This window comes from Sarcophilus harrisii, chromosome 5, assembly GCF_902635505.1.
Source record: "Sarcophilus harrisii chromosome 5, mSarHar1.11, whole genome shotgun sequence".
NCBI classification, from domain to species: domain Eukaryota; kingdom Metazoa; phylum Chordata; class Mammalia; order Dasyuromorphia; family Dasyuridae; genus Sarcophilus; species Sarcophilus harrisii.
In genome coordinates, this window is record NC_045430.1 from 1,165,794 (window position 1) to 1,308,330 (window position 142,537).

At 48.7% G+C, this 142,537-nt stretch overlaps 2 protein-coding genes and 1 long non-coding RNA gene across 3 annotated transcripts; all 3 read right to left on the reverse strand.

The window, feature by feature from the left end:
- Nucleotides 1-1,182: 1,182 nt before the first annotated feature.
- Nucleotides 1,183-52,955, reverse strand: PPARA (peroxisome proliferator activated receptor alpha). Its single transcript, XM_031939127.1, has 7 exons — nucleotides 52,842-52,955; nucleotides 27,254-27,500; nucleotides 23,431-23,591; nucleotides 22,317-22,455; nucleotides 21,138-21,340; nucleotides 6,766-7,213; nucleotides 1,183-4,290 (listed from the first exon to the last, which is right to left on the reverse strand). Exons 2-7 carry the CDS (start codon nucleotides 27,459-27,461, stop codon nucleotides 4,043-4,045), a joined length of 1,407 nt encoding a protein of 468 aa, XP_031794987.1. The 5' UTR covers nucleotides 27,462-27,500; nucleotides 52,842-52,955; the 3' UTR covers nucleotides 1,183-4,042.
- Nucleotides 52,054-53,094, reverse strand: LOC116419315 (collagen alpha-1(III) chain-like). The gene has a single exon (XM_031938551.1). It carries the CDS (start codon nucleotides 53,092-53,094, stop codon nucleotides 52,054-52,056), a length of 1,041 nt encoding a protein of 346 aa, XP_031794411.1.
- Nucleotides 53,095-134,616: 81,522 nt separating this feature from the next.
- On the reverse strand, nucleotides 134,617-137,178 carry LOC116419283. Its single transcript, XR_004229550.1, has 2 exons — nucleotides 135,673-137,178; nucleotides 134,617-135,391 (listed from the first exon to the last, which is right to left on the reverse strand). It is a non-coding gene; the product is annotated as an uncharacterized LOC116419283 (long non-coding RNA).
- Nucleotides 137,179-142,537: the final 5,359 nt, after the last annotated feature.

Consider the following 142,537-nt stretch of genomic DNA (forward strand, 5'->3'; position numbering starts at 1 on the left):
GGCCATTCAGTTTGTGAAAAGGATTCACTGGAAACTTGGTCAAATGAAAGGACGAATTCTTGTTGCTGGACGAGTGTTTCTATTACAGTGACGTTTTCAGAGCTGAAAGGGAGAGCTCCTCCAACCACTTTGGAGGCACAGATGCCGAGAGGGGAGGACCCAAGGCAGAGTACAGCTTCCTTCCTGTTCCCCTGTGGCTAACCCCCCCCCCCCAAGGCTGCACCCTGTGACCAGGGAGGAATTAAAAGCGGTGTAAAGAAAGGAGGGAGCCCAGGCTTGTTAGCCATTGGTTTTCCTCTGGGCTGTTTTGTGGGCATTGGGTCAGTGGTGTGACTGCAAGAAATGGTGCCTTCTCCCTAGCTCTGAAATGGCTGATGAAACAAACTGCTCCTTTGCCCTTGTTCCTGCCCTGGTCTGTATGTGGGGAGGGCAGGATCCAGCAGGCAAGTGACCTCCACTTTGGGGCCAGCCCCCTGCGTAACAAAGACTTTTCTTTATTGCCTTCTGGGAAGCAGGCGGCCCTGGGAAACAAGCTCAGAAGTGCCACAGCTCGGGATCAAGATCACAGCCTGGTGCTTGGGAGGCACCCAAGGTGGCAGTCGATGCCCGTAGGTGGCCGGTGCCCCTCTCAGACACAGAGCCCAAGACCATCACGCTGTCGACAGCTAACAGAACCGCGAGCGTCCGGCAGTTGGACGACTTAGCTTCTTCCCTTCCTAGGCCGAGGGCCTATGGGGACTCGAAGGGGAAGGAGGTTGGAGATTTCTTGGAATGACCCGACAGAGCAGCCCATCTCTCTCAAACAGAGATGAGTCCGTCTAACCCCCCATAAACAATTGTACAAGAAAACAAAAGAAAAAGAAAGCTAAGTGACGAGGAAGCAACCACTCACTCAGCTCCCAGGTTAGATGGCAGTGAGAGAGCTGAGGCTGCCCTGAGCCGGGGAGCCTTGGCCCTTGGCCGGAAGGCCAAGACCAGCCTTTGACATGAGCATCAGTCTGAAAGTGATAGGCAGGTAAGACTTGTCTTTGGGGACCCTCGAGCTGTCCTGTTGCTCGGCATCACCGCTTGGAAAGTGGGGCATTTTGGGTCTTGCTTTGTGAGCTTTCTCTGGGCTGCTCCTCAGTAGCTTCTTCTGGTGAGCCCCTGTTCTTCCTGGTGGGAGGCTCTTGGATTTGGGAAGGGGAAGGGGGTTAGTGCTTCAGAGGACAGGGGGGCCCTGCTCAGCATGTGAGCCTGTGGAGGAGGGGCTGTAAAAAAATAAGTATCAAGTTGCAGTGCCTAGCTGGTAGCACTGCCTATGTGTAAGCATCTTCTGAGGTACCTACTGGACTGCACCAGAGCGCAAGGTCTTGTGATGAAATCAAGAAAAGGTTGGGCTGCACTTGTTGCTTGTGCTCAATGATGGACCCTATGAGGAATGGCTGAAAAACTCCTGGAGGCCATACCTGGGCTCCGGCAGGTCAGCTCCCTCTGGTCCACATAAACTTTAGTGCTCAGAATCCAGCAGCCACTTCTCTCTACACAGTGTCAGGTCAAAGAGATGTTCATTTTGCCCCCATGGGAGTAAAGGTCCGGGAAATGTTTAACAGGAGAGGGACAAAAGCCAGGGTTTGTTTTGTGATTTTGAATCATAATTGTCCTGGTGTTAAACCCAACTCTGACGGAGCCAGAATGGGAAGAATCTGGCTTTGGACTGGAATCCCAGCATGGTGGGTGCATTCCCAGACCTCTTCCACAGTAGGCCCAGGAGAGCTTGCAGAAAGGAGATGACGGTCCATGCTCCTGTGCTCAGCTCTGCAGGTGGGAGAGCTGGAGGTGAATGGCTTCCCTTGAATCTTGTCTTTCAGGAGTCCTGTGGGGAGAGAAGCCTTGCTGGATCTCAGACCCCTGGAGACCAGACCTGTTCCACTGTCCTCTCAGCATGGAAGGAGGATTGAGGCTCTGGCCAGTGGTAGGGCCAAGGAAAGGCTGGGGAAAACTGAAGGCAGAAACAGAAGCCTCAAGACCTATTTCTGTGCAAGGAAGTCTCTGTCTCACTGGGTCTCCATTTCCTCCTCTGTAGAATGAGGAGATGAGGTTACAGCCCTGGATCTACAAATTGAGATTAAGTTAAGAATTTAAGCTGGAATTTCCTTTACATTGGATGCCTCTTCTCTGTAGCATTATTTAAAGTTCCTCCTTAGCAGAGCTCCCGACAAAACCCCAGCCCCAAATGAGTGGTTGATGAGACCTCAAGCACTGCCGATGCTGACATTCTGACTCGAATTTTCATGACTGGTGAAAATGGACTGAGGGGAAAGGAACCCAAGTAGTGCAAGGTCACAAGCAGCAAGGTCTCGGTGGGTTCCGATGCTCAGGGTCAGAAAAGAAAGTGCTTTGCCTCTCGGAAGCCTGAACTGGCAGAAATGAGATCAAGAGGCAGGATTCTGGCATCAGTTCTCTAGCTGACATGAAGCTCTGAAGGCTGCTTATTAGAACTAGTATATACGGAGAACACATCTTCAATTCAGGGTGTTTTAGATAACCCCAAATGTAGGATGATCTTTAAATCTTGTGATCATCTTTCACCCTAGGAGGCTGGGCTCGCTCCATATCTCTCCAAATAACCAACCTGTCGTTAAACCCTGGGAAGGAAGCAGAAACCACCTTCTACTGTAAAGAACCTCCGCATTTCTTCAGGTCATTTCTGTTAGTGAAGTGCATGGTCCTAAGTTAGGTTGGCCAGACCACTTAAATCAAATTGGCTTCATTGTCTCCACTAGGGAGTTTCTGTTACCAACAAAAAAAAGTTAAAAAGTCATAGAAAAAAAGTACCAAAGAAACTACCAGACAAGGGGAAAAGGCAGATGGGACATTAAGAATGAATCCCTAGGCACATGCCACGGCCAACCGAGCTCGAGACATGCTGGCTCATCTCGGGGGAAGAGGCAGTTTGAACGGATAGCTCCAGAGATAGAAGAGATTCAAGAGGGCCAGGAGAAGGAATGGCTCGCAAGCGTTAGTGAGGGGAGATGTGACCAGGAAGAGCCCAGATGGGAAGAGAGTAAAGAACAGGGAAGAGCCCAGTGCTGGCTGGATCCCGGGAGGAAGATTGAATGGCTCGGGAGGGGGAGATGGGGGGGGGGAGTTGGAAAAAGCCCCTCTCCCAGGAGTTTCAGTTTGCCAACTGTAAGATGAGATAATGAGATCCTTTCTAGCCCTAACAGAGTCTGAGATTTAGCTGTCACTCCAAGTTCTCCGCGACCCAAGAAGCAGTTTCAGAACTGGTGATGTTAAACACTGTAAGCCTTCTAGATTCTGCAAACCAGTACTTTCTGAATCGGATTGGAGAAGGGCGATCTGGAGTTTGTTACACAAATCTGAGACCGGCTGGCTTGGCACAATCTCAACTGCCAAGGTGGGGATCTAGTACGACCAGTGGATCTTTGAACGTCTATTTAAAAACTTTAAAAAAAGCCTTTCGAAAAGTACTTAGTTAGAAAAGTGCCACTATCTTCATTGAAATTCTGATGGAAATGAAGTCTTTGTAAGAAACCCTTTGCTGCTTTTTGAGCGCCCCAGCCCTTTCCTTCCATCCACCCCAATTCTGACTTGAGGGCCTTCTCAGGAAGGGCCACTGTTATCCAAACTAGCATAGAATGAGCACGAGAACCCAAAGGTGGTGAGCAGAGCAAAGTCCTTATTATGAGGTTACCAATTAACCAAATGCTAAATCACTAACATAATATAAATAAATTTGCATTGATCAAAACCATGTGCCTTAACAGAATCAGACGGCATCCCCCAATTCTACCCTACTATCCAAGACCCCTCTCATCATCAGCTTTTGGATACTCTTGGCAAACTCTGAAATACTGTTTCAAAAACCAATAGAAATGTGATATTTCAGCTGTCTAGATCATGATTGATTTCCATGCTCTAGGATTAAAACACAGCTGACGTTTGTGCAAAGTCTTTTTGCTCCCATCTAACATTAATATTTCTGTTGGCTTTAAATATTCTGGAAAAGTTCTGTCTTAAAAAAACACACCTAAAAAACTTAATACATATCCCTGTAGATTTCTTGCAGCAAAGGATGCAGAGCGGCATCAGACTCAGTCTTTTTGATGACCTGCACCAGCTGCGCGTGCTCCGTGACCAGCTGCCGAAGGTCCGCCATCTTCTGCAGCAGCTTGGGGAAAAGGAAGGTGTCGTCGGGATGGTTGTTCTGCAGGTGAAGCTGGAGCACGTGCACGATACTCTCCTGCATTCTCTCAATGTGTCCCACGTTCAAGAGGCCCGGCCGATCTAGCGGAGGGAAAAAAGGAAGTATCAGAGCCAGATAGTCGGCCAGTGAGCAAGGGCCTGAGTTCTAGGCAGCGAAGGGCCATGAGGACAGGAGCCCTTTATGGGATTTTTAGAAATCTAAGTCAAAACCTTAAGGATTCACATCCTGCTTTAACTGGGACCAACTTTGTAAATTCTCTGAAGAATAAGCACTTTACTGCACCAAGAAGTTATGGAGCCACCAATCTGATAAAATTGGAAAGTGATTTTTAAAGAAAAGGATAAGGAAAGGAGAATCAAGAGCAAAATCACAAGCATCACGGGCTGAGTCAGTGAAGCTTGGAGAGTTATAGTCTGGTTCACACCAAGCTGGCAGAACAGGGACTCTCACCTGGTCCAGATCTAGCTCTCTTCCCACTTCCATGTGCTGGAAAAAGTCATTTAAGCTGAGGATTGGGGGATGTGTCTACATTCTATACAGAGCCTAGGAAAAAGGAACTTGATCTGACATCAGGAGAGGGTGGTCTGAGTACTCACTCTGACACCAGCTGTGGGACTTAGGAAATAACTTAGCCCCTGAGTCCTAATACACTCTTTTTATGGCTTATTTCACAGGAGTTTTACAAGCAAAATTGTGTGGTTTATGCTCTGCAAACAAAATGTATTTTTTTGTGTGAGACATGGCCTTTTAAAAAAGTACATCACAAATTTATAGTCTATAACCATGGAAATAATCGTTCAGTACACCTCAGTGCTCAGAAATATGAATTGTGTTGAAGATGCAAAAAATATAAATGAAATAATTCCTGCCCTCAAGGAGCTTACACTCTTAAGGTAGTGCAAACCCACTTATAGAGTGGTATTTCAGCTGTCTAGATCCAATGGAGAGAATATATTTATGAAATAAATATATATGGGGAGAGCAGGAAAGGCCTCATGAGAAGGGGTTGGCTAAATAGTTTTGAAGGAAACAAGAAATTCCAGGAGACAGAGATGAGGTGGGCAAGCACTCCAAGCATAGGAGTAGCCACATTTGTGTTGCTGCCTCAGCTTTCCTCCAAATGTCCAAATCAGCCCTAATATTTAGGATAAAGGAGGAGAGGATTCATCACCATTTGTGACTCCCTTAAGGAAAAGGGATGGGATCCTTGGCTTTTTCATCTTCTGAAGGACTAACAAAGTCAGCCCAACTGTCAGGGCAGAAATGACCTCTTCTGTTCCTCTCTACAGGGTTCTTTTGGGGACAGCCTCTGCTGGCCCTGAGCAGGTCTATTTTAAGGTATATGAGCAAGCCAAGCATTTGGTGATAGGATAGCCAGCTTCCCTGCAGGGCAGACAGGTCCACATTTATCTTCCATAGAATTACAGCCTCCCATTGAACACCATGAAAGTATATCAGCTTTTAACTGTTATTAGCAGCAGAAAGCAACACATCCAAGAAGAGAAACACATTCAAAGGAGAGAAACATGGACAGAAAATTTTGCCCCCAACCTGCTGTCAGAATGCAGATGGTTCCACTGTGTGAGGATAAAAAGATGAGGAGAGTAAGGGATCGTGTGGTCTCCAAGAAAATTCCTTAGTGTCCATATCTCGGCTACCTTGAGCTGCTCAAGCTCTCCCAATGTAAAGGGTATAACTCAGTTTGGTAAGGTTTTGAGCAGCTCAAGTTAACTGGGCAGTGATCAACAATGGGCAAGTTAGTAGCACACAGCTGGTAAGATTGAGAGAATAAAATTAACCTACAGATCATCCCCTTTGATCCAACGACTCCATTATCAGGACTGAACATACCCCACCCCAAGGACATTAGAGTATTCTGTACCAAAATATTCATAGCACTTTACTTGTGATAGCAAAGAGATAGGAAAGGGCTATGTGCATGCAAAGATAGGACCTGCCCTCCAGGAGCTTATGTTCCAGTCCTGCTAGAGGAGGCAGATAAGCCAAGAGGTACTTGGTATGGTGTGAAATGGCTCAATGAAGTGTGACAGGGCAAGATGGAAAAGTCATTGTGCTGCAGAAGTGTGAAAAATAGAAAGCAAAAATAGGATAGACGGACAACGCTACAGACTGAAAAGTCGGGAAGGATAGAAAAGACTTTTGTTATTGGAACCCTTCAGGAAGACTCATCTCGCTGAGAACAAATCTGACCTCAGACACTAATAGTGACCCTGGGCTTAGTTCTCTTTGCACAGACTTAAAAAAACAAATAATAAAATAAAATGCCCAAGGAAAGAGATCAGAAGCAAACAGGTTAAAAAAAATTTTTTTTTGTTAAAGTGCTCTTAAAAAACCAAAAATCTTGTAAACAGTTCAGTTGATGTATGATCTTATTTTTAACTGTGCTTATTGAAATGGTTATTGGTGGTTAATAAAAATAGTTTTTTTTTAATTTCCCAAAGAAATTAAAAGAAAAAAATAAAATAGTATATTTTCTACTGTACCATTTCTAAGATTTTAAAGCCCACCACAGACTAACTTTTTAAACTACTTACCTCCACAGCAAATTATAGCAGCCACAAAAAGGGAAATGTCGCTATCATCCAGTTCCAAGGCATTGAATTTCATTGCAAAATCAAATTTAGGTTCCATGATGTCACAAAATGGTTTTCTTAAACTTTTCAGGAATTCGCGGGTTATGAAACCGTTTCCATAGGCCACTAACATCCCATCTTTGTTCATTACTGATGACAACATTGCAAATATGGCTTCATAGACCCCGTACTTTAACAAAGTCACCTGATCGTTCAGGTCTAGATTCGCGAAGCCAGGGATTGATTTAGCAAACTCCGTCAGCTCCGTGACAGTCTCTACGGAAGTACATTGGCAGCAGTGGAATATCCGGACCTCTGCTTCCTTATTCTGGATCCCATTGGCCACCAGCTTGGCCACTAATGTCTTTTCTGCCATGCACAGGGTTTCCATGTCATGTATGACAAAAGGCTATGGAAGAAGACACCAAAACAATTTGTTTTTAAAAGGTTTTACCAAGGAGCTAATAGTTAGTGGTGACATACTGACTGAATGCCTGCTGTGGAGGAAGTAGCACTGGCCTGTATCCTAGAGAGGTATGGTACTTGAGGATCTCCACCCCTAAATCAGGGAGAGAAAAACCAAAACACCGAAAAGACAATTCAGTAGACTCTGGCTTTCAGGTTTCTAGGCCCAGCTCTCTGATTTGTAGGGTCTCAGTGAGTTTTTTAATCTCTCAGCCTCAGTTTTCTCATCAGTGAAACGAGGACAGAACTTAGGCCATATACCCAGAAGACTGTGGATAAATAACGAGATGATGCATGTAAAGTACTTAGTGAACACTTATGTGTGCTTGAAATATAGCACAGAGGAGAGAAGGAGCATGGTGCGGTGGGTGGAAGACTGATCTTAGAGTTGGGAAAGCCTGGGTTCAAGTCTTGCCTCTGTGACCATGGATAGGCTAGTTAACTCCTCATTGCCCACCTGGCTATCCTAATCTGGGACTTCTAACATCTCCCCCACATCCCAGAAAGCTCATTATTGGAAAATCCTCATCAATGAAAACATCTCTCACACAACATGCACAGAACCTAATGGGCCTTTGCTCAAGGCTTTTTTCAGGAACATCTAATTAGAGCCCAAACTTCTCTTCACAGAGACTAAAAACCCAAAGTCACCCCCCCACCCCATGCCAGGAGGATGCTTTGGAGAAGGTTTTTGCATTATTCAAATAAATATTAAAATAGCTGACAGCATCTATATATTACTTTCAAAGTGATTTATAAATATCTCATTTGAGCCTCACAACAACTCTAGAGGTAGGTGCTGCTATTCCCACTTTACATTTGTGAAAACAGAGGCAGAAGTAAAATGACTTGGCAGGGACACACAATTGAAATCTGAGGCAAGATTTGAATTCAGGTCTTCCTGATTCCATCACTATGCTCTGTAGGTACCTTCACAATCCTCCATGCCGGCCCGTTTGGTGGGACTCTAATCCAACTGTACCCCATTAGCCACAGGGATTCCCTCAACGTGCTGAGGGCCTTCTGAGCACATCCCCAAATTATAACAGTGTCAGCAGAGCCTTCAGGTTGCCTTTTTATCCCTCCTTTTTCACTGGAAATATTTCCCTGCTGGAGACCTCTTACCCAAGTTCTAAGTCTGCTCTTTGGTAATAGCCTAACCACATTCACCATTTGCCCTTTGGTGCCATCTTCATTTTTTATTCTTCAGAGTTAGCCCTATCTCCCCAGGAGGGTTATACCTGTAGGGTATTTGTACTTAAAAGTGGGCCTTTGTTTTGAGGTGAAGTTTAGGGTCAACTTTGCAATTTCCTGAAGGTAAATTCAGTTTGCTCTTTTCCTTCAGAGAATCCAAAGCTGCCCTTAACCATTTGTATTGTCTTCCACAAATGTGTATACACAGGCAAAAGTCCTGTAGACTACCCATCTATCATGGGGACTCTTAACCTGGGTTCTGGGTCCTTTTTAAAAAATGTTTTTGAAGGGCAGAACCAAGATACCAAAAACCTAGTAAAGGCAGGGGACTCTCCTGGACCCTGCCAAATTCTTCCAAACAACTTTAAAATAATGCCTCAAAATGAATTCTAGAGCAATAGAACCAACAAAAGAACAGGGTGAAACAATTTTCCAGCCCAAGATAACTTATTAGATTGGCAAGGAAAGTCTGTCTCACCGACCTGAGAGTGGAGCATACACCAGCACAGGTCAAGCCCCAACAAGCCAGCAGCAAGCCTTGGGGGTGAATCAGGAGCAGGGACGTTAAGGCTTTCTGTTCACAGACAGGAAGGAAGTTGGAACTAGTTAGAAGAAGATTACAGGGAAAATCAAATAAAGAGAAGTAGAGGAGAAACTAGGGGAAAAAAATCGTTATAGCGCAAGAAAATAATAAAGTGAACAGTTTGGCAAAGGAGGCATGCATACACTCATACACATATACATATACCAAAGAAAATAACATCTTAAAAAAATTAGAATAGGCCAAATGGGAAAAAAAGAGGTTGAAAAAACTGAAAAGTAGTATCTTAAAAATTAGTATTGGAGAAGTGAAAGCTAAAGACTCCAGGGGACATCAAGAAACAATAAAACAAAACTAAAACAATGAAAAAAGAGAAGAAAATGTGAAATATTTATTTGGAAAAACAACTGACCTGGAAAATAGATCTAGGTGAGACAAGTTAAGAAGTATTGAGTTACCTGAAAGTCATGATTTAAAAAAAATTATCAAGGAAAACTGCCTTGGTATCCTTGAACCAGAAGGTAAAATAGAAATTAGAAGAATTCACTCATCACCTCCTGAAAAAGATCACAAAATAAAAACTCCCAAAAATATTATATCCACATTCCAGAGTTGCCAGGTCAAGGAGAAAATATTGCAAGTAGTGAGAAAGAAACAATTTAAATATTGTGGAGCCACAGTCAGGATTACTCAAGATTTAGCCACATCTACACTAAAGGACCAGAGGGCTTGGAAGATGCTATTCCAGAAAGCAAAGAAGTTAGGATTACAAACAAGAATCAACTACCCAGCAAAACAAAATATAATCCTTTAGGGTGAAAAATGGACATTCATTTAAAATAGAGGATTTTCAATCATTCCTGATGAAAAGATCAGAGCTGAATAAAAAAAAAAATTTGACTTTCAAAAATAAGGCTCAAGAGAAGCATAAAAAAGTAAACAGGAGAGATAATCATAAGGGATTCAATATGGTTAAACTCTTTACATTCCTATATGGGAAGATAATTATTAATTGTAACTTTTAAGAACTTAATAATTATTAGGGCAGTTAGAAGGTGTATATATAGACAAAAGGCACAAGTGTGAGTTGACTATGATGGGATGATAGCTAAAAAATCTAAAATTAAGAGGTCAAAAAGAGAGAGGGGGAAGAAGGAGAGGTAGAAAGTGGTAAATTATACCACATAAAAGCCATACAAAAGCTTTTATAATGGATTGGGGGTGGGCAATGCCTGAATCTGACTCTCACCAGAATTGGTTCAAAAGGGAGTAACATATATATTCAGTTGAATTTTGAAAATCTATCTTACCCTAAAGGAAAATAGGAGGAGAGGAGGTTAAGAGAAAAATGGGGAACTGATGGAAAGGAGAAGATGGGGGGAGCTCAGAAGCAAAAGAATTTTGAGGGAGGGAGGGAGGGAGGGACAGAGACACACAAAGAGAGACAGCAAAGGGGGAAAACAGGATGGAGAAAAATATATAACAATCACAACTGAAAATTTTTATAAGTTTCTTTGATAAAACCCTCATTTCTCATATATATAGAAAACTAGGTCAAATATATAAAAGTCATTCGCCATTTGATAAATAGTCAAAGGATATGAACAGTTTTCAAATAAACCAAAACTATATTCATATGAAAAAAATGCTCTAAATCATTATTGGTCAGAAAAGTGCCAATTAAAACCACTCTGAGGTACCACCTCATACCCATCAGATTGCCTAATGTAAAAGAAAAGGAAAATAACACATGTTGGAGGGGACATGGGAACAGTGGGACACTAAAGCACTGTAAACTGATCCAACCATTCTGGAGAGCAATTTGGAACTATGCCTGAACTGTGCCTGCTTCTTTGACCCTGTAATAGGACTACTAGGCCTGTATGCTAAAGAGATTTTTTTTAAAGTAAGGGGACATATGTATATGAACATATTTAGAACAGCTTTTTGTGGTGGCAAAGAACTATAAACTGAAGAGATACCATCAAGTGGGAATGGCTGAATAAATTGTGGCAAATAATTGTGATCGAATGCTATGAGAAATGCTAAGCAGGATGCATTCAGAAAATCTAGAAAGACTTAAATGAACGGATGCAAAGTGAAATGAAAAGATCCAAGAGAACATTATACATAGTAATAACAATACTGTGCCGTACCTGACTGAATAATAACTGTACTGTAATCAACTGTGAATATCTTAGCTATTCTCAGCAATATAATGATCCAAGACAATCCTGAAGGACTTACGATAAAAAGTGCTATACACCTCCAGAGGAAGAACTGATGGAGTCTAAATGTAGATCAGAGTATCCTATTTTAAATTTTCTTTTTTTTTTTTTTTGGCCAGTTTTCTTTCACATGATTAATATGCAAGTTATTTTGCATGACTATACATGTATATCCCATATCAAATTGCTTGCCTTCTTAATGAAGGGAGAGAGGGAGGAAGGGAGAAAATTAGGAATTTAAAATTTAAGAAGAAATGAATGTTAAAAAATTTTTTAAATAAAAAATGGATAAAATATTTAAATTTTAAAAATCTTGATGAGTACACTGTAATATAGTTGATTTCCCATGTATATTTCCTATGTATTTTATGTTTTCCAAGCATTTTTCTGTGGAATCCATCTATAGGTTTATGAAGACTGGCTGCCCAAAGGTTCCATGATGTACACCCAGATGCAGAACCCCTTGTCTAACAGCATATCCTCATCTGGACAATAGACAATCTTTGCTCCTGTGTTTTTCCTGTCCTGTGGAACTGGGGGGTGCTTAAGTGGGTCTGAATCTCTTCATGGAGGCCCTGAAGTTTCCCATGATTTCATGTGATCAACACAAAATTTCACACACACCAAAAAAACCCTTTAGCCCTCCATAGGAAACCTTTTCAGTTTATATATTCTCTGTTTATCTTTTCTCCACCACCACCACCCCCCTTCAGCTTATTCCTTCTGTTGAATCTTCTCTCTCCCAGTGGCTCATGTGTGTTTCCTACTTTTACTGTAAGTAATTTATTCCCAGTACTTTGGAATTTTTCTCTCATTGGAGCCGTGGAACAATCCTGTGAGGTATGGACACAGCTGCGATTCTCTGCTTTATAGATGAGGAAACTGAGACTCAGAGGGGTGATTTGCCAGTGATCCCATAGCTAACAAACGTCAGTGGGGGAGTATCTGCCCAACTTCAAATAAATACAAGGCCACCCTGTTCTTCCTTAAGAGCTCTTCACAGAAAACACCAGGCCACACTGTTAGTGGATGTGACTGCTGAGCCAGCATCAGAGATCTCTGAGAAAATCTGACAACAGGGGAGATGTAGTAGAGCTGGAGATGGACAAATGCCCAATGTTCAAAGGAAGAATAGTGTTTAACCTGGGACATTCCAGGAAGGGAGGACTCAGAGATCGATAGATCTCTTCCCCAGGGGCCACTTCATGGCACAGACCTCCTGGCCCTTGGCCTCTACACCCTTGGCTGGGGAGCACTTCCTCTGCATGAGGCCTTTCATAATCCTTGGCTGCTCCCAAGACTCGTGCCAGTTGGGGTGTCCTCCTGGTGGACTTCCTTGATTTGATTTCCCTGACTGATGGTGTGCTCTCCAACTGACATTTTCTTGGAAAACCCAGTGTGTCTCTCTTTTGATCTCACAATCTAATCTACTTTCTAATCCTAAGAGCTTTAAACTGAAAAGGAAAAGGATAGAGAAAAGTACTTCCCCTAGAAAGAGCTATAGTATAGAGGACCATAGCTGGCAGGGTACTTCATCCCTCTCTTTATGACCTGAGGGTGTAACTCCAGAGCTCAGCTGTGGTGGTCTGTCGGTCACCTGACTCTGTCTTTCTGCTTTGTGGACTCTCGTCTAGACACCTGGGGCCATGGGCTCTACTGAGGACCCTTTTCTGGAATTTTGTCTTCTCTGAATTTCTGACACGGAATCGTCACAAGCAGGACATGCTGTACTAAACTTGCTGCTTTTTAAAAACAGGGTGACAAGTTCTGGCCTCAGAATCAGGAAGTCCTGCCCCTGACCCCTGGCTGCTCTGGACAAGTGGCTTTGAGCCACCCTTGAAGGTGACAACCCGGTTTGATGAAAGGAGTCTCCTCCTCTGGGAGTTCTCTGTAGCGCAGAATCAAGGTCTAAATAGATCATGAGACTATCAGAGATGTCCTTTATCTTGATTTTAGCAAAACAGGGGACAAAAATCTCATCACTTTTGTGAAGGTGGAAAGAAATGTTATTAACACAAATAGGGAGATTGAAGACCGGTTGGTTGGCTGAACCCCAAAAAAGGAATGACTAAAAGTTCAGTGCCAGCTTTGGAGGAGATCTCTTGAGGCGTGCCCATGGGCTCTCCCCTTGCCATTTGACAAACATTTGATGAATCCGACGGCCATCTCTAGAGGTTCCAGGAGATGATTTGTAATGACAAGGTAACTGAAGCCCCAGCAAGTCACAAAGGTGGCAGGAAGCAACAGAGACAGTTTTGGGTCCGATTCCTCCAACTCCAGAGTCAATGACCTCTACCACCTACTTTTTGTGTGTGTGTGTGTGTGTGTGACAACTTGGATGGAGACATATAGAGCCTCAGGCGTGCTTCCTAAGCATCCAGGTGTCAAAAAGCTGAGGACACCTGCCAGACCATTGACAGGCCAGCATGGGGCCAATTCCCTTGGGAGAGTCTGCAGTCTGAGTTAAGAACAAACTGCTTGGCAAAGAGGCGATAGGAAAGATTACAAAGATTGCTGGATATTGGTCGTATGATTGAGTTTGGAGTTCGGTAGGGCAGTCTCAAAGGCCAGCACAAACTCAGGCTGCCCAGAAGAAAGTGGGCCGATAGTTCTGCCCCTTTCTGCTTCCTAGAGTCTCGGGGGCTAAGTAGCAGACAAATAGACTCGTCTGATAATCGCAGAGGGTGAAACCGTCTGGGAGGGCTGCAAGGCATCCCAGCGGTCGTACAATGGCACACTGTAGCATCTAGGAAGCACGAGAAAGGGCTGCAGTTGTTCCAGTGATTCTGTGGGGTCCTGGGGCAAATTTGATTCTTCCCATTTTATATGACACAGAACCTCAGCACAGAGAAAGCGATCCCCTAGAGGAAGAACGGCTGAGCTGGAATTGTGGCCGGTGAGGGATGGCCCTTCCAGTCAGGTCTGGCCTTGGGGGGGGGGGGGGGGGGGGGGGGGGGGGGGGGGGGGGGGGGGTTGTGCGCCGTCACTGTGATTGCTCCAGCACAGTCTGGACACTGTATGGCAAGGTGCTGCAGCCAGGACCGCGGAGGGCCTCTTCAAAATCAGGATTCTATGCGGCCAAAGGGAATCTTGGACCTTGGACGTTAACGTGGTGCATATTCAGTGCAGCCGGGAGGCAGCTAGATGGCGCAGGGGACAGAGACTGGCCCTGGATTCAGGAGAACCTGCGTTTGAATCCAGCCTCAGACACAGCCCTGGGCGAGTCACCTAAGCCCAATAGCCTCCCAGCAAAGGAACCCCCACAATCCCATGTGCTGTGGCTGGTCCTGGAGCAGACTTTAAAGGCCCCACCGGCACATCTAGGAGTGAAGCCGGTAATAGCATCCCTTGTCCATGTCCCACTACCTGGGAGCCCTGACCAGGCTGCTTGAGGACTTCTTCCAAGCTCTTAGAGAGGGAGGCTTTGATCAAGTGCGGGCTTGTGAGCCTGGCAGGGCCCACGATCAAAGGCAGGCAGCCCGGAGACGGAGGCTGGGATTTTAATCCCTTCTGAAACACAAGGTTCACTTTTTAAAAAGGCAAATCTTCAGGCGCCCCCGCATTAGCCCCATGCCCTCTGCTCAGGGAGATGGGGGCTTCTTGTACAGTGGCCACCTCCAAATTCAGAGCCCTTTTAAGAGGTTAAAGGGACGCCCAGATCACTTAGGACTTTTACTCAGGCTGCCACTCCTTCCAAGGCCTCAAACTCAACAGCCAACCTTAGAAGGCGGATCCGCTGGGCCTGGAGGGGAGGGAGGGAAGGAGGGAGGGAAAGCCTCTCCCAGGGTAATTGGTGGGAAGGGCCTCCCTTTCTTCCTACCCTGGGCAAAGGTAGCTAGGTGTGGTGGCAGACAGCCTCCCCTGAAGGACAGGGGGACACTTTCTGTAACCAGCCTCTCTGGCTTTTCTGTTTTCACTTTACTTTTAACCCCAATTCTTTGAGTTTTTTGAAAATTTATTAGAGCTTTTTATTTTCAAAACACATACATGGATAATTTTTCAATACTGATCCTTGTGAAACCTTTTGTTGGAAATTATTCTCCCTCCCTGACCCCTCCTCTAGGTAGCAACTAATCCAATGTATGTTCAACATGTGCAATTCTTCTATCCATATTTCTACAATTATCACGCTGTACAAGAAAAAAGTGATAAAAAAGAAAAAATGAGGAAGAAAACAAAATGCAAGCAAACAAGAAGAGGGAAAACACTGTGTTGTGGTCCACACTCAGTTCCCACAGTCTTCTCTCTTTTAACCCCAATTCTTTTTCTTTTTTTCTTTTGGCTGAGGCAGTTGGGGTTAAGTGACTTGCCCAGGGTCACACAGATAGGAAGTGTTAAGTGTCTGAGGTAAGATTTGAAGTCGGGTCCCCCTGATTTCAGGGCTGGCGCTCTATCCACTGCACTACCTAGCTGTCCCTAACCCCAATTCTTGTGCAAAACTTGAATGGGTTTACAATTTTTTTTCTTTCAGGGTATTGATCTTTCCTGCAGAATAATAAGGCCAGTGCACCAGGTTCTGGTGCCCTGGGTTCCAATCCTGGTTCTGGCCCCTTGGGATCTTGAGGAAGCTCAAGGTGTACATGCCATTTTCTCTTCTCAATAAGGAGGCTTGGGCTAGGAGCTCCTTTGTGAATCCTCCCCTGCCCTCCTGGGGCATCTTTTCTCCACCACAGTGTGAGAAATGAGCTCTTCACTTCTGCCACTGAGAGGAGGGAAGAGGTGGCCTGGGGTCAGAGAGCAACATGGAGGGAGCAGCCCCGTTCTTGACTGGTTTTCAAGGGGGCTGTTTGGCTCAGCGGGGATGTATGTGCCAGGACATCGGATCAGAGAAGGGGAGAGAGAACAGGAAAGAAACAGCCTTTAAAGATGGTCACTGGGTTTTGCCAGTGCTTCCTTATCCAGACTATGGTCTTTGTATCTGACCAGCTGGGCGATTCTGGGCTGGTCATTTCACCCCAGCCTCAACTTCCTCATGTGTGAAGTAAGGGTACTAGTCCCCCTACATCCCCCATAAATGAAGGAATAGTGGCAATACACAAGGCACATTGAAGCACCAGCTATTATCATTGGCTGAATTTTCATAACAATTGGTACTTAAGCCAAGAAGAAGAACAATTCTTGCCACTTTTGTTCCTAATAAATGGGATCATTTTCCCACTGAAGTCTGCCTAGCAGGCTGGCCCTGTAGAGGGGCTGCTGCCCTCTCCCCCATCAGACTTTCCACTGGCCGCCAGCCTCTGAGTTGGCACGTAGTTCCTCAAAATGCCCTTTTCCTCTGCTATCTCAAGGCCCGGATCTGATGCCGCTTTCTAGAGTTCTCCCCCAGCTTCTTCTCCTTCCCCACTGGAGGGCTGGGTTCTGGCACCCTCGCTATTTGTTATAGGACTGTTACATCCTGCCAGTCTATCAACAAACACTTATTAGACATCTAGAATGTGCTGGACTCTGGGCTGGTGCTAAGGAGTCGAGGACAAAAAGGCAACGGCCCTGTCCACAGGGAGCTTATGTTCTGTGAGGCAAATAGCCCACAAGCACATAGCGTATAGACATATGTGCACCCACATATGGAGTGCATGTATGAAGTTAAGACAACATGATGCCGGGTCTGGATGGGAGGTCTGGAAATCAGTGTCCCAGTTTTCCCGCATCCCCTCCAACAGTCGTCATTATTGTTCCTGTCATCTTAGCCAGTCTGAGAAATGTGTAATGGTATCTCAGAGTTATCTTAATTTGCATTTCTCTGATCAATAGTGATGGAACACTCTTTCATGTGAGTGGAAATAGTTTCAATTTTTTTATCGGAAAATTGTCTGTTTGTATCCTTTGGCCATTTATCAATTAGAGCATGGCTTGAATTCTTATAAAGAGTCAATTCTCTCTATATTTTGGAAATGAGGCCTTTATCAGAGCCTGACTGTAAAAATGTTTTCCCAGTTTATCGCTTCTCTTCTAATCTTGTCTGCATTGATTTTGTTTGTGTAAAAACTTTTTAATTTAAAATAATCAAAATTATCCATTTTGTGATCAATAATGAGCTTGTTCTTCTTTGGTCACAAATGCCTTCCTTCTCCACAGATATGAGAGGTTGAACATCCTATGTTCTTCTAATTTGCTTAGAATATCACTCTTTACGTCTAAATTGTGAACCTCTTTCGACCTTATCTTGGTACTGGGTGTTAGGTGTGGGTCAATGCCTAGTTTCTGGAGGGCTGGGAACCCTGCGACAGGAGGTGACTGAGCTCCGTTCTGGTGAGAGATGCAGACGTTGGAAGTGGAGGAGGCAGAAGAAGTGGGTTCCAGGGGAGAGGAGAGGCAGCAGAGGGCTCTCCTGGTTGGTCAAAGACGGAGGTTGATCTTTTCTCTTTCCTCTTTCTTCTTCATGGCCCCCGGGGACTAAGCCTGGGTCAGGGGTGGGCCAGACCCAGTGAATACCTGTGCACTGCAAGCGCACCATGTACACAGCAGACTTTTCAGGACGGGAGCCCCATTTTCTCAGGCTTCTCCCATGGGGATGAGAGCTCCCCTCCCATCTCCTCTCTCTTGTACTCCATGGCCTTGAGAGAAGAGAAGGGGTCAGTGTGGCCTTGTGGAGGATCTTCAGAGACATCTGGGGACAGTCTAAGAGGCCCAGGGCTGCCCAGCAGCACCAGCCACGTGTGTGGCCCCAGTAGCAGGATCATTATTGAGCAGGACCTTTCTCAGGCACAGCAGATATGGGAAAGGAGACACTTGTCTTCCTTCTTTGGTGACCAAGAATGGGGGACAAAGTGTGCCCACACAGACCAAGGGGATGGGCTCAGTGTGGGGGCGCAGAGGGCCAGGCTCACTGTGGAAAGGTTCATCGGAGTGGACCCTGTGCACCCCAAAGTGCAGGTCTTCCTCGCCTCCACCTGGCGCTTGCCTCGCCGCACTTGTTCTTCTGTCTGTCCTTGGTTAACACTTCAGGGGGTGGCTCCACTTGTGGGTGACTTGGACTTCGGGAGGCAGAGCTGTATGGAGCTTCAGTCTCGCTCTCTCCTTCTGAGTCACCCAAGTCCATGACAAGACAGAAGTAGGAGAATGCCTGGTGATGGCCTGGGGATGACCAAGGCCCCCTCCCCCAAGCTCCAAGAGCTCCATGACACTTCCCCGGCCGCCAGAACAAACTGTCCTGGCCATTCACGGGGGAAGGTTTTCCTGTGCCTAGAATGGACACCCACTAACTCCCCAATGAGTCTGAGGCCTGTTGGTTACCCTCAACCTGGTTCAGCCTGTCTGCCAAGACCATTTACCGGGGTGTGGCCACTGTGCATGCTACAGCTTCTCAGAGCCACGGGGGACCCCAAAGGTGGAGGAGCAGCCCAGAAAAGGGCTGGGCAAGCCCTTCCAGCAGAAGTGCTCATGCTCCCTGAATATCCCATCCAGCCCTCCGGCCCTCTGGGCAGAGTCTAAATATAAAACAGATTCTTCTGCAAGGCATTCTCTCCGTCTCTCTCTCTCTCTCTCTGTCTTTCTGTTTCTCTCTCTCTCTGTGCCCCTTCAAACGAACATGACCTTGCCTCACCTCAGCTCACAAAATCAGTCTCCAACAGGAGAGCTGCATAGCCCCATGGGCTTGTATTCTGAGGGAGAGCCTCAGGTCCGTTATCAGTGATCAGTTATCTTCTTGGTTGCAAAAAAATTCTTCTTCTTCTTCATTTTTCTTCACATTCTTCTTCTCAAATCTTCATTTAAAACATTTCTTCATTTAAAAACAACCAAGCAAAATCCAAACCACCGGGAAAGCCTTTCCTTTCCCCCTCCCCATCAGGGGAATTTGCCAATTCCCCCAGGAGCCTTTGAGCTGCTCAGCCCCGGTGTGATTTTCCTAACTTAATAAATAAGTAGGGCTTGTTTCAACTTCAAAATGTTTCTGTGTAATTGGGGATATTCTGCCGAATGAAAGGCCCTGTAAAAGGAGGCTGGGTGTGCTCATGAAAGTAAGCAGCTTGTGAAATACTAAAAATCTCCTTTTATAACTCAGAATAAGAACAGCTTCAAACTACTCATTAGCACAGAGGAAACTTGTTTGACCACGTTTGGAAGGAGGAAACGCCAGACTTTCATTCACCGGTCTGAGGGCCCGCCTGGCTACTGTGGGAAGGCACTGGGGGATTAGTCAAGCATGGGCAATCAGGGCCGGGGGGAGCGTGGGCCTAGCAAGCTGCTTGGGTGGATGCTGATGGTGATGGTCTGGGACATGTCTGAGGGATAAAGGCGATGAGACATCCCTCCCAGAAGCTGCACTCTCTCTCTCTCTTTCTCTCTCTCTCTCTCTCTCTCTCTCTCTCACACACACACACACACACACACACACACACAGAGCTCTTCTGCCCTAGTGCTCCTCTGACCACTAAAAAGGGAAGGCGCAGATCACAGGGTGGGGGTAGGGTAGAGGGAGGGGAGCGCTGGGGGCTGGGATCAGGGGTTTGAGGCACAAAGGAATGGATCTCCAAGAGAAGCATTTTTAAAACAAAACCTCTTTCGGATTCCCAATGTTATGTTACATTTTGTCCAAAGCATGGAAACTCTTTTCGGTTCCATCCCATAACCACCATAACTAATAACAGCCGTGGCAGATATGTCCGTTGCACTATTTGCAAAGCCCTTTATATATGTAAATCCTGGAGAGCCACTTATTTATCGGAAGAGGAAACTGAGTCTGAGAGAAAATAAGTGACGTGGCCAAGATCAGCGTGTCTGATTTTGATGACTTTTAGTTCATCTCCTTCCACTCTAGCGTGCTAAACAGAAGACTAGAACTGACGTCCAGCAACTTTTAGTCAGACGGTCATGAATTTGAAGCGTTCATAAATGTCGTCCCTCTCATTAAATCACCGATTTGTCTACAGTGCTTTTCGGGATAACGACCTTCTGACGGCAAATACACAAGAGCTGCTCTTTTCCCAACCGAGAAGTGGTCACAGGAGAGGAACAAACATTACTCAAGAGAATTACAAACAATTAACAAAACCAAAACATTACACCACCCACTAACTGGTAACAAGAGAAAAGCAAATCAAAGCCATTCAAAGGTTTTCTTCATCTCCAGGAAATTGGCAAAGATGGCAAAAGAGAGGAGTAATCAGTGCTGGGAGGCTTGGGGAGAGATCGGCACGCTGATGCGTTATTGATGGAGTTGTGAACTGACCCAGCCATTCTGGAGAGCAACGTGGAGCTACAATAAGCAAGTGAGCCACTGACCTAGAGAACACACAACTAACTGTTCGTGTGCCATAAGGTCAAAGAAAGACCCCCCCCAGACCCCCAAATACTGTAGCACATGGAGCAAAAAACTAGAAACAAAGTAGATACCCATTGATGGGGGAACAGCTGAACAAAACATGGTCTGTGAAAATAATGGAATCTTGCTGAGCTATAAGAAATGGATAGAGCTTAGAAATGGTAAGTTTTGACTTCAAATCTGGTCTTGGACATTCACCAGTTGTGTGAACCCAGGCCAGGGATTGAATTCTTATTTCCTCCAGTTCCTCATCTATACAATGGGGACACCCTGAAGAAGGAAACAGCAAACTACTCCGGTATTTGTGCCACTGGACAAACGCTCAGAGTTTAGTAGAGTCGGACTGAATGGCCGAGCAATAAGAAATGTAAGGAATACAGAGAAGCTGGGAAGCCTTCTATGAACTGATGCAGAGTGAAGCGAGCTGAACCAACGTAAACAAGCATTACAACTGTGTCAATGGAAAGAACAAAAGAGCTGAGCTGTAAAAGCATCACTAGCAAATGTCAGAAGATTTGTATTCAAATCCTGACTGTTTGCCCTCTTCTCTTCTCCTGCTTCCCATTTAGGAAAAGGGCTCTGAGTACTACACTGCCCCTCTTTCATTTGTCCTCCCCTTGAAAATGGGAAAAAAGGCACCTACTGGGTTGTTGCTGGCTTTCCCTGCCAGGATGATTCTGGCCTTGATCTTGTTCATGTTAAAGTTTTTCAGGTAGGCTTCATAAATGCGCTTGGCAAGAGACTTCAGATCTGCAATTTCCGAGTCTTCTACATCGTGCTCACAAGTAAGAATCTCTGCTTTTAATTTTGCTTTTTCAGACCTCGGCATCCTCCCAAAACGGATGGCTGCGGGGAAAAATGGTGAAGAAATACGGACAGAAATTAAACTCGTGTCATGTGATATAGAAGAGGCTATTGCTAAAAATGGACAAATGAGATCAAAGCCATTTCCTGGTACCATTTGATTTTGCATTCTAATGACAAGGTCAAGGTGAACATGAAAGCTAGAATTCACCATGCAGGGAAGGGAATGGGCGCCAGGAGGGGGGACTGCCCTGGAGCAAGGTTTGGAGGAGCATCTGGAAAGAACTGGGGAATAATGCCCCAATTTTGCGCAGCCTCTTCTAATCTATTTTAGAATCCGGAAAATGTGTGCAACAACTGCTGAATTGTCACAGGGTTTGGTTTGGTGAGGCTGCCCCTCACCCGCCACCCCATGAAGCAATTCAGGCTCTCTGAGCCAATCCTGGTGAAACTCCACTGACAGGCTGCTCTTTCAGAGCCACAGCCCACGGAAGCATCTGGGTAGAATTCTAGCAGAGGCCATCTTCCAGACTTGGAAGGAAATTCAGAAATGACAGAGGCATGGGAGGCTATGATCCTCTTCCTCAGGGACAAAACCATCCCTTTTCTTTCTCCAGTGAGAGCTCAACTCCCTCTACCCTCAATCCCACATCCTCAGGACTCTTAGAATGAAAAGTATATTATAGATATTAAGCAGTAGACTACTAAGAGAAGCTATCCAGCAGGAATCTCCCCCCCAAAAAAATCCAAAATCCTGGGAGGGAGGGAAAGAAGGGGGGAAGGGGTAAGGGAGGGAATGTAGGGAAGAGAAGGAGGGAAAGGAAGAAGGGGAAAGTGGGAGGGAAGCAAGAGGAGTAAGAAAAAAAGGGGGATGGAATGAGAGAAGGGGAGAGGGAAGGAGAGACAGAAGGAAGAGAAGTGAGGGAAGGAAGGGAGGAAAGGAGATAAGGAGGGAAGGAGGAAAAGAGAAAGGGAGGGAGGGAAGAAGGGAAGAGAGAGGAAGGGTGACCTTACCTACCATTGTGTGACATTCCAACTGAAAGGCACTTCTGGAAACGGCAATATTGACACTTATTACGATTCTTTTTTTGAATTTTACAGCTGCGGTCACACTTATCATAGGCCAACTTAAGGCGAATGGTCCTCCGGAAAAACCCCTGGGAGAGATTGTCACATGACTTAATAGCAACTAGGAATTATATCTTGAAACCCAAGAGTTCGGTTCTTTTGGGGGTTCCTGGCTCCCTTCAAAAAACTGAGATTTCCTAATAGTTACCTAACTCTGCAAAGAAATAAATGTAAATATGCAGGAGTACCTTTCCACATCCATTCTTTATGGCCAAACTTGTTCATTATAATTCCAAAAAACCTCAGTTTTAAATTTCTTTCAACTGCAGTAAGTCACTGTGTGTAATATTTTCATATTCTGCTTACTTTACATGCGTTCGTATTAGTGCTCCCACGATGCTCTGGATTTGTCATATTTCTTGTTTTTTGGGGCATGCCTAATATGTATCCTAATTTGTTTACCATTATCCAGTTCACTTCTGCTATATTTACAAGAGAAAATCTTCAGTAAGGGGCTGTAGAGGGCCCTTGTATATGCACACATAAATATATATACACACTACAGAGGGGACACGTGAAACAAGGTGTTCACTCAGTGGAATTGATGAGATGATTATTCTCTAGTTCCCATATACACTTAGTACTTAGTTCTCTGGTTCACACATGCTCAGTAGGCTGTAATGATGTAACTGTAATAGGGTATGTTAGGGCTAAGAAGAGAAACATGCCATTTTTGACCATCCTCCTGGTGGCCCTCCTAATTCCAGAAAGCCAACCCCAACATTCTACGGGGCGGGGGAAGAAGCTGTGGATCTTGACAGAAAGAAGCAGCCACGGAGTGTGGGAGTGAGCCTAAGGTGTGGCTGCCCTTCTGGTACCTGACTCTGCTGGGCCTTGGGACACAGCGACAGGGTCACTGCTGACTCTCTGTGGTCCAGAGACTCGTGGGTCAATGTGGTGCAGAGGTAAGCCTGGAGGACCAAGGACTTGGCTGAGAAGGGTCTGGAAGGAGAGCCCCCACTGTTGTTGCCTTAAGTTTAAGGGGAAAGTAAATTCTCACTTACCTTACAGCCTTCACAGGCATGCACCCCATAATGGTAGCCTGAGGCTTTGTCCCCACAAATCCGGCACTCGATGTTTAAGGTGGCGCTGGAGGAGTCGTCCACACTGCCCGCCACTGGGGCGTAATTCACAGATGAAGGGCTGGACGCTGGTGAAAGGGTGTCTAAGAGCAAAGGAGAGAGGCGGTGAGTGCTGGAGGCCGAGCTCTCCACTGGCCAGAAGCTGGCCCCGTAGGGACAACCTCAGCAGGCATGAAATGGAACAAGAAGAGGTTGAGAAGTCCCCAGGAAGCCGACACATCTTCTTGGACTGGGGCTGACTCTGCACAAGGAACACTGGCCCAGGTCTGGGGCTGGGGGGAATGGCCTCCCTCAGTATCTTGGGCAGAAGGGCGCTAGGTGGATTCAACGAGGAAGGGAGCCAATCCACTAATATTTACTGGATTTACCATCCCAATAATAAATACTATTTATTGAGTGCCCACCATGGGCCAGCCACTATGCTAAGTCCTGGGGATACAATTAGAAAAAAGAAAGACAATCACTATCCTTAAGCAGTTTGTCATCAAATGTGGGAGCCAGAGAGATCACCCACAAGAAAGTTGAGCTGGGAGGGGCGTCAGGAGTCCCTCCTTCCCCAAGTCAGGAATAGAAAAAGCTTGAGGGAAGGGGGAAGCTCTGACCTTGAGCTGGGTGGCCCAGAACAGCAGAAGGGAGCTTAGAGGGCTGATCCTGAGTCCTGGGAAGGCTACAGAAGGCTACACTTTCCATCCCTCAAGACCTCCGGCCAGGGATGTTCCCCGGAGTCTAAGTGTAAGCCTGTGTTCCTTAGCCAAGTATCCCATTCACAGTCCCTGCAGCCTAGGGTCCTCTGGGAAAAAACAAAAGCTCCTCTCGTAGCCCTGCCTTCTCTTCCTGGGACGGGGACTCGATCGGCTCTCCCCTGGCCTACACTGCAGAGCTCCCATGGAGTCCCCTTGGGCCTCCCATTCCCGTCTCTCTACAGCCCCCACCCTGGGGGACCTAAGGCTGCTGTGAGTCTCTCCCCTGCTTCCCCATCCCTCCAGGTGTCGCTTCTTCTGTCCCCCAGTTAGCTAAATCGTACAAACGGACTAATGGGACAAATCTGCCCTCTTTGCTGTGGGCTCTGGCTCTCCTTGGCTTCCAGGCCACACGTATCTTGTAACATGAAGTCGTCCCTTCTCTTAATCAGTTACCACAGTAATCTGTCAGATTAGAAAAACTCTTTTCTGACTTTTCCGGTTGCCTCAGAAAGGAAACCTCGGAATATCGTGCTCTGGAGAAAAACACAAAACTTGCTGTTTGCTCAGAACAATCCACCTTCATTCACCAGCCTTCCCAGGCTTAACCTTTTGCAAAAAAGTAAATATGCTTTAGACAAAGCCTTTCTCCATCAGCATCTTGCATCATTCTGGGAAAACATGAAAAAATGCCCTAAATCACTATTGATTAGAGAAATGCAAGTGAAGACAACTCGGAAATGCCACTACACACCTCTCAGATTAGCTAAGACCGGAAACGATAGAGGAATTTTGGAGGGGATGCGGGAAAACTGGGACACTGATGCATTGTCAGTGGAGTTGTGGAAATGAACCATTCTGGAGAGCAATTTGGAACTATGTCCAAAGGGCTATCACACCGTCCATACCCTTTGATCCAGCAGTCTCATTACTGGGTTTGTATCTCAAAGAGATCATAAAAGAGGGAATAGGACCCACAAGTGCAAAAACATCTCTAGCGGCAAAGAACTGGAAACTGAGTGGATGCCATCAGTTGGCTGAATAAGTTATGGAATATTACTTTTCAATAAGAAATAGGAGCAGGCTGATTTCAGAAAGGTCTGGAGAGACTTTCAAGACCTGATGCTGAGTGAAATGAGCAGAATTAGGAGAACATTGTATACAGTAACAACAAGATTATGTGATGGTCAACTGTGATAGACTTGGTTCTTCTCAACAATGATGAGGTGATTCAGGGCAATTGCAATAGACTTGGGATGGAAAATGCCAAACACACTAGGGAGACAACTATGGGGACTGAATGTGGGTCGAAGCATAGTATTTTGATCTTTTTTGTTTGTTTTTTCTTCCTCATGGTTTTTTCCCTTTTGACTCGATTTTTCTTGCACAACATCATATGAAAATATGCTTAAAAGGATCATACATGGTTAACTTATTTTGGATTGCTTGCTGTCTTGGGAAGAGAGGAGAGAAGGAGAGAGAAAAATTTGGAACAGGAAGTGTTACAAAAATAAATGTTGAAATAGATCTTTACCTATATTTGGAAAAATAAAATACTGTTGAAAAATTTAAAAAGAATTCGCCCCCCCCCCAGATAAAAAGAAACAAGTCTGAAGGGTCACCCCCAATGAATGAAACTAGAAGGGGAAAGCTGATTGAGGTATCTGGTGAAGCCTGGGGATGCCCTGGGGCCAGGAGTCAGGTCTGTCATGGGGGAGGGGAGGGATGGTGCAAGCTGCCCCTTTTAAACCCACTGGTCCCAATGAAGTTTTGTGGGGAAGAGTTCTTCTCCTTCAGCAGCTTACCATGCTCATGCGCAAGGCTAATAAGATAGGCTGTTCACATCCAGAGTTAATGCCATTTACTTCAGCCATTAACTGGGTGGGGAGGTTTGCTAGCAGATGGCCTTTCTATAGCTTGTTCCTAAATCCTATAGGTTTTTGGAACATCCCCCCCTGTCCTGTTCCTCCTCCTCCCTCTCTGACTGCTCCTTCTCCATCTCTGTCTCCTTGGTTGCTTTGTCCTCCAGGTCACAGCCTGTGAGGTGTTCTCTAGGGCTCTATCCTGGGCCCTCTGCTTTTTTCCCCCAGACTCTCACTGGGCGATCTCATCAGCTTCCATGGATTTAATGGACTGCTTTATGTTGACAATTCTCAAAAGTACCATTTCCTGTCCGGACTCTGCTTATTTCCAATCAGCTGTTCGAATATCTTGCACTCATTATGAGCAAATCAGAAGTTGTGATCTTTGCCCCTAAATTCTCCCTGGCTTCTATAGAGGGCACCCCCATTCTCCAGTCTCCCACAATCACAATTAGGAGTCTTTTTGGACCCCTGACATCCAATATGGCGCCAAGGCCTGTGGAGCTCGCCTCTGTACCATCTCTCAAATCTATTCCCTTTTCTCCTCCAACACTCTAGTGTTGGCCTTCCTCGGCTCACACTTGGGAGTATGGCCATAGCTGCCGGGGAACAGAATCTGCCCGCTCAGAGTCTCTCCCCACTCTAGTCCATTCTCCATCCAGGTTCCTCTGGTCACCAACATCAAATACAAAATGCTTTGCTGGGCATTCAAGGCCCTTCACAACCTACCCTTTCCTCCCTTTCCAGTCTTGTTACACCTGACTCTCCAAATGAATCCTCGTTATGCCAATGACCTCAGACTCCTGGGTGCCCCTGCCAAAAAGACCCTCCATCTCTTACCTCTGGGCATTTTCTCTGGCAATTCCCCTATTCTGGCAATGTCCTCCATCCTCAGTTCCACCTGCCATCTTCCCTCACAAGCAGCTAAAATCCCGCCCATAGGAAGCCTTCCCCAGTCCCTTCTAATTCTAATACCTTCTCTATTTCCTATTTATCTTGTCCACAGCCCAGGAGAGTGTGATCTCCTGGAGGGCAGGGACTGTCTGTCTTTTGCCATTTTTTTGGCGACTAAGAACTTAGCACAGTGCCTGCCTGGAACACATTAGTTGCTCAAAAAGTGTTTATTTATTGACCATTTCTTTATGGTTTTGTCTGAAAAAAAAAAAAGCCTAAAAAGACCTGCCAGAAAATAAACCCACTGACCTGTTATGACAGACCCGTCGGACCCTGGACCACTTCCCAAGCAATGATAGTCTGTGAAACCGAAGGCCCCGGAGCTGTCATCCCCGATGGATGGAGAGATCTCCTGGATGCTCCCCATCTCTTGGAGGAACTCTTCCGAGAGTGGGCTTTCCAGATCGTCATCGTCCAGGGGAGAGAGTGGGCAGATCTGGCTCTCAGTGTCCACCATCTTGGCAAGGTGAAGCCAATCCCTTTAAAGGCCTTTAAACTGGAAGGAGAAAAAGAAAAAAAAATCAGATCCTCTATTTGGCTAAAATGTCACTTATTACTTGAGAAATGGCTGAATAGCAGAAAATAAGGCAGCTTTCCATTTGCTGCTAATAATGAAACTCAATTTATTGGAATAATTATAACCATGATAATATTTCAACAGCTCATACTATGTATCAGGTACTGGGCTAAGTACCTTACAAATATCATATTTGACCCTTAAAACAACCCTGGGAAGTGAGTATTGTTATTATCCCCATTTTACAGTTAAGTAAACTGAGGCAGAGTTCCACAGCTAGTGTCTGAGGCTGAACTTGAATCCAGCTCTTCCTGACTCCAGCTCCAGCACTCTGCACATTCAGGTGCCTCCTAGTTGTCGTAATCAGAATTTTGGGAGCCCTAAGGGGTGAGGCCCGCTCATTCCCTGCTAGAGTTTGGGACGGATGCAGAGTCTGACATGTAGCCTAGGAATGGGTAAAGCATATTTTAAAGGGTTCAGGGAAAGGACAGATTGGATCTCTAAGGGGGAAAGTTTTTAACCTGGAAGGGAGTTCAATTGGGAGGACGGAGGGAAATGGCATCTTTATTTTGATAATCCCAGGTATTTTGTTTTATGCATTTAAAAACAATTCAGACAAAGTCCGCAGACTTCAACCCCCGCCCCCCCCGCAAGAAGAGTCAGGAGGATTTGCTTAGTAACATCAGCCCACAAAGGATCAGAACCTCAGAAAGGAAACTCAAGACACAAAGGGAACCTTTTCCAATGGGGAGAGGAAAAGAGGGTGGGCGTATTGGAAGGGACCCATCAGCTCTTAAATAGAAGCAAGTGTAGACGACCAGCGACTGCCTGAGTGCAATTCTGAAAGACTGTGGACGTGGATGGGATGGCAAGCCCGGACCAGAGCAGATGCTCAGCTCGCTAGGAAGATACAGAACAGTTGGACAGCTCCAAGCCAGGGAGCTTGATGGGCCCCCGGGGGAAATCTAGAACAGATCATGAGACTCCTTGAATGAGTGTCTAGAAAGGACAGTGGGGATTGCCAGGCTGGCCCGGCTTCATCAGGAGGGCCCTGCCAGGAAAACCATCTTCTCTTTTCTGAAGTGGTCTGGAAGCTCTTAGGGACTCAAGGATGCTGTTGCTGTGTCTGCTTGTTCTAGCTTTGACACAATCTCTGGTAAAAGACTCCACCTTTTTGTGGAAAAGCCCTTCAGAGAGGCGTGGACTACTATGAGATGGGTTTTAAGCCAGCGGAACGGCCGGGCAGCCATTCATCATTCCCTGTCGCCTCGGCCAGAGGTCTCCAGGGGAGCGCCCCAGGGCTCGGGCTCAGCTTTGTTTGCCATGTAGTGTTTTTTATCAGTGACTTGGACGAAGGCACAGCGGGCATGCTGGTCAGATCTGCAGACCCAGGGCTGGGAGGACGGCTACTACAGGCGATGATAAGCCCTGTATATATTTCCCGGTATAAGGCAGAGGAGGCAGTCTGTCTGAACAGCACCTGGAGCTTCAAATGAACTGTGAACTCAGCATGAGTCAGCAGCAGTATGTGCAGGCCCAAAGTTCACACAGCCTTGGACTTCCCCGAGAAGGGCTGAGCTGCCAGGAGTGGGGAGGAAGGGTCCCACTATTCCCTTTCCTGGTGAGACCCACCAGAAGCTTCGGTTCTGGAAGCCACATTGGAAAAACACATCGATAAGCTAGGAGATGAGGGTAGGGAGAGACAACCAGGATGGGGAAGGGTCTCTCATTCACACCCTAAGAGAATCTGTGAAGGAACTAAGGCGATTTAGCTTGGAGAGGACCCTGGGACGGCATGGGGCAGGCAGGAGAGCTGTGCCCAGGGATCAGGTATCCAAAGGGCTGTGGGGCAGCCCAGTAGTCCTGTGGGAGCTCCAAGGGGGAGCTGTCCAGCAGCAGAATGGGCTGCGGCTGGACGGGCCCTTGTTGGGTAGGAGATGCTGCAGTTCTCTAGGGCTGGGTTGGCTGCTGAGCACCAGCTCTAAATCTCCAATCATTTATTAAATACCTGCTACAAAAGCGAGTCTCCTTCAAGGAGTTTGTAACCCATATTCAGGCGCGTTACGCGTTCAGGTAGATGGGGTGCCAAGTCCCGAGTTCAAATCTACCCTCAGACACTTATGAAGTGTGGGATCCTGGACAAGTCACTCAACCTCTGGCCTGTCTCGGTTTCCTCAACTGCAAAAAATGGGATTAATAGTTTTCCTCCAAGGGCGATTGTACATATTGGAGGAGATATCATTAGTAAAGCATTGTTTAAAATGTTTGATTCTTCAAGTTAATTAGATTAAAAACTGTCAAATATGAAATGTTCTCTCTGTGTAACTTCTTTTTCTAAATTCCCCATTAGCTGTGAATAGCCATATGAGAACTGAGCTGCTTATAGACATGTAGCAAGTATTAGGCAGAATGATATACCCCATTTTGCATTTCCCATCGAAAAGGCAGAGAGACAAGTCAGCACAGTGTAATTCATGGAAAGCACTTGGAAACTGGGCTTAGGACTGAGAGATGGGGGCAGCTAGAAGGTGCAGTGAATAGAGTGCCTGTCCTGAAGTCAAAAGGGTCTGCGTTCAAATTTGACCTCAGACACGTAATATTTCCCAGCTGTGTGAGCCTGGGCAAGTCATTTAATCCCAATTGTCTCAGAAAGCAAAAACAAAAAACCCAGAACTGAGAGACTTGGGGTTCTTTGCCCTTTCTTTGCTGTGTAACTGCAGAGTGGCCACTTTTCCCACTCTGAGCTTTAGCTTCCTCATCTGTCAAAGGAAATCCTACTTGTAATTCTTCCATCAGATTACGCCGAAGAATGTGGTAAAGAAGTGAAAATACTAAAGAAATCTACCCCAAACTTATGAATCCTGACAAATCAGCCGCAAGAACTGTCACAGACCCTTTACCCACTGGGGTTATATCCCAAAGAGATTATAAAGAAGGGAAAGGGACCTGTATGTGCACGAATGTTTGTGGCAGCCCTTTTTGTAGTGGCTAAAAACTGGAAACTGAATGGATGTCCATCAGTTGGAGAATGGCTGAATAAATTGTGGTATATGAAAATTATGGAATATTACTGTTCTGTAAGAAATGACCAACAGGATGATTTCAGAAAGGCCTGGAGAGACTTACACGAACTGATGCTGAGTGAAATGAGCAGGACCAGGAGATCATTATATACTTCAACAACAATACTATATGATGACCAGTTCTGATGGACCTGGCCATCCTCAGCAACGAGATCAACCAAATCATTTCTAATGGAGCAGTAATGAACTGAACTAGCTATGCCCAGAGAAAGAACTCTGGGAGATGACTAAAAACCATTACATTGAATTCCCAATCCCTATATTTATGCACACCTGCATTTTTGATTTCCTTCACAAGCTAATTGTACAATATTTCAGAGTCTGATTCTTTTTGTACAGCAAAATAACGTTTTGGTCATGTATACTTATTGTGTATCTAATTTATATTTTAATATATTTAACATCTACTGGTCATCCTGCCATCTAGGGGAGGGGGTGGGGGGGTAAGAGGTGAAAAATTGGAACAAGAGGTTTGGCAATTGTTAATGCTGTAAAGTTACCCATGTATATATCCTGTAAATAAAAGGCTATTAAATTAAAAAAAAAAAAACCTTTACCCATGTGTGCACCCTGCGGAAAGAGCTGCAGGTTATGACTTTTGTGCATGTTGATGATGGGCACAGAGGGATACACTGATCATGGCTATTCTACACTGTGTTAAAGCTCAGCTCAGGGAGATTTTTACACCCTTCTCCCAGAGTCCAACACTTCAGCCTGGTACCTGACTATCCAATACATAAATCTGAGCTGAAATATTCCATCCACGAGGTGTGACCAGGAAGTATTCCTCCAAAAGCAACCACCAAAGCAAGGAAGAGGTTAAACAGTTGACCATCTTTGACTCTCTCTTGTCAACCACATATTTCAGCCCAATAAAAAGCACTTCCCTGGGGCCAAGGACCCCGATGGGCTGTGTCTCAGCCCCCAACCCCACCCCGGCCCCCCTTGCCACTGCCGGAGGAACTTTGTCCCTAGGAACCAGCAAGCAGACATTCGGGATTTGTGGATCTCCGGGAGAATTACCTTTCTGCTAAAGGACAGTGGTTCAAGTTGACCAGATTTAGGAGGGAGAGAATCCTACAGAATGGGCCCGGAGGACATTGGGGTCAGCTTCCAGCTCACTGTTTCTAGGAAGTTACGATTTGTTTTTGAAAACTGTCCCCTTTTCCCCTCTAAGTTTGTGTTTAAAGACTAGCTGACTTTTTTTTTTAAGGTTTGTTTTAAACTTAGGAAAGAGAGGTAAATAAAACCAAACCACAAAGTTAAGCAAGGAGATAATGTCTTGTACTTTGGTCAGGGAGACATTGGCTTCCAAACAAGCCGCTGAGTTAACTGGCTTTTTCTAGCTCCAGCTCCAATAGATAACAAGCAATTGACTTGGATAAGGAAATGAGGGAGATACGTCAGGAAGCTGCTTGGTCATCAAGCCTGGCATGGATGCCAGGAGGTAGGAGAGCAGGTCATCCCTAGGAGATGATGTGGAAAGAGAGGAAAGGGCACAAATATCCCAGAGTCTAGGGACCGTGCTGAGCTTCTGGGTGACTTTGAGACAAGTCTCAAGGCAATTACAGGCAGTCTGGTGCCCAGAGAGCTGGCCCTGGATTCAGGACTCTGGCTAGCTGCGAGATCCTGGGCAGGTCATTTACTCTCTCTAACACACCAGTAAATCACAATAGCATCCACCTTTTGGGTGGTTGTGAGGATCAAAAGGACTATTTCTGGTTAGGCTACTGTTATAACTATTGTTCAAGGTCAACAGGAATTCTGGGCTTGTTGATCTACTGGAGCCTTAGTGCAATCACATATAGAAAATATGCCATGTAAACAAAACCATGGGGGGTGGGGGTGGGGAGGACCTTCCCACTATCCAGTAGGTGACACCTGACTCGACCCAGAAATCTTAGGGCCGGCGTGGGGCAGAGAGGGAAGTTGCCAGAGAATGCCAGTGTCCTTGGGGGAGCCTTGGTCTGCAGACTCTTGGGCCAGGGGGGCCCTGATGGCTGTAAGGGTAGCCAAAGAATTGGGGGGAGTTCCATTTCACCTATAGCACTGATGCTAGAGTGATCAGGGAGGCCCCCAAAGCGCCACCCTATGAAAACTCCCACCCTCTGGGGTACTTCTCTAGGGAGTCAAGGGCTGTCTTTCCTGCCCCCCCAGACCATCCTGTTCTCACAACCCTAAACAAACTCATGCAGAGGCAGCCAGCTGTAAAAATTCATCTGCAACTCAATGAAGCCTAGTCCCCAGTCACAGGTCCATGGATCAGGAGGTGGGGACTCCTTCCCCTCAAGCCCCTTGTACCCAGCAGGCCATAAAACAGAAGAACCAGGACCTGAACCCAGCTGGGCTCTCTCCAGTCAATCAAGACCATTAGTCTTTTCAGTTTCCCCCTGAATCCCCCCATACCACTCTAGCAGGTATCCTGGATCATTTTCTGGAATCACTGAGGTTCGAGGTCTCCCTCAGTGTCTCTGCCATCAAACACATTCTCTGTGGGCCTGTGCCTCTCCTCTCGAAGACCAATTCAGCTCACGTGACCTGGACCAGGTCATTTCTTCTTCCAGAAATCAGACCTGCTCTCTGCAGGCATCTTCCTGTTTATAAATATGGTCAAGTGGCCCTCATCCCTTTTTTTTTTTAAAGCCATCCCTGAACTGCCCAATTCCATTAATCAATTCCTCCAATTCTCTTCTCTCTGCGAAACAACTTCTTCTTCTTCTTCTTTTTTTAAAATTTAATAGCCTTTTATTTACAGGGTATATGTATGGGTAACTTTACAGCATTGACAATTGCCTAACCTCTTGTTCCAATTTTTCCCCTCTTACCCACCACCCCTTCCCCCAGATGGCAGGATGACCAGTAGATGTTAAATGTATTAAAATATAAATTAGATACACAATAAGTATTCATGACCAAACCGTTATTTTGCTGTACAAATAGAATCAGACTCTGAAATATTGTACAATTAGCTTGTGAAGGAAATCAAAAATGCAGATGGGCAAAAATAGAGGGATTGGGAATTCAATGTAATGGTTTTTAATCATCTCCCAGAGTTCTTTCTCTGGGCGTAGCTGGTTCATTTCATTACTGCTCCATTGGAAATGATTTGGTTGATCTCGTTGCTGAGGATGGCCAGGTCCATCAGAACTGGCAACTCAACTTGTTAAAAAGCATCTTAGCCTATAATGTCAGCTTCCTCACTCCCTCCTCCTCTCCCTAGTCCCTTAAAATCTGGTTTTATTCCTATCCATTTTACAAAACCATTCTCTCCAAGGTCACTGATGGCTTCCTAGTGGCCAAATCCAAAGGCTTTCTATTTGGGTTTCCTCCTCCCTCTTCCTGGCTACTTCTACAAGTGGATAGCAGGTGACTCTCATACCGGCCCCATCCTGGACACTTCTGCGTCTTGCCTTCCTTCTTCTCCAGCTTCCCCTTTTCTAGGTCCTTCACCTTGTAATCTTGGGGGTTCCCCAGGTTCTGCCCCAGCTTCTTCCTCTTTAAACTGTCTCTTGCTAATCCCATTCATTCACTGACTTAGCTTCCACAGTGACTTCTGCAGAAATCTCCCAGAGACCAGACCTGCCTTTGAACCGATAATTCCCCCCCTCCCCCAATCTCTTATTGCCTGAAAGATCCCTTCCCACTCCTCCCAGGCCAGGCCCATTTCCCAAACTAGATTCCTTTGGATGACTTCATCCAATGACTCACCAGGATGAGGAGGTGATGCAGAAGGAAGCATTGGCTTGTTAGCATTGATCTGTAGCTTTTACCTCCAAATGGTCCCTCCCCTCCCCTTATGGCCACCACCTTCTGACCAGCTCTCTGTACAGCTTCCTCTCTTCCTCAGTTCCTCTTGAAGATCAGTACTAGACTCATCTTCCTTATGTGAAGACCTAGTCACCCAGTCAGAACCCTCTGAGGACTCTAGATTTCTTTCTAAAGTCAAAACTCCTTAAACTTGGCCATCCAGGAACCTCCAGAGTCTGGCTCCATCTGCCCTTTTCAGATGTCTTCTAAAACTCTCTTTTATACATGCTCTAGTCAGACCCGGTGAGGACCCCTTCTCCTCTCCATCATACACACATATTATCTTCCACTTCATCTCCATATCTCTCCTTGCTTAAAGTACCTTCTTGCCCATCTTTCCTATCTCTCCCACCCCAAGGGTAGCTTAATTCTAAATCATCTCTGAAAATTTCCTTCATTTAGACTTTCTGATGCCGTTGGCAAGGCCTCCCTTTCCCTCTCCATTCCCATTAAACTTTGTACTGAACCCTTTAGCCTTTTCTTGTAATTATTTGTGCTGGTACCTTATCTAACTCCGTTCCAAGCCCAACAGGTTCATCTGCTGAGGGAATTCACAAAATTCCCTCAGGAAGGAGGGAACTAAAGAATGATACTCTTTGCAGGAAGCATTTGTTGATACAAGCAGAGACCCAACAGCCCGTGGAGCAGAGAGAATGAGTTTAAGCAGTAGCCCTGACAGGACAGATTAAACTTCCTGATCCTAAGAGCCTTAGAAGAATTCTCGACTTCCCCAGGTGAGTGAGAGCCCCGGCCTAGACTAAAAGCTGTTCTGGCTCATTGGGGGACCCTGTGTCACCAAAGTCTGAACAAATCTCTCCTCTTGGTATCTAGTGAAAAGCCACACTGCCTTGTGCAACAAAAGTGGGAGTTAGTCCTCTCTCAGAGAGAAGAGAGAATTTCTCCCCATCAAGCTCGGCCTGAAGTCCCTTCTTCGCCACTCCCGGCTCAGGACGCCCCAGCATTTACCGGGTCACACCCAGGGTATGGAGAGTATTCAATAAGTATTCAATAACCACCATCCTCCTGCCTCCCAGTACATTTTTAGCTGGTACACTTTCTTACCGTAAAACCACACCAATTTTTCAAGGACCGGTTCGAATGCCATTTTCCTCTCTGAAGCTTTCCTGGATGTTCCCAGACAGACATGAGTTGTTCCACCTTAGAATATCTATCCAGAGGAGTCTAGCCAAGTTCAATTTCCCACATAATGATTAACACGCTAACGAAGCTACTACAAGTACAAGGAATGCAGAGCTCCCGTTTAGAACGTTTAGAACAGAGGGGAGAAGTAGGATCACAAAATCCAATTCTGACTGGCCAACTTCAGGGTTGGGTACTGGATTCAAGTCAACTCTCAGTGAGTACCGTGCCCTGGGCTAGCCTCTGGGGAAACAGAAATGAAAATAATCATTTTCTCAAAAGAAATAAAACCCAAACCTGTATGTGCACGAATATTTGTGGCAGCCCTTTTTGTAGTGGCTAGAAACTGGAAACTGAATGGATGTCCATCAGTTGGAGAATGGCTGAATAAATTGTGGTATATGAAAATTATGGAATATTACTGTTCTGTAAGAAATGACCAACAGGATGATTTCAGAAAGGCCTGGAGAGACTGACACGAACTGATGCTGAGTGAAATGAGCAGGACCAGGAGATCATTATATACTTCAACAACAATACTAGATGATGACCAGTTCTGATGGATCAGGCCATCCTCAGCAACGAGATCAACCAAATCATTTCTAATGGAGCAGTAATACTGAACTAGCTATGCCCAGAAAAAGAACTCTGGGAGATGACTAAAAACCATTACATTGAATTCCCAATCCCTATATTTATGCACACCTGCATTTTTGACTTCCTTCACAAGCTAATTGTACAATATTTCAGAGTCTGATTCTTTTTGTACAGCAAAATAATGTTTTGGTCATGTATACTTATTGTGTATCTAAGTTATATTTTAATATATTTAACATCTACTGGTCATCCTGCCATTTAGGGGAGGGGGTGGGGGGGGTAAGAGGTGAAAAATTGGAACAAGAGGTTTGGCAATTGTTAATGCTGTAAAGTTACCCATGTATATATCCTGTAAATAAAAGGCTATTAAATAAAAAAAAAAAAAAGAAATAAAACCCAAGTTAACGCCTAGAGTACACAATGGAGATATTTAATTATTTCACCAACAGTTCTGAACAACTCTACCCAGAATCTGCCAACAGAGAAATGAATCTGGCAGAGGCACAATTCTGTGGGTATGGCTGAGAACAGAAGGGATTTTTGTACCTGCATAAATAGTATTTAGGGCTTTTATCTATAAAATGTAAACCAGATCCTCCCTTCTTCTTCCAAGGAACACACAGACACAGCCCCTCCAGGTGTCACAGAATAGAGCAACATATTTACTCCCTTTATTCTTTGTGTGGCTATTCCTCAGATCCCCAGATCTCCTCATTTTAAACAGTATTCTTACCTCAATTCACCTTCGTGTCAGTAAAGCCAAATAAAAATTGGGGAATTAAAAAAAGCTACCCTGTCCATTGGCGATGAGCTGGAGGTCAGCATCAGCCGGGAGGAGGCTTGGATGGACTGCCCCAAAGCTTGGATCCGGTCTGTACAGAGTGCACAAAGAGAGAGCAGCTGGGGGTAAAGTTGAAGTTTTTACTAGGGAGAGATTGCAGAGAAGGCACCAAAGGGACAATGACCTTGCCAGTTATATAACTCACTATGACACGCAATTGGAAAAGGTAATTTACCAGGAGAGAACGGTTCGGATTGTTTTCTCGATGACTTCCATTGAAAGATTCCATCCAATACAGATGTGGAGAATAGGGGGAAATGTCCAGGTTTATTCCTTCCTTTTTCCCTTTATTGGGGAACATGGGAGTGACCGTGATCAAGTATCCCGTGAAAGTCCTAATCTCCTGTGTCTAGGAGCACGCCCTCCCTTCCTCTCCCTTTGGTGTATAAGCCTCTCAAGATAAGTCTGGGCTAATTTGTTACTGAATGAATCACATTTAGAAGGATTCTTCATTGGAGAAATTCCTTACAAATGGTTCAAGGTGTGAAGTCCATAGGTAGATCTTCTCCGTCTCCATGACTGGCATTTTTGTACACATCTTAACTTCCTTCCACTAGACGACAACTCCTTCCTTGAGGATGAGGAAACCAAGCTTTTTTCACCTTTATATTTCTGGCACTCAGGATAGGACGTTACTGAAGCCAGCAGTTAAGAAATATCTCTGGCCCTTATAATATGGGGTCACAAGGTACTGGAAGCCCTGGATGCGAGTGTCAAATCTTGGACCCTTCCCATTATACTATGCTGATAATTCATGTTTTTCTGAAACATACTGTAATGGAGGGGCAGAAAACAAGAAAAAATCAAGAGAGATTGACAGGGAGCAGAGGTCAGTAAGTAACCAAACAAATATATGAAAGCCAAAGAAAACTCACAACAAACGTGGGAGATGTTTGTTCAAGTGATGCTGCACAGTAGCCAAATGAAATAGTCAGGCTGAAGTGATCTTGTCTCCTCTGGTTTGGATGTTTCCAAATATTCCGTGGGCATTTATCTAATAGGTCCTAGGCAGTTAGACAATTTGAGTCTTAACTGCTATAGAAAAAGAGAATCTCCCTTGCCTTTATCTCAAACCTGTTCTATGGCTCCCCAAGTCTACAGAAATCCACCTGTAGAAGGCCACATGGGTAAATCAGTCCCTTCTGGCCAGTGGCTTTTCTGTGAAGCTTCAAGAAGGTCCCATCATTGTAGGAATTAAAAAGGTTTCCTTCTCTTTCTTTGTTTTTCAACCTTTCCTCCTTTGTATTTCTTTGAAGTCATTGGTATAATATTTCCCTCAAGTCGGCAAGTTTTGAATCAGTTTCCCCTTGATTAGAACCAATAGAGCGACCAAAGGGCAGGTTCAACAAGGCAGTGACTCCATAATGACAGTCTGTCTACTCTGCTCCCATTCCAAGTTTAAAAAGTCCAAGCATCAGGGATCTGGGTATTGAGAACAACTTAGAAGGGGCTTCAGAGACCACAAAAGAAACTTGGTCCAAAGCTTAATTATTAAGCATTTGTGCAGTCCATCATCGATAGGAAATTTGTGGGCTGTTCTGCTATGCCCATGGCCGGAATGATTCAAGCTAAGGCAGAGAGATGTGCAACATAGGGGGATTGCCCTTGAGGGCCTCAAGTCCCTTCTAATCTGGGGTCCTGGGAAACGGCCGGATCTTAGTTTCCTCAGTGTCAGACAACAGCTTTGTACTGGACTAGATGAGAGGCAGGATGATGTGATATAGAGAGCCCTGGCCCTCCAAGGAAGACACCTAGATTTGAATTCCGACTTAGGACGCTGTGACCAGGGCAAATTACCCTGGACTTCACTTTCCTTATTTGTAACATGAGGAAAATCAACAATGACTTAGCCATCCAAGGCTCCTCTGAACTAAGATTCTATAATCCCGTGTTGTCAGAAAGCCTATGCCTGCATCCCCTCGTTAGGCTAAATGTCGGCAAACTCTAGAAAATAACCTCTTTGATTGAAATTGTGAGCATTTTGTGACTACTCAGAAAGAAACAGGTTCTAAAGTCTTTGCCTTTCTGGCTCCTCTTTGGCAGCACAACTCTTAGCCTCGTGCCTGCTATGATTCATATCAAAATGATCTGGTGCGAGGGGATAGAGACAATTAATTTCCAAATCCCAATGCTGCAGCTGCATACATGATCTCACTGAATGAAGGCAGCTCAAAGCTCAGGGTGGTAGGGGGCATCTCCTCCCTTCACCTCCTCCTCAAATGGCTGGTCTTAGGTTGCAGCCCCACCTACCCCAGGAAAATGGAAACCCCTCGAGGGCACAGGGACCATGGCCTTTTTGTTTTCCTTGGCTCAGCACCCAACTCAATACTTTGCCTTTGCCTGCACCTAGTAAATATTTCCCAAGTAGAAAATGACATTCAATATCGATCTTTGCCAACTGGACAAATGAGGACTGCTCCTGAATGATTCTCAAGCTCTTTTGGACTCAGATCCAGAGCCACAGTAGTCTTCCCCAAGACTGGCTGTAAGCCAGCAGGCAAAAAGGATTTCCTTAGTCTGGGCCTGCAGATGTCAAGGAGAAAGGGAGAGGTAGGATTCCTACTCTTTTTCCTGCTCTGAAGGAAGAAGGGCAAGCACCGACGGACAAGTTTTAGGTTAGTTTGCTTACAAGATGGTTTATGAGCCCTTGGCAAGGGAAGCGATTTCAAGTCATGCTGCTTCATTGGTGCCAAGGGCTTCACAAGTATGGCACAACAGGGAGGTGCTGGAGCTGGGAACAGAGGACCTCTGGCCATGTCCCAGTTTGGCCACCAGCTCTCTGGCTTTTCCTGAGCACGCCATTTTTCTTTTTGACAACTTAAGTTTTCTCATCTATAAAATTAGAGGATCGGGCTATTTGGCCTCTATGGCCAATGTCAACATGGTGGGAGGCTCAGTGTAATGGCCCCAGGGATCAGGGGACAGCTTTATCAATGATTTCGATAAATGTGCATCAAATTTACAGATGAAAGATGGCAAGGAAAGCTAACACAATGGATGACTGCCAGGATCCAAGAGATTTTGAATCAGTTCTCTTACGCTACCATTTTTTAGTATTTAAAGTATTGTGGTTGTTCTTTAATTGCTAAGGTCCGTGGGATTTTCTTGCCGCCACATTTCCACATTTCCTTTTCTAGCGAATTAAGGCAGGGAGAAATTCAGTAAGTTGCCTGGGGTCACACAGCTTAGTTAAGTATCTCACACCAGTTAAAAACAGTGGTTAACAGAGGTTAAAGAGATGTGATGGCACAAAGTCTTAAGTCCAGGCCATATAGATGACCCATTCATGATAGGATCTGGTGATACTAAACCCAAGGAAGTGAAGCTCAGGAGGGGCAGGGTTGTACATTTATTGAGCAGCTATGGGCCAGACCCTGCACTAAATGTTGGAATTTAAAGGAGAATATACTAAGGGTTTATACATATTTGAAAATAATTCCTCAATAATAACTATTTGCATGCAAGTGAGGCTCAGGGGGCCCACAGGCCCGGTCCAATCTCACCAACTCATAGTAAATGGTAGATAATTCCTGTTTTTTAGAATGGAAAGAAATCAAAAGATTTCTTTAGCAGTGGCAGAAAATGGAAATGTCTTCTTTCTCTTCAAGTACACCGTCAGTGAGATAGCAAGAAATAAAGGAGAAAAACAATAGACTGGTAACAAAATCCTTGGAGTTGTCCAATGAGAGGCAGCGTCCACACAACGTCAAGCTAAGTGATTAGGAAGGCTCGCTGCCAATCCTCTTTAAAGGTGGAAACCTGAATCCCTCAAAGCACTAGAAACACTCCTGCCCAGCTCAGTGCTGCGAAAGGCAGTGAACGGACAGTTCAGCTGATTTGACATTTCTTTTTAGATGGCTTCTACAACTTCCTCTTCTGCCTTTGGCAACTCTCAACTCAATGACTTTAATAACAGACTTTGTTCATCTATAAAACAATCTAGAGCTCTGCCAGATTCCATAGTCCTATGAAAGAACAACAGTGTGACGGCGATTTCAGTCAAGATTTAACGACACCAAAGGAACATACACTTTGAGTAGTTGCTGAATTATGAATCCCCAACTCAGAGCTTTCAAATCTTTTAACGGAACATTTGAACAGTTGCAAACTGTTTTTTGCCCTTCTTCACCTATTTCCCAGGCCCTCCCTTCTTTTCCTCCTTCTTCCCAAGAACCGACCAGACCTTGGCCAAAGAAACCACTTGTTGGGCAGTGGGAAGAACTGATTGATTCCATTTTAGTCTGTCTGCTGACCAGTGAAAGGCCAACATTAGACGGAATAATAAATAAAAAAGTGAGGACTAGGCAAAATCTTTAAGGATGGACCACAGTGCATCAGGACTCTAGAGACAACAGGAAAGGGGTCAAACTACCAGACTAGAGCACTCCCTGAAGAGTTCTAGCCTTAGATGTACATTTCTCCAGAATCAAAGGATTTCGAGTAATTTTGGGCAAGAGATTCTTATGGGTAAAATCTGTTATACCCAAGTTCAATTGACATCAGTTGCCCATCCCCAATGTGCATGTCCTGTGCCTAGTAAAGTTACATATGTCTTTTCCCCATCATCTCCTTCCTTTTCCCCAGTGAGATTCTTATAAAAGCCCAATTGCGTCTTTTCCTATACTTTTAACTGAACTAATTAGAATTCTTGTCACTCTCTCCCAAACTTTCCTTTCTGACTTGCCCAGCTAATTCAGAAAAGCTTGTTTTTATGTTGTCTGGAAGACAAAGAACAAAAATCCCTAATCCTGATTATCAGGAGAAACCAACGTTATCAACCTCTGTCTAAAACCCTTCAAAGTGTTGACAAGGAAGCACCATTTATCATGTGGTTTCTAGGGGAAGATGAGGGCTACCTTCCTGATAACCAACTGTGGAAGGTAAGCATTCCTTATGTCCCTCAACAGAGTCCTTGCATTTGATGGAAACGCACCCAGAAATCAATTGCTAATATGAGGAGCTACTCATTAGTCAGAGGGTGGCTAACTCAGTTCCTGCTGTGTTCCCCTTTTGCCCTTCTCTAGGCAGTCAACTCGAACAGCTGTAGGGAAGTTAATTGTAAAACGTATTCATGCGAAATCTACTGAAATGAGTATTTTTAAAATAGCTCAGTCTGCAGCCACAGGTACTTTGGGGAAGGAGGGGGCTCTTTCTGGGGCTGCAGAGTCTGGACCAGTTGGCTCAGAGGTTTGAAGCCCTGGCTGCCAGGCCAGATACATTGACCGAAGCTCCACATCCTAAAAAAGCCCTCCACCGATCCAGTCTTTGCCCCCTCAGAGCAGCTAGCCAGGAAGCTCAGCTTAGCAGGACACTAAGGGCTTTCAAGGTTTGAGTATACAATACAGGGCAATGATGGCTCATCCCTGGATGCCCTTGTCAGGGCTCAAGGAGCAAGAAAAAGGGCCAGAAGTCATTCAGTGCCCTGTCATCTCTATTCCTCAATATATAGAAGTAGAGAAGGATGAGCAAACACTACCCGACAATATTAAATGTGTTCAAACTATCTTGTTTGGTCCATGGTTTGAATGAAGTGGCTCTTTGGGGGTTTTTTCCTTTGGACCTTTGCATTACTCAGAACCATGGCCAAGTGCTCCCAGAATGTTGGAAGAACATTGCCAGGGCTTGCTCTAGTACTTTGGAGAGCCATCAAAAGCTGGTGTGGACAAATGGGGTCCAAGCGGGCAGGCTCTGCCAGCTCTGGCCAGGGAGTTCTGCAGACACTAGATAGGCACTACTTGAACAGACTAGAGAAAGAGACAGAACAAGAAGGAAGTGAGGGAAAGGGAGAAAGGAAGAGATAGAGAGACAGAGACAAAGAAGAGAAAGAAGGTAGAAAAAAGAGAGAAGAGAGAGAAAGAGCAGGAAAGGGAGAAGAAGAGACCTTCAAGGATTTCAATAGCAATTGCTTCTTCAAAGCAAGTTATAGCCATTGGCACCTCTCCCCTCCATGGGTCTTTGGAACATAATTTATGGCTGAGCCATGCAAATCAGCCTAACCTCAGTCTATATTTTGATGTCTGGACATGACACTGCCTGCTAGGGAAACCTCCCAGCATACTAGCACTTCCCAGGGCACCGTGAGCAACTCTACCATCATATCATTGCGAACAAGGTGGGAAAATGTGGGCTGAACAAAAGCAAGTCTACTCAGAATGCCCACTGATGTATTAAGACCAACCTGGAAGATCTCCAATGGATGCCAAGGACCTGGCCTTGTCTCCCTATATTCAATATGATCATCAGTTGGGAAGAATGCTTCCATTTGCTAATTCTCCCATTTAACTGCTTCTGTGTGGTATTCAGCAACCCTCACCCTTTCTGTGCCTCAGTTTCCTCCTCTGTGAAATGGGAAGACTGAAGAAGCTGGCTTCTTCAGTTCCTTGCAGTTCTGAAGGATGCTCAGTATCATATGTAGATTGGACTAGCAGACCCAAGGCTCTGAGGAAGGGCCGTATGTGGGGCCACAGAGTCAAGAGGGGGGGAAGTTGCCAGGTCAGAAAGAAGAGTCAAATTGAAGAAGATCCAGTGTGCAGTCTTAGATGTGGCTCAGTTGAATTCAGTTGTCTGAGAAGTGAGTGAGGAGACACCAGGGACTCAAGGAGACCATGAACTCAGTGTGAGAGGATGAGAGGGGGCAGCACGGCCTCCAGGCTGGGCCCAGGAGAGTGGATAGCTGCTAGGCTCTGAATGATCAGAAAGACTATGTATGTGAGTGCTTGGATGGAGGCAGGGACCATGCTGACCAGATGAAACTGTCTTCAGCCATGGGACTCAAGCAGAGGATTCAGACTTAGTCAAGTGCTTATGAGAGCCATCAAGTGATGGCAAACTTGTTGGCAACACAAGGCTTCAAATTTTGCCTTGAAGTCAGGAGGACCCGAGTTCAAATATGGTCTTAGACTTCCTAGCTGTGTGACCCTGGGCAAGTCACTTAACACCAATTACCTCAGCAAAATTTTTTTTTAATTGCCATCTGACTTTGGGTAAGTCATCCAGTTTTTTCAGTTTCCTTCTCGTCAAGTGGGAATAATAACAAGTACAGGACATACTTTTAGGGTTGTTGTGAAGCTCAAAGGACAGTTACCACCTGTGTGGAACTGTTTAACAAGTTAAGTTTACTATTCTCCTATTGCCTGGGTTTGCTCCTGTGCATGTACATCATCAGCTCCAGAAGAGATTTCCTTTCAGCTCAAATGGGCTGGAGTGTGGATGGGGGAGGGGGAGAGAAGTAGTAAGGCAACTTTTGTTGAAAGTGTCAGGGATGGGGAAAGAAGGAGGAAGTATTTATTTATACGGTGCCCACTCCACGTCAGGCTCAGTGGCTAAGAACTTTACACATATGACCTCATCTCACGCTTTTGAAGGAAAAATGTTAGGAAACCTCCATCCCTTTCCCCTTGAAGGAGAAAGCGGAAGTTTTGCAAGGTAGTACCACTCTAAATCAAGGTTTTTTTCAAAGTAGATTTTTCTGCCTTAATTATTATGAAACAGTATCAATGAAAAAACTGGGGCTCCTGTTAATTAACATGCCATTTAAAAATTTTTGAGTTCCAAATTGTCCCCCTCGGTCACCCTCTCCCTCACCCATTGAGAAGATGGGCAATATGATACCCATTATACATGTGAAATCATACAAAATATATTTCTATATTAGTCACATTGCAAAAAAAAAAAAAAGCAAAAAAAAGAAAAGGAAAAGAAGCAAGAGACCTTCACCTGCACTCAGAACCTATCAGTTCTCTTTCAGGAGGTGGAGAGCATTTTCTTCGGGTATTTTGGAATTGTCCAGGATCATGATATGGATTAGATCGACTAAGTCATTTATAGTTGATGATTGCACCATGTTACTGTGTACCATGATCTCCTGATTCTTCTATTTCACTTTGCATCAGTTTCGTGCAAGTTTTTCCAAGTTTTTTGGAAATCATCTTGCTCATTATTTCTCACAGCACAATAGTAGTCCACTCGAATCATGTACCACAGCTTATTTATCCATTTCCCAGTGAATGAGGATCCCCTCAATTTCCAATTTTTTATTATCACAAAATGACTACTCTAAATATTCTTCTACACAGAGTTTCTTTGCCTTTAAAAAAAATCTCTTTCTGAGACAGATCTATAATAGTGGTATTGTTGGATCAAAAGATATGCAGTTTTATAGCACTTTGAGCATCGTTTCAAATTGCGCTCCAGAATGGTTGGATCAGTTCACAACTCTACCAGCCATACATAAGTGTCCCTATTTTCCACATTCTCTCCATCCCCCCAAGAAACTACTCCAGGAAAGGTCCTAAACCCCTCATTTTACAAATAAGGAGACTGAGATTCAGAAATGGGAAGGGAATAGCTCAAGATCACGTAGTAAGCTTGAGTCAAGAACAAGAACTAGGCCAGAACTCCCTGCCTTGCCCCACATTTAAATATATTAGTTCAAATGATGAACCCTGTCTTAAGTTGGAACTCCACCTTTTGTTTTCTTAAGAATCCAAATCCACGCGATAAAGCTTGAGACCTGAGACTCACTATTGCCACACTCATTACATGAAAATTTTGATTTTGAATTCTTGCTTGTGTCCTAATTTCATGCTCCATTAGTGGTCAAAGATCATTGGCTGTCCTTGAAAGTGGTTAAATATTCACTCTTTGTTTAGACTTGTGACCAAGAGAAAAAAATCCAACTTTGCAAGAGTAGTCTGAACAAAGAGACTAAAGAAAATTCTCTGCTTTTGTATTTGCCATCAAAAATAAATACCCAACCTGGCCGAGGAAGGCAAAGTCTTATCTCCCGTAAACTACCTTGCTAAATATATAGTGTCTTTGACTGAGAAGTAGAGAAAGACACAGATCACAAAGACTTGTCTCTTCTTCCTTATCCCATTTTTCTACTATGAGCAAGAGGCTTTGTTGTTTTGGACCTAAGTTTTTTTATCTGTAAAATTTGGGGGATAATCTAGATAATCTCAGAGGTTCCTTCCAGCTCTATGTCCTGAACCCCTGAAGTTAAACAATGTAGAAGCTCCCAATGAGGGAATGAAGTGGTATGGTACTTTGGAGACCCCATTGGATTTGGAGGCAGAAGATATTGGTTGGTATCCCAACTCTGGCACTTAAAACCAGCCATGTCTTGGTGGGCAAGCCCCTCCCTGTTGTGAACCTCAGTTTCTTTCTCCTTCTAACAAGGGAATTAGACTATATGACTTCTGAAGCTCCTTCCAGCTCTTGATTTATGGCCCCCTCTCTGGTACTTTTGAAAGCCCTAAGCACAAACAGGAATCTTCTTTTAGTTCAATTCCCTGACTTGCTCAAGCCCTCACCAAAAAGCCCAGGCGTTGCTTCCAGCCTCATTCAGTGTAGCATTGTCTCTCTCCCTTCATCTCTTGATCCGACCCTCTGCAATGCTATCTCTCCCTAGCCTAGGATTTTTCTCACCCCCATAACTCCCTTCCTTTCCTTAGAAAAGCTGGAATCCCTTTCCCTCCTTGGCTTAGCTCTATTATTGCTCAGTACTATTACCACTACTACTGCTGCTACTTAATGCTACTACTACTAGTACTATTGCTGCTGCTTCTTAGTACTACTCACTACTACTACTCAGTGCTGTTGCTGCTACTACTTACTACTACTACTTAGTGGTACTCTGCTACTATTTACTACTACTACTTAGTGGTGCTGTTGCTACTACTTATTACTACTATTTACTACTGCTACTCAGTGCTGTTGCTGCTGCTACTTACTGCAGTAGTAATGGGAGGAGTAGTCCATTAAGTAACAGCAGCAGCAACAGTAGTAATAGTGTCAGCACTAAGTAGCAGCAGAAGTAGTAGTAGTAGCACTAGGTAGCAGCAGCAGCAGTGTAACAGTAGTAGCACTAAGTGGCACATAGTAGGTACTGAATCAATGCTTGGTGACTGATTGAATGACAAACATACTTGTGGATAGATTAGAAGGTAAAGAGTAAGATGACCTCTAAGTGGGGAAGCTTTCACTCTCTTCCCTCAGTTCCCCAGATTATTATGCTGCACATGGACATATGAGGATCTTAAATTCTGCAGGTTACGTGTTCTCACTTCATCTGGTTTTTTTTTTTTTCTGCCACTGTTGCAGCTGCTCTGCTCCTCAATCAGTTGTAGAAATGTTCTCACTCCTCATCTACCCTGTTTTCTGAAGAGGTGGAGGTAGAACTTTTTAATCCTTTAGAAACAGGAGCTACAGAACAGAGCCAGGTTCACAGACCCAGAAATAGAGGGATTTTGGGACTCATCGAGTCCATTTTACAAATGAGAAAACTGAGAGCCAGAGAAGTAAAGGAATTTGTTCAGGATCATACAGTTCTGAACCCAGGGCTTCCTGACTCCAAGTCCAGTGCTGTGAACACTAGAACCCTTGGTCTCTCTTTTCAACCCCAGAAACAAGCATCTTCATTTCTCTTTCAGGAGACTGCACTAAGATTAGCCTGAGAAACAAGTCCCCTGGAAATACAATCTTTTTTTTTTTTTTTTTTTCATTTTTCACACTTTGGGTTTCTTACTGTCGGGTCAGCACAAGAGGAGTACAGTTTTCTGCCCCTGGGAGACATTAAGCCAAAGTTCCCTGGCTGCTTTCCTCTCTGGTTGAAGACAATCGAACCATTCTAGTTCAAATCCTATCATACAAATGCTGCGTCCAAGGCTGTGGCCAGCACCTTCTCCGTTGCCCTATATACTAGCAAGGAGCTCGAGCTGAGGCTTAACAAAGAAGAATTGGAAGAAAAGAGCCTTAAAACCAAACTTCCCAAGGCTTTTTCCTTTGCAACACAATATTCCAGACTGTGGTTGGCCCTGAGACATCACAGCAGGAGGGTACCCTGGAGGATCATGGGAATGGGCTAAACCTGAGATAAAGGGACCTCTTGCCTCAGCTCGGAGTGGGCCTGGGCTCTAGACTTGGGAGCTAGACCAGTGGGAGTCAGCAAGCAAGCTCCCTGGTGGAGGAGGGGTAGCACAGCCGAAATTCTGGACTTCCTATCCCGCCCCCAACACTCATGAAACTATACCAGGTCCAGCAAACCAAGAATCTCCCTCAGCATGAATGCCTGACCCAGAGAAAGCACCCAGCTCTAAAGTCTGAAGGTGTTTGCTGAAACAAAAGGGGAAACTGAGGCCTCAAGAGAAACTTTGGCCTTATCTAATATCACGCAAGGCAAGGCACAGCAGAGCTAACTCCAGTCTCACAGAATCTATGCTGACCTCAAAGTCTGCCTTTTCCATGACAAAAACATGCATAATCCCCCTCTCATACAGCTCCATCAGGACAGAGAATTAGAAAAATGAGAGACAGGGGGGAAGAACTAAGAGATGAGACCCCTTGACATGAGCCTAAGGGAGCCGGCTGCAAGAGCAGCCAAACTGGAACCCAGAATTTACCCAACAGCCCCCAGGCAGTCAGCCATGGGGCAACAGTCTATATCATCGCAGATCGAGTGATTGGACATTTAAATAGTTAATGTTTCTGCAACTTAATACAAAGTTGCCCCACAAGATGTTTCAATGGAAAAACTATGATGGCTTTAGGTCCCTCTGGCCCCATGTCACCAGAAGCATTTCCTTATTGCAGCGAGTGAGGAAAGGGACCGGTGCTGGAACCTCCGCTGCACAGCCAATCCCCTTTAGGAAAGGCTTCTTTGGGCACTCTGGTCATTGGTCAGCCCGGCGACTCCCGCTCAGCTCGCTCACATGCTTCGGAAAGGCACGCACTCCCAGGCTGCTCTCTTTAAATAACTGGTTCCCTTCTACTGTATCTTGGCAACTTGTCACTGAAACGTGATTATCTCATAACTACAGGCTGCTTCGGTTACAAATTGTGGCAATTGACTTGGTCCTTCACCTAGCATTAAGAACTCAAAGGCAAACAGGCGTTCTGCTCCATTTTCCCAACCTTTCCACAGAGACCTTTTGTCCTGTAAGTCTCCGACGGGGGTCAGCTGGGGTTTGCTTGGCCAAGGCTGGCCACCGAGTGCGATACTTATCCCAAGGATTACCCGTGACCTCTAAATTCTAAGTGGAGGCAAGTAGGTCAGAAGAGGGATCTTCACCCTCCTGATTTACATTCTGTTTGGAAGCTCTGAAAGCTTTGCACATTAACAGCATCGAGGCATTGTGTTCGGTTACAGGAGCCCGTGTGGCCCCTTTCAGGAGTGGGGATCTTGATTCCTCAACATGACTGTGAACAGGGCAGGGAGAGACCACTCCGTGTCCAGCCACAGAGGTCGGTCTCCGAAACCGAGGCCCATGCTGTGCGAAGACTGAAGTGCCAGAGCTGGGTTTGAAGTGTGATTTAGGACCATGGAACATCTATGGCTCTGGTGGCTCAGCCCAGCCCCACCTGCTGAAGCCGTAAGAAACCAGAAGCAGAAATCCTTCTCAGCTACTCCTGCCCCAGGTGTATTGGTCTTGGGCACACAAGAGCATGAGCACAAGCCTCTCTGCCTCTGTCTCTCCTTCCTTCTTTCTGTACCTCTCTCTCCTCTCTGTCTCTCTCTACCCCCCCCCCCAATCTCTCTGTCTCTCCTCCCCTCTTCTTTCCCTGCTTCCCTCTCTTCTGTCTCTTCTTCCCTCTCTGACTCTCCTGCCCTCTTTCTCTCCCTCCCTCTCCTCTGTGTCTGTCTCTTTTTTTCTTTCTCCTCTCTCCTCCCCTCTTTCCCCCCTCTTTGTCTCGCCTTCCCTCTCCCCTCTCTGTCTCTTTGTTTCTGTATCTCTGTCTTTCTCTGTTATCTCATAGGACACTCCTTCCTGGGATGAACTTGGCCCTAGGAGTAGAGAAAAGGGGCAAGCAGCAAACGGTAGGAACAAGCTCGGGTAGAGGGGCTGTTTCCGCCACCCTTTGCAGACTCTGGTCATTGGTCCCCTCACACCTAGCACAATACTCAGCCCAGATGCCAGGCCCAGCACTCATCAGTTTGCTGAGTTCTGGGCTGTTTTGTGATCCAGATGATATTTAGTCAGGTCAAAAAAGAAAACTGCCTTAATCCCTATGAAGTAAGGAGGTGTTTCAAAGAAACAGAATCAGCTCATGAGATCAACACAGAAAAAGGGATTTAGGTCAAGGAGCTGGCTCCCTTATTACTGATCCTCAGAAGGGTGAATCAACAAAGAATATTCCGTTTACTTTCTAGAAAGCAGTTTTTTAAAAACTTCAGAGAGAAGGCACTGTGTCAACTCGACAGCAAAGGGCTGCAGGTAAGAGAGGAGATGAGGACCTCAGTAGCCCCCCAGTGGGTGGGGTAGGCAGCCCCCTCCTGGAAGGTCGGCTCAACTTGGAGTTATAAATTAAAGCATCAAACAGGTGAGTGATTGCAATTTGCTGACTAATTAATCAAGCACACACCAGCACAACCAACAATAAAGATCATTAGACAATCCTCTCAGTAGCACCCCATTCCTACAATCTCAGCTGCTGTGATAACTATTCTTTGGTGGAAACGTTTACCAAGAGGATCAACATCTCTATTGAGCTTGAAGATTCCCAAAGTGCTTTCTTCCCAGAGGGCCCCGGGGAGTGCAAGTGCAATCTTCCTTTCCCAGAGGGGAAGTGACCAGCTCAGGATCACACAGCTAACTGAGCCCCAGGGCAGGGACTTGCACTCACTCCCCCATCACTGACAGGGCATTAGGGGAGGCACCCCAAGAAATCTCAGCCCAGCCCAGCCAGGCCCAGAGGTCTCCTGGGGGAAGGTGTCTGCCTTCTTGCTGGTGTCCCCCTCCCTCAGCTGCAGGGGGGACCTTGGAAGAGAAGGCTTCCAAGGCTGGTTCTCCCAGACTCTTTGGGTGACAGGGAGAAGGTGCTCTTTCACTAGGACCATTGTGCAAAGACACAGGGAGGAGGGGATCCCAGCATCCCTGGGGGCAATGAGCCAAACAGTCCAGCCAGCGGGGACCCTTTCTCCCTTTTAAATACCTTGGACCACAAAGGGTCCAAGATCCCTAGCTCATTCCTCTCTGATCAAGTACCCTTATTGTCCAAGAAAAAGTCGAGGACTAGAAAGCCAGTGGTTTGTTTTAGGGGGAGGATCATGAAATGTGGAGAATTTCCCCTTGGGCCATTTTTAAATCCTTTTCCTGGGGCTTTAGCCCATCCTTTGTACCTCAGCGCATAAAGCTTTCTCACAGTCAGAGAGAGCCTTTTCTTAACTGTGTTTCTACATGTGGGGGCCAAGGGGATGAAAACTTCCCTTTCTTTCTTCAATTCACTTCAGGAAGAAAATCTGCTGGAGCCCAAAGTAGTCTGGAATGATTTCCTTCCCTCCCCCTGCCGCCTTCGCTGCTGGCTGCCCTTCCGTTTCCCCGGTGGCTGTCTTGTGTATAGCTCCAGCTCACTGGTCCCCAGGGACCTTCTGCTTTTCGGGGTCGGGCCAGCACTTAGCCGAGAGCCAGGCTGCCCCTGCTGCCTTTTTCTCTGAGGGCCGGCTCTCCTCCGGGGCCAGGCCAGGTACTGCCAACGGCACTCCGCGTCTCCGCAGGGAAACCCAGAGCTTCCTTTCAAAAGGAGCCCCCAATTCCAAGCATCAGAGTCTCGGGATGCCGCCCCCTCCCCAGCAGCAGTCCCGCCAAACACCGGGAAGGCCCACCAAAGCCAAGCCGGCCCCACCCCCACGGCCCGGGGGTCTCCCGGCCCTCGGAGCCGGCTAAGATTGGGCCTGGGGGCCTCCCTCGTTACCTGGCAGGGCCCCGGCGGGCTCCGGGCTGCTTCTGCCCCTGAGGGCTGGCTCTCTCGGAGGCAGGGAGACCGAGCTCTTAGCCCGAGTGTTGGCAGCGAGCGCAGGGGGAGGAAGGGATTACGGGATGTTCTCTGGAACCCCCCCAACTCAGCAGCACCTTGGGCGAGGAAAGTCACCCTGGCCCTGGCCGGGCTCGGGGCCCCCACGGAGGCGGCCAGCCTCCACCCCCCCCCCCCCGGCCCCGAGACCGCAAAGTCCGGCTCAGCTCGCAACGCCCTCTCTGCTGGTCACCCCGAGCGTGCGGAGCCCCCGGAGCCCGCCGCCCTCCCTCCGGCCGCCCTCCCTCCGGCCGCCGCGCCGAGGAAAGCGCAGTTAAAAGGCAACGGAAGCCCCAGACTGAGGCGGGGGCGGGGCGGCAGCCGCGGGGCGCCGGGACCCTCGGCGCGGAGGCAGGGAGGAGGGGCCTCGGACACACTCCGGCCAGGACCTGCGGAGTGAGGCGCACTTGGCAGCGGCGGCGCCTCCGGGACAAGCGCGCCGGGGGGACGTGGGAGAAGCCCCCGCCCCCGCCGGAAGCTGGCGCCCGGCCGGGAGCCCCGCGGCGGCCCTCGGAAGGCAGAGCCCAGGGCCGGGCCAGCTCCGCCGCGCGCCAGGCCTCCGAGCGGCCGCGGCCACAGCTCCAGCGGCGGAGCGAGCGGGGGGGCGGCCCCGGGCCAGGCGCGCCCCTTTCTCCAGAGCATTCTCGGCTCCCAGGCCGGGCCCGTCCGCTCGCTCCCAACGAGCTCCGGCCCGGGCGAACGTAGGCCCGCTCCAGTCCCGGCCCCAGGGGCCCTGGGTGGGCGTTTCCTCAGGTCCAGCCCGCCTCCTGGAGGCGGCCGGGGGTACTGCGGCCAGGCCGGAGCAGGCCCGCTGGGTCCCAGCAGCGGCCCCCCGAGTGCTCGGAGGGGGCGGGGACCCCCGGCCCAGGCGGAGGCGGCCGGACCCCGGCGCCCCGGCGCCCGGACACTTCCCGGTAAAAGGGCCACGTTCAGGGCCAAGTCTCGTGCCCGGGCCCAGAGGCCTCCTCGTGCCTCCTCCCTCCCCGCCCGCAGCCGCTGTGGGACAAGAGAGGCGGCCTTGGGGCTGCCCCCGTCCGCGGACATTGGCCCCGCGCGCCTTACCCGGCAGAGGCCTCCGAACGGAGCCGGGCCCCGGGGGGAGAAGGTGCCCATCGGTGCCCGCCGCCGCGCCAGGAGTCCCGTGCCCCCGCGTGCCGCCGCCGCCGCCGCCTGCTCGCCGCCCGGGCTCGGGCTCGGGCTCGGCCCGGGCGGGGGGCGGGGCCGGGGGCGGGGCGCGCTGACAGCGGGGCACCGGCCCTAGGGGCCGCGCGCGGGGAGGCCTGGCAGCCTCTGGCCTCTCCCCCCAGCGGAGCATGCGCCCGGAGCCCCGCCCCCTCCCCGCCCGCCTCCGGCCCCGCCCGCAGACACCTGTTGCCCGGGGAGGGGAGGAGGGGGGTCCGGAGCCGGCTAGGTCCCGGGAGGAGGGCGCGGGGCACGGCCGGCCGGGCTCCTCCCTCACGTCCCGCCTTTACGGCGTCCTACCAGGGTGACCCGGGCCAGTCATTTCCCTGCTCTGCCTCAGTTTCTTCATCTGTCGAATAGCCTGGATTGTCCCCCCCGTACGACCCCCGCCGCAGAAAGCACTTTGGAAGCAGTCCGAGCACGCGGTCACCGGCGCGGGGCAGGAAGGGGCCCTAACGGCTGGCACCGGCCCGATCCCTCAAATTACAGAGCAGGAAACTGAGGCTTACAGAAGGGACACGGCGGGCCCCGGGGGAGGGGGCGTCCATCCCGGTCTTCCCCCGCTGGCGCCGGGAGGGAGGGCTCCCTTCGGAGCCAGGAGACGCTGGGCCTGCCTCGGGCACCCGCATGGACCCGGGGGCTGTGGGACGCTGCTCTAGGGCGGCCGGGGTTCATCCGCCCGGGGAAAAGCAGTTTCCTCCTCGGGAGCTCGGTCCGCTCACGAGAAAAAGTTCGCCACTGGCCCAGGCTCGTCCCGCCCGAGCCCACCCTCACGCGGCCGACTTATTGCCCAGCCCCCCGCCCCCCGCCCCCGGCCGGTTCTTCCCTCCGCCAGCCCCTCCCCCGCTGCTGGCCCCAGCCCTCTCCCCTCCCTCCTGCCCATCCACCCCTCCGTGTTCTCCTCTCTTTCCTCGCCCCCTCCACCCCTCCGTCCCCTCTCTCCCAGACCCCCATTCTTGCCCTCCCCGTCGCCCTCCTTTCCCCCCTCCCGGGGCTGAAGGCGGAGGGGAGACACACCTCCCCGAATCGGGTTTTAGGATTGGCTGTGGTGTGGGGGCCGGCAGTTGGCGGGGCCGAGCCTGGGCGCCGGAGGGCTGATCACGCGGACCCGGGCCCGGGGGGAGGGCGCCCTGAGCAGGCTGGGGGGTGCCCTTGGGCTCCGCGCTGCCCCCCAACTTCTGGCTGTCTCTGACTCGCCCGCTGCGCCCCACCTTTGTGCTTTGTGCCCGGAGCTGGCAAGCGCGACCCCCGGAGACGGACGGAGCCGGCTGGGAGGGGGGCTCGAGCCTCTGCTCCCCCTGCCCCCACGGGAGCTGAGCTGAGCCCCTCCCGCCCATCGTCTCAGGCCGACTACCCCCGGAGGAGGGCAGCGGGTGGTACCGTCGGGTGGGGGAGGGGGTCCCCGCCCCCCCGGGGCCCCAGCCCACTCTGAACTTGCCCCTCCGAAAGGAGGCCTGAACCCGCGTGGGAACAGGCTCCGAGGAGAGGGAGCCCCGGCCCCGAGGCTCTCTCGGCCGAGCGCCAGCCCGGTGACCTTGAGCTTGGGCGATGCGGCTTAAGAACCGCTCAGGCTCCCAAAGCCTTTGCTTACCGAGGGCTCTCCTCCCCCAGCGGCCCGCAGGGGCGTGCGGGCAAGCGCGCTCGGAGGCCCCGCTTTACAGAGGAGGAAACTGAGGCCCGAGGCCGCGCAGGGCGAGCACGGACAGCCGCGCCGCGGCCCGAGGTTCCCCTGGGCCCGAGGTTCCCCTGGGGAGGGAGCTCCGTGGTCCTCACGTTGTGCTCGAGGCCGCCGCCGGGGAGACGGACTGTCAGGGCTTGCGAGCACGCGCCTGGTCTCTGCGCCTGGGTGCCAGGGGGAGGCCCCGGGAAGCGTGGGAAAAGGGGCGCGCGTGGGAGGGGGGCGGGACGCGGCTGACGGAGCGCCCGGGAGGCCCGGGCCACAAACCGCAGCGGAAGGGGGAGAAGGGCACCGGGGGGGGAGCCAGGGAACCCGGAGGGCGCGCGGCAGGCAGGGGCGCTGAGCGGGTGGTGGGCCATCTCCCAGCCCTCCCTCCCAGCCCCGGGCTGCGCGGCCTTCGGCCGGGAGCAGCCTGTCCCCAGCCCCAGCTGCCCGGCCCGAGGTAGGGAGAGCCGAGGGGCCGGCGCCGCCTCCCGCCTGGGCCCCAGCCAGAGGAGGGGAGAAACCCTGCCCTCCGGCCAGTGGGAGGCCCCGAGCAGCCCCCACCTCTCCCCCCCAGAAAGCCGAGGACCCGCGTGGTGCGGGTGCTGAAAGCCGACAGCCGTGGCTTCCCTTCAGGAATGAGTGCGAACTAGCTCGCCTTTCCCCTTCCCCTTTTCTCTTCCTCCCCCCTCCTTCCCCAACCTTCTCCCCTTGCCTTTCCTTATTCCTTCTTTCCCCCATTTCTCCTCCTCTCCTTCCTTCCCCCCAGCCTTCCCCTCCTTTCCTTCTTTCCTCTTCTTCCCTCTTTCTCCTTTTTCCCTTCCTCCCCCCTCCAGCTTTCTCCTTTCCTTGACTTCCATCTTACTGTCTCCTCTATTCCCCTCCTTTTCTTCTGCCTTATCCCCCCTTTCTTTTTTTTTCTTCCTCCCCCCTCTTCCCCTACCTTTTCCTGCCCTTTTCTTCCACTTTATTCTCTTTTCCCCCTTCTTTTCTCTTCCTACTCCTTCCTTCCTCAGCCTTCTCTTATTCCCACTTTCCCCCTTTTCTCTTCCTCCTCCCTCCTTCGTCAGCCTCCTCTTCCCTTTTCTCCCATCTTCCTTCCCCTTTCTTCCCTCTCCCCTTCCCCCTTCTTCCCTCCACTCCCTCCAATTCTTGGTCTCATAGGGCCCAAAATGAATGCAAAGTTTAGAACCACCTGTCAGACGCCTCCTTGGGAACAAGGGGGGGGAATCAGGGCCTACCTGGGGAGTGGGAGCAGAAGCCGGTGCCGGAGTGAGACCCGGGCAGGAGAGAAGAGTCCGGCTGTAGCTTTTGTAAGGGAGATCCGCAGTGCCACCGGCCCCCAAACTTCGGCCTCTCTGCCGCACACTTTCCGTCTGGAATACTGAAAAACTTTCCTTCAACTCCCCCCACCCTCACAGCAGCCTTGTGGCAGGAGGCCGGGCCCAGAAACAATGGCCAATTTACAAATAAAGAAACTGAGGCCCTAGGAATTAGCCCAGGGCCCTGAAGCGGATCCCAGACACGGAACCCGAGCTCTGACCTTGGGGCTCCATTAAACCTCCTCCTTCAAATGGCAGCAACTCTTAGTCCAAAAGCACCTATTAAGCACTTGCTGGATAATTGGCTCCGGGCTGGGAGCCGGGAGTCCCCAGACAAGGACTGAAAGACCGGTGATTGTATTTAGTCGCCCAAAGCTAAACTTTGCTATAACCATAAATAAATCCCAATATGCCCAGAGCAGTTGCAGTAAACTGGAGGGAGGGAGGGAGAGAGGGAGGGAGGGAGACCTGCCGCAGACGGCTTGGGAGGATCTGGGGAGGCCGTTTGCTGGAGGGGAATCTTTAAAGGGAGGAGAGCCTGTGGGATGGGGAAGGAGACCTTCTGAACCGGTGGCCAGGCCGGAGCTGGGAGACGGAGTATCTCCTGAGCCAGAAAGGCACTGGCTGCTTTCTAGAGAGGTGTGGGACGTGATATCCCGCGAGGCTGGAAAATAACTTGGGACCAGGTTGTGCCGGGCTTGGAGGGACTTTCTATCTGCCCCCGGAGGCTGCAGGGACCTACTGGCCTGGGCTGAAGAAGGACGTGATCTCCATTCTCTTAGAAATCGAGGGGGTGAATGTGAAGAGGGAGCGAAACTGCTCCCTTTAAGATTATCACTCAGAGACTGTGTCCCCTTCTTTGATCTCAGAGCATCTCCCAGGTTCCCAGAAGTCAGAGAGAGAGTTTTGGGGCTCCCCTCGTCAGATGGAGAGCGTAAGCTACTGAAGGCAGGGGCTGCTTTGGCTTTTCCCCCTGGATCTCCAGGCCCTAATACAGAGGTGTAAACAACAGGAGCTTAATAATTGTGTGTGAAATTTTACAGGTTGTTGGGAATTTGGAGCTTTGTAAACTGGGGTGAAATATTAGTAATTTTAATTATCTTATATATATGTATATAAATAATAAATAACAAAAACTTTAAATATCAATATATCAATTGATTAATGACCTGTCTTGTTTCGGACACCGTCCTAAGCTCTGGAGATACTAAGGGAGGCAAAAGCCAGCCTCTGCCCTCAAGGTACTTACCTCTGCTCTCATATAGAACCTAAAAGCGGATAACAAAACTCATTGAGCTCACATTGACATAAAGCATTGGCCATTCCCGGGAGGCAGCGGGTACGGGGACGGTAAGGCCGGCTGCACAGCAGGAAGCTCAGAAGCTATCAACATGCCTTAGCCATCAACATGAGCCACGCCGAGCCTCGGCTCCTCTGGAGGCCACTAGCTGAGCCACTCGGCAGATATTTGTATTGAGAGATTCTGGAGGAATCTAATAGAATATTAGCCGATAAATGGAGAGCCTGACCCTGCCACCTGCCAGCAGCTTCCTTGTGGGAAGGACCCCCTGGGCACGAATTTGATTTCCTGGATTTGAGTTGGAATCCTGCTCTCACCACCGTCCCAACAAGCGAGCCCCCTGTGCACATTTATGGGGATGGGGAGCTCACTACCTCCCAACTGGGACCGCTGTGCACTCTGAGAGCTCCCGGGATCACGGTCCGGAGGTGCTAGGGCCTCTGCAGGAGAGATTTCCTTGCATTGCCAGAAAGCTGCCTTTCCCAAGTGGCCTCCCTCTGCCTCCCTCCTCCCTCCACTGCTCCCAGCTCTGCCCTCAGGGACTGCTTCCCTACCGGAATAGCTTATTTTCACATAGAGCTTCAGGGTTTGTAAAGCACTTTACAGATAGTATCTCATTTGCTCTTTACCTCAACTTTGGAGGTAATGACTGTTACCATTCCCATTTTGTAGCTTAAAAAAACGGAGGCAGACAGAATGGAAGTCATTTGCTTGGGGTGACAGTAAGCCAGTAAGCGTTAGAGGCTGGATTTGAACTCAGGACTTCCCGATTTCAGATTTGGCGCAGTGTTCAGTGTGCCATCCTGGAAATAACTGCATATCTAGGAGAAAGCCAGTGTGCCCTTCACAAAGTCCGGGTTTCTTCTTCTATTATCCCCCCCAGCTGGGTCACCGAGTCACTGGGGGCAGGGGGGAAGCTGTTAACTGCATTTGCCCAGTCTCCTCCCTACCCTGTGCTGCCCAGCCCTAAGAACAAGACTCCACACACAGACTGGCCACTGCAGGGGACAGCCAAACGCTCCCTTTTCCTGTTTTGGACACGGTGTTCCCTTGTCAGTGCCATCTGGGGTGACATTCGTGCTGCACAGTGATTGGGACTTAATTTGCGATCCACTAGGACCCCCAGGTCTTTTTCTTGGGAAATCTTGTTCATTGTTCATTGATCTTTTCAGTGTGAGTCTGGAGCTTTGACTTACAGTGGGGGCGGGGGGGCGGGGCCTGGGCTCTCATGCCACTTGTCTGCCCTTCCTAGTTATATGACTTGGCCAGGTTACTTAATCTCCCGGAGTCTGTTTCCTCATCTGGAGACAAGGCCTGTACTCCCTCATAGGCTTGCACAACCTCAGCCATCGAAATATGACTCTTTAGATCCAGTGTATTAACTTTCTCTTCTGGCTTGGAGGCCGCTACAAGTGGGATAGCTTGCCATCTTTGCTGTTACCCTACAGAATGGAAGCTTCCTGAGGTCAGTGACTGTCGAATTTTAGTTTTTTAATTTCCAAGACCTTAAATAGTACTTTGCACACAGTAGGGGTTTAATAAGTGGCTATCAAATTGTCTTCATGAATGCTGGGGCAGCTAGATGATGCAGTGAATAGAGCACTGGCCTTGGAGTCAGTTGGACCTGAATTCAAATCCTGCCTCAGATACCTAATATCGACTAGCTGTGGGATTCTGGACAAGTCACTTAACCCCAATTGCCTAATAAAGAAGAACAAGAAGAAAGAAGAGGAAGAAGAAGAAGAAAGAGGAGGAGAAGAAGAAAGAAGAGGAGGAAGAAGAAGAAAGAGGAGGAGAAAGAAGGAGAAGAAAGGAGAAGAACAAGAAGAAAGAAGAGGAAGAAGAAAGGAGGAGAAAGAAGGAGAAGAAGATAAGAAAAAGAAGAAAAGAATGGTATTTGTTGATACAAATCTTCAAACGAAGGGCAAAAAAATAGGGCCACGACTAGATACTTGGGATACTCCACTAGTTGTTCAGTTGTGTTCAACTCTGTGATCCCATAGACCATAGCATGCCAGACTTTTCTATCTTTTATTTTCTCCAGAAATCTGTTCGGGCTCATGTTCTGTCTATTTCATCCTCTGCCATTCTCTTGCCCTTTGCCTTCAATCTTTCTCAACACCAGAGTCTTTTTCAATGAGCCCTTCCTCTCATTATGTGACCAAAGTATTTAAACTATAGTTTCAGTATTTGTCCTTCCAAAGAAAAGTCTAAATTAATGTCTTGGCTAAGAATTGACTAATTGGACCTTCTTACTGTCCAAGGGACTCTGGAAAGTCTTCTTCAGCACTACAGTTTCAGCGTCACTTTTGCTCGGTTTTCCTTAAGTCCAATTCTCACAGCCATTTATTGCCCCTGGAAAATGGCATATGGACATTTGTTGGCAAGGTAACGTCTCTGTCATTTCGTATGAGGCTCGGATTTGCCGTAGCTTTCTTTCTAAGCAACAAGCATCTTTTGATTTCATGGCTGTCTGCATTTCACTGCCTGCAGTGATCTTTGAGCCCAAGAGTATAAAATCTGATACTGCTTCCATTTTTCTGCCCTCTATTTGCCTGGAAGTAATGGGACCAGTTGCCAAGATCCTGTTTTTTTTATTAATGTTAAACTTCAGTCCAGCTCTAAAAGAGAGTATAAAACTCTTCTTTTACCCTCATCAAGAGGCTTCTGAATTCTTTACTTTCTACCATCAGTGTGGTATTATCTGCATATCTGAGATTGTTGACAATTCCAGCTTTTGATTCATCCACTCTGGCATTTTGCATGATGTATTCTGCATATAAATTAAATAATCCAAGTGATAATATACAACCTTGCCATACTCCCTTTCCCATCTTAAACCCATTAGTTGTTTTTTTCTATTTTCTGTCCTAGCTGTTGCTTCTTGGCCCAAATCTAAGTTCCTCAGGAGACAAGTAAGATTATCTGGTTCTCCCTCTTTTGAAGGATATCACACTTTTTTGGTGATTCTTTCTCTATGTTGAATATTTATTTATCACTCTATTCTTTGACTCACATCATTCAACCAATCCCACATCCACTTGCCCATCTTCCAAAGGAACATCTTGAACACAGGAATATTATGAAAGAATTGTTCAATGATGAAGAGATCCATATATATCCAGAGAGAGGACCGTGGGAACTGATGTGGACCACAACATAGCATTTTCACTCTCTCTGTTGATATTTGCTTGCATTTTATTGTCCTTTCTCATTTTTTTCCTTCTTGATCTGATTTTTCTTGTGCAGCAAGATAACTGTATAAATATGTATACATATATTGGATCTAACACTTATTTCAACATATTTAACATGTGTTGGACTACCTGCCAGCTAGGGGTGGGGGTGGGAAGGAAGAGGGGACAATTTGGAACCCAAGGCTTTGCAAGGGTCAATGTTGAAAAATTACCCATGCATGTGTTTTGTAAATAAAAAGCTTTAATAAAATTTTTTTTAAAATTGGTTGGGACCTTTGATGAAATGCCAGTGCATTCACCTCAACGGCAGGCCCACCTAGGGCTTCAACTCCATTTTCCATAGACTGTGATTTTGTCAGTATGGGGGCTGCTTTCCCTCAGGAACCTTCAACCCCAGGGTGGCTGAGCCGACCCCCAAATGCATCTCTTGGTCATGAGCCTCTGTGCCTGAGCAAGCAGACTAAAGTTCATCCTTGGGCTACCTCAAGACAGGCAAGGACCCAGGAGATGACATCTAGTTACCTTGTGGCCAAGTGGAGGTGGTTCATGCGGCCCAACCCACTTGTCAAGCTGGATCTCTGTGAATGCAGCTTCCCTCTGTGAGTGCCTCCTCCTCTGGCCCCCTCATACTCTCTACTATGGAGCTGATGGTCAAGTCCATCGATCTCACAGAGGAAGAAGCCACTTTTATTTGGGGGGGAAATCAGGCCTTTCCCTGGGAGTCTACAGCCTGGCCTCCAGTCTCCCATCACCTGGCTCCCAGCAGCCATCAGGTGCTTTACAAGGTCATTGTGGATTGCTCCCTTAACAACTTCCTTCGTCCCCTGGCACTGGGACCATCCAGTCTGGTGAACTCAGGGAAGGCAGCTGGGTGCCCTTGTTTCGTTTCCTTGCCTCTATAGGGTCCCAGGGCCTTGCCACTGTTGGTCCGTCCTTCCTCTTCACTCCGCCTTTCTGAGTCCCCGATTTCCTACTAGACTGGGCTGCAGACGCCCACGGAAGCTCCTTCAGACCACCCCTCCCAGACCACCTCCCATGCCTTCCCAAGTGCCAAGTCTTTATTTGTCTAGACCTTTGTCTACACTATCACTTCTAGCCTCCTACTTCTCTACCTCCCTGGTTCCAAACCACTGTCTCCTCCTGCCCTCATTTTGAACCTCTGTTAAGTTCTCTTCTGGTGAGTCCCTTGCCCCCTTATCAGTCCTCCCATGTGCCCTGGTAAACCTCAACCCGGGATGGCTCCTACCATGCTGTGCTGCCGCTCCTATGCTGTGCTCCTAAACAAAGGTGGAGGACGTTATCCAACCAGTGATGGGGCAGCTTCCACTGTGCCTTACCCCACTCTCCTGGACCCCAGCAAGGCCCGAGGCCCGAGTTTACATAAATAGGCCAAATGGCAGGCCCTGGGACTGCAAGGCACGAAGGTAGGGCCCAGGCTCTCTATCCCATTGGAAGGAAGGCAGCTGTTGATTCCTATCTCATGAAAGCCTTTTGGCAGTCAAGGGACCCATGGAGGACAAAGAGGAGGATGGCAGAGGGGAGTGGCGCAAAGGCTTCTATGGACTGATGCAAAGTGAATCCAGCAGAACTAGGAAAGTGACACCCCCTTACTGCCACAAAATGCAAAGAACCAAGCCAGCTCAACCTGAAGTAGTGAGAGCGTCTCAGCAGAAGGGACAAGCAAAGGCACTTTGTTCCCTTCTTTGCTTTGTTCCCTTCTGGGAACTTCCAGAGTTCCCTTCCAGAGAGAGACTATGGGATGCGACAGCATGTGCATGTATGTTATTGGATTGGCTTTGCTGCCTCTTTTTCAACATTTATTTTAATACCCATCACTTTGTGAATCATGTTGGGAGAGAAAAATCAGAGCAAAAGGGAAAAACCAGGGAGAGATTAAAAAAAAAAATGAACACAGCATGTGTGGATTCCATCTCCATAGTTCTTTCTCTGGTTGTAAGTGGCATTTTCTGTCCAAAGTCTATTGGGATTGCCTTAAATCACTGAACCAGAGAGAAGAACCGAGGCTTTCCTAGCTGATCATCGCACACGCTAGCATCACGTGCACAATCTATATTCCTGGTCCTGGTTTTGCTCAGCATCAGTTCATGTCAGTCTTTCCAGGCCTTTCTAAAATCAGCCTGTTCCATCATTTTTATAGAACAGTAATATTCCACTACCTTCATGTATCACAGCTTGCTCAGCCATTCCCCAGTTGATGGGCATCCACTCAGTTCCCAATCCTTTGCTACCACAAAAAGGGCTGCGACAAACCTTTTTGCACATGTGGGTCCTTTTCCCTCCTTCATGATCTCCTTGGGATACAGACCCAGTAATGCACTGCTGGGTCAAAGGGTGTGCACTTTGCTACCTCTTTTCAATTTTTTTTTAGATGCAGGGGCTGGTTGAGGGGAGGAGAGGGGAGAAAGTGATACAAAAAAAGAGAAGACATCACTACTTTTTCCCAAACAAACACCCTTGTCAGTACCTGCAGAGTACCTGAGGGTGGCAAGCGGGCTGTAGGTGATAAGTGCTGGCAGCCAGGGAAGGAGGAGTTTCTGGCTAGGAGTGGGCAGAAGAGGCCATTTGAAGAGGACCCCCAGGGCTATCACTCTCTTGAAACAATGGGAGATTGTTTTTTTTTTTTTTCCATTTTCCAGCTGGCTCATAAACTTGGTACCTCACGGTCATCCAGCTGGTGGTGTGCCCTCCCTGTCCTAGACTGTAAACCTTCTGAGAATGGGCACTATCTTCCCTAAGCCTGTGCCACAGCATTCCTCCTCCTGGGCACAGTACCTAATACATGTTGATTCAAATTAAAATTCTATAGATGACACTTTTTCTCATAGCAACCCAAAATTGGAAATGGGGTGCCTGTTTATGGGGGAATGATTTATTTGGGGGTGCTTATTTGTTAGGAATATTATTGTAATATGAAATGATGAAATGGTCAGAGGAGCCTGAGCCAGGAGCAGAATCAGGACCCCAATTTATAGGGGGATTGGAGAGGCCTGAAGACTCTGAGTCAGTCTGGCTGATGGTGGGAAGCCTGCGTTCCCGCGCTGTGACCCCCAGCCCAGTGAGCCTCCTGCCTGCTGGGCGGCCAGAGTGGGGCCGGGTTCTGCTCCAGGCCGTGTGTGTTCCCACAAGTGAAGCCGGCTTCTCCCAGCCAGGCAGGCTGCCCAGAGGCAGCTCTTCTGCAGGGCCAGAGTGTGGGTGGGACCCCTATGTGCTCTTAACCCACCCCGCCTACACCCAGTGATTGCGCTTTGTCAAAGATCAGAATCAGGCCCTCACCTATAATTTCCCAGTCGGAGCTACAAGTTCCAACATCTGCAGGAGACGTTGGTTGGAAAATAAACATTGGTGAGGAGGGGAGGAGGGGAGGAGAGGGGAAGGGAGAGAAGGCCCCCTGCTTCCTGGGACCCTTCATTTGGGCTCCTAAGGGAAGGAGGGGAGCTGATCATTAGTCAGAGAGCTCAGAAAGTGGAATGGATTGTGTGTGTGTGTGTGTGTGTGTGTGTGTGTGTGTGTGCACTCACGTGGATGGGGACAGGGAGGGCTCTCACATTCACACCCACAGCTATCTCAGCATTACCATCAACCACTCCCCATGAGGAGGGCTTCAGGGTAAGGCCCCACTTGTTTTGGGAGGCCTGTTGGGTGTTCCAGTGCTGTGAAAGCCCCTCAGAAACAGCCTTTCTTCTTCTCACCCCCTGAAATCCATCAAGACCCAACTCCCGGAGGGCGTCATGGGGGAAGTGCTTGGGGGTCTCCCCAAGTTCTGGGGTCCTAGACATCCGGCCTGTAACTGTTGTCCCTTCCCACCCCACCCCCATCCATCCCAACCCGAGGAATGGATCCTTGCCATCCACAGGCACTGCTGAAGCTCCTACTGTGTGCACTGACCCTGGGAAGTGCCCCAAGTGACCGGGGCCACGGTTTACGTGGATGGGAGGTGTGGACACAGCTCTGACAATGTGCAAACAAACACACCCTCCCACGTGTTCCGGACCCATGCCCATGCAGACACCCCCGGATGCCTGTGTACACAATCAGCCACCATCTCCATAGCTGCCCGTGCCCTCAGATCTCCATGCCCACATGCACATGCGCACCCCCCATGCAGACAAAAACACACCTGTGATGTGCACGCGTGTGTGGCTACATTCCCACAGGCCTATCACCGATCTGTTTAAGATCCCCTGTCGCCCAGGCGTGTCAAGTGCTTCGGCTCTGCCGGCCCCAGCCTCTCCCCACTCCTAAGATGGAGACCCTGTTACTATTCTCATCTTACAAACGAGGAAACTGAGGCCAGAGGGGAAAGAGTGAGCTGCCCAGTGCTGGAGCTGGGTTCAAATGCCGGAGCCTGGCTTAGTAGGTGCTTCATAAATACTCATTTGACTGGTTGATTCTGGGCACTCCACCACATCACACGCCGCTCCTGAGGAAACACTACCAGGCTGGATTTTGTCTGGACAGGAGGGATTTTACTCCGACCTTTCCCCACCTCCTCCCCCCCTGGGGTCACCCACTCAGGCCCAGGCCTCCCTCAATCCCTCCTTGGATTTATTTGTATAAACTGAGTTTGCTCCCCAGTCCCATGGAGTTCCCAGAAGGCAGGGACTGCCCTGCTTGTACCTCTGGGGTCCTGGGGCCCAGCCCGGAGCCTGGCAAGGAATAAAGGTGCTCACATTCCTCGTTTCTAAAAATGCTTTGAGAAACTCAGTAGTTTCAGTGGTTGATTGAAGGGTAATAACAGGGAAGCAGCGCCCCAGAGAGTGCGGCAACACCCAATGCCAGGGCCAGGTGGATTTCAGTTGCTAAAGCCTCAGACAGGCCAGGTTAGTCACAGCTGGACACAATTCCCCACAGAACTCTAAATATTTCTTTTTAAAAAAAAAACTCTTTTTCATTAAAGCTTTAATTTTCAAAAAATCTGGATGGATAATTCTTCAATATCAGCCCTTGCAAAACCTTTTGACACAAGGTTTTGGGAAGGGAAGGGGAACTTTTCCCCTTTCCCTCATCCCTTCCCTAGACAGCAAGTAATCCAATATATGTGAAACACGGTAAAAAATATACATTAATATGCATTCCCTAAATATTTCTTAATCACTTCTCCATGTGAGTACCGTTTTCCTCCAGGAGAATGTGCATGTGTTGTGCATGTGTGTGCGTGTGCAAATATATATATGCATGTGTGCATAAGTGTGCATGAGTGTGTGTGTGTGTGTGTGTGTGTGTGTAGGGGGTAATCCCCATGTCATATGATGGTGCCAGACATACAGTAGGTGTCTAATAAAAGCTGATCCTGGGGTCCTAGAGCTAGAACTGGAACACAGACACCACTTTCACCACTTTCCAACTCTTTCAAGTTATAGAAAACCCACCCAAAGTCCCACATTAGAGGCAGGCGGTGAGCCAGGAGCTTGGGCTCCAAAGCTGGATCTTGGCCCTCTGTACCCTATCTCCTTGGACTGGATTAATGTTTGTTCAATTGATATGGAAGTAAATGTAAACCCTTTCAAAGGAAATATCTTTAAACAATATTTTAATTTTATACAATTAATTTGTCTTGTGAGCTTAAACACACATCCACCTCCTCTTCTTCTTTCTCCCTTCTTTTTTTGAGGTAACTGGGATTAAGTGACTTGCCCAGGATCACACAGGTAGTGAGTGTTAGAGGCTGGTTTTGAATTTGGATCCGACTCCAGGGCCTATGGCGCTGTCCATCGACTACCTCCCTATCCCTCACATAGCTTTTCAAAGATCAGGTCATTTGGTCTGTGTGGAGAATGGTGCCCACAGTCATGGGCATTCTATAATCTATAATTCTATAATCAGACCAATTCTATAATTCTGTAATCAGACCAATATATAATCTACAATCAGACCAAAAAACTATAATCAGATTGATTCTATAATTCTGTAATCAGATCAATATCTAATCTATAATCAGACCAATTCTATAATTAGACCAATATCTAATCTATAATCAGAACAATATATAATCTATAATCATACCAATTCTATAATCAGAACATTCTAATTCTATAATCAATTCAATATCTAATCTATAATCAGTCCAATATCTAGTCTATAATCAGACCAATCTCTAATTCCATAATCAGTCCAATATCTAATCTATAATCAGTCCAATTCTCTAATTCTATAATCAGTCCACTATCTAATCCATAATCAGTCTAATATCTAATCTATAATCAGACCAATTCTCTAATTCTATAGACACACCAATTATTTAATCTATAATCAGTCCAATATCTAGTCTATAATCAGACCAATCTCTAATTCTATAATCTGTCCAATTCTCTAATTCTATAATCAGTCCACTATCTAATCCATAATCAGTCTAATATCTAATCTATAATCAGACCAATCTCTAATTCTATAATCAGTCCAATTCTCTAATTCTATAATCAGTCCACTATCTAATCCATAATCAGTCTAATATCTAATCTATAATCAGACCAATTCTCTAATTCTATAATCAGACCAATTCTCTAATTCCACAACCAGGCCATTGCAACATGATTGCTAGAGTGAAGGAGCTGGAGATCCCTTGCGCCCCAGACCTCCGGGGCCTTCCTGATGGGGCAAGGCGGGAGCAGGGAACAGGCCAGACTTGGTCCGGGTCCCAGTCTCCATGGGAGAAGGTTCCGAGCTCGGACACCTCATTCCCAGCCAGCAATGGGGCGGGGCCTCCTGAGCAGCAGCGGCGTCCCCCAAAGGATGCTGCCGCCTGTGCTCCATCCTCCTCCTCTTCTGCCCCCCCCCACTCCCCCAGCCTTGCCCCTGCTCAGATTCCATCTCTCAGCTCGCCCCGAGCCTGAAAAAGCAGCAAAGCTTGCTAGCAGGTTCAGCAAGGAAAGCGGCTCCTCACCTCAGCCCCGGGGACAGCCTCTGAGGGGAGGCAGGGAGGGGGGCCGGGGCGGGGGGGGGGGGAGGGGGGGAGGGGGGAGGGGGGGAGGAGGAGAGGCAGGATCCAGCGGCTCCTGCGTTCCTGGGATCCACCTGCCGAAGCTAAGGTTCCTCGGCGGAAAGTCTCCCACTGTAAATGAGGGCCCGAGTCCCTGCCCGGGTCCCCGCGGCCCCTCGGGCGAAGACTGAAATGCTGCAGCGAGGCAGCCAGAAAGGAAAAAGCAGCGGGGCTGGGATCGGTGCTCTCAGGGCTTGGGGCGGGGGCCGGCCTTCAGGGATAAAGATCTGGGTTCAAGCATCGTCCTTCCCAGACTGCCTGGCGGACAGAGGCGAATCCCTGAGGTCCAGTACAGCCCCTCCAAGGCTGGAAGCTAAAATAGGTGGGTTATAGAACTAGCAAGTTATATAAGCAAGTTAGAATTCTTATTTTTCAAGTATTCATTAATAGTTTTAATTAATTTAAACATTAATAAAAATAACCATTTTAGTAATTCAATGGGAGTTCCCAACACAGAAAAAATAATCAGGTGTTCAGAGCACCCACACACACACCACGAAACGATTAGATGCTGCCTCACGCTCCTATCAACCATGTGACCCTACTCAGGTCATTAACCCCTCACTGTTCTAGGCACCTCTCTAAGATAGGGTTTCTAAACTTTTACCTTTTCTCCTTTTTTGTTTGTTTGTTTGTTTGTTTTTGGATTTTTTTTCCTGCGCCTTAATATTTTCCTTAAAACATTTTTTTTGCATTTTTTTAAATTAAAGATTTTTATTTTCCAAAAAATATGCATGGGAAATGTTCAACATTCACCTTTGCAAAACCGTGTGTTCCAATTTTTTCCCTCTCTTTCCCCCACCCCCTCCCCAGATGACAAGTAATCCAATATACATTTAACATTATTTTTTAAAATAATAATTCAACTTTTTCTCTGTCCTGGGCCTCCCCACTGTGGGGCCCAGGCTTCCCATCAGTAAATCTGATTTAGCCCAGATGGCACCAAAAGCCTTTGCATTTTGGGATTGCAGCAGACGCCATCTGGGCGGCAAGCTGGGCAAACCAGCCTCCGACCCGGCCACAAATGAGTTGTGATCAGGCTGACTCAAGATCTCTTTGGGTCAAATGCAGAACAGGAGGATTCTTTTCCCCCGGGGGGACCTCTCTTGGCACCAGCAAAAAATAGAAAGGCTAGAAAATACTGGGAAATGGTGATTTGAATTTATAATTTAATAATTTATTTCTTTTTCCATCTTCAAGTTTTTATTCAATTTAAATTTTCATTCTCCATCTTCTAAGAAATCTTAATGCCAAATGGTAGCTAAGGCTGTTAGTGGCCAAGGACATTAAAATATTCTACTTTAGCGCAGAATGACATTGAAAAGGCTGAAAATGTGGAAAACCTCCCTTCCCGGCTCCTGTGCACCTGGCTTGATAGCCTCCCCATGGGATTCTTTGTGACTAAATCCCAAGGTCTTTTCTCAGTCTCCATCCTTGACCTCTCTGCATCCTCTGCCGCCCATCACCCGCTCCCCCAGGATGGCGCCTCTCTTTCCTGGCTCTCCTCCAACCGGACTTTTCATCTGGCTCACCATTAGCCTTTGCCCCTAAGTCTTAGTGTCAGTACTCTTTTCTCCACTCTCTCGGTGCCCTCAGCAGCATCTAAGTGTTCAATGACCATTTCTAAGCGGGAGAGTCCCGGATTTGTATGTGTTCAGCTTTAGTCTCTTTCCTAGATGATAGGAAAAATATCTATTAAGCGCTTATTGTTTGCCAGGTACTGTGCTAAGCCCTGGAGATACACAAAAGTGCTTCAGTTTCCTCAGATAAAAGTACTTCCCTAATTGTTGCCAGGGCAGCTGGATAGAGCCCTGGAACTGAAGTCGGGACAATCTGCATTCAAATCTGGCCTCTGACAAATCCTAAGTGGGAGACCCTGATATGTCACTTAGTCCCCATTATCTCGGTTCCTCATCTGTACAAGGGAGGCTCCCTGGAGAAAGAAATAGCAAACCCTCCAATACCTTTGCCAAGAAAACTCCATGGATGTGTATCTATAGAGTGACAGAGTCAGACCTGAAAAAGTGACCAGATGACAAGACGTTCTTGCAAGGATCAAAGGAGATAACATCCATAGAGCACCTAGCCAGGTCTAAAGAGCTACTATATAAATGCTCCTTATATAAACATATATATATATATATATATATATATATATATATATATATATATGTATATATATATACATATATATAAACAGCACGGTATTGCTGTCGTTAATCATTATTAAATATAAGCAAGTAATAATGAAATGAAACACATTATCAATTGTGGGATTTATATTCCGGTGAGGAAAGACAACTGATATGGGGCTGGTGTTCTCTAGGAAAGGGCTGAAGAAAAGGGGGGAGCCAATGGGAAGATCTTGAAGCAAGACCCCAGCTGTGCAAGATAGAAGCTCATTAGTCAAAGCCAGAAGAGGGGTGAGGGTGGGGGCTGGAGGTGGAAACTAGGTCCTGTAAGGTGCGGAAGTTCAGGATGAGCTGGCACCTCAGCAGGTACAGGACTGACCTCCTGTTTTCCTTTTTCAACCTTCCCTCTTCCAATCTCTCTTCATCCTATTGAAATCACCATCCTCCCAGGTACCCGGGTGTTTAAGCTCAATTGCATCTTCCTCTCTTCAATATCCAATTTGTTGTCAAGACATCATTTCTAGCTTCACCAAAGCTCTCAGAAATGTCCCTTGTGGGGCAGACCCTCATCACCTTACCCCTGGACTATGGCCATAGCTTCAGGGGAGCGGGAGTGATTGGCCTATCTCAGTTTCTCCCACTCCAAACCATCCTTCATTCAGCCACCAAAGGATCTTGCTAAAGTCCAGGTCTGATCACTGGAGTTTTTTGAATAGGAGCAATGACCTGGTGCTGTGAGTGTTTCAGGAAAATCACTCTGGTGGCTGAATGGAGGATAAACGGGAGTGGGAGAGACTTGAGGCAGACAGCTCCCCTACCCTGAGAAGAGTGAGGACCCTCTCAAGTAATAAGGAAGGGAGTGAGAAGAGTTTAGGGGAAAAGACTATGGTCAATTTTGGCCACATTGAGTTTCAGGGATGTCCATTTGGAGTTGGCTGGAAGGTAGCTGGAGAGCAAAGTGGAGGTGAGCAGAGAGGTTGAGGATGAGGGATTTGAGAATCATCAGCACAGAGATGATCATTAAATCTATGATGAGATCAGTGAAGTAGTCTAGAGCAAGAAGAGCAGAGTGCACAGGATAGACCTTGAGGGACATCTACGGATGATGATGGTTAGTGGGGACAAATCAAATGAGGGTTTTTCCAGGCTAAGGGAGACATGGGTATGTTTATAAAAAGTAGGGAAGATGAGATTGTAATCATTAGATTGTAAACTCATTGAGGGGAAGATCTGTCTTTTGCTTAGCAGAATACTTACATATAATTAATAATTAATTGATAATCAATATTATTATTATATTAATAATATAGAGAATAGATAACCCATGTGTTATTTGTGGGATATATTAATAAATATTATTAGTATCAGTTCATGTTTAATAAATAATACATGTTAATTGAATGGTTGATTGACTAGCCTAGTGTTAGAAGCTATCTCTTTTGAGGTCCCAGGATAAAAAGTGGAGCAGGGTGGGGTGTGGGCTGAGGGAAAACACCAGCCTGGTCATCTGAGGACCCAGTTGGTTGATCTTGGGAGGGCCCCTTTGTCTCAGGGGATTCTCAAGGCCCCTCCAGCTCTTGTGTGGATGGGCAGCTCCATCAATGACTTGAGTCTGGCTTCTAGGCGCAGAGCCCGGCAAGACAGGATGGCCCCAGTGGTCAGCTGGACAGGACTCTCATGGGAGAGATGATGGCATTGGACCCCAGAGAGGGGCAGAGATTGGGATGAAGTGGAGGTCTCCAAGAACAAACCTCTATTTACTCGTCACTCCCATTCACTCCCCTCCCCATGGCCGACACACATAGCGCAGCTTCTTGTTGCTGCCTCCCAGAGGCTGAAGGTAATCTGGGCCAACTAGCTCAGCCCCTGCAGAGCCAGCACTTGGAAACTCACTTTTCCAGTTGTCGTAGGTAGAAGGAAGCTACCATGAGCTCACTCTCTCTTCTCTGTCTCCCCCGCTGCTCTCTGCCCCTCTTTCTTAGTGTCTGAACCTGTCCCATCCAACCCAGGACCAAGGGACTAAGGAGATACCTTCTTCCCTTCCCCAGAAACTCGGGATGGACGTGGATTCATCTGACTGATAAGGGACAGACAGGTCTCGACTATAGGGATTCACAATCTGGAGGAAAAGGCTCTTCCTCAACTGTCCTTGTCAGAGAGGGCAATGAACTCTCTCCTCTCTCGGGAGGGACCTGGGAGCCAGGTCTAGGGAGCCAGGAAGCCCTTCTCCCTGGGTCATTTCAGGCCAGACACGAAATCTTGCACTTCCTGGAAAGGAACTCAAGAAGGATGCTAGGAAAAGCCCTTCTCTTTCTTTCCTCCTTTGGGTGAGCACCATCACTGGGTTGTAACCCTGGTTCAGAGCTTCCGCGTTGCCCATCTTCCCTTCTCCATCCCCTCCCCGGCCTCAGATGTGTTTCCTTCTGAAACAGCCAGTCCCTCAGAAGCACTCCTGCTCATGCGCCTTCCACGTTTCCTGCTCCCTCCTCTCCTGGACTCAAACAGCCGCTGCTACCTCATGCTGCTCTCCTTCAGGTCCCATCTCTCCTCAGGCCTTGGAACCTGCCCCCTCCATTCTCCCCAGGCCACTTTCGGAGCCCGGATCTCCCAGTTTTCAGTCCTTGGTCTTGATTTTTCTGCTAGTCCCAATGGTGTCTCTCCGCCCCCCCTCCCCAGTACCTGCTTCCTCACTGTGGGTCACCAAGTGCCCTGTCCTGCTCCCTCCTCTCTCAAGGCTCAACTGACTCATCTCGTCCTTAGTCTCCTCCATCCTTTGCTGTCTTGTCTCCTCCTTCCTTCTCCCTTGCCCATCTCATCTATTCCCATGACATCACTTGCTCCCTCTAGACAAATGGCTCCAAATTTGCCTTCCCTCTCTCCTTCGTTCCTGATCATTTCTCCGTCTGTCTGCTGGACAGCAACCACATGGGTGAAGGGCCTTAAGTCGTTGCCATTGGAGTACTGGCTGAAAGAGCGTTCCCTCTGGGAATGGAGGAGGAGGAAGGAGGGCCTGTGCCAGGGAAGGGACCCAGGAGATACAATGTCACATACAGGGTTTAGTGCGTGAAGAAGCCAGATGTGGGATGGCCTCAGAAAAGCAGACAGAAGTCAGGTGCAGAAGGTCCTTAAAAACCAAACAGAGAAGTTTGCCTTTAATTCTAGAGTCCTTGAAGGGACCCTGGAAGCTCTTGCAGGTGGTGAGTGACCTGTGCTGTAGGAAAATTTGGGGAATCAGATGGAGGGACAGCCTGGGGAGAGGAGATATCTGAATCTTAACTAGAGGTTGGCTGGGCAAGAGCAGAGGAAGGGGTGAATGGGGAGAGCTCCCACAGAGGCAGAATTTAGATGGCAGAGTCACAATCCAGCCCTGGGCTCACCTTATCCCATAGGAAAAGAAAAGTTTCTTCCCAGCTCCAAGTCTGAGCTCCCACTATCAGATGAACATTGACCTTGGGGCTACGTTTGCTTCCAGCCCATCCTATTGCTCTACATGACTCAAGAACATCCTAGAATCCAAGCTGGAAGGGGGGAGAAGGTGGGAGAAGAGTCCCACGGCAGTTTCCCCACGTTCCCCACCCTCCCTCAGGAATGCACGGGCCACCACCCTCTGCAGAAGGCTCAGTCATAGGCAGCCTGGCCCCACCTCAGTGCAGGCAAACAGAAGGCACTCAAAAGCCCCAGCAGAAGCCTGGCTAAGACTGAGCAGCTGTCCTCCTGGAAGGAGTAATTAGGCCAGAGCAGATGAGAAGGGAAACCAGCCCCAGAAATGCCTGCAGACAGCTGGACAGTTTCCCGGGGATCGCCAAAAGAAAGGAGGAGTGTGAGCTTTGGCCTGAAGAGGGGATATGGCTTAAAGTCCAGAGGTTTCTAAAAAGGCAAGGACCCTTAAAGCTTGAAGGGATCTTCAAGTTCATTCTAATCCAACTCTCCGGTTTTTATAAATCCCCAGAGAAGGGAAATCACCTCTCAAGATCACACAACTAATAAGTAGCAGAGTCAGGACTTTCTGGGGCCCCCTCCCTCCTGAACCTTAGTGTAGAATCGATATCTGCCGAGGGGATGAGTCCACCTGGATGTCTCTGATTCAGCATGTCCAAAGAAATAGACTGTCTTTTTAAAAATTTCCAATAATATTTTATTTTTCCAAATACATGTAAAGATAGTTTTCAGCATTCAACATTGTAAGACTTAGGGTTCTATATTTTCTCCTTCCCCCCTTACCTCCCACCTCCCCATGACTGCAAGCAATGTAATATAGATTAAATATGTGCAATTCTTTTAAACATATTTCCATATTTGTCATGTTGTGTAAGAAAAATCAGACCCAAAGGGGGAAAAAATCAAAAGAAAGAAAAAAAACAAATAGAAAAGGTGAAAATACTATGCTTCGATCCGCATTCCATTTCCATAATTCTCTCTCTAGATGTGGGAATGCATTTTCCAAAATCTGCTGGAGTTGCCTTGAGTCAGTGAATTGCTGAAAAAAGCCAAGTCTGTCATAGTTGATCATCACATGATCTCGTTTTTACTGTGCATAATGTTCATTTGGTTCTCAGAACTCTATTTTAACAAAAGTTACAAGTCCTAGGCTGGGAAAATAAGTAAACAATAGAAAATAATTCTGACCATAAAATATTGTTAAGGCGACAAGGAAGACCAAAACACACTCAGAAGGTAACAAAGTCAAAACTGCTATATCCAAAGCCTCCAAGAAAAATATGAATCGATCTCAGGCCATGAAAGAGCTTAAAAAGGATTTTGAAAATCAGATAAGAGAGGTAGAGGAAAAATTGGAAAGAGAAATGAGTGATGCAAGAAAATCCTGAAAAAAGTGAACAGTTTGATAGAGACACCAAAAAATACTGAAGAAAATAACATCATAAAAGGCAGACTAGACCATATGGTAAAAGAGGTACAAAAAGCCAATGTGGAGAAGAATGTCTTAAAAAGCAAAACTGGCCAATGGAAAAAGAAGCACAAAAATTCAGTAAAAGAAAAAAGTTGAATTGGACAAATGGAAAGTATTTCCAAATTTTCAAGAAACCTTGCCTGATATTCTAAAACCAGAAGGTAAAATGGAAATTGAAGGAGCCCACTGATCATCTCCTAAAAGGTATCCCCAAAGTGAAAAGCCCCAGGAATATTCTAACCAAATGCTGTAGTTCGCAGGGTAAGGAGAAAATATTACAAGTAGCCAGAAATAAACAAATAAAATATCCTGGAGCCATCTTCAGGATAAGACAGGATTTAGCATGATCTTGCAGAGGGCAAAGGAGCTAGGACTGCAACCAAGAATCACTTAAGCAGGAAAACTATATATAATCTTTTAGGGGGAAAGATGAATATTCAATTTCAAGCATTCTTTGGGGAAAGATTAGAGTTGAATGGAAAATCTGACTTTGAAATACAAGGCTCAAGATTAGTATAAAAAGGTAAATAGAAAAGAGAATTCAAAAGGATTAGTAAAGTTAAATAAATAAATAATAATAATAGGGTTAGACTGTTTACATTCCTACAGGGGAAGATGATACTTAAGTAACTTATTATACTTATGAGTATCATCTTTTTACCTCAAGGTAACTTAAGAGAAGCAAAAAAAAAGGTAAACAAAAGAGAATTCATAAAGATTAATAAGGTTAAATAAATAAATAGTGATAATAAGGTTAGACTGTTTACATTCCTACAGGGGAAGATGATACTTGAAACTCATATGAACTTTTTCATTATTAGGACATTGGGGCAATTAGAAGGAATATATATAGACAGAGGGGACAAATAAGAAAAAATTTCTCAGATAAAGACCTCATTTCTCAAACATATGGAGAGCTGAGTCAAGTTTATAAAAGTAAAGGCCATTCCCCAATTGATAAATGAACAAAACAGATGAACCATTTTCAGATGAAGTAATCAAAGCTAATGCCCAGAGAAAGAACTCTGGGAGATGACTAAAAACCATTACATTGAATTCCCAATCCCTATATTTATGCCCACCTGCATTTTTGACTTCCTTCACAAGCTAATTGTACAATATTTCAGAGTCTGATTCTTTTTGTACAGCAAAATAACGTTTTGGTCATGTATACTTATTGTGTATCTAATTTATATTTTAATGTCCTTAACATGTACTGGTCATCCTGCCATCTGGGGGAGGGGGTGGGGGGTAAGAGGTGAAAAATTGGAACAAGAGGTTTGGCAATTGTTAATGCTGTAAAGTTACCCATGCATATGTAAATAAAAGGCTATTAAAAAAAATAAAAATAAATAAAAAATAAATTAAAAAAGAAGTAATCAAAGCTATTTATAGGCATATGAAAAAATGCTCTAGCTCATTATTGATTGGAGAAGTGCAAATTAATACAATTCTGAGGTAGTACCTCATACCTATTAGATTGGCTAAGAAGACAGAAAAGGAAAATGACAAATGTTGAAGGGGATGTGGGGAAAATGAGACATTAATGCGCTGTTGGTGGCTGTAAAATGATTCAGTGACTCTGGGATCAATTTGAAACTATGACCAAAGAGCTATAAAACCAAAATACTCTTTTGACCCAGAATACCACTACCAGGTTTGATAAAAATAAAAAGGAAAAGGACGTATATGTACAAAACGATGTATAACACTAGAAACGATCTGATGGCAAAGAATTGGATGGAGATGTCCATCAACTGGGGAATGGTTGTACAAATTGTAGTATGCGGTTATGATGGAATCCTTCATAAGAAATGATGAGCAGAATGCTTCCAAAAAACCTGGATAGACTTAAAGGAGCTGATGTAAAGTGAAGTGTACTGTGTCTAAAGTATCAGTAATATTGTAAGATGATCAGTGGTAAATGACTTAGCTCTTATCAAGCAATACAACTCTGAAGAACTTATTATGGGTAGAGGGCTGAAACTCTTGAGTTGTTGCACTGAGATCCATTGGAGCACTTAGGGCTAATTACTGATTGGACAATACTCTATGGGCATATGCTTGGAAAATGGTCCTTCCCACTATCCTGTACTGGCTCAATGACTGGTGTATACAGAGGATTGTAGGAGGGACTACAGGGTGGAGTAAAACTAGCCAGAGTCACTTTTTGCCATAGATGAGGAAGAAGATGGTTGCAGAGATTCTGCTTCCATCCTGTTCAATCCTGCATCTAAAGACCCAAGAATAAAGACTGAGGACTTTTGCTTATCCTGACTCTGGCTGATTCTGGGGTGTCCTGGGTGCCAGTGCAGTCATCACACTTATGATTTAAAAAAAGCTAAACATCCTCAATCTGAATACAGATTAAAGCATACTTTTACAATTTTCTTTATTTCCCTTGAAGGTTTTTTTTTTTTTTGGCCAGTGTTTTTTTTTTTTTTTTTTTTAACAACATGACAATTATGGAAATGTTTTGTTTGATAACCCACATACAATCTACATCTAATTGTTTGCCTTCTCCATGAAGTGCAGTGGAAAGGGAAGAAGAAAAAATTTGGAACTCAAAGTGAAAAATTGTTTCTGCATGTAACTCAGGAAAAATAAAATACTAAATAAAATTTTAAAAATAAAATGTGCATAACAAATTCAACATGTTATTTTCAAAGCTCTCTTATCTTTGATTCTTTCTGAAATTTCTTGTTCCTTTATGTACATGTAAAATTTTAAATAAATATAATTGATAATTTTTGGTTTTATATTGACTAAATTTCTACTATTATCCCTGTCTTTACCTCTCTTCTATATATTAAGAGGAAAAAAGAGGGAAAAAATCACTAAAATAAATTAATAAATTGAAATAGAATGAAAGCTTATCTTAAAAAAAAATGAATACAGACAGCCCTAATAGACTGGAACTCCCAGGAGCACAATAGAAGATTTCAGAAGTGTGACCTAAAGTTATTTCAGGGCTGGGACTGATATGGGTGTCTATGGAGGAGGCTAATTACCCATCAGTCAGAATCACAGGATTGGAGGTAAAGCAGTACTTTCTCACACCCTTCACAGGAATAAAGGTAATACTGATTTCATAACTTTTGCTCTTTCCTCTCCATCACCTCCAATACCCCATCAATTATCAAATCCTGTCGACAACATTTCTTGCAGCTATCCCCTTCTGTCTACCCACTTGGCCGCCACCCTAGTTCCACCCCTCATCACCTTATTGCATCACCTCCCAGCTGGTTGCACTGCCCCCACGTTGTCCCCTCTCCAAGCTCTCCTTCACAGAGTTGCCAAAACAAGTCAGAAGCATTTTCCCAAGGCCTAGTGGAAGCACCTCTCCTTCCTCTTCCAAACCTTCCTGGGCACTCTGTTGACTCTGGAAGAAGATACAAATATCTCAGTCTGACACTCAACACCTTCCCCAATCTATTTCTAACCTTTCTCTCTAGTCTTACTCCACACTATTCTCCCCCCCCACCCACCCACATGCTCTAGCCAAGGGAGTGTCTGGTCTGAGCGTTGTTTGATTTCCTGTCTTTTTAACATTAGAACAGGCTGGCTTTCCAACAGAAAGTGGCCTTCCCTTGTTTCTTCTAACCTTTGTCTTTAATCAATTAACAGAAAGTCTGAAATGGCAGATAAGGCCTCCGGCACTGGGGGACAAAGTACAAAGGGAAGCAATGTCTCCCTCAGTCAGTTTACAATCTATCAGAGGAGACCACACAGACCCGATGAGGACACATGCACATACAGATACTAGTATCTTCAAGGTTCAGTTCAGACTTCTTTCTCAATTGTTTTTCTTCTTTCCTCTCTCAAATTGCCTCGTATTTTCTTAGTTTTGGAAGATTATTTCCCCTGGTAAAATGTAAGCCTCTTGAGGACAAGTCTAGTTTTCGTTTGGTCTTTGTATCTTCAGAGACTCGGGCCATGTTTAGCACATAGCAGCTGCTTAAGTGGAGTCGGTCAAAGATTGAGTCCATCTCTCAGTTTCAGAAGTTTCTTCTGGTCCTCCCAGCTCTACTCTGGCTTCCCTGGCTTCCTTAAGTCCCCACAAAAATCCAGCTCCCACAGGAACCTCTTTTTTTTTTTTGACAGAGCCCATGCCAGGGTAATTTTTTACAACATTATCCCTTGTACTCACTTCAGTTCCGATTTTCCCCCTCCCTCCCTCCACCCCCTCCCCCAGATGGCAAGCAGTCCTATACATGTTAAATAGGTTATAGTAGATCTCAGATACAATATATGTGTGCAGAACCGAACAGTTCTCTTGTTGCTCAGGGAGAATTGGATTTAGAAGGTATAAATAACCCGGGAAGAAGAACAAAAATGCAAGCAGTTTACATTCATTTCCCAGTGTTCTTTCTTTGGGTGTAGCTGCTTCAGTCCATCCTTGATCAATTGAAACTAAATTAGATTTTCTCTTTATCAAACAAATCCACTTCCATCAGAATACATCCTCATACAGTATCGTTGTTGAAGTATATAATGATCTCCTGGTTCTGCTCATTTCACTCAGCATCAGTTCATGTAAGTCTCTCCAGGCCTTTCTGTATTCATCCTGCTGGTCATTTCTTACAGAACAATAATATTCCTTAACATTCATATACCACAATTTGCCCAAGCATTCTCCAATGGATGGGCATCCCTTCATTTTCCAGCTTCTGGCCACTACAAACAAGGCTGGCACAAACATTTTGGCACATACAGGTCCCTTTCCCGTCTTTAATATCTCTTTGGGGTATAAGCCCAGTAGAAACACTGCTGGATCAAAGGGTATGCACAGTTTGATAACTTTTTGAGCATAGAGGAACCTCTCTTAATTGCAGGGTTCTCCTTTGTTAATTATTTTCTATTTATCCCAGATATATTGTTTACATGTTATCGCCCTCCCCCTTCCATATTAGATTATAAGATCCTTGAGCAGAACGACTTTTACCTTTTTTGAAACCTCAGGGCTTAGTGCAATGATTGGCATATAGTAGGTGCTTAATAAATGTTTTTTGATTGATACTGATCCACAGTAATCCAACTAGATTGTTCAATTCATTGATTCATTCAATAAGCATTTAATAAGCACTATGTGCCAAACTTTGCGAGATGATTTGTGTCAAGTGCTTTGCAAACTTGTGTTAGTCAAATGTCATCTGATGATGATGATGATTAGATAATCCATCTAATAAATTATCTAATAAATTAGCTAAATCCATCTAATAAATTAGTTAATATTAGATAATGTATTAGGCACCTATTTTGGGTCAGTGCTAACCATTGAGGATGATAATAATCATTCTTTTGGTAGCTACTAAAACAAAACTAAAAATGGTCCATGATTTACAGAAGCCTACATTCCAACTGGGATGGGATGGTGACTTACAACACGTACTTCATCAGAGAAATAAACACAAAATGGGTCCAAGAGAATTTCCAGGGAGGTGATAGGGACACCTAGGGAAGCCAGGCTGGGCTACAAGAAGGAGGAGCCACGTGGGCTGAACCTCAAAGAAAGCTATGAGTCTGATATGAGGAGGCAGGGAGGACTGCTTATGCAAAGCCTAGAAGGTGGGGAGATGGAATTTGTGTACAAAGCCCAGCAAGGAAGCCGATATGGCTGGGGTGTGTGAAGATGAATAGTGTATAATAATAATATTGTATAAATAATAATCATTTAATGTATAATAAATCTGGAAAGGTCCACTGAAGCCAGATTGGGAGGAACTTTAAACGCCAAACAGATTTAATACTCACTTCTAGTTGTTCCTCCCTCTCTCCTAAAACTTCATCTTCTCCCTTCCAGTCTTTGCTCTGGCTTTCCCTGCTGCCAGTGATGCCCTCTTCCTCCCTCTGCCTCTTAAAATGCCCCTTTTCTTCAGGGCTCAGCCCACGCATTTTCCTTTCAGCCTTCCCAGAATCCCAGGGCTCTACTGTACTTCTCCCCTCTCCAACCCAACTAGCTCAGATGTATTTTGTGCAAATCCTGTATTTTGTTCCACATTCTACGTGAATATGTTGTTTCCCCCCTTAGAATGTAAGCTCTTTGAGGGCAGGGATTGTTTCACTTGTGCTTTGGAATCTCTAGTGTCTGGTGCAGCGTCCCTCCCAGGCAGGGCTGCATTCTGATGGATTCTGTCGAATGGCTATAGATTGGAGCCCAAATATAAGGAGGGGCTTAAGGGTAAGGACCCCCTCCAGCCCCCAGAGCTCCAAGGTGGAGCCTCTGAGGGTAAGTGGTTCCCAACCTGAGCCTTCCTGCCTCCAGGCCCAACAGCTCATGCACCCGGCCATCCCTCTCACTTCTGAAGAGATAAAAGTCTGATGAGAAACATGCATCTGGATCCTTCCCCACAGGATCTGTTCTAGGGACCTGCATTTCCTGGGGAGATCTCTATGGAAAGAGAGCACAGACTTAGCCTCACAGACCCAGAAAGCCAAGCTCTTTGGAACATCCCAGAAACCAGCCCTTCATCAGATTTCTGCTGGACAGCCTCTCGGGACCGAGATGGACCAAGGGGGACCAAGAGGGACTGAGATGGACCGAGGTGTCCCAACTAACAGGAGTGGATGTTTCCACGGCCCCTTTCAGGCATTCAGTTTATTTTTAACTTCTGAGTCTCCTTGAATTCTCACAGCAACCTTGTGAGGTGGCTACAGAGGGAGAAACTGAGTCTCTCTGTCCCAAAGACAAGAAGCCAAACCCAAGGGTCTCCTGGCTTTAGGCTACCACCATTTCCATTGTCACAGCACATTCACTTTCCCCATTTATCTGTTAGAGAAACTGAGACCGACAGAGGTTAAAGTGAATTTTTTTATCAAATGGTGAGTCAGTGGCAGATCCAGGATGGGGTGCTCAGTTTCCCCCACTCCACATCGACTCTGACCACAGTGTACCCCACTCCTAGTAGGCAGCGTAGGAGGAGGAGAACCCCTTGGCAAGAACCTCTCTTACCTTTGGGAGCCTCATGGACCTCAAAAATAATTGTTGAGAGGAGGGTCCCTGCACTCTCCCATTGTTTAGAGGAGGCTGGGTCTTATCTAGACCAGCCGCTCTGTCCAGTGGGTTTTGCAGTATTGTCCCAGAGGCATGGGAAAGTGCAGGACTGTCCCTGTAAACCGACTTCAGCCAAGAACAAAGGGAGAATTGTCCCAGCAGAGGCATGGAGGAGGGAGTGGCGATTTTTTACAGCACAAAGCGCTGATTTTTATCCCCTTTTGACTGGAGCCCTATCTTCCAAGGTAGGCAGACTGTGGATACCCTGGTGAAAGAAAATGAGAGGGGCTGCTAGGTGGCACAATGGGCACCAGGCCTGAAGTCAGGAGGATCTGAGGTCAAATCTGACCTCACACACTTAATACTTCCTAGCTGTGTGATCCTGGGCAGGTCACTTAACTTCAATTGCCTTAGGAAAGAAAAGAAAGAAAAGAAAGAAAGAAAGAGAGAAAGAGAAAGAGAGAGAGAGAGAGAGAGAGAGAGAGAGAGAGAGAGAGAGAGAGAGAGAGAGAGAGAGAGAGAGAAAGAAAGAAAGAAAGAAAAAGAAAGAAAGAAAGAAAAGAAAGAAAAAAAAGAAAAGAAAGGGAAAAACGAGAGAGACATTTTTGAAAAAGCTGATTTCAGAAGACTGACAGGAAGCAGGTTTTCAGCTTCCTGTCAGGAAGGTGGTGGATCAAAGAATTGATCTGGGCAGATTTCCATCACACCTCCTGATTGATTCATGTTGTCCCCGCAGGAAGTGAATCAAATCTTGCTTTATCATCCTGCCTTCAGGCCTTTCCCCAAACTCCTCAGGTATCTCCAATGTTTCTGGGAAGTTGTCATTACTCACTAATTTATTTAGGGAAAAAAGGTTCTACAGCTCTCTCCTAATGTCAGGATCCTTTGGCTGCAGAAGGATGGCTCCAGAGAGGGCAAAAATCCACTCTTAGCTTCTTAGCAACATTTCATCTTCAGCCCTTTGCCCTTTAAAAAATATTTGCTTAGGAGAACTGTGGGGTACCAGGAAGACCCACAGGTCTGTATGAGAAGAGATGGGTTTAAGTCCTACACCATTCTTTGTCAGCCGTCTTCCCTTCGATAAATCTTTTCCAAAATGGTACTTGGAGTGTCCAACTCACTAGGAATGTTGGGATAAAAAGACTATGTCGACAGCAAAGCTGGACCTGGGGAGCTGTGATTTCTCCCCCCTTTTTATATCCACACCAGCCCCTTCAAGTCAGTCGCTGTCCAAACTCTCTTACCTCCAGTGTGAGCAGAACTTTAGGGGAAACAGAGACCCAAAGAAAAGAAAGTGGCTTTCCTGTCCCCCGGCCCAGGAGTGAGGCCTGAATCCAGGCTGGCTTGTGTCCTGAGTTCCCAAGGACTCTTTGAAGAACTGGGTCCTTTCAGCAACTGAGGCAGTATTTCAGAATTCTCTCCTTTTTATTTTCCCCTTTTTATGTTGATAGAAAATAAGATAGACCAGAAAGGTAGCACCATATCCCAGGAAGGATCTGAGAGTTGGGGGGGAACACCAGGGGTCATTCATTCATTCACCTGCAGCATGTGCAAGCCTCGATGTATGGTCAGAGTTGGGGAAGAGAATAAATGGTAATAAAGGATAATATGTTAATTCGGCCCTCACCTCCTGCTTCTTACACTGATTTTTTTTACATTTATTTCTATGAAATTTTATCTTTATAGGATCTAGGACAAAATTCTGGCTGGACCTGGTCTTCTTGGATTTTTATTCTATGTTCAGTAACTTTCTAGATTTATGTCAACTGCCAACACAAGAAACAGTGTGATTTCTGCTCCTTATTTCAAGACAATTTCAAATAGTCCAGGGGACCAAAGATAGATCCCTGGGGCTCTTCACCTTTGACTTCCTTCCCAATTGACATCTTACCATTGAGTCTAACCAGTCAGCAAAGTCTGAATTCACCAAACTATACCATCAGCTAATCTCTCTCTCACTCGCAAGAAGAGAATACAAGGGATCATTTCTCTTGGACTGGTGGCCATCACCCAGACAATGGAGGACTTTGGCTATACAATGCCATCTAGTTGTCATTAACTTCCCTTACAAGCGCACAATTCACAAAGCTCAATTGGAAGGAAAAGTCTTTACAGGCTTAAGTAACAAACAGAAAGCATCCATCGGTGAGCAGAAGTTCATTTCTGAGGAACACCCCCCCCACTCCAAGCGTACACCAGTTGGGGAAAGCTCTCCACAGGCAACATTTCTTCCAGCTCTTCAGCTCAGGGAGCCCTCCTCCCCACCACCAGCACAGTTCTTCAGCTCTACAAGCCCCAGCAGGTGGCCTTTGTCATTCTTCCCTGAGTTCTCAGAAACTCTTCTCTGAGGAACCAGTTATCCCTTCTCTTGGAGCCATGGCTGCTCATTTGGGCCAATATGCCTCCACACAGGTACCCACAGGTCTCAAAATGCCTTTACTAATCCCTGGTTCACAGAAAAAGCATTTTCTCTCTCATCCCCATAGAAATGTCAAAGAACTCCTATACTGCTTCCAGCTCCAACAAGGTAACTGATGATTCAGTGTGCTCAGATGCCTCCTGGTCCTCATTGAGCTTCCGGCCTCCCCAGGACGCATTCTCCCCCCCCCCACAAGATGAGCCCCCACTTGGGCTCCCCATGTCCATCCTTCTCATGCTCCCAGAGTAGGGTCCCCAAGTCACGCCTCTGCTCCCCAGCCTTCTCTTGCTCTCAGACCTTGCTTGGCCATCCATGGCTCCCCAACCTGTTCCAACTCATCTTTCCAGATTTTTCTTTCCCCTTATTGTCCTTCCCTGACTTTATACGCCAGATGAGCTGTCTTTCCCATCTTAGTTTTCTGACCTCTGGGTCTTTGCTCAAGCCACCAGATCCTTCTGTATCATCTCCCTGTGGTGTCAGCTAGATAGTGGATCCAGCACAAGGCTTGAGATCAAGAAAGCCTGAACTAAAATCCAGCCTCTGTTTTTGATAGCTGAATCATCTGGGCACTCACAACTTCTGTTTGCCTCAGTTTCCTGAACTTTAAAATGGAGATGCTATTACCTATCTCTTGAGGTTGTTGTGAAGACCAAATGACCTAATATTCATAAAGCACAGTGCTTGGCACATAGTAGGTCTTTATAAATACTTATTCTCTTCCTCTACTTAATGTCCTCAGCTGTAAAATGGGGTTAATAGTACCCATCTCACAGAGTTGTTGAGAGGATCAAATGATATACCCTGTTTGAAGGTCCCTCCCAACTCTGAGATCGCTCCCCTCCCGCAAACATCACTAAACCAATGTGTGTCAATGAACTTTTACAATGGAGGGCTTTAGAGTCCGGAGCAGAACAGATCCCTTCCCATGAGAGGATACAAGGAGACCGAGAGGCAGTTACACTCTTGGACCTCTCCGCCTCGCCTCCCGATTTACCTCATTCCCAGTTCACAAGCACCAGGAGAGGCTGATTTGCGCTTCCTCCAAGTGTAGCATGATTCCCAGCTGTGGGGGCTTTTGGAGAATCAGCCTTCCTCTTCCCACTTAGGCATGGTCCTTAATGGGAACATTGACTTAAAGGCTCCAGAAGATGCAGGTGGTCCCCCAGGCCGGAGCGCTCTCTCTCTCTGAACAGCTGAGTACCCACATGGGCCCTGCTTTAGAGAGGTTGCTACACAGTCCCCCCTCTTTTCTACCAAATTTCCCTCAGTGGCCCCCTTTGCTTTCAGGACCCAGGGTTCTGCTACCGATCGATTCTCTTTGATCTTGAGGGAGACTGAGACCAGGGGCGATTGGACAAGACTGAACAGCAAGAAATGGGATGAGAGGTGGTCTAATGGTTAGAGGGAGATGCGGATTCAAGTGCTGCAGCTGCCTCCACTTTACTAGCCGTGTGCCTGCTGTGCCCTCGCCAATTCTCCTGGATTATTCCCCTTTACAGGTGACTGTTCTGCACAGTCACAAAATCAATCCCAAGATCTCAGAGCCGGGAGGGATCCCAACATCTTCTGATCCAGAGTAGGACCGGAGCCCCCCCAAAGGGAGCCCTTGCTTGGAGATTGGGATGGCGAGCTCATCACCTTATGGAACTGCCCCAGTTTATAGGAAAGTTTTGTTTGCTTTGAGCTACACTCTGCCGTCCTGCCTTCTGAGGCCAAGGATGACAAGGCTATTCTGTACAATAGGCCTGCAGTAATCATATTCCCCTGGAGATTTCCCTTCTCTAGGTTAGACCTTCCCAGTTCCTTCAACCAACCCTCAAACGGCAGAGTCACAAAGGCCCTCGCCTCTGGACACCTTTGCTGTTGGTCCTTGTCCATCCTAAAACTTGTGTCCGGGACTGAGCCCAGGGTTTCAGGTGTAAGAGCAGGGCACACATCCAGCATATAAAAAGTGACATCCATCCATCCATCACCTGTTCATTCAGAGGACATTGGGAGGACATGAAGTCCCCATAGCTTTGGGGCCCCACCACATTGCCCCGTTGAGCTCCATCCCCTGCCCAGAAGTCACTCTCCTTTGGGACAGGAGTCCTCATGGTGGCCCCCTCCCTTCCTCTTGGATGGAAGGGCACCTCTTCCCTGCTCCCAGCCGCATCAGGCTTCCAACCTCGACGGCCAGATGGGCTGGTGCCTCAGCACCTCCTCCAGTCCTCCATCTGGACTCCCCTAGCAGCTCACGGGTCCCAGTCTGTACCAGGCGCCTGTTTCCCCACCGTTGGGGCGATGGCTCTGCCAAGGAGGCCTGGTTGTGCAACGGGGACTTTGGACATCCATGGGCTGATTGCACCAGCTCCTCCTTTGTCAAGAGAGACCGTGGGTGGGCTGGGGCAGGGGCTAGACGTGGGGATGTGAAGAGATCTTGCATGAACTCTGCTCTTCTCTCCCCAGCAACCTGAGGGGGAGAGAATCCGTCAGGCTCGGGTCACTGGAAAGGAAAGGCTGGTCTCAGGAGCTTGCTTGAGAGCTACCAGGAGATTCTGGGGCTCTTCTCCCCTCTTCTCCCTCCATTCTTCTGCTAGAGGCATGGGATTGGAAAGGATGCCTTGGGAAGCCAGCTGTGTTAAGTGAGCCAAGGGTGTCCCATCTGTGCACAGTCTGTCCCTGGGGCCCAGTATCCTCTCCTTTCCCTCACCACCTTTTGGAATCCGAAGCTCTCTCAAGGCTCAGCCTCCTCCTCCAGGAGGCCCTCCTTGCTGATAACCAGTGCTTTCCCAGTACGCTTCCCCCTCTCCTAGCATCCCCAAACGTTCGTTGATCTATTTTGCTATTACATCAATCTTACCTCCTCATTAATTTGTGAAAGGGCTTTAAAAAAAAAAAAGAGGAGGAGGAAAAAATTCTGCAAAACCAACCAGAAAGAAGTTGTTGCTGTATGCAGCCTTCTTCACCCGTAGCTCTCATCCCAGCACCATTCACTGGATGTTTGAGGCAAGCACCAAACTTCCAGAATACTCCCAGAGATCTAAGTGGCCGCCTGTGGCAGAGCTCACAGCAGCTGCTGCTCACATGACTGGGGGAATCAGGTTGGGCCCCAGAGCTGCATTTCATGGGATCCCAGACAACTTTGGACAGTCAGCTGAGCGTTCTTGCCGGGAGCCAGGCCAGTGGGGAACCTGCAGAGAAGCAGCACGGTTTAAAACAAACAAAGCACAAGAAGACAATCCTGCAGGTGCCTGTACATCGCATCGCTGTGGAGGAGCAAGACACCCCAACAAAATTAGGGCCCCCCGGTTGGTGTCACAAGTTTGGCGAAGGAATTCACAGACTCACATTAAGGGGCAAAGATGTATGATGCTGCTTGACAGGCTAAAGTCCCCAAAGTGATCGGACGGAGCTTCTAGGGAAATGTGGCAGTAGCCCTGAGGCCATTGGTCCCTGGCTGTGCTGAAGTTCCACAGATCACGCAGGCCACCAGATAATAATCTGTGGCTCAGTGATAAAGGGATTTCTGAGACAAGTGGTGAGATGCCTCTCACACCGCTCCTCAGTTCTGCCTCTGGGCCAAAATTAGCTTCATGAAGAACCAGATCTGTCTTTTCCGATAAATTCGTTTTCTTGCTCCTAGTTCTTTGCTAAATCTTCTTGGAACTTAGTCCTCTTCCATTGGCATTATGATTATAATAAATCTTGCTCCCTGACTCGGAGATGGGTCCAAGCTCGCAAATTCTTTTGAGATACCTGGAGATACCCCTATTTGTTGGGGTCTCCTTTCAAATCTCAACAAAAGGAGTTTAGGAAAGAGGCAGAAGCAAGAAATGATGCTGCTCGACAGTGGGCTAATTCCAGCAAGATCTAGCAAAGAGGCAGAATCAAGGAGATAACTTTGTAGGAAAAAGAAACAAAAATCAGGTTGATCTGCTAATATTGTGGTGTAGAGGTTCAACTGAGGAATGGTGGGGGCCAAGTTTATTGACCAACAGGTTGGCCTTCATTGTTTGTGGAATTCCTAAGGCCCAGCAGCCTTAGGGTATCTCAGAAATTGCTGCTTTCTCACACCTCTTCTACTGGCTGGCAGTTTCCCTTGGGCTCAAGATTTCCCAACAATTTCCAAACTAAGACTCATCTGAATACTTGCCGGGACAGACCACCACTAGTTTTGTCCCCTGGGCTCCATCAAGCAATCTTTCTGCCCATCACACCTATGAGAAACATCACAATGAAATGGGCACCTGAAATAAAAATGTTTTACCAGATGTCCTCTTCAAAAGATCTGAAGAATCCTGGGGCTATAGACCCCTTATTTTTTCCCTTCAAGCTTTTCTCCCTCTTTCTTTTGGTTAGTCTCTATAATTTCCAGATATAGTTTTACTCTACTTCCCAACACTTCCCCTCTGGTCAGCCTCTCCTTATAAGAAAAAAAAAACTCACTCACTGAGTTTCCACCCCCATAGCTGCATGCCCCTCACCCCCAACTTTCTCAACAAAGGGCAGGAGGTTCATTTCCAAATCTCTTCTCTAGATGATATTAAGCCATTATGCTCAAGGTGGTCAGCTTTGTCTCGATCTCTTCATTTACATTGTCGCAATTCTATTGTTCTTATTGCTCTGCTTGCTTCATTCTGGATCAGTTCCTACAAGTCTTGGGTATTTTTCACATTCATATTTATATTTATGGAGTAATACTGTTCAATTCTATGAATATACCGCCTTTTGTCCCCATTTCTTAGAATGTGGGCAGCCCTTGATCTCCCATTCCTTGTTATCATAGAAAGAACTTCCATGAATGTTGTGTCACATATGGGATTTGCCTTTCTGCCACTGGCTGCTTTGGAGTACATGTCCAGCAGTGGGATTTCTGCTTTTTTCCTGTCCCTTTTCCCAGCATTGGGAATCATAGATGTTTGAGGAAATGTCCTTGGGTCATTGGAAGAATAATTGGGTTGAGAATAGTGTGCTCCGTCCACACTGAGTGTGGGAAGCACTGACATGAGCAGGATACTGAAGGCCATTGGGTTGGGGGAAAGAGTTAAATAAACATGTACTGGGTTGTGTTTGTATGACACAAGGAAGAGAGGTTTCCATAACGCCCGCGGAGGCTCTGTGGAGAGTTTAGGACTGAAAGGACCGAGTATTTGGAGGAGGTAAGGCTGATTTGATCTGGTAAAAGCAACAATAAAAACAAAACACATTTGGAAACCAATTGGGGAGAGTCGATCCCCCGGGAAAGGTATGAAGTGCCCTCTGGTGGAGGAAAGCTGCACTGACGACACAGCAGACCACATTAGGGTGAGATTTAAATGCTAGAAAACCTAGACTGATGACCGTCATTTTTAGGAGGAGAGCAAGGACAGGGAATGAGCCAAGAGAGTGGCTGGTATCAGAGTTGACTGGTCAGGTTATATCCCAGAGAAGGCAAACTCCCTGAGAACAAAGGAGTATTTTCTTCCTTTTGCTGTTTGTTGTCCCTTTCCTCAGTGGGTGCTGAGGACTTCATCAATGTGTTGGGAAGATGGTTTTAGAAGTAGGGATGCCAGCTAGACCCTGCTAAAGGAGCTCTGGGAGGAGAAGGTGAGGACATCCATGGAGCTCTGGGAATAGAAAAGGTAAGAATTCCAGAGAAAATGTGGGCATAAAATTAAGGAGTCAACCAGAGTCATCCTGCAGCTCAGGGGCCATTTGTGACCTTCTAGACCCTTTTTTCCAGGCCATTTGTGACATTCTGGACCTTTTTTCCTGGGCCATTTGTGACATTCTAGACCCTTTTTTCCAGTCCATTTGCGACATTGTAGACCTTTTTTCCTGGCTCCTCTGGTGACCTCCTTTGTGATCTTATGTCAGGTCTGTTGGGTCTATAGGATTCCATTTCACAAAATTACATGTGAATTTTCCCTTTTCAGCTTGTTCTCTCCAGTCAGTGAGTTCTCTCCAGCCATCACGGCAACTGCTTCATTCATTTATTTTAAATTAATTTCTATTCAACAAATATGTGTTAAGTATACAGGGCCTTGTGCTAGAGTCAAAGAACAGAGAAGAGTGATCACTGTTCCCAAGAGCTTTTATGGCCTAGACGTCTCTCTCGGGGTGGGGATGTCATGTGTGTCCAGACTAGTGAGTCACTGGAGAAAGAAGAGAGCGGAGTCGCTGGGAAATTCGAGGAGGCGGCCCTGGAACGGATCCATGGAGGAAGTTGGGGATTCTCAGAGACGGGGGAGAGGGATCACATCACAGGCACGGGGGCTGATAGGGACCACACAGTTTTTCCCCCACAGGAAAGAGGAACTAAAAAATCATGGAAAGAAGTCAAACTCTACAGAAAAAGCCCAGGCTTTTTTCTCTCCCAGGAGAGAGGAGGGCAGAGGGACAACAGTGTGAGCCAGCAGAAGGACAGTGACCACTCACCCCTAACGGATGATCCCCCCGTGGGCAGCACAGACTGGGCGGCTCAGTCACCCTTTAGGGGTGTTCTGCACAGAAGTGGCCTTAGCCACACTGAGACATGGAGAAGTCCCCCCCTCCACTCTCTCTTCTCTGCCTCGTGGCTCTGTTATACAGGAGTTCCTGCTTGATTTATACTGTTTTCTATACCAGCTGACTCCGGCAGGAGATCAGGGACGGCCGACACTTGGCCAGACCTAAGACTCATACGAATAATACTCTGTTCCAGCCCGTCACCTGGGCCTGGCAGCCGGGACCCTGGACTCGGGCCCCTCCCATTTCTAGGGTAAAGGTGGCTTCCTGAAGGTCACTAGGCCAACCCTCGATTTTAGGCAGAGGACACTTGGAGGGCCCGGGGCAGGCAGGGTCCACTCTGGGTCCTCGGTCTCCAGTGCTTCTTGGGAAGCTTGCAGTTCTCTCCCAGAGGGGCGGCAGAGCCCGGGAAGGCCTCCTGGCCGGTGCTGGAGCTCCCCAGGGTCTCTCCCCCTGCCGTGGCTGCCGGAGGGGCAGGGCTCACGGGCCCCTGTCAGAACCCAGCCACGGTTCTGGACAAAGGCCTCCCGGGGCAACCGCATGTTTCCTTTCCTGCCTTCTGAGTCTCTATTCAATGCAAACACCAATTAAAGGCCTGCTGTAGGGAGCACCTCATTAACCTTACAAACTGACCTTGTGGGAGGGCTGCCCAGGAGGGGCACAAAATGGCCAGAAATAAAGGGAAGAGAGGAGCTGAGCCTGAGCCCCGGTGGCCAGGCAGAGGCCCCTGGGCCGGAGGCAGCGGGAACCACTTTGGGATCCCAGAAAGGGAGGAGTGGGCAGGGCTCGGACCCGGGCCTTCCTGGCTCAGACACGGCCTTCCTTGAGGTGCTCCATCAGGCTAGGCCCTTCTTGGTAACTTGTGAGAGCAAGGCAGGGGAGTGCCCCCTCACTTGAGGGTGACTCTGGGAGTTTTCCCTCCTTTTTCTCTGCATGGCGTCCAAGGCCCCCCAGCTGGCACCCCCAGGCAAGATCCTAAGCCAGGCCTTCGAGCTCCAGCATGGGCATACAGCAGGGTAAGGGCCTCCGGGAGCTGGTTCCCACAGCCAGGATGCCCCCCAACGTCAGGGCTCCGGGTGCTTCTGTTCTCGGAAGGCCTAGGAGTTGGGCCCCTCCCGGTGCCAGTGGGGAGCGCCCTCATCACAAAGAGGAGACCCCAGGGCCAGGAACATCCCCCAGGCGCCCTTGCACCCCTGGCACCTTGGCCCTCTGGAGGCCTCTTTTACATGTTCCCCCTTCTCCCTGAGAACAGGGACTGAAGCATGTGACTAATTCTGTTGGATGGACTCCTACTGTGACAGCCTCAACACCCCCCCCCCCCAGGTAGGAACCCAGGGCTGGGGATGTTTCTCCATGGTACATCCCACCCCACCCCACATTCCTGCCAGGGATCATCAACCGCTAGAGATCAGCTTGGGAGAGTTTTGGGAAAAGTTGAGTTTTCTGCTCAGGCAGTTGGGGGTAAGTGGCTCACCCAGGGTCACACAGCCAGGAAGTGTTAAGTGGCTGAGGCCAGATTAGAACTCAGGTCCTCCTGCCTTCAGGGCTGGGGCTTTCTCCACTGCCCCACTTCCCTGCCCTGAGAAAAGGGTTTCTATGGAGGTGGTTTAGTGAGAACAGTTTACAGACAGTGTTCTGTGCTGTCCCTCTTCCTTCCCAAATGGTCTGGGACACACTCTCCCCCAATAAATGTGGAGTCTGGAGGGAAGGGGGCCCCCTCAGGGTTGCCCCTAGAATCCAAGGGGAGGCGGAAGCTGTTGCAATGGGGAAGCAGAGATATTTGTCTTAGGAACCGAGACGACCCAGAAGGCTTTGTGGCCAGGCCTGGCCAGACTCTGCTCTTGGGGCACGTGGGGGCGTGTGAGGGGGCAGCCAGCGGGCCCGAACAGGCCATGGGGGCAGCCCCAAGGATGCTCTAACTAGGCACCTCCTTCCAAGGGGCTGCGTGTGGCCAAGGGTAGCAGCCTCTGGTTGCCGGGAGCCTTTTCTCCCCTCCCTGGGTCCTCGTGAGATTCCCCTTAGACGCGGTGATGCTGCTCCGCCAGCCTCCTCACCATGCACTCAGCCCTCGGCTGCCAAGGCCTCCATCGCCCAGATGTGCTGGGTTCGGCCCAGCCCTGGCCCAGGGGAAGGGAGGAGGGTAGGGCTGTGGCCACGGGCGAGAGCAAGTCCGAGAGCAGGGCTTTTCTGTGCAGGGCCTGGCTGGAGAGCTCTCATGACAGCTCCCATGCCGGCTCCCACACCAGCTCCCACCCCAGCTCCCACCCCGGCTCCCAGACTCAGCGTGAGCCCACAGGACACAGCCACTCCCCAGCCGCCCAGTGCCCTTCCTGTGTGGCCACTGCTCTTCATCCAAGCACTTCCAAGTGCCTGGGACCTTTTCTCACTTGGGAAGGGTGATTCATTGGTGGAAGCAGATCTCCTCCACATGCTCTGGAGGCAGCAACTGCTCAGCTCCTTCACTTTACAGATGGGAGACCAAGTCCCGAGGGCGAAGGGCCATCCCTAAGGTCGCCCCGTGCTCTGAGGGGTGGAGCCGAGGCCGCGGGACCCCAGCCCTGGTCTCTTTCCACTGCTGCAGGGAGTGTGGGATGGGTTCATGAGGGGACGGGAGGAGGGTGGAAAGAATCCTTGCTGAGAGCCGGCTCCAGCTGACCCCACGTGCAGCCCAGCCCTGTCCCCTCCAGCTGCACTGTTTCCATTACAGCACGGGAGAGGCAGGGACCGTCAGCAGCGCTTGGGAGCCACTGCCCAGTAGGGCAGGGGTCAGAGCCGGCTGCGTCACTGGCAGCGTGAGAGGTGTGAGGGCTCGAGGTCTGGCTGTCCGAGGCTGCGGCAGCTGGGCCCCTGTGGGGCTGCCGCCCACTGGCCTCCCTCCCGGCTTAGGGGCCTCTGTACGGCCGGTCCTGGGGACGCACAGAAGGTCTCCTCCATCCCTGGCCGGGAGGGAGATAGTGTCCGAGGGGACAGTAGGAGGGGAAGGCAAGAGATCCCGGGAAGAGCCAGTGAACGGCTAATTCTCTTTGCCCAATTCCTCATCTGGAATAGAGAGGTTTGGCAGCTTATGAAACACCCTGACCTAGCATCCGGCTCCCTTCTCCCATCTGCTCAGTGCACTAGCTCAGGAAGGTGGGATGGAGGGACGGCGGGATGGAGGGACAGAGGGATGGAGGGATGGAGGGATGGAAGGAGGGAGGGATGGAAGGATGGAGGGATGGAGGGAAGGCAGGATGTTGGGATGGCAGACTGCTGTCCATTTCTCACCAGAAGAAACCCAAGTCCTTGGATGGGAAGAGGCTTATCTAAAGTGCTCAAGCCACTTGTCAGAGCCTGGACCTGGTCTAGTTTGTCTCCTGGCCACTCCCCGGCACTGTCCCCAAGATGTTGGGCCGGACTAGGCAGTGTGGGAGGCCCTCCCAGCCCTGACGCTTCATGTTCTGAGGCAGATGTTCTTTAGGATGTTTCAGTCACGAGGCCCTAAATTGTGATCAAAAGTGAAAACAGCTGAATTAGTAAAGCCTCATGTAGCAAGGAAATGCAAATGTCCTAAATCTCCCAGAGCTTCTCCTCCTCTGTGCCTCTTCTCTCCTCTTCTCTCTGGCTCTCTCCTTCTTCCTCTCTCTTTTCTTGTTTCTTGTTCCTTTTCTCTCTCTCTCTCTCTCTCTCTCTCTCTCTCTCTCTTTGTTTCAGTTTCTCTGCCTCTGCCTGTCTGTCTCTGTGTATCTCTGTATCTCTCTGTCTCTGTCGTTATCTCTGTCTCTGTCTCTCTCTGTCTCTCTGTTCTCTCTGTCTCTGCCTTTTCTCTCTGTCTCTGTCTCTTCTCTCTGTCTCTGTCTCTGTCTCTCTATCTCTCTTGTCTCTGTCTCTCTGTCTCTGTCTCTCTTGTCTCTGTCTCTGTCTCTGTCTCTCTCTCTCTCTCTCTCTTTCTCTGTGTCTCTCTCTCTCTTTATCTCAGTTTTTCTGTCTCTGCCTGTCTCTGTCTCTGTCTGTCTTCCCTCCCCTTCCCAGTGAGCACTTCAGCTCTGGCACTTCTCCATCCCCACAAGGGCACGTTCCCAAGGGTTGAACCACCTGGTTTTTAAGCAGAATAAACAGTACGAACCAGACTCCGAGGTAACACAGCTCTGTGGCCCCAAAGCCACCTGGGACTCTGCCTAAAGGCCCTCCTTGTCACCGTCTGCATCACAAGAATTAGGCCTTTAAAGGCCGGGCTCTGGCGGCCCCCTAGCCCAGCAAAGACAAAGGCCTAGTCCTGGACGCCTTCCGGGGCAGCTGCCCGGTTTGTGCTGCCCAGTGATTGAGAAAACGCAGGGTGGGGGACATGGCCAAAGCCAGGCCCTTCCCGGGAGTGCCCCAGAGCGCCTCCGGCCCCCAGAGGGCAGGCGCTCATCTCCTGCCACCACATGAGAAAACTGAGCATCAGGAAAAAGAAAGAATCGAGCTAAACAAAGCTGGACTGGCAAGTCAGGCCAGAAAGCTAGAAGGCCCCCTCTCCTCCCCCTCCCCCAAGCTTGGTGGGAAGGGAAGCAGGGCGTGCCCCCCCAGCCCATTTCTCTGGAAGCCTCCCCTCCCCCAGCCCAGGCTGCCCGCGGGCCCCCACCCTCTGCCCTGCCTCCACAGGCCTCTCCTGGCTCTGGGAGCTGCAGCGGCTCAGCCTCAGGTGGGGCTCCCGCAAGGCTGCTGTGCCCTGGGCGCTGAGCCTGCCCAGGCAGGTCTGCACCAGCCCTAGGTGGGGGCACCCTGCCCAGCGGCCCAGCCTGGACAGACCCAGGGGTGGGCCTTGCCTTAGGTAACCCGGGGCCAGGAGGCTCCTGCACGCGGTGGCCTGAGGCCCAACCTGGGAGCGGCTGTGGGGGGCCAGCCCCCCACCTGGGCCCTTGGTCTGGGCCCAGCTTCCGTGTGGGGGTCCCAGCAACCTCCAGGTTCGGCTCCCGGAGGAGTCATTGCAGCGAGGGGCAGCTGGGGGAGGAGGGGACCGGGCTCTGGGAAGGAGCCCCCACACTTCTGTGGGCCAGCGGCCGCTCTGCCTCGGCTACCCTCCGAGGGGGAGCCCGAGCACACCCAGGGGCCTCTAAGCAAAGGGTCGGGCAGCGGCCTCCCAAGGGTCCCGAGCTCCCAGCTCTCTGCAGGACATAGAGCCTGGGGCCCAGCTCGGAAGGGACGGAACCATCTCCCTCAGGCCACCTGCTCGCTCAGGATGGGGCGCCCCCTTTCATGTCCCCCACAGCTCCAAACATCTGCTTAGGAACATCCGAGGGCCTCAGTCTGAGAGGGAAAGGGGAAGGACACACACCAGGAAACAGAATGAGAGACAGAGAGAGAAAGAGAAAAAAAAACAAGGAGAAAGAATGAGAGAGACAGAGAGAGAGAGACAGAGACAGAAAGACAGAGAGACAGACAGAGAGACAGAAATAGAGAGAGACAGAGAAAGAGAAAAAAAAAACAAGGAGAAAGAATGAGAGACAGAGAGAGAGAGAGAGAGAGAGAGACCGAGACAGAGACAGAGAGAGACAAAGAGAAAGAAAGAGACAGACAGACAAAAAGAGACAGGCAGAGACACAGAAAGAGAGAGATAAAGAGAAAAAATGAAGAGAAAGAATGAGAGACAGAGAGAGAGAGAGAGAAAAGACACAGAGAGAAAGAGAGAGAGAGACCAAGACAGAGAGACACACACACAGAGAAGAAAGAGAGAGATAGAGAAAGAGAAAGAATGAGAGAGACAGAGAGGAGAGAGAAACAGAGAGAGAGAGAGAAGAGAGATGCAGAGAGACAGAGAGAGAGGAAAGAGACAAAGAGAAAGAGACAGAGACAGACAGGCAGACAGGCAGAGACAGAAAGACATACAGAGGCAGAGAAAGAGAAAAAAACCAGGAGAGAGAAAAAGAGAGAGACAGAGACAAAGAGACAGAGAGAGAGAGGAAAGAATGAGAGAGAGAAGAGAAAGGAGAGAGAGAGAATGAGATATCTAATAAGGATAACTTACACTCAACTCCAGATCTCCAAATATACACGGATCCATGGTCATTGGGAGTGGGATGGGCTTTTTCAAGTGTTATAATTAACATCTGAATCCCCCTTCCCCTTCACTGTTTGCTACTAACTTATAAAGGGATCCACATTGAGTTTCTCCTTTATTAGTGTTTAGTGATCATTTTCCCCCTTTATTAACACTGAAATAGTTTGAAATTTTTTTTAAAAAAGGTAATCAGGACAGAGTCCCAAAGCAAAGCAACAGAGGCCTTCCTTAGCAGCAATTCCTGATTGAACATGGTTCTTGACTCTATTCCTCCCCAGAGTCTGGAAAAGAAGCTGCTGTAAGATGCTCTCTCTATGGAGGAAGGTCTCCCTCCGTCTTTCCTTCACGAATGGGGAGACCCAAATGAGCCGTCCTTTTGTTCTCGTGTCTTTGCTGGAAGGTTCTGTCTGCTGGGATCTCGCTGCTTTGCCATGGAACATTAAAGAGAAGTTAGGGATAAAATGTGGGGTGTTGAGAAGGGCTACAAACCTGGCTATGAAGCCCACAGCTACAAACCCTTAACTTTCCTGAGTTTTCTCATCTGAAAAATGAGGGAGCAGACTCCATGACCTGGAAGGAGCTCCATGTCAATGGTCTCACAGATCCATGAACCAGATCTCCCCTCTCGGCAGCCTGCAGAGGTTCCTGGGCTCTTGGGTACCGTTACTGCCATCCTGGACCTGTGGCCCTGGCTAGTGGCATCTTTTGTTGTGTCTTTGATGGAAGAAAGTGACAAGCTGTCCTGGCTAGGGTCGACACAATTGTAGGTCCCATCTCACTGCTATGAGGCAATCCTTCCTAACTCTCACTCCCTTTTCCCAGACTTTCTCATGTTTCCTTACACCTCCCAAAGCATCCCCTTTCCCTCACCCTCTTAGCTGAGAGCTTTTCCTCATATTTCACTGAAAACCTGAGCTTGGTGAGAGCTTCTTCTCTCCTCCTCCTCATCTCACCCCACTCTGACATCTTCCCCACCGCCTCCTCCTTCACTCACATCTCACACACAAGATGGCCCTTCTCCTTGCCAAGGCAAACCCTTTGACGTGCAGGGCAGATCTCATCCCATCCTGTCTTCACCAGCATTTCCTTTCCCTTAAAGGTCCGTGATGGGAGCCTCCACCTTCTTTCCTCTCCTTTAATTGTCCCCTCAGTCTACACTACTCCGCTTGGCAGTCTTACCGGCTCCCCTGGCTTCTGTGGTCATTTGTGCTGGTGACTCAGTCTGTCTATCCAGATCTAACTTCCTTTTGAACATCCAGTCTTGTATCTTCAACTGTCTCCTGGAGTCTCAAACTGGATATTTCATGGGTACCTTAAGCATCACATTTCTCAAGATTAACTCCAAGTATTCCCTTCATTCAAGCTTCCCCGTCATTGTTGAGGGGACCGGCTGTCGTCACCCAGATCCAAAGCAGGCGTCATCTTCCACTCTCCATTCTCTTTGCCCCTCTTCGATCTAGGCGAGAAGCTGTCTCTCCTCAAATTCTCTTCAGCCTAGAAGTTCTGGATGCTGGAAGTGCTGACCTTGACTTGCCCTTTCAAGTTCTGTGTAACCTATCTGCCATCTCTATGTCCATCCCCTACAACAACCTATGTCCATCAGTGGTGCTGATAGAATCAGCACCACTGAGTCTCCCGAACTGAGAGCATCCTTAGGAACTGAACTCTTTCTTCATAATCTCCTCTTAACTGATCCACCAGAGTCTATTCCCTCTTTTGGAAGCCTGGAGTTTATAAACACAAGTGAATAAGAGGGGGAGAAATCCTGGGGCAATCAGAGTAAATCACTGTGACTGGCATTCCTCAGTCCATTTCCTTCCCTTTTTCAAAGGAAAGGAGATACTCAGCTTCTGCTTTCTCTGCACTGACCTCTCCAAAAGCTGAGCTCCTTTTAGGACCCAGGCATTTAGGTTTCTCAGAGCGTGTCTCACTTCTTTTAAACAAGAATCTAGGGCTCAGCAAGGCTCATGCGTCCCCAGTCACACCGGAGGCAAGACCTGAAATGAGGTTTTGTCCTTCCCAAGCTAGGGTGCCTTATCTATGGTTCAGGGTCCTAAAACCCCTTCCATCTCTGATACCTGCTGTTCTGAAGTCCCCTTTAGCTCTGATATTCCATGTCTTATTATTCCTATCCTATCCCGTCATTCTATATCCCAGATCCTAAGGCCCTTCCCAACCAAAATTGTTTTCTCAAGTCTCTCCCAGCTCTAACATCCTGTTGAGTTAAGTAAAGTACATAGGGACCTAATCTTAAGAACCTGAAAATGTCAAGGAAAGACCTTACTGAAGGAGTGTATGATGTATGGAGCCAGATGGTGTAGATATCCTCTATAAGTTATGGACTCGGTTTACAATGTCTCACTATGTGTCTTTGCTGCACATACTATCACGTATCTGCCTGGGTGCTGCGGATAAACCTCATGGGAACTACTTATGATGGGTTTACTTCACCCAGACCTAAGTATTTGGTCCGAGACTCTAACTGGGTTATGTTATGTTGCTGCATGATTATGTCCATTGCTAATGTGGATTGTATATTACAGAGACTGATTACTTGCTGTGTATTTGGGATAACTACGTGTGACTCTATTATATAACAATTCATAAATATTTATGATGTATTTTTACAGATTTCTCAATTTACCTTTTGTCATTTACAGGGATTGCATATTTTTTATTTGAGGGTGGGGTGGGAGAAACATATAAGGGTAGCACTAAGTTTTTGTCCAGGAACAAGCAATCAGGTATTGTAGTGGACATAACACTGGGTCAAAAGTCAGGAAGACCTAATTCAAATCCAATTTCAGATATTTACTAGTTATATAACCCTGAGCAAGTCACTTAATTTGTTTGCTTAAGTTTTTTCATCTGTAAAATGGGGGCAATGATAACACCTCCTTCCCTGGATTGTGGTGGGGTCAAGTGAGATGATGGTTGCAAAGCATTAGCAAAATCCCTGGCACATTACATTACTAATAGCTAATTACATTAGCTATTAATTATTATTCCCTACTCTTTTGGAGACCATTTTTTGAATCAGGCCCTGATTTGTAGTAGTCCCCAACTATGCCCAGGTTCTTTAAGATGTTTGAGTTCATATCTACTCCAATTACTGTGCTGAGTTCCCATTTTTACCTCCCCCCAATCCTTTTCTCAAAACCAACCAATATTAGGGGCAATTAGGTGGTACAGTGTCTAGAGCACCAGCCCTGAAGTCAGGAGGACCTGAGTCCAAATGTGACCTCAGACACTTAACATTTCCTAGCTGTGAGACCCTGGGCAAGTCGCTTAACCCCAATTACTTCAGCAAAAAACAAAAAAACAGCCAATATTAATCACAGAGGGAAATTAACATAAAATAGAAAACACAAGGTGATTAACAAATCAATGAGAAAAACCAGCATTCCCAGCATCTATCTGAAAGTGGCCGCCTCCTTCCATGCATATCCTAGGAGACTCAGTGGACTCCAAAGTGACACCCTCTCTCTCCCATACAATGGGAGAAGGCACCCATCTGTTTCATTCCTGCCTTGGTCTGCCAAAGACATCAGTCAGCATCTGCTGGCGGCTCCCCTGGATCACCTCTCCCCAGTGCTTCAGGAGAGAGGGTGCTAATCAGCAGGGAGAAGATGCTAAGCCTCTCGTCTCTTTGCCACTCCAACCACTGGCCTCCTGGCATAGCCCTAAGGGAACAGGACACACAGCTGGTTGTTTGGAATAAGCTGGGATTTTAATATGGGAACAGGATAATCATGGAACCTGAGGTCATGCTCTCACCTCCTCCCCACTTCTGGACAGATTCTCCAGCTCAGGATTCTGTGGCCGTCCATTCCTCCTTCCAATCTCTGCTGTCACTCCTAGCATCCCTGGTGCTTTTTTTTTTAAAGAGATACTGTTTCTATTGTGAGTACAAGCCCATATCCTGAGCCTTTTCCTTCAGAATCTCTCCCAATGGATGAGTCTCTCCCTGTCCAAAGGCATTGTGGGGAATGTCTTTTCCAAAAAAGTCACGGGATCATCTTCAGGCAGGGACTCAAGAATATCATTCACACAATAATTATAAGATGATGTAGTAAGAGAAAGAGCCAAATCCCCCCTAGAACAGGGTTCTTAGTAGGAGTTCAAGAACGCCCAGGTGGAGACATCTTCTAGGGCTATGAATTTGTATTGGGGGGAAATGGCCGTTTGATATCCACTCATCTCTGACTAAAATTTAGCCTTTTCTGCATTTATTTAAAAGACATAGTTCAGAAACAGGATCTATAGTCTTCATCAGTCTGTCCCAGTTTAAAAAAAAAAAGAAGGCAGGGAAGACTTTTGAACTGAGCCATGAAGAAAGCTAAGGATTCTAAGAGACAGAGGTGAGCGAAGAATAGACACCATGGCCTGGGGACAGCCTAGGTAAAGGTATGGAGATGGGAGAAAAGGATCTGAATTGGGGGCATGGCTGGACATTCAGGTTGGTTGAAATGTAGAATAGCTAATGTACTGTGAGCTGCAAAGTCGGGAAGCCAGAGCTAGACTATGAAGGACTGTGAAAGATTTTGGAGATTATAATTTATATTCAATATATTTGGAAGCCCATGAACATGTTTGCAGTGAGGTTTATATCTCAGGAAGGTGATTAATGAGGTCGTAGGAAAAATGGATCGGAGAGGGGAGACACTGGAGTTCTGGAGACAATTAGGAGGCAGTGCAATAGTCCAGGTGAGAGGTACAGATGCCTCTCCCCTACCAAAGGAGGGGGAACTGTGCAATGTGGAGAAGGAACAGCTCTGGGCCCCGGGGCTCACTGAATTGCTTTAGCTTCCTTGGCAATCTCTTGCCTTTGGACTAATCAATGGGAACTTTGCCTGTAGCCCTAGGGCTTTCACCCTTCACTACTTTCTAAGCCTTCCTCCATCCTTGAACCCCAACTCTGGCCCCAGGCTTTGTTGTCTTCCCAGTTATTGAGGTAGTTTGGCTCTTTGGATAGGAGACCAGCTAGACCTGAATCTGAACGACCTTTTTTCCACCTCCTAGAGGTCCTATCAATCACTGAAGTGTTGGGCCAACATTGGAAGCTGATCTCTTCTCAAATATTTCTCAGCCACTGCTGGCTTCCTTCCCCCCGCATTATACTCTTCTGGGGATCACCCTTGTAAATGTTTGTGTGGCAGTCTCTTCTCCACCTTTCCACCCACCAATGAAGACTTCAGCTTTTGGACGTCAGAGACTTCCTTGGTTTTCTTCTTTGGCCATCCTTGCTTAATCATTATTTGTTAAACTCTTAGCCCTTTTCTTTATATTTTCCAGATCCCAGGAACGTGGTATTTCTCTACTCAAGAAAAGAGACTACATATACATTTAAAAATAAAACACAAAACAAAAATGAAACCAGCATTTATTAAGCGCCAACTATGTGGAGGGTCCTATGTGGAGCAATGTGTGTGCTTCGGGGGGGAGGTTTTTGTTAAAATAAGTTTTCTACCCCTTATGGAACATATAAGTTTATTAGGGGAATAAGAGCCAAATTCAGATAACTATGGCAGACAACACTGTTGTTTACAGGGAGCAGAGAACACAGATAAATGGGATATTGAGGTCATCTTGTTTATTCTTTTTTATTTTACTAGACAGGTAAAGCAATTTGCCTGCATTACCTGAAGTCACACAGGTGCTGAAGAACTGGAGAGCTAGTATTTAAACCCAGCTGCTTCTGACTGAGTCCTGCACCTTCTCTCTGCTCCCCCTCTCATACTGCCTCTTTTTTCTTCATTTTTTTATTATAGCTTTTTATTTACAAGTTATATGCTGGGTAATTTTTCAGCATTGACAATTGCCAAACCTTTTGTTCCAATTTTTCCCCTCTTTCCTCACCCCTTCCCCCAGATGGCAGGTTGACCAATACATGTTAAATATGTTAAAGTATAAATTAAATACAAAATAAGACATGCTGCCTCTTTGAAAAGGGTGGCAGCTTTAGGCGACCTTTTGGGGCATTATGGGGCTCAAATGGAATGACCGGCACAGTCCCACCCGATGCCTTTTGTCTGGGGGACTCTCAAGGAACCCAAACCTGAGAGTCTGCCAGGAGAAATTTCAGGCCGTATACTAAGGTGAAATTTTAGACTGAGCCACAGGGAGAAGGGAGTAAAAAGAATAAACTATAAAGAGCCTTTTGATACCTGGCTGGCTAGGGTCTGCATGGTAAAGGGAGCTAAGCAGCTTGGCTGCTTACGGCTCATTGACCAGTAGGTGGCAGAAGAGAGGAATAGCTGTGGAGAAGCCACTTTTGCAGCTAGTTTCCAGCAGATGGCAGCAGAGAGCAGTGGCTGCATGAGGATGCTCCATATCTGCCCCGAGCTATCCTAGGTGGCCCTCTAGTGTTAAGGGCTTGAGTTGCATGTTGTCTGGCTGTACAAGAGCCAGTATTTAAGCCTAGCAACCAAGTGTAGTGGCTATTGGTGATCTTTCTTTTTTTTTTTTTAATATTTGTTTTTATTTTTATTTTGAAAAAAATTTCTTTACATTATCCCTTGCACTCACTTCTGTTCCGACTTTCCCCCTCCCTCCCTCCACCCCCTCCCCAGATGGCAAGCAGTCCTATACATGTTCAATACGTCACAGTATATTATAGGTGCTTTTGATGTGTGCTTCTCCACGGTGTTCTCTGGTTGTCCTCATCCCCTGAATAAGTCTCTTCCCACCCTGGCCGGGTGCTAACCAGTGGCAAACTGTCCCGCTCCTGGGGGTTTCCAGGGGAAAGCTTCCTTGTTCCTTTGCTACTCTGTCTGATAGTTCTTTCCCCCTCTGAATTAGAATTTTCCTCTGGTTGACCTAACTAAAGCAAAAGCATTGGCATTGCTCGGGGTTCAGAAACTGGGGTTCTCTTTCCCAGCAACTGGGGTTGCTGAGAAGCAGGGCTCTAATCTATAAGATGAGGCGGTAGGGCCCACTTGGCTTCTCAGTTCCCTTCTGACGTGGTAAAGCCCTCTCACCCTATACTTTTCCTAGTGTTGTTATATTTATGATCAAGTGAAACTGAAAAGGAACCCAGAAACCTCTAGTTCAGGGGCTCATAATGTTTCTTGTGTCAGGGATCCCTTTGGCATATTGACAGGGGAGTCTCCTGGGACCCTTCGCCAAATAATGGTTTTAAATGTATAAAACAAATACTCAGCATTACAAAAGGGACTGGTTATAATTTTATCTGGCTATAATTTTTTTTAATGTTCACAGACCCTAAGTCATGAAACTCTGATTCTAGTCCAACTATTTTCTACAGAGGGGAAATTGAGCCTCAGGCAGAGTATGGTAATTACCCAGGGAGACTCAGTTTAATAGCACAACTGGGATCTGAGTTCAAGTCTCCAGACGAGGGAGTCAGTGCTCTCCCCTTCTCACCGAACAAGGGAGATGTAAAATGCAATGGGTTTTTATGAATCTCTGGGTTAGCAGGGGAGAGGGCAACAGGAACCATTTCATCTACTCAGATTCTTCCAGCCAGACTGACACATTCACCCAATGTCTTGCCTGGCCCTGCTCTAAAACACCCACCAACCTGTCCAGTCTCAGAGCCTATGAGGATTCAAGCTCCAGAAGCCCCCTTGTGGTCACCTCGGGAATCTGGATCATGGCCCTACCGTCCAGCTTCTCCAAGACTGATTGGAGTCATAGGTTCACAGCCCTCAGAGGGCCGGGCTTTATCCAACCCCTTTATTTTGCAGATAGACTAGCCAAGAGTCCAAAGTCACACAGGCAGAAACTAGTGAACCCAGGGTCAAAACCCACAAAGCACCTGGATTTATGCTTAGAAATGGCATTAGGATTTGTCCTGAGAGCCAAGAGATCGGAGTTCAAATCTCAGAACCAACACTGACTGTTGGAGCTCATGGTTCTCAGGGTTGTGGTGGAGAAAGTGCCCCATATAAATAGCCTGTAATCAGATATCGGATCCTAGGATCACTGTCCAGGTCGTTTGCAATGGGCGGTCTCTCTGATACTGGGGACAGAGGCTTGCAGTTGGTGCCCGGGGGTCTCACTTCCAGTTCTGTCTCTGCTGCCCCTGAGGAAGAGAGATCCACACATGGAAGAAGCTGAGGAACTTCCTGCTGGGAGAGGGGAGGTGGCGGAACATGCATGAGCGTTCTGTCACCGACCGCCTTCTGGCCATGTCATGGACGGCAGACTCTGGAACTGGATCCAAGTCTGAGCCCTCCCAAGTCTTCCATCAACCTGGGATTTCCTGCTCTTCTGGGGGCAGCTGGTGTGGTACAGAACCTTGGGCTCTGTCCCCTCTGAGACTGACGTGTCACCCGGGGAGATGAGTTAGGAGCCTGTCCCTCAGCTTGCTTCTTATTTTTTTAGGAGAAGGTCACAGGCTTGGGAGGTGTGAAAGGTTCTGAGTGTGAATGAACCTGAAGTCTTCAATTCCAGGAGCCCAAGTCCTCTATTTTTTCAGTCACGTCATCATGGATGCCCAAAGGAACAAGGATGACCTTTGGGATACAGCCTTGAGTCCCTGAAACAAAGACTAATCTGATAGAGAAGCCGTATTTGAACTTGAACTCGATGGGGCCAACGCTGTGTAGGACCTGAGCTAAGTGTAAGTGCACTCTCCCCAGAGGCTGACATTAGAGTGTGCTCCTGAGGCGGGTGAAGGGGGAGGAGGGAATATTTGAACTTTTATTCTTCCTCAGTCATTGAAGTAACCATATTTTGGTAAGATCTGCTTGATGTTATGTGGAACCGTTACAGAGTCACTGGGTCCATTGGAGAGGGGAAATGCAACTGGTGGGGGCTCTACCTGGAAGCACTAGAGAAGATGGACACGACCCTCAGAATGGCCTCAGAATTGTGGACCAAGGGGGTAACACTCTGACTTCAGGAACTCAAAGCACATTATAAGCTATAAGGGAGACACAGATTCAGAATTGGAAGGGCCATGGGCCGCCATCTTTTTTATCTCACCGAGGAAGAAACCGAGACTCAAAGAAAGTGACTTGGTCCTTCAGCTTTTCAAATGTTCCTTCTGTGGGTCATTGGCTCTGCAACTGGAGGAGGCCCTGGGGATCTAATCCATCCCCCGAGAACTATGGAGCCATCACTTCAGAGGACTCGGTCCTCATCTTTGGAGCATCATCTGTAGATGATCTCTAATGGCTTTTAGCTTCCAAATCTCAAGTTCTTCCAGTATAACACCCTGCCTCCTTCACCCCTCAGTCACTGCTTAACTGTGGCGTTCCCGATGGGTGATCATCTAGTTTCTGCTAGAACACTTCAATGACAGGGAACTCACTCCCTCCTTTCCATTTTCTGGAAAGCTCTGGTGATGGAGAAGCTTTCTTGTTACTGAGCTAAAATGTCCCCCTGTGCTTCTACTGCCTGGTGACTCCCTTCTGGGGCCAAGCAGACCAAATTCAATCCCCTTGCCCTAGGACAGATCTTTAAAGATTTAAATAACGTGACCCCGCCCTCGGCTGGGCCTTCTCCCCAGTCCTTTCAGCTGATCCTGACCCCTTCTCCTCTTTCTTTCACTCCCCCTTCTGCCCTGAGCCGTCTGTCTGGCCAAACCAGCCCTTGCTTGTACCTCCCACAAATCTCCATCTCCTGCCTCGGTACCTTTGCCACAACCTTCCGCCATGCTTGGAGTGTCCTCCTCCTGCTGCGTCAGAGAGTCCCTCAGCTCGGGCAACACTCTGGGCAGGAAGCCATGCTTGGTACCCCCCCCGGGGGGGCTGCTGCTTTCCCTCTCAGCGTCCAGGATGGACAATTTTGCATTTATGCACTTTATATATGCTGTGGCTGTGGTGCTTTCTAGATGCACAGAGCGTCTCTGCCATTACATTGCACCCAGGACTCTTTTGAGGAGGGAGATTCCATTCTTTGAATTTATAGCCCCAGCCCCTGGCATACAGTGGGCAATTAATTCATAACTCTTGGTTGAGTAACTGACTGAACACAGAACAGGCGAGCTGGGGAGGACCTTAGAAGGTAGAGGTTAGAAGGTCTAAGCTTGAAGGATCATCCAACATTTTTATCGAGCAGCCCATTCTGACATGCCCTGTTCTGTCCCAGCTCTGACATCCCCTGTTCTAGACCCCCAGGCCCTGACATCCCCTGTTCTAATTTCCCTCCCAGCTCTGACATCCCCTGTTCTAAGCTCCCTCCCAGCTCTGACACCCCCTGTTCTAAGCTCCCTCCCAGCTCTGACATCCCCTGTTGTAATTTCCCTCCCATCTCTGACACCCCCTGTTCTAAGCCCCCTCCCGGCTCTGACATCCCCTGTTCTAAGCTCCCTCCCGGCTCTGACATCCCCTGTTCTAAGCCCCCTCCCGGCTCTGACACCCCTGTTCAAGCCCCCCTCCGGCTCCTGACCACCCCTGTTCAGCCCTCCGCTCTGACACCCCTGTTCTAAGCCCTCCGGCTCTGACATCCCTGTTCTAAGCCCTCCCGCTCTGACACCCCTGTTCTAAGCCCCTCCCAGCCCTGCACCCCTGTTCTAGCTCCTCCCAGCCAGCACCCCTGTTCTAAGCTCCCTCCCGGCTCTGACATCCCCTGTTCTAAGCCCCCTCCCGGCTCTGACACCCCCTGTTCTAAGCCCCCTCCCGGCTCTGACATCCCCTTTTCTAGACCCCCCCAAGCCCTGATATTTCCCATTCTCAGGCCCCCAACAATGCTGACATTCTGTTTGCATCCCATGATTACAAAGCCCTCTCCCCACACTTCCACTGGTGACGACTAAGGGGGCTCTTCGGTGAGAAGCAGCTTGGCATTGTGGGTAGAGAGCCGCCTCAGAGCCTGGCCCACGAGGCTTCAGTCTGGCCCGTTCGGGGAGTGCCCCCGGGCACGCTAAGGCTCAGAGAAGGGGCCCAGCTGCCTGAGAAGAGCGCCCCAGGTGCTCATGGGAGGTCATGGGTCCGCCTAGATCCCCTTACTCCCCCGGTGGGCGAGGCTTCCCCCGGGGCCCCGGCGGCCCTCCTGGCAGAGGCGGCCGGTGCCAGTGCCTCCTGCACTGCCCAAGGAGCCGGGGGCCAGCTGGCTGGGCCAAGGCCTTTCTGAGGACGGTTCCTGCCATCCCCACACAGTCCACCAGGTGGAGCTCCTCTCCTTCTCTTGCCGGCTGTGGAAGTCAAGCCGGGGCATCCTCCAGGCAGGGCATCCTGGGGGGGTGGAGGGGGGTGTTCCCCTGGTGTTAGATGGAGGAAGCGGATTTGGGGTGAGAGAGTCCCCCAATATCTCCTGCAGGCTCCCCTGCATTCATTCATCAAGCAGCAAGTAGCTGGAATCAGCAGAGATGGCTTTTATTGGGGGGGTGGGGTTGGAGAAAATAAGCATTTATTAGGCACCTACTGTGTACCAGCCTATTCTAAGAACTTTACAAATATTATCTCATCTGATGCTCACAACGATCCCAGGAGGTAGCGGCTGTTATCATCCCCATTTTAGAACTGAGGAAACTGAGGCAGTTTTAGTGACTTGCCCAGGGCCGGCACCCTAGGACTGCACCACTTGGCTGCCTTTGTATGGGCTTAGAGGGTATAAGGCGCTTCTTGTGGGAGCTTTGGGATTCCCCATGTGCCCGTTGCACAGATGAGAAGCCTGAGGTCCAGGGGCCACAGCCGGTAAGTACCAGACAGTCTTGGAACCCATCACTCCTGGCTTTAAAGCAGGTCCAAGAGCATTACAGGAGGACAAGCCATGAGCTGGCTGAGGTCAAAGGGGAAAGGTCACACCCACTCTGCCGGAGCTCAGGTACGGAGGGTCACACGAGGCAGGGTCCTGCTGTCTGGAGACCCAGGCTGTGCCTCCTAGGCCTGAGGCAGCGCCCCCAGACCGCGAACTGCAGTTTTATTTTTATCTTTCGCTTTTAACATCATCTTAATTTCCAAATCTCTCCCTCCCCTCTCCCCTAACCCGAAAGTGAGATTTGACAAACACTCTAACCCCCTCTGGGCCTAGTTTTCCCATCTGTGAGCTGGACCACAGTTCGGAGGGTCTCCACTCCCTCCAGCTCGGTGTTCCGAGATCCCTGCTGACGTTCCACGATCCGGAGTCTCTCCCGGCTGACCTGGAGCAGGCTCTCAGCAGAGCCGGGGGCAGAAGGCACAGGGCAGCGGCCGAGCACTGATTAGGCACCGAGGCAGGGGAGGGCTGACGGGCCGGAGGCGGGCAGCCCGAGGAGGGGCTCCCAGACACCCCCGGCTCCCATCAGAGGGGGAAGGAAGGGGTGGCCACAGGGAGGGAATAGGAGCAGGTGCCCCTGGCCTGGGTGAGTGTGGGAGGACAGCCTGACCCCCGGGAAGCCTGGAGGCTGTGAGGGCTCCCGAGGAGTCTCAGGGGCCTCTCTGGGGCCTCTTGTTTGGCAGAAGACCTTGGGGAAGGTCGCACAGCTGGTGGGGAGCGTGGGGGGACAGAATTGCTTCTTGGGGCTCCCGGTGGAGCAGGGGACCAGGGGCTCCATGGCCAGCTCGGCTAGCCCCACCCCTCGGCCTCCCTCCCATGCCATGGGCTGCTCCTTCTGGGCTGGGTGAGGGGGGGCCTGCCCCAAGACGCCTACTTCTCTCCAGTCCCTTGGCTGCTCCCCATGAGGGAGGCAGCAAAGCCACAGGCATGGCTGGGCCAGCAGCCTCCTGGAGCAGGTTGGGGGGGGGGCGGGGCAGGCTCCCCTAGTATCCTTGCAGAAGTGCCGGGCAGGCTCTGTCCCCCAGCCCCGGCTGAGTGCTCCTAGTAGTGATTCATCCTCTGCCACGTTCTCATTTCCCAGAGAGCCTTTTTTAGAATTCACATGCCCCTGAGAGGGAGGGACAGTTCTGGAGGACAAGCTACAAACCTCAGCATGGCCTCCTGCGGCGCCTCACGTGACCCACGGCCCGCCATCCACGGTCCGAGCTGACATTCAGAGCCCCACAGCTCCCCAGCCCCAAGGGTGAGCCCCCGCAGCCCCAGTCCAGCCAGGAGGGACTGCTCATGAGCCATCCTTGCCAAACAAAGTCTGCCCGGTCCAGTCTCTGAACCTTTGGCCCAACAATGCCGGCCTCAGGAAGGCCCTTGTTCCTCCCTGACTCTGGCAGCTGAGAGGGGCTCTGAGTGTCCTAAGGGCTGCTTCATGGACACAGCCTTGGCGGCCCTCGGCTGCTCCTGCAGAGAGGAGGCTGCAGAATCGTGACTCTACCCAGAGAGAAAGCTTTGGGTGCCGGGCCAGGTGCCAACCTGGGAGGTTCTTGTTCCCCCTTCATTCTGAGGAGGACCCAGGACAGCACCGGGGGTTTCTTGGCTTGTGTGAGAACTGGTGTCAGGGAGGCTGGGCTGCCCAGGCTGTCCTCCATCGTCCAAGACAGGACCGGACGGCCCGGGGTCGGTGGGCAACCATGGCCTTCCTGCCCTGCGGTCTCTGCGGGGACGAGCCTACAGGCAGGCCAGACTGAGCTCCCCTGCCAGGGTCAGTCACAAGCCCTGAATAGGAGTTGTCCCAACGGAATGGCAGCCATCCAGAAACTGGAAACTGAGTGGATGCCCATCAGTTGGGGAATGGCTGAATAAATTGTGGTATATGAATGTTATGGAATATTATTGTTCATTAAGAAATGACCAACAGGAGGGTTTCAGAGAGTCCTGGAGAGACTTACACGAACTGATGCTGAGTGAAATGAGCAGGACCAGGAGATCATTATATACTTCAACAATGATACCCGTATATTCCCTAACACATAAAAAGACTTTTGCAGGACTTCAAAAACTCAGGGGGATCATTGGATTCCCTGACATGTGAAGCAATGGACAATAGATTGGTTTTGGACTATCTCTTGGCTGCTGAAGAAGGTGTATGTGTGACTGTTGTTTACATACCCTCTTTCTAGGACTTCTGGTGATCTTTTCCAACATCATGTTGATTTATATTGTTTGCTATTCCGCTACTTGCGTGTACAATTCATGTTTGTTACACCACATCGAGCCTGCACTGACTGTGGGGAGGGTCATCCCTAATAGCCTCTGCATTATTGCTATGTGCTTGTGTAATACCTCCCATGCTGATGGGTTTGTGCATAATAAGACCCTTCAGCCCAGAAACCCGCTAGCAACCCCCACTTCCCTTTGGTGCTTTTCATCTCCCTTCCTGAGATGTCAGGGAGGGCATGATCATCTCCTTTTTAGTGCTTTCACCTCCTTCCCTGAGAAGTTAGGGAGGCTGTGATCACCTCCCCTTGGGGGCTCTGACCTCCCTGAGGAGTCAGGGACGGCATGACCACCTGTGTTCTAAAATAAAAGAAAGCGGGAGATGTAATGGGCTGAAGTTTGAGTTGATGCACTGAGGTCCCAAGTACGTGAGGCTAAATAGTAATTGGACTATACTCTATTAATATACATGCTTGGATAAAGAATGGTCCCTGCCCACTCTCTGTGCAAGTCCTGATGTGTTGTATAGGAAATGACGATTTTGGTGGGTGGAGGCAGAGAGAGGAACAGGAAGAGAAGCTGGGAGAGATTGGGCCTGGGTCCATACTCCTAGCTGCTGGTCATGTGGCTGCTGGTCGAGCTAGCTTCTTGACTCAGCTGCACACATTGCTATCACCGATTCCCTTCCACCTCCGATCTTTCTTCACTGAGAATAAAGATTGACGATTTTCCCCTAACCTGAGTTCCTGACTCCGGCTGATTTTAAAATACCCGGTCTTCACAAATTCTGACGGATGTGGCCATCCTCAGCAATGAGATGAACCAAATCAGTTCCAACGGAGCAGTAATGAACTGAACCAGCTACACCCAGTGAAAGAACTCTGGGAAATGACTAAGAACCATTACATCGAATTCCCAATCGCTCTTTTTTTGCCCACCTGCATTTTTGATTTCCTTCACAGGCTAATTGTACAATATTTCAGAGTCCGATTCTTTTTGTGCAGCAAAATAACGGTTTGGTCATGTATACATATATTGTATTTAACTTATACTTTAACATATTTTACATGGATTGGTCAACCTGCCATCTGGGGGAAGGAGGGAAAAAGGTGGAACAAAAGGTTTGGCAATTGTTAATGCGGAAAAATTACCCATGCATATATCTTGTAAATAAAAAGCTATTAAAAAAAAAAAGCAGTAATCCCAACAGAACAGTGGCCATCCCAATGGAACAATGGCCATCCCAACGGAACAATGGCCATCCCAATGGAACAGCGGCCATCCCAACGGAACAATGGCCATCCCAACGGAACAGTGGCCATCCCAATGGAACAATGGCCATCCCAATGGAACAGCGGCCATCCCAACGGAACAGCGGCCGTCCCAACGGAACAGTGGCCATCCCAACAGAACAGCAGCCATCCCAATGTCATACCAATGGAATGGCAGCCCTGCCTGGGGCCAGCCAGCTTCCACTTGAACACCTCCAGTGATGGAGAACACACTACCTCTCAAGGTTGTCCATTCTGCTGTGAGGAGTGTGGAGGTGTGGAGACAGGATTTCTATTTCTCTGGTGAGGTGAGGAGAGAGCCTAACTTGTACTCACAGGTACAGGTGAGGCTGGGGGGAGGCTGCAGCTCTGCCCTGGTCCTAGACTCCTTCCCTCAGGGCATCTGCCAAGTCACCATGGCTGCTCCTGAGGTGGCCAGGGAAGGGGACTGGATGCTGGTTTCCTGAGTCCTTCAGGACCATGGATAGATTTAGGAGAGAATCTAGAGGAGATTCTCTCCTAGTGGGACCAACTCCAAGCCCCACAATTAGGATATGGGAATCCGAATTTGAACTCAGGGCCCGTGACTGCCCCTCGGGGCTCTTTCCCTAGAACACTACTGTCTCCTCAGGCAGGGAGCACAGTGAGCAGGAGGCTGCCCTGGGAGGGAACAGCGGCACCTGCGCCAGCCCCAAAGGCTGGCCCAGGTGGGCCTGGCAAGACCAGGAGAAGCCTGGCAGGTCCCCGCAGCCTCCCCGAGGCAAAGCTGGGACTAGAGCTGGGACTGCGGGGGCCGGGGAGGTAGCTGGCCTGGGGGGAGCAGGGAGGGCGGAGACAGCCTCTCCCTCACCCACCTGTTTGCTGACTCCTGGCACGATTTCTCTGGCTCTGAGAGAACGCTGAGCCCAGGCTGCCAGGCGAGACGGGCCTCATCGGGGGCTGCCGGGCCCCCCTTTGTCTGGCTGCCAGCGCTGGGTGGGGAGGGGGGCCCCAGATGCACTGAACTCTGCCCTAGCCCGCCTGGGACCATCTGTGCAGCCGGGGGGCAAAGAAAGGCCGTTTGTGTGCGGCTGGGGAAGCGTGGGAACCCCTGGGCCTGGCTCTCCCCTCCCCAAGCTGCTCCAGGCACCATTGGTGCATTGAGAATGCTGATGGAGGGCTGAGGGGGGCGGCCAAGGCTGGGCTCAGGGCTTAGAGCTCTGGGCAGGGCTGGGGGCGGAGGCGGGGCTGGGCAAGACTGGAGACTGGGCAGGGCTGGGGGCTGGGCTTTGGGCAGGGCTGAGGGCTGAGAGCTGAGCAGGGCTGGGAGCTGGCCTTTGAGTAGGGCTGGGCAGGACTGAGGGCTGGGCAGGGCTGGGCAGGGCTGGGGGCTGGGCTCTGGGCTCCGAGGTAGGTTCTGAACTACCTGGGAGAGGACTCTGGGGTGGAATCCAGAGCTCCTCTGAGAGTGGACTGATGGAGAAGGGAGCCAGCCGGGGCCCGGCCTTGGGGCAGGGAGCCCGGGCCCGGCCGGGACTATCAGCCTGCACCTTCCCTGCCTTCTCACGCGGGCGTTTGTCCGTCCGTTCGTCCGCGCGCACACAGGTGTGCAAGGATGGGGCCTCTAAGCCCCACCTCCACAGCCCGCCCCTGCACCAATGCCCGAGCTGCCTTGGCTCAGGCTCCACCTCTGGGGATGGAGGGGGGAGGGGGCCTGGGCAGTCCCCCCCATAATTAGAAGGCCGGCCTGTTCAGTTCTGACCCGTCCTCACTGGGACAACTCGGCAGGGTTCCTGGCCTCACCCCACTGAAAATGGGGAACAGGAACAGCTGGCCCAGGGAGAGGGGCTGGTGCCTTGGGCGTTACAGCAGCACTTACTGCGGGTGCTGGCTCTGGGGGGCTGAGGAGTGGCCCGAGGCTCTGGACTGGCTCTGTATATCAGGAAGCCCTGTGGAAGGGAGAGTTGGTATCAGTTCTTGTCTTCTCAGGCCCTTCCCACTCTGCCATCCCCTGTTCTAAGCCCCCTCCCAGCCCTGACATCCCCTGTTCTAAGCTCCCTCCCAGCCCTGACATCCCCTGTTCTAAGCCCCCTCCCAGCCCTGACATCCCCTGTTCTAAGCCCCCTCCCAGCCCTGACATCCCCTGTTCTAAGCTCCCTCCTAACCCTGACATACCCCAATTTGAATGTTTCTCATTCATCTTAAAAGTATAATTTTTCTGTTTGATTTTTTTCTCCTGGTTTTCCCCTTCATTCTGATTTTTCCTTCCCAACATGATTCATAAAGAATTGTGTATTTTAAAAGTTAACATACGTGTATAACCAGAAAAAATAAAACAATTAGTAAATGCAAAAAAAAAAAAAAATAACAAAGTGCATTTTTTTCTCTTGTCTTTTATTTGGGGGCTGGTTCAGGCTCCGGGCTCTGCAGAGCTGGTTCAGGCTCCCCCATCTTTTTCCTGATTTGTTCCCCTTCCCCTCGTTGCCCAGGCCTCTAGCCCACTCACAAGTCCCCAGGCCCTCACTCCAGCTTTGGAAAGGAGTTGAAATCTCTGTTTGGCACAGAAGGAAACTGAGTCTGGAAAGAGCTTATTGAATTTAGAACTGAAGTAATCGAATGGATTATTTTCTTTTTCATTTACACATGGGGAAACTGAGGCTCAGAATGTTCTAGAATGGGGGCCAGCACCCAGGCCTCCCTGATTCAGTCCTGAGCTGCTTTCCTTTCCTCCTGGCTCCCAGCCCTGGAGCTTCATGGGGGAGCCTGAGCTCAGCCCCAGGAGACCCAAGGACACTGGGGAGCCGATACAGTTATATTCCACCCAAAGTGGTCCTGCCTTTCTGCTGGTGGTCCCTGGGCTACCTTGGGGAGGGGGAGTATGGCCAGGCTCTGGGGAGGGGGTGGGGGATCCAGGAAGCCCTTGAATATGGCTGGGGACAGGCGAGGCTGTTCCTGAGGTGTGGCCTGGCTTGGGCCCAGTGATGGCCACCAGGGAAGGGGGTCCCTGGGCCACAGTAACTCAGGAAAACCATTGGCTTGGGGCTGGCCCCGGCTGCAGCCGGGACTTTAACCATCTGTCCCACCTCATGTTGCTATTCGTCTTTAAGGTTTGCACAGGGTGTGAAAGCACCCAAAATGATCTAATGGAAAGAGCTTGGATTTAAAGCCAAGGATGCAGCCTCAAATGTTGTCCTCTCTCTGAAGACCTTCAGCGATGGGAGGCTCACTACCCTTCAATGTCTCCTGTAAAGAGACAGAAAGTTGGAGCAGAAATGGGCTGGTTTGGGGCCACGGTAAACAGGGCTCAGCAAACTCTTCCCCACAGAAAGTGGCCTCCGATGGTCCCTGCTGGGCCGTGGGGACGGCTCCAATTCACCCAGACCAGAATCGGACCCGTGACCTTTCCCCGGAAGCCCAGGCTTCCCCCTAACTCTCCACTTCCATTCCTTCCGTTTGCCCAGGTTGGTCAGCTCCTTGGTGTCCCCCTCAGGGTCCCATCCAGGCACTGGCCAAGCCTTGTCCTTGCCCTCTCTCCCTCCCCCACCATACCCCAGGGGGACTGTTCCCCCCCATCCTTCCTTTAGCTAATCCAGGGACAACCACATCCCTGCCCTCCTATGGAGATGCCTCGGGGAGAATAATACCCTAAGGCCTAATCTCAGGGGACAGGAGCCTTTATATGGAAGAGGAAACTGAGGCAGAGTTTGCCTGGGATCCCCCATTAGTCAGCATCTGAGGCTGGACTGGAACTCAGGGCTCCCCACGGTACTGCCCAGCTCTGGGTCCCGGGGGAGATTACATGTCAGAGGCTTTGCAACCTTGAGCTACTTCATCGGCACTGATTGGAAGCGGCAGGTGCAGAACCGGCTCTGACTCCCGCTCAGCACTCTGGCTCTGTCTCCTCTGGCCCAGCCCAGCCCAAGGGGCCCCTGGGAATTGCCCGACCCCATTAAGCAGGAGAAAGCCAGGGGAGCCAGACCGCCCGTCGGCCGCTAATGCACTCGGAGTGTTCTAATGTCAGAACGTGATTTAGGTTAGACCCGGGCCCAGCTGAGACCCCCGGGCCCCAGGGTGTTCTGGGCAGAGAAAGCATTCCCTGGCCCCGACCTCGGAGCCTGACACGGGGGGCTGGGAGTCCCTGAGCCGTTTGACTTGCAGCAGGAGCTCCCAGATAATCCTGCATCTACAATGCAGATAATATCACAAATAACAATGGCGCCCATTTTTCTAATACCTAAAGGTTTCCCAGGTATCCCCACTCATTCACACAATCTTCAGGGCCAGTCCCACTGGGCCGAGACCCTGGGCAGAGACCCTGGGCAGAGACCACAAAGTTGGCCACATGAGGCAGTGGGACGTTGGCAAGCCACTTCCTGTATTCTGCCCGCTCCTTCCCGCCGAGGTAACCCAGGAGACCCCACGAGAGAAAACGATAGCCCCAGAGCCAGAAGGGGTCATCTGAGCTCCTTATAAAAGATTATAAAATCTTAAAAATATAAATGTTGAAAACAAACAAAAAATAAAGAAAAAAATTAGCCTGGAAAAGGGATTAGTCTCCGACCCATTCTCTGGCCAGCTGAAGAGTCAAGAGGCTGTCCGTGGTCTGGGAAAGAAGTGGAGCCCATCCCGAGGGAGAAAGGAGGTCAGGAGGGGGAGGTGCACGACGTGGGGATGGAAGGGAATTTTAGCGAATCTTCCGTTTTGGAGAGGAAGTGACTGGAACCGCCAACGTGTCCATCGGCCCCTCGGACCAGGAATGATCATCACCGATGGCTTCCTCTGGGACTAGCCTGGGACTGGGCAAGGTCCCAAGGAACAGGGAAGGGAAAGAGGGCCAGCAGGGGGCCAAACAACCGGGCTCTGCCAGCTGATGGCCAAGTGACCCCGGGGAAGCTCTAAAAAAATAGGAGCAGCAGCTACTTGTCAGAGGTTGCCACTATTTATTGGTCAGTCCTTTCTGATTCATTATGACCCCATTTGGGTTTTCCTGGTAGAGGTATTGGAGTGGTTGGCCATTTTCTTCTCCAGCTGATTTTTACAGATTGGGAAACTGAGGCAATCAGCATTTTGCTAAAAGCCACACTGCTATTAGGTGTCTGAGGCTGGATTTGAATTCAGGTCTCTCTGCACTGCACTGCCCAGTTGTCCCTACTTGCTAGAGAAGTTGTGAGCAAAGGGAATGAGATATCTTGAAGGGCTCCTCATTGGCTCAGCAACACCTTGGGCAAACCTGACTCTCCTCTGTGGCAAAATGCAAGGTCTGGAGTAGAGGGTGTGTAGGCTGGAGGTTTGGATGGGTCAAAAAGCAAAATAAGGATAATCTCCGCCCCTTGGGTAGGTTTGGGGTGGGCTTTAGGATGTTCTAGCAGCTCATTTGTTCCTTTATGCTCCCATTTCACTGATAAGGAAACTGAGTACCAAAGAGAGAAATGAGCCCCATCAGTCACAGAAGGGGGAGGCCTTTTCTCTCTGGCAAAGGCTACTCACTGGGCCTCCCTTTGTGCTTCGGCTCCGCAAGTAAAAGGCGGCATGTGCAACTAAAGTCGGCTGCCGGGGTGCAAGCCGGGAGGATGCTGGAAGGACGGCAGGGTACCCCTGGACTTGAACCTAAACAGACCAGACAGACAGACAAAGCAGAAAGCCTTCAGTCTGGTAATGGCACAAACCAGGAAGAAGGCTGCACGCAAACAATTAGCTTTGGGAACAGAAATGGAGTTAACACAATTTCTCATTGTCTTCATTTGCTTTGAGCTGCAGCTAGAATTGGTCAGAAGCTGCAATAACCTCCCGGGTGTCTTCTGGGCATTGAGGAAGTAGCTCAAGAAGATGGGGAGGGGGCAGCGTGAGTGGTTTTTATTCTTATTTGGATGTTTACTATGTGATTTCAGAGCTGCACATCCGAGTCCTTTATGCGTCTAATATGACTAGAATAAAAGGATCCAGACAAGTCTTTGCTGGATTTTGATTAATGGCTGAATGTATTGACAAGGACAGACAGAGGGACAGAGACGTGTACCCACAGAGACAGAGACGGAAAGAGACAGAAGTAGTCACAGACAGAGCGAGATGGAGAGGCAGAGGGAGAGACAGACAGAAATATATGTATAAGAGAGACAGACAGACAGAGAGACAGACAGAAAGACACTGGCAGACAAACAAAATTCAGATGAGCAGATAAACAGATGAATAGAGAAAGACCTAAGAGGAGGGACAAAGGGAAAGGAAGAGACAGAAAAAGAGAGAAAGACAGACAGACAGTGACACAGAGACAGACAGAGAGACATACACAGAGGGACAGAGAGAGAGAAACAGAGAGACAGACAGAGAGAGACATAGACACAGAGATAGAGACAAAGAGAGAGTGAGAGATTTGTCAAATACTATGTGTCAGACACTGTACTAAGTTCTAGGAATACTACTACCACTACTCTACTACCACTAACACCACCACTACTACTACTATTGCTACTACTACTACTACTACTACTACTACTACTACTACTACTACTACTACTACTATTATACTACCACTACCACCACTACTGTTACTACTATTGCTACTACTATTATTACTACTACTACTATTGCTACTACTATTATTATTATTACTACTATTGCTACTACTATTATTACTACTACTACTATTGCTACTACTATTACTACTACTTCTACTACTACTAGGATGACTACTACTATACTACCACTACTACTACTATCGCTGCTGCTGCTACACTACTACCACCACCACCACCACCACCATCACCACCACTATCTACTACTACTACAAGCTATATAAATTCTAGCTAGCTAGGACATTAGGTTTGCAAAGTTAGTGCTATTATTATTCCCATTTTAAGTCTGAGGACACCAGAGCTTAAATATACAGGATTTCATCGCTGGTCAGTATCTGAGGCTAAATTTGAACTCCAGTCTCCCCGACTCCAACTCAAGCTTCAGTCACTTTGGCCCTAGCTTTGAGGAAGTCAGTTTCTCTCTTTGAGGAGTTAATATTCTTTTTGGAAAAATTGAGTTTTATTTTATTTTCGGATCTGAGTTCTCTCCTTTCCACCTTATCCCCCTCCTTCCCCCACTGAAAAAGCAAGAAACATTAAGCCCATTGGAAACATGTAGAGTCAGGCTTTGGTGGGGCCCCATCTGCCCTCTGTGTATGGCATTCTAGCAAGAGCAGAGAGGCAGGTTTTCATCACCTGCCCTATAGAGTTGTGCTTGGTCATCATGTCAGCTGGAGTCCCAAGTCTTCCAGAATTGTTTGTCTATATTGTGGCTATGGTATGAATCGTTCAGCAGCCTCCATCCTCCCATCTGTCTGGGGGGGATCGCCATGCAGGAAGGGGAGTGGGGGCATGGGCTGCGATGGAGCGGGGAGGTGAAAGGTGGATATGGCACCTTATACCTCAGGGTTAGTCATCTGAGGGGCTGAGGGAGTGGAGGGGAAATGGCCGTTGGATGGGCTGGAGAGGAGGTAGATGGGAAGTGGTCCCACTCAGAGTGATATGATGATCAACTATGACAGCCTTGGTTCTTCTCAACAATGTCATTATACGAGACAATTCCAGTAGACCTGGGATAGAAAATACCACCTGCAAATAGAGAGACTGGATGTGGATCCAAGCATTTTTACCTTAAAAAAAAAAAAGTTTGCTGTTTCTTTCTTGTGCTTTTCTCCTTTTGGTCTGATTTTTCAACATGGCAAATATGGAAATATGCTTAGAAGGATTGTGTCTGTTTAACCTATATTGGATTGCTTGATATCTTGGGGAGGGGAAAGGGGAGAAAAAATCGGAACACAAGATCTTACAGAAAATGAATGTTGAAAACTATCTTTACATGTATTTGGGAAAATAAAATTCTATTGAGAAAAGAAAAAAAAGGAAAACATTTTTGAAATATGAATGATTATTGTGATTCCTAACCCAGGTGAGGTCCCAGCATTTTCCTGATGTGGCCACAATACTGGCTTCAGAAAGCTCTGCTAGGGCTTGCGCATCCCAACCAGCTTCAACTATGGATGGGGTGGGTCTCCGATTTAGGGGAAGGTGCTCAGCCAATTGAAAATGAATTCATGGTGTTACTCTGTTCCAGTCCCTAGGAGCCATGCAGCCGGGCTCCCGAGATCTGGAGGGAGCAGATGGGTCATCCCTCAGGAAGGGAAGAAAGCACAGGTCCTGGACCCTTTAGAACCAGCCCCCGATCGAAAGATGGGAAAACAAAGGTGACCAGCTGCAATCTCTTAAGGGGCCAGAAGGTGGCAGTCTGGAGGAGATCATTGGGCAGAAAGGAGGAGGCAGCTTAGCCATGATTGAAGCCAAACCCTTCATTTTCTTTATTGTTTAACAGATTTGTTTTTATGTCTCCTTCATTCTCCCCTTGTACTCCCCCAGCCCCTTCAGAGAGCCAGCCCTCCTAACGAAGCAGAGAGAAGTGGACTAAAATTAATCAGCACGTAGAAAGCTTGCCATTAGCTGTCGAGTCCCACATCTAATTTTTTTTTACTTCTCTGTTTTTAAAAAATATAATTTTGTTTAAAAAATTTTAAGTTCCATTACCACTATGGCTAGCCTTAGAGACAAGAACCCTGGGTTCAAGTACTGCCATTAAGCCATCCTGGCTGTGTGGCCCTGGACAAGGTTCCTGCATCTCTCAGGACTCCTGGAACAGTGTAGGGTACAGTCTAAATGGGCAAAGATTTTCTCTCCTTCCTTCCTTCCTTCCTTTCTCCCTTCCTTCCTTCCTTCCTTTTTTCCTTCCCTCCTTTCTTACCCCCTTCCTTTCCTTCCCACCTTCCCTTCCCTCCTTCCTTCCTTCTTTCCTTCTTTCCTCCCTCCCTCCCTCCCTTTTTTTGAGGTTGAGTGACTTGCCTAGGGCCACATAGCTCATAAGTGTTAAGTATCTGAAGCTGATTTGAACTCAGGGCCTCCTGACTTTAAGGCCAGTGTACCATCTAGCTGCCCCTAGGCAGAGACTTGGGGCCAAAAGTTCATTATTATCAGTGGAATCGCCGTTGTGTCTGGACCAAAGACACGTCCCCCAAACCTAGCAACAAGATCAGTCCCACAAGAATACGCCACAAACAAGAACGGCCAGCCAAATCCCTAGTTGGAACATGGGTGCTCCATGCTCTGTGTGGGGGGAGGGTTCCCATGATGACCTCGGGTTCCAGCCCATTGGTTCCTTAGAAGAAATCACTTCCTCCGGGCCCCATGGACAGTCCCTCTGTAGAGAAGCCCTCTGGCTGCTGCCCTGAGCCTGGTCCTTAGGCAGCAGACAGTGAGTCCAGCACCCAGCCTCTGGCTCTCGGGACATACAAGACCTGGGGGCTCCACTAGTTCCTTCCAGAGTCAGTGCATCCTTCTCACTCCAGTGGGGCCCTTGTCTATGAAGGACACAAGGGCTTTGGTTCTAAATTCCTCTTTCTGTGTGTCGTAGCTGCCACTTTCTGTTTGTATTTGCAGAAATTGCATATTTATATTTGTGGCACCGCGGAGATCAGTTACACACATGTGTAGGTAGGAAGGCTCTCATTTCCCAGGGCCACGAGAAGCCCCGTCAGGTCCGAGCATCGTGTCTGGATGCTGAGAGAGGCAGCAGGGCAGGAAGGGGATGAGGACGCTGGGAGAGAAGGGCCGGGCTCGGAGGCCTTTTGCGGGGCGGCCCTGGCTAGCGCCTGCCCAATTCTGCCCTTTTGCGTTGAGACGGGGCTAGCCCGGCGGGCCCATTTGCCGCTGGGGAAGAGGCTCAGACGGCCCGAGTGCTGAAGGGACAGCTGGCCTGCCCTCCGCGCCCCACCGAAAGCCGGAGCAGGCGGTGCCGGCTCCCTCCCTGCCTGTCCCTGCTGCGGCTGGCTGGCTCAGGGGCTCCCGGCCCGCGGCCCTCCTCCGGCGGGGAGAGCTGAGGCCACGGGGAGTCAGATCCGGGGCTCCTTCCCTTCCCGGCTGCTCTGGGGGCCAAACCGGGGACCAGGGACAAGGCGCAGGCCGGAGCGAGCGTCCTAAAGCCCGGCCGGCAGCAAGCGGCCAGGTGCAGGGGTTATTGGCTATTATCTAGGTGACAACCTTGAGGGAGGTGACAAGATGAGGCCCGCCGGGGTCAGGAAGGGGAAGGGCTGGTCCGGGGGCACTCTGAGCTGCCTCTGATTGGAGGGGCCCCACAGCTCTCTCTAGGCCGGTGGCCGAGGGAGCCCAGCAAAGCCGGGGACAAAATGAGTCCTGGCCGTGGTTACCTGATGGTGCCCCCGGATTCAGGCTGCCTGCGGCAAAGAGGTTTTTACCGGCTCTTGTTCATTCATGTGTTCATTCACTCAAAAAAATAAAAAAAGAATCTTGGGGCAGCTGGATGGCGCAGTGGTTAGAGCCTCAGCCCTGAAGGCAGGAGGACCTGAGTTCAAATCTGGTCTCAGACACTTAACCCTTCCTGGCTGTGTGACCCTGGGCAAGTCACTTAACCCCAATTGCCTCAGCAATATATATCTCATCAAGTGCAAATCTTATCCACCGGCAGACACTGGAGCTAGCTGATGGGGGAGAACCAAAGTCCAGATGAAATGTGATGTCTTCTCTTTGAGCCCATCGCCCGGAAGGGGGAGAACTCATCAGCTCTGCAGTCTGAAGTAATATAGGCTTTGTGATTCTTACTGACTGGAAGGATTAGAGAAGACTTCCTGGAGGAGGCAGCATTCGGTTGGCTGGGAGAGGAAGAGAAGGGGGGGAGGCTACTCCAGATCTACTTCTATTTCTGTTCTTGGGTGAAACTGCCCAGAGGCTGAGCTCTTGACTCCGTGCCCGGCTCAGCCCATGGAGGCTCCTTTCGCCTCACATCCAGCAGTTTTCTGTCACTCGATGCTCCGCTGTGCATTTTTAGGCGGACTCTGTCCCGAGAGGGCCCCGAGCTTCGGAGGGGGGTCCCGGCTCTCTGCCCGCAGCGCGGAGCAGCTGCCCCTGCCGGGACCAGGGGCCACATGGCCTTGTTCAGGCGGAGCGGGAGGAGGCTGGGACTCATAATCTGAAGCAGAGCCGGACTCTTGAGTGGGTGGGAAGTCCTGATTCCAATCAGATGCTGTCTTTCCCCAAGGGGCCGGCCCGGTGCCATGCCCAGCATCCAGGCTTCCGGGAGGGAGGGGAGGACGTTCTCATGGGCTATTTTGGTCCCGAGGCCCGCGAGGGCCGATGGTTCCAACGGGCCGACGTCTGGGTAAACAGGGGGCCAAATTCCAGTTTGTGAGCCACGGCCTCCGGCCGGCCGCCGGGGCCAAAACGGAGCCCGGTCCGGTTCCCTCATTCACAGCATGACTCGGGCAGGCCGGGGGCAACCTCCTCCAGACCTCGGTTCCTTCATCTTTAAAATGGCCATTTGGATTAACTCGGCCAGGTCGAAGTTCAGAAAAATTGTTCCAAGGGTCTCTGTGGACCCCTTAGTGACTTAGAACTCCCCCTCACCCCCCCCCCCAGTATTTATTTATTTGGTTAAATATTTCCTAAATCCATTTAAATCTGGTTTAATAAGGAGGGCTGTGGTTGGACTGACAGCTCTGAGCTAGAAAATGTCCCAGGTCGAGCTCTGGGGTTCTGTGCTGTATTGCCTAAGCCTCTCTAGCTCTGACATCCCTTGTTCTAAGCCCCCTCCCAGCTCTGACATCCTTGTTCTCTGGCCCCTCCAGCTCTGATACTCCTTGTTCTAAGGGCGCTCCCAGTTCTGTCACCCTTGACTTCCTTATAATATAAAAGATTAATTTAGTTTTTCTTCCCACAGCATAATTTGCTCAAATATTTAACAAACACAAAACACTGTGGATACGGCCCACACTTAGTGAGAGGCTGGAACACCTACTATGCGCCAGATACTGTGCAAAATCTGCTTCCCCTGTGTCTCCACTGGCCTTGGGTCCCTCCTTTATCTGCCTCTGGGCTGATAAAGCCGGGCCAGGCCTCCCTCGCCCAGGCAGAGCCTGTGGCAGGCTCCTGTATCTGAAAGTCTGTGGAGTTGAACCGAACTGAAATGGGGGTGGGGAGCGGGGTGGGTATCCACAGCTAATTCTAATACAAGGCGGGGACACCCTGCACCCCCACACCAGCTTCACAGATCCAGGAGGAAGATGTTGCTGGGGGCGGGGGGGTCTGAGGCAGAAGGGCTGCAGGAAGAGCTTTGTTTCCTTTGGATCTGTCTGTGAACACCTCCAGAAAGACTTCAAAGCCCCTTGAGGGCAGCAGAGGCTGTCCTGAATTCATCACACATGGTGGCGCACAGTAGGTGGTATAAACGTTTGTTAGACTGACAGACAGATGCTGGCCTCCCGGCTCCCAGGACTGGAAGGGGGTCACTGGGTGTGACTGGGGGTCAGCATGGCCAAGTACGGAGACCAAGGCCCTGACGACCACATCGAGGGCTGGGTGGGCCTAGGAAAGGCCGGGTGGGCCCAGGAAGGGCCGGCTGTGCCGGCGAGGACGGCAGAAGGGCATCGGCCGGAGCCCTGACGCCAGCTTCCTGTGTCTGCAGACAGCCCCACCCGAACGCAGGGCCCTGGACCCCGGCAGAGCTCTCTCCCAGCCTCCCCGGCCCTGGAAGGAAGCGGCCGGGGTGTTCTCTGTTATTTCACGGAGGAGGAACCAGGAGGGGAAGGAACTGGGCTGGCGCATGTGCGATAGCACCTGGCCTTGAACCCGGGCTCCTGGCTCGAGGCTCAGCTGCCCACGGCAGCGTCCAAGGTTCCAAGTGCCAGCCCCTGATGGAGCCATCGTCTGTCTGGAAGCCGAGTCCAGTGGGTCTCTCCGCCTTTGGAGGAAAAAGAACAAACCCTGACAAGTTCATCCCAGGACAAAGGGAGCGAGCGAGCGAGTGTGTGTGTGTGTGTTTAATGCCTTCCTGTGTAAGTCCCGTGGGGGAGGGGGCCAGGGCCTGCTCTCTCACAGTCTGGCATGGGGCCCCGTTCCTCTTATATTGTCTATCTTGGCTGAACTTGGCGTTCCCGCCACATTCCCTGCCAAGAAGGGGGTGGGTGGAGGGGGCAGGGCGGGGAGAATGCTGGGTCCTTTAAGGATACAGAAACTCAAACCCTCTTTGGAAGCGGCCCATCCTGGGAAGGCTGCAAGGGAGTCTTCCCAGCTCTGACATTCCTTCCTCTGCTCTGCCGACTCCGGGGAGGCCGGGCGCTGGGCAATGCAGACGTGGGCCCAGATGCTGGTGCCCCCCCACCAGGGACCACCCAGGATCCGGGGCTCTCCCGGCTGCCACCTTTAATATGGACACAATCACCCCACGGCCTGGCTGCCACCTCTAGTGTGGGCACAGTCACAGCACATCCTCATCTGCTGCTCCTAGTGTGGGCACCATCGCCCCACAGCATTGTCTGCCACTTGTACATGGGCACGATCACCCCACAGCATTGTCTGCCACTCATACGTGGGCATGATCGCCCTACAGTCTGGACTGCCACCCCATGGCTCGGCTGCCCCTAGTAGCATGGGCACAATCACCCCTGTTTTGGAAAAGAGAAAACAGTGACTGAGAGGAGAAATCATCTGCCCTGCGGGGTCACAGCGCTAGCTTTCAAGCTGAAGTAGCCAGTCTCTAAGCTTAGTTCTCTTGCTTTAAAAAAGAAAACAAATGGTTTATTTCTTCTTATTTAAAAAAATTTCCCTGCCCCATTCCCCACTCCCCATCCCCACCCCAGCCCCAGTTCTGTCCTGTAACCATCAAACACATGGTTGTCCATGTGACCGACCATGGCAGCCTCTTCCTACTCAGGGTGGGGGACTCAGAGTCGAGTCCTGAAAGGCTTCCCAAGTTTTTCTGAATGCTTCCTGGGCTGTCGGATCCCTGGGAGCCGCGGAAAGTTCATGTTTTGCTCTTTTATCCTCGGCGCATAACATCGTGCCTGGCACACAGTAGGTCTAACAAATGTTTTGTTGCCTGACTGATTGATAATTCATCATTTATTAACTTCTATGGCTCGCCAGTACTTGGAGGAGCAATATAAACTTTGGTGCTTGCTGTTTAAAGCTCTTCTTGGAGCCCTGGCCGTTGCCTTCCTGTCCAGCTCATCATCCCCCTTCACTCATTCTAGGGTCCAGTCAGAATCAGACTGATACCTGATGTCCTACCTGCCATTTCTGGGGACCGGTCCCCAGACCTGGAATGGACTCCTTCATCGTCACCTCTTAGAACCCCTGAGTTGCTTCAAAGCTCAACTCAGACATCCCTGTCCTACATGAAGTTTTTGTGGATCCTCACGGCTTTCTCTGTCTCTGTCTGTTTCTCATTGTCTCTCTTTCAAAATCCTTTTCCTAATGGAAGGACTCTCTTCTCCTCTTCTTAGCCAACTAGTGCCTGCAGATTAGATCTTGCATCTATTTAGTATATGTTTTTATTTATTTATGTTTTTGTTGAAACAATTGAGATTAAATGACTTGCATAGGGTCACACAGTTAGGGAGTATTAAGTGTCTGAAGCCGGATTTGGACTCAGTTCTTCCTGACTTCAGAGGAAGTCTCTGGTTCAGCCATTACCTTCATCCACAGACACACATCTTCCCAATAGTTCTTTTTTTTTTTTAATTATCATTCCCCCAATTACATGTAAAAACACTTTTTAACTCTTTTGTTAAATTTTAAGTCCCAAATTTCCTTGAGTCTCTTCCTGCACTTCTTTCTCAGTGAAAAGGCAAGCAGTTTGATAAAGGTTATACATATGGAGCCATGTAAATTATATTTCCATATTAGTCATGTTGTGAAAGAAAGCACAGAGAAAAAAACATGAAAAAAAAAGTAAAAAGTAGTATATACTTCAATCTGCATTCAGACTCCATCAGTTCTTTCCCTGGAGATGGAAACCATCTTTCATCATATGTCATTTTCTGAGAACATTGTATTGTTGACAATAGCTCAGTCTTTCACAGTTGATGGTTATATGACATAGCTGTTACTGTGTATGATATTCTGGTTCTGCTCACTTCACTTTGCCCCAGTTCATGTTAGTCTTTCCAGATTTTTTTTTTCCTGAGGCAATTGGGGTTAAGTGACTTGCCCACAGTCACACAGACAAGAACTGTTACGTGTTTGAGGCCAGATTTGAACTCAGATCCTCCTGACTTCAGGGTTGATGCACTTTCCATTACACCAACTAGCTGCCCCCAGATTTTTCTAAAACCATTCAGGTGGACATTTCTTATAGCACCATCATATACCACAACTTGTTTGGCCATTTCCCAATGGATGGATATCCTCTCAGTTTCCAATTCTTTGCCACCACAAAATGGGCTGTTATAAATATTGTGTGTGCATGTGTGTGTATGTGTGTGTATGTATCCTTTTCCTTTTTTTGGATGTCTTTGGGATACAGATCTAGTAATGGTATTGCTGGGTCAAAGAGTATACAAAATATTATAGCCCTTTGAACATAGTTCCATATTTCTTTCCATAGTGGTTGGATCAATTCACAACTCTACCAACAATGCTTTAGCATCCCAATTTCCCATATCCTCTCCAAAATTTGTCACTTTCCTTTTTTGTCATTATAGCTAATCTGAAAGATATGAAGTGGCATCTCAGAGTTGTTTTGATTTGCCTTTTTCTAATCAATTGGGATTTAGATACTTTAAACAAATATGGTTTGTTTAAATCAAATGGTTTCTGATTCCTTTATCTTGTTCATTGGCCATTTATCAATTGTAGAATGCCTTGTCTTCTTAAAATTTTGACTCAGTTCTAAGAGAAGGCCTTTACTGGAGAAATTGCTGTGACATTTTCCCCAGCTTTCTGCTTTTCTTTTAATCTTGGCTGCATTGGTTTTGTTTATGCAAAACATTTTAAATTTAATGTAATCAAAATTATCCCTTTTACTTCCACAAACTTCTCTATCTCTTGTTTGGTAATAAATTCTTCCCTTATCCATAGATATGATAGATAAAGTACTTCATGTCCTCCTAATTTGCTTACATCATCACTTTTATCTAAATCATGTGCCCATTTTGACCTTATCTTGGTATATGATGTAAAATGTTAGTCTATATCTAGTTTCTGCCAAATTGCTTTCCTATTTTCCAGTAATTTTTGTTAAATAGTGAGTTCTTGTCCCCAAAGATTGGGTTTTTGGATATATCAAATACTAGATTAATATGGTCCTCACCTATTGTGTATTGTATACCTACTCTTTTCCACTGATATTCCACTCTATTTTTTAGCTAGCATCATTTTTTTAATGATCACCTCATTGTGGAACAGTTTGAAATCTGGTATAAGTAAGCTATCTTCTTTGATCTTTTTTAAATTATTAATTCCTTTGATATTCTTGAACTTTATTTCTTTCAGATGAATTTCATTATTTTTTCTAGCAGGATAAAATGAATTTTTTTTGGTTTGATTCTATGGCATAGAATTGTCATTCTTATTATATTGATGCCATCTATGGAGAATTAATATTTGTCCATTTGTTCGGATCTGACTTTATTTGTGTGAAAATTGTTTTGTAATTGTGTCCATAGAGTTCCTTGGTTTGTCTTGGTGAATAGACTCCCGATATTTTGTTGTCGACAATTATTTTAAAGGGGATTTCTCTTTCTAAATCTTGCTGCTGGACTTTGTCAGAAATATCTAGAAATGCTGATGATTATGTGGTTTATTTTATATCCTGCAACTTTGCTAAAATTGTTAATTTTTATTCCAAGTCATGTTTTAGTTGATTGTCTAAATATACCATTGGGTCATCTGCAAAGAATGGTCGTTTTGTTTTCTCATTGCCAATTTTAATTTTTCAATTTCTTTTTCTCCTCTTATTGCTAAAGCTAACATTTCGAGTACAGTATTGAATAATGGAAGGTCAGGATCTGCTCCCATTTCTTATCTGGATCTAGGACTTAGCAACTCAGTAAACAGTAGCTCTTAGAGGCAAAGGAACTCATCTGAGCTTATTCGAGCAGGTAGAAGAGACAGCGCCAGACCCAAGGCCAGTCTTGGGTCCGGCTATGGGAGCCCTCCCATGCTCTGCCTCTCAGAATGTGGAGAGCAAGAGACGCTGACTTTGATTTGTGGAAAATCCGGCAGAATCTCTGCCACACAGTGCGAAGGAATGACAGAGAAGAGTCAATCACCATCAGCACAAACCAAGACAACTTTGTTGTAGCTGATGGAAGTTGGACAAGCTGAGACTGAGTGAAGAGCTCTTGCCTTTAGGGATCCCGAGTACATTTGTTTATCCGATGGCCACGTTTCATGGGCCTGAAAGTTGTTTCAGAGAAAGAGGAGGTGGGGCAAAAAGGGTTCATTTGGGCCCTGAGAATCAGGGCAGATATTAAAGAAGCCAGTTGCCCAACAGGATGACCCCATCATGGGGTTCTGGAGGGCATTAGCCAGACGTGTAGACAGGCTTTCTAAAAGGAAATATCAAAAAAGTTTAAAAAAAATAAATCTAAATATGTTTATGGATTGACGTTTCCTGAGGAGTTAAGCGCCAAGGAGGAAGAGGAGGGCTTGCTGGGGGCGGAGAAGGGGTGCTGTTTGCTCACACCCCAAACTAGAAACCGGCCAATGACTCCCACCCCTTCTTCTGGCGGAGCTGTCCCAGACGGGCTGGGAATGCCTCTCACCGCTAGCGGCCTTCGAATGTCAGTTGGAAAAGCGTATAAAGCAGAGGGGATTGTTGTCAGGGAGGGCCTGGATGAGCTGCTCTCTGAGACCCCGGGTACCTCAGATATTCTTGGATCCCGGGAAAGCCGTAGCAGCCTGTCCCCAGCCGCCCTTGCTTTAACACCACACAAGTGGATCTGGGGACACTTGATCGCCCACAAAAGCGAGGCAAATAGCAGCGGTGACGTGGAATGCATCCAGGGCAGGTCTCGGCCCCAGAGCCGAGTGTGGACACAGCTGTCCCGCTGCCCCACGCCCCCTCCCCTTCAGGATCTCCCGGCTGCAGGAGATGGCGCAGGCAGCGCCCCCCACCCTGGGAACCGGGAGGACCTGCTGGAGCCCAGACTTTACCTGTCTGCTGCCATGGTGATAGGAACACACAGCCCCCGGGGAACAGGTGGTGAGCATTAACCAGGAACCCGGCCCGGCCCCTCTCTCGGCCTCTCAGCCCAAGCCTCAGGACAGAGAGCTCTGAGGGAGGCAGGGATGTGGGGGCGGGGCCGGTGAAGCGAGGGGGAGAGCGTGACTATGTGTGAGTGTGAGTGTGTGTTTGTGAGTGTGAGTGTGTGTGTGAGTGTGTGAGAGTGTGAGTGTCTGTGAGTAATGTGAGTGAGAGTGTGTGTGTGAGAGTATATGACTATGTGTGAGTGTGTGAGTGTGTGTGAGAATGAGTATGTGAGTGTGTGTGTGTGTGCGAGTGAGTGTGTGTGTGACAGTATGTGACTATGTGTGTGTGAGTGTGTATGTGTGTATGAGTATGTGACTATGTGTGAGTGAGTGTGAGTGTGAATGTGTATTGTGACTGCACTGAACTGAGGTTCTGAATGAGAAAGAAAAGCAATTCTGTGGAACTGAAAAGACCTTTCTTAGATGCTCCTCTGTGCCAGGTGCTCCAGGGGAAGCTCTCCCTAGAAGGGAAGGCCGGGGACATCAGGGACCCTGAAGGGAGCTCAGCACAGGACCCGGCACATTGTAGGCAGTTCATAAACGCTCTCTAATGCACAGGCTGATTGAGAGGGCCGTGAGTTTGCGGCTTCCCCCCCCCCTCCTTGGGCCTGATTTTACCCATTAGGGTGAGTCTCCAGACATCAGGAGCAGCCAGGCAGCAAAGGCACAGAGGGAGGAAGCCACGCTGGGGGGGGGGAGGGGGGACCAGGGGAAGGAGATGCTAGGACACGGGGATTCTTGGGGAAGTAGGATTCTGTGGGGAGGACGGGCCATGCTCCCTCACAGGGGGGGGGGGGATCCCAGACCTTCAGACTCCTCTGCAGCATCTCGGGGTAACCCAGGATAGGGCTTGGAAAGGAGACTGCGGGTGTTTGCCCCGCTCCCCCGTACCCTATTTTCCTGATTATGGGAGCGGGGCAGGGGGTGTTGGGGGCTGACCCACAATGACACGAGTGATAGATCCTTGGCCAGGGCGGAATGCTTTCAAAGTTGTCGTAGATTAGTCTTTCCCAGTGATGACCAAGGATGCTCCTCCCACCCTGAGACACCGGCCCTCAGACAACGACCAAGCACTTCCTTCATTTCCTTCGTGTCAGAAAACGAAGGGAGGTGGAAGGAGCCCCTGTCCTCGGTGGCTCAGCCGCTGGCCTCAAGTGAATAAAACTTAGTGCTGAGAAGGAGAGAGGGAGGGAAGAAAGAAGAAAACAAGCGAGGGAAGCTGCAGAGCCCAGGGACCACCAGCAGGGGGCAACAGAAAGGAATAATTGAGACAGGCGTGTGTGTGTGTGTGTGTGTGTGAGTGTGTGTGTCTGTGTGCACTGAAAGTCTCTGATTATCTGAGGGTCCCAGACCCTCCTGCCTGTAGCACTGGGAGCCCTCCAGGAAGTCACTCAGGAGGCAAAGCGTGTCTGCTGTGAACCCCCTGAATAAGTGTCCACACTCACACCCCCTTTTTCCTTTCATCAGGATGCTTACCAGCTCCCAGGGAGCTCCCAGGGAGAATTTATCCCCAATTCTCTAATACTTTAAGGCTTAGAAATGAGTTCCCTGCCAATATTCTCATAAGGAAGAAACTGAGACCCAGAAGCCTGAAGAGAAACAGGAAAAACTGCTGATCCTTTGATGGTGCAGAATTTTTCCACCAGAGACCCTGAGAGGGCACGGGATGACTGCTCTCCTCTCCCCAAATATTTACGTGTAAGGCCCATAGAGCCCAAGGGGCTGGGCCAACAATGACCATTAGGCACCTCCCGTGTGCCCCTCCTCCCCCCCCCCCCCCCCCCCGTGCTATGTGAGGTTACAGAGGAAGTGCCCCGTTGGGCCCTGCTCCCCATGTAATAAGGGACAGAAGAGGCAGATGCCGGACAAGACGGCCTCCTTTGCCCTTTCTACGAGGAGGTCCCTCGGTGGGGACTTCAGGGCAGCCAAGGAGAAGATGAGGAGGAAGAGAATTCTGGGTGTGGGGGAAGCCACTTGTCAGGGGGTGGGGAGGGCCGGGTTGTGCAAGAAGTCTGGAATGGGGGCAGGTTATGAAGGGCCTTAAATATCAAAAAGAGTGTATATTTGATCCTAGAAGTGACAGGGAGCCCCGGGGAGTTTAGAGCCTTTAGTGTAGACCTTTACTTTAGGAAAATCACTTTGACAACAGAGTGAAGGATGGCTCAGAGATCAGGACACTTTGGGCACAGGGGCTGCCTCACAGGACAGGTGGCTCAGTGGATAGAGGACCTTGAGATCTAATCCAGCTTCAGCCACTGCTTTAGTTGGGTGACCTTGGACAAGCCTTTTAAGCTCTGTCTGCCTCAGTTTCTTCATCTATATAATGGGAATAATAATAACACCACCTCTTTCCTTGGGTTATTGTGAGGAGCAAATGCTTATAAATTGATATGCAAACCTTAATGCTCTGTATCAGTGCTAGGGAATGTGTCAAATGGGAATAAGAGTAACCCCTCCTCCAAGGTGCTCAAGGAGGCAAGAGGTAGATTATCATCGTGTCATTGAGCAAAGATGGGTGGAGACTGCCCTCATTCACAAAACCCTCCTTTTATGTGGCCCCCTGCTCTGTCACAAAGGGCTGGCCTGGCAGCTTGGACATGAGGCCTTGAAGCTGAGATCTACCCTTGGCCCACTTGAACGGCTGAGGCCGTGGCCCATGCTGGGCTTAGGTGTCCCTATCTGTCAAGCAAAAGGGCTGGCTACTTTGGCACTCTAAAATAGCAGCCTAAAATCTGGGCTCGAAGCAAAGCCAATCCCAATCCCAATCATAATTTCCCTGTTCTAAGTCCCCTCCCAGCCCTGACATCCCTGGTTCTAAGCCCCCTCCCAGCCCTGACATCCCCAGTTCTGTCGTCTCTGAGCCTGCATCAGTAGAAAGACAGAAAAGCTCTGGCCCTTTCTCGGCCGGGCCGGGGCTGACCTTTTTTTGCCAGGAGCGCCAAAGCCGATCTCCGGGGCCGCTCTGAGGAGCTTTCTTGGGGTGGACGTGCAGGCTTGCCCACAGCCACTGATCATTGGGCCCAGCCCAAGGCGGAAGGGCAGCTGTCCGACCCAGCAGCCATGAAACAGAACCCTAGAGGGGTCCTGCGGTTGGAGGCCCGGAACAGGATGACCTCATTGGAACGGGCTTGGGGGAGCTGGAAAGCCCCAGAGCCGGGCTGGGAGGGGGCCAGGGTCGCCACCTGGACGCCCGGGCTGAGGGCTGAGCTCATTGCTGGTCCTGCCTTCCAGATGAGGCCGTATTTTCCCAGAGAGCCACTCCTCCGGGGCCTGGAGGAGAAGCAGATGTGGCAGGTTTGTAGCCCCCTTCCCCAAAGCGAGGGAAGCTCCCTGTCCCTCCCCAGCCGGGCCCTGTTGGAAAAAAACAGCGAATGACCTCATTTGGACTGAGCTCCACGTGGCCTTGGGTGATGTAACCCCAGCTCCTTCTCTGCAGGCCCCCTGCTCTGATGGCTTCTGGCTCCTGCTCCCATTCCCCATCTCCCCCAGAGATCCTCTGTCCTGGGGCCCGAGGGCTTCCCTGGGAGGGGGTGCAGAGCCCGGTCACACCCCCACATCCCAGAGCGGGAGCCCCTCTGGTGTCTGGGAAAGGAGGTGGAAGCAAGAGCGAGGGGCCGGACAAGCAGCCCTGCCTGGGGGGCTCCCCCGGGAGGGAAGGGACACTCAGACACCCATTCAAGCTGCCAAGCTCAGACCACGACTTCAGTCATGGAGACGGCTCAGAGAATCCCACATTTGTCCAGTCACACAGCCAGAAAACGCCAGGAAAGGGGGATGAGACTACTATCTCACACAATTGCTGTCTAGAGCTGTGGCCCAAGTTCCCAGGCAGGTCCGAAAGGATGCCCCAAAGGGCTAACGAATGTCTCAGTTATTTAGGAGCCAGAAGGAAAAATGGGTCTATGAGGGAAAGTGGGTAAAAGATCATAGTGGCTAACAACAAAATCCCAAATCCGAAGCTGGAGGCTGGAATATCCCCATTGCTTAAAGAAAGTGGGGAGGATTGGCTGCAACAAGAGTCCATCAAGTTGGGGGAGCTGGTCATTGTAGTCAAGTCTTTGAAGCTACTTCAGAGTCAGAAAGAGTAGAGGGATTAACTTTGTCCTTGTCCCCAGCAGCAGGGGAGAGGGGAGGGGAGGAAGGACTTCCCAGACAGCCTTCAGAGAAGGAAGGCTCTCAGTCCTTGGGAAGAGGTTCTTCACTCCTGGAAGTCTTCAAATTAAGATTTGTGGGGGAAGACCACGAAAGACCCTTTATACTCAAGGGTGGTTGAAATCCATAGAAAGGTGATCTGGAACGGGATGCTGGGATTATAGGGTCAAGGGAGCTTTGGGAGACTCCATATTCCTTCCCAGGACAATGGGGGGGGGCAATCACACTTGAATCGCCTCCATTGTGGGGTTAATGAGAGGCTCAAATTGCCACCTCGAGAGCTTGGGAGGAATGTCAGCCCTTGGCACTGAAGTTCTTAGGAATCTGATAATGATGGGATCGTGTTATTTCTGGAGGAGATGCTGCCCCACCTGCCCTTCCTTCAGAGTTGTGAAGGTCAGGGCTATGGGAGCCCAGCACAGTGGGAATCCTTCACTCAGAACCAGCCCGCTTTCATTTGGCAGTCAGGGAGGAGCTGGCACAAGCCCTGGCAAGCCTGGGTGACCGCCGGGCAAAGCAGAGTCCTAGATGCTGAGTCATGGCTCCTCCACCAAAGCCCCACAGGTAGGAGTCAGAGATTGCTCCAGACCTGAGACCCCTCTTCAGTCCCTGTCCCTCCCTCTAGGACTAGACTTGTTCTTTCTGTCTCATCCCCAACACGCAGGGAAGTTGGCAGAGAGGGGGGCAGGTAGAATTGAACTATGGCACATTTTGGAACAATGCAAGGAAAAAACGAGAGCAACCCCAAAGTGGAATGGGAAGGGAGGCAGGGGAAAATTTGGCTAACTAGTTGGGCTTCATAGCCTGCTATCCACCTCGAGGAAGGTCTATCCTGAAGTCTGTACTGTTCAACATTTTATTTAAAAAATTTTTTAAATGTGTTTTTTGAATATCTAGACAGAATTTATTGTATTCGGTTGAACTAAAACAGAAAGAAAAGGAAAAACGGGAAAAAAAGGATACAGTATTATGCTTAAAGGCCCTCTATATAATGAAATAAAAATAATAAATATACAGGCAATGAATGTCAAAGAATCTAAACACTTCAAGGAAAGTTAAGTGAATTATGGTGATAAATAGATAGAAAAAATATAATAGTAGGATTTCCCAATATACCCTTTACAGATATAAGCAGAAATAACAGAAAAAAAATAAGAAAGTGAATGACCTGCTCCTCAACATTTTAATCAATGACTCAAACTCAGAAAAAAAAATTCTAAAATCTGAAGATGACACTGAATTGGGGTCTCTCCCCATGGTTGGGAGCAACCAAAAAGAGCTCAAGAGGCTAGAATGATGGGAGTCACATTAATAAAATGAAGTTGAATAGAAATAAATGTAAATTTCCTCATGGGTTCAAATAGTCAGCTTTACATATGATAACCCAAGATTTGGCGAAATGTCTCCAAGTTCAAATTGAATGAGGAATCTGTTTATCAGCCTGGAGGTTCTCCATTCTCAGGGCCAACTTCCAGAAAAAGGCTGAAGTTGTCCAGGTTTTGACCGGGCTCCTCCAGGTTTCTCACCTCCCTGCCCAACCAGCCCCTCCTCCCCAGGCTTCCAGATCCACCAGACATGGTGCCACGTTGATACTCACCCAGTAACGTCTCCCCCCAAGTCTAGCCTGGCCACGTTATTGTGAGCCCATGCTCTCTCCTAGAACAGAAAGAGGTCCATTAGCACAAGCACTCAGATCAAAGTGACTCTATCACAGTACCTCATATAAAAAGTTTATTATCTTCTATTAAAAAATAGAACTGAACTGGCTACTGCATCTTTCTAAACTCACGGGGAGCCTACAATGCACTCACGGCCTAGCTCAGATCCCAATGCTTGGTTGGCTTGAGTGGACTGGGCATGTGCTCCCACGGTCCTAGAGCACTCGCCGGCCCCCATCCCCCATCCCCAGTGACCCAGACTGTTAATGAGGTCATTACCTGCCAGAGGCAAGCCCAGGAGTCTGCCCTTTCACCTTGGAGCAGCAGTCTCATGTACCAGCTGATGGCTCCCAACCATTGCTGGTCATTCCTGCCCCAGGTCCTGGTGGCTCATTGGAATCCAAGAGTTCCTCACTTGGTGCAGGAGGCATCCCTCGGGCCGGAACCCTCAGGGAGACCCTTCCTCCTTCTCCCCTCTGGTGAATGCCAATTGGGTGGGAGCCTGAATCTCTGGAAGACTGGAGTCCTGTGGATAAAGGGTCCTGCTGGTCTGGCTAGGCATCCAGGGCACTGGGCTATCGTGAACCGTTTTGGACTGTGGGGGCAGGAAACCCAGATTTCAGCTCTGGCTTTGGCAGTTGGGTGGGCAGTGGTTACAGTGCCCATCCTGCAATGGGGATGACCTGAGCTCAAATGGGACCTTGACTAGCTGGGTTTCGCTGGGCAAGTCCCTTCAGCCCATCTGCCTCAGTTTCCCCCTCTGTAAAAGGAGGAGGTGGACAAGAAACGGCCAAGCTCTCCAGTATCTTTGACAAGAAAACCCCAAATGGGGTCACAGAGTGACTGGAAAATGACCGAAGAACAAAATCACAGGAGCTCCTCCAGAGGGAGGTCTGGGGCCCGTCGATATTTTTAAGTCAAGTTTTTGTTCCTCATCCCTCATGCTTGGAAGGCGCTACCGCAGGTCGGGCACAGAGAGTGCCTGTGAACATTTGGAGGGAAGATGCCTCTAAATTTGGGCATCCCACATTTCTTTTGAGCTGCTGCGATTCCGCTTCGCTCACAGAGCACAGCGCCTTCTTTGATGTGGGCACACCATGCTGGGCGGTCCTGGGCCCGGGCTCCCACAAAGACCTTGGGAGCACCCTGTACCATTTCACAAGCATGTGAAGACTTCCCACCAGCAAAGTGGGAAGTGAGGCCAGTTCGTTCCAGGGGCCGTGAAAACGGCGCTTCAGATGGGTCAGGCGTTGAAGGCGCCGGGGTCACAGGTCTCCCCAGGGCATCAGCGGTCATTCTGACATGTCCTGCTGCTGGACTTTGATGACTCAGGAAGAGAGAAGGAGGCTGATGACTTTGTGCAGCTCTGTCTCACTTAAATCCAGTTCCTGCACCAGTCTCCATCATCAACCACTGTTGTGTGATTCTACTCTTATGATTTTACCTCCCTTCAAGTCCTGTAATCATGGGGGAGTGACCAAGCAGCGAGAGCTGTGGTCAAAACACTGCACCAGGTGGCCCAGGGCATAGGGTCTTCTCACCAGACTGAAGCAATAGTGGGATTTGGCAGCCCCTGGGTGTCTGGGTGACCTTTAAAAAACAACATTAATTTCCTTCCCATTATATGTAAAAATAATTTTCACATTGGTTGTTTTTTTGGTTTTTTTAAGTTTGGAGTTCTAAAATCCATCTTTCCCTTCCTCCCTTCCCCACTCTGACAGTAAGCAATCTAACAAAAACTATACATGTGCAATTATAGGAAACATTTCCATATTAGTGGAAGGAAGGAAGGAAGGAAGGAAAGAAAGAAAGAAGGAAGGGAGGGAGAGAAGGAGAAAAAAAAGGAAGAAAAGCAGGAAAGAGGGAGGGAAGGGGAAGGAGGGAGGGAAGGAAGATTTCAGTTTGTATTCAGGCAATTCTTTCTCTGGAGCTGGATAGATTTTTCATCTTGAGTCCTTTGGGATTGTCTTGGATCATTATATTGTTAAGTAAGATTGGCTAAGTCAGGGTAGCTAGATGGCACAGTGGACAGAGCACCAACCCTGAAATTAGGAGGAGCTGTGTTCAAATCCAGCTTTTCATACTTAACACTTACTGGCTGTGCCACTTAACCCCAAGTCTTGCCCCCCCCCAATATTAAGTTAATCCATTAACAGCTATTCATCATACAATATTGTTATTACTGTATACAATATTCTCTTGGTTCTGCTCACTTCACTTTGCATCACTTTGTGTAAGTCTTTCTAAGTTTTTCTGACATCATCCTGCCTGTCATTTCTTACAGCACAATAGCATTCCGTCACAATCATATGCCCCAACTTGTTCATCCAGTCCCCGATTAATGGCCACCCATTTAATTTCCAGTTCTTAGCCACCCCAAAGAGTTGGCATAAATAGTCTTGTATCCTTTGATCATTTGTCAAGAGGGAAACAACACATATGCTTATAAATCTGACCTACTGTTCGTCATCAACCAGTGCTGAAGCCATTGGCTGTTTACCTCTGGTGGGAGACAGTCCCTCCCCAGCTGAACTTTCGACTGCAGAAGAGCTGCTGGAAGGACCCTGCTGCTTTTATTCCAGCTGAGATCGACAGAGAGGGAGTCCCTGGCTCATAGAGAAACCGACTTACAAAATGAGGTTCAGACAAAACGCTTCCTACACATCTGTCTATCCCTCCAATGAACAAGAACTTACTAAATGTACTAGGTATTAGGTACAAGGGACAGCAAGGTTAAATTGCATCAGCCCCTTCCCTTGAGGAGTCTGTGACTCAACAGGGGAGAGAACACGGACACACATAAATGTATGTTTGAAAATAAACATAAGGTAATATTTGGGGGGATGAGGGGAAGAACGTGGGGAGAGGGTAGGAATCAGGAAGAGATTTCTGCAGAAGGTGGAGGGAATCTAGGGATTGCAAAAGGTGGAGAGGTTAGGAGGGAGGGCAATCTGAGCCTGGGGGAGAATCAGGAGATGAGACTTGGATACCCTTGGTAACACAGTGTGGGGGGCTGTTTGGCTACGCTGTGCAGTGGCTGAAAGGGGAAGTGCATACGGTGACTGAAAGGAAGCTCGCATCCAGGCTGCGGTGGGTTAGAAGCCCCCGGAGCTTCGGCTCGATCCCAGAGGTGCTAGGGAGCCCCTGGAGTTCATTGAGCAGGGGAGTGATGGGCTTTAGAAAAATCATTTTGGTCACATCTGGGGGGGGGGGTGGCTCAGAGCCAGCAAACCCCCAGGGGAAGGTGCTGAAAACTTGCGGGAATCCAGAACACAAAGCGGGGCTCCCGATCAGATGCAGAGAGTCCGCAGTGGCCAGGCTGCTGCTGCTCCATCCTTCCTTTGTGCCCAAGCTCCTCCATGAGGCAGAGCCCTGGAAAGCCAGACAACCCATCCCTGCACAGCCCCCCTGGGTGGCAGGGAATGAACCAGAGAGAGGCCGGCCGGCCAGTGGGTCTGTGGCAGGCCAGTGTCCCCGGGCTGGGCTCTGGGCTCTCCTTTGCAAGGACACCCCTGAGGGGAGCCCTGACTTGGCTCTGCAGGCTTGCTCCTCCTGGGAGATGAGGGAGTTGGGCTGGCCCTTTGATGAGTCGGTGACTATGTGACCTTGGAGAAAGCACCCCACCTCTCTGGGCCTGCTTCGTTCTGGGGAAACCACGGGGGTTGGAGAGATCCCTCCCACCCTCCCTGCCAGTGTGTGGCTCCTTCTGGGATGGGGAGGGGGCAGGGTGGATCCCACACTGAGCCTCTGTCCTGCTTAGCTCCCCTTGTTCCTGAAAAACACCCGGAAATGCTTGCCTTCCTGGCTGGGCCGGCTGGGCCAGCTGCCACAGCCCAGCATCAGCAGGGCCAGGAGCTGGGGACAGCGAAGCATCCCCGCAGCAGCAGGAGCAGCAGCAGCAGCAGCAGCAGCAGCAGCAGCAGCAGCAGCAGCGGGGAAGGGGAGGGAAGTCCCCCTGGCCTCGGCAACCCCCAGCACTACAACTCCCAGCATTCCCTGGGCTGCCAGGGACCCAGCATGCCCTAGGAACCATCTTAACCCATTCCTGGCACCAGGTATTCTGCCGATGATGATCCCTTTCCCTCCCGGGATGATGAGGCAGTCCTCTCAGAGGGGGCCCTTGAGGACCGACTAGGGGCTCCCACGAGCAAGCTCCCTAAAATCCCACACAGCCAGGTCTCAGTCCGGGCTCAGCTCAGCCCACTAACGTGCTGGGTGATGTCAGGGACAAGCCTTTCTCTCTCTGGGCTTCCTCTCCCTAAAATGAGGCAGTTTGGGGAAAATAATTTCTAAGACGCCTCCAGCTCTGAGATTCTAGTTTCCCCCCAGTTCTTAAAAGTCATAACTTAAAAAAATCTCTAAGTAAAGCAGACAATTTCCCCTGACGTGGTTTCTCGGGCACAAGCTCCTTCGATTGGCATCAGAGCCTGCCTGGGGCCGCCTTTCCCTGTTTCCCTCCGCCCCTTCTCTGTGCCAGGCAAACTGGACGAGTTCTCTGTATCCCACCTCCCACCTCCCAGCCTTTGCCTAGGCCTTCCAGTCAGGACCTCCTCTGTCTGTCTGTCTGTTTTCCATTTGCCTGTATGAAAACTTTTTTGCCCCAGCCTGACAAAAAAGCCCTATGAGGGCAGGGATTGCTTATTTCCGCTTGGGACGCTCAGCACCTGGGACAGTGCCAGAAGGCTCTGAACCGGGTGGGAATGGAGGGAGGGATGTTTCCTGGGCCAGATCTCTTCAGATTTTAGGGTGAAACTAAAAACGTTGGAACTTGTCTTGGCGGGGGGACTGGCCACAACGGGCAGCCTGCCCTGGAGAGGAAAGATCTTGGGAGGACACCGAGGGCTCAGGGGTACATCCAGAGGGCAAATGCGGGGAGGAAGGGTCAGCCGCGTTCCGGTTGGCCCCAGACACGGGATCTAGGGGCAGAGGTGTGGAGGGGGCTCTGCTGATTTGGGCCGGGCCTCAGGAAAAACTTCTTGGTAATGAAAGCAGCCTCATAGGGGCTGGGTTGCCTTCCTCGGGGGGCAGGGGGCCCTTTGGTTGGAGGCTTTTACACCAGGATCCTCTGGAGGGAATTCTGGGTCATGTCTGAGTCAGGCTAGATGGCTGCGGAAGGGCTGTGCTCCTGAGGTTCTCCGGGTCTGGTCCAGCTCTGCCCTCCAGAACTTAGCCAAGCAACAATCAGCATATATTAAGCACCTCCTTGGTGTTCAGGGCTCCCCAAGGGAAAGTGCACAGTGAGCCTTTGTCCCCCAAAATGAACACTGGATGAGGGAGAATAGCATGTCTGCAAGATGGCTGTGAGGAGAAAGCGTGCGCAGAAGACTCATCTCCCTCAGGCCCTCACTAGCTGGGTGACCCTGGGCAAGGCACTTTCCCGTTTGCCTCAGTTTCCTTATCAGGAGAAACAAATGACAAACCACTCCAATGTCTTTGCCAAGAAAATCCCAATGGCATCCCGAAGAGTCACTCATGATTGAACCACGATGCAAACGATAGGAAGAGAATACTAAGTAGTTTTGTAGGGGACCTGGGGAGCTAGGGGTTGGGGGTGAGATTTGAATTGGGATTTAAAGGGAGGTAGAGCCTCTAAGAGGTGGATGAACAGCAAGAGTATTCTGGGTATGGAGGTAGGAGGCAGGGCCTTGTGCAAGGAAGAAGGGAGAAGAACACAGTTAGGCTGCAGAAGGGCAGAAGAAGGCAGATGGGGAAAGCCTTAGGAGGTGGCCTAGAGTCTGACACCAAGCGCTCAGCATACTCTCCTGCTCTTGAGGAGCGCACGGTCTGCCTGGGAAGGGAGGCTCTGGAGGCCTGACATCAGGGAGTGGGGGTGTGATTGAAAAAAGAGGCTGGAGATGCTGGGACAGAAGCTTGGCTCCCGGGCGATGTGGGGGGGGGGTGAGAGAGGGTGAAGACAACCGGGTGGTTGCCAGGTGAGACCCGGAGGGGCAAGGGGTGCCCTCGATGGCGACAGGGAAGTTTGAGGAGTAAATCGGGAATTCTGTCGATGGCCAAAGAACATCTAGTTTGCCAAGAGGCAATGGGGCTTCCAGGACTAGACCTTGAGGAGGAGTCTGCAGTAGGAGAGTCCGGTTGCCTATAAGAATAGGGGCGTCACCCACAGATAGCTGAGTCACTGGGAGCTCATGTGGTGAGAGGGGAAGGGGAGGGAGAGGGAGAGAAGCAGAGACGGGGAGAGAGAAACAGAGACAGAAAGACACAGATCCAGAGACAGACAGAAAAATGAGACAGAAAGAAACACAAGGAAAGTGATTTAGAGAAAGAGAAAAGAGAGACAGAGACAGAGACAGAAAGACAAGACTTAGAGACAGTCAGAGAGATAGAGAAACACAAAGAGATATAGAGAGACAGGCAGAGAAACACAGAGATGCAGAAACAGACAGACAGAGAGACAATCAGAGAAAGAAAGACAGCAGCACAGAGACGTCTAGAGAAAGACAGAGACAGAGACAGAGGGAGAGAGAGAGACAGAGAGACAGAGAGAGACAGAGAGGTAGAGAGAAAGAGACGCACAGAGCAGGACCCAGAGAAAGCCCGAGCCGCAGAGCCACGCAGAGTGGGCTGCCTCCCCTCCACGCCCTCCTCCGTCGCTTCCCCGGGTTCCCAGGGCCTGTGAGAGGGGTGGGGCGGGAGAGGGAGAAGGGGGACAGGCAGGTTGGCAGCCCCAGTCCTGGGGGTGGCACTGGCAGGCAGGGGGCTGCTCTGAATGGGGGAGCAGAGCAGGGGCCGTGATTGTGTGCCGGGGCCGCCGTTTCCAAGGAGAGCGGCTCCGCTGTCTGTACATGCCCAGGATGCTCGGGCTGCGGGCTTGGGCACCCACACCGGCCCGGCTGGCCGTCTGCTGGCCGTCTGGCTCTCATTATGCCTTCACAAAAAGGACTAAAAAGCTGGGGCGGGGGGGAAGGGGAGGGGCAAAGGGGAAAGGGAGGAAGGGCGACTGGGGGGGATGTGCGGCCCAGCCCCCAAGCCGGCTGCTGGGGATCACTGAACAATCCTTCCCCCAACGTCGTGCGAACGGAAGGCAGCCTAGAGATCTGAGCTGCTACTGAAGGGGAAACTGAGGGCCCTGGGGAGAAGGGCTTCTCTCCCCATCCTGAATAGTAAGAATGGCAGGGCAGAGACT

Coding starts and splice junctions, on each gene's coding strand:
- PPARA (XM_031939127.1), bottom strand. CDS start 27,461: ATGGTGGACACTGAGAGCCAGATCTGCCCACTCTCTCCCCTGGACGAT. Junction 23,592..27,253: donor CGACGGGTCTGTCATAACAG/GTCAGTGGGTTT, acceptor CTTTGCTCTTAG/ACACCCTTTCACCAGCGTCC. Junction 22,456..23,430: donor ATGCCTGTGAAGGCTGTAAG/GTAAGTGAGAAT, acceptor AATCTCTCCCAG/GGGTTTTTCCGGAGGACCAT.
- LOC116419315 (XM_031938551.1), bottom strand. CDS start 53,094: ATGCTCCGCTGGGGGGAGAGGCCAGAGGCTGCCAGGCCTCCCCGCGCG.